The sequence below is a fragment of the Acomys minous genome (genome assembly GCF_964271855.1).
Source record: "Acomys minous genome assembly, chromosome: 14".
Lineage (NCBI taxonomy): Eukaryota > Metazoa > Chordata > Mammalia > Rodentia > Muridae > Acomys > Acomys minous.
Window position 1 is genome coordinate 88,747,842 of NC_140496.1, and position 144,179 is coordinate 88,892,020.

Genomic DNA, 144,179 nt, shown 5'->3' on the forward strand with positions numbered 1-144,179 from the left:
GTGAGTTTCTGTAACTTTAGGCATTGTAAAATTAGTGTAAAGGAGATGGGGCCTTTTCCTGTTTTGTAAAAATAGTCACCAGAAGGGCTGGAAAGATGGCTCAGAGGTAAAGAACACTGGCTGTTCTTCCAGACTTCCTGAGTTCAATTCCCAGCAATCACATGTGGCTCGCAACCATCTGTAATGTGATCTGGTGCCCTCTTCTGGCTTGCAGCTGTACATGAAGGCCAAATACTGTATGTATAATAAATAAATCTTTTAAAAAATAGTCACTGGTAAAAAACAATCCCATTAAATAACACACACACACACACACACACACACACACACACACACACACACAGAGGCATGAACGCACACACATCATGAGAGCTATGAAGGGCAAATTTGTTTTATTCATGGTATTTTAGTACTTTTATTCATTTATGTTCCTCCTTAGATCTATAAAGTGGGGCTAACATGATTAATACTTTTTAGAATTTTTTTTCAGTTTTTTGAGACAGGGTTTCTCTGCGTAGCCTTGACTGTCTTGGACTCACTTTGTAGACCAGGCTGGCATTGAACTCACAGAGATCCACCTGTCTCTGCTTCCTGAGTGCTGGCATTAAAGGTGTGTACCGCCACCATGCCCAGTTAGACATTTTTTTTTTAGTCAGAGTTTGCTGTGTGTTTCCCAGATAGTTGTCACTCTGTGGCATCAAACTCACGGAGATTCTCCTGCCTCTGTCTCCTGTCTGCTGAGATTAAAGTTGTGTACCCTATCTGCCTCTTTGAAACTTTTGGGAAAACATTAAAAATTTTAAGAAAAATAAAACTTTGATATGAGGAAATGATTTTTAAAACTGACTATGGCCATCTTAGTAAGAATTTTGTGCATCTCTGCATCCCATAAAGAAGAAACTGGGAAAGAGGACGATGGCGATGCCTCTAAATTAACACTGGATCTTGTAATGACAGGATGTAAACACTGGTATCAGCTCCTAGATTTCTGGCTGAAACAACTGGATACACTAATCTATCCAGAGATCCCGAGAGAGGGAGGAGGTGCTCAAAACCAGGGAGCTGTGGTTTGACTTTTGAGCATCTCCAACTTAGGCATTTGCAGTCCATGGGAGGAGATGGCTATTTGACAGAAGGGCCAGAAAGATTATATTGAGGTGGAAGCCATGTTATTCATTTGTCTAGTGTCTACCCTATGGCAGGCAGGTACTTGTTAAAGCTGTTAAGACAGAGGTATCACCTTGACTGTCCCACATCCTCTTGTCTGTTGATCTAGTCTCTGTTCATCCCTCCACAGAAACTGCCTCCCATGCTTCTACCCGCCTTTACACTTCAGAAACCTTGAACTAATTCCAGCCAGCATAACTTTGAGCTCTTCAGTCTCTGCTCACAATCTCTGATCACTCTACTCTTTTGCACAGCCTCACCTGGAACCAGCAGTCTATACCGTTCTGGCCCCTGTGTTTACTGCCTTCATGCCTTCCTCCAGGTTGAATCTTTTCTAGCTCAAATTCCAATCCCATTTCCCCAGAGACTGTGCAGCAGCCCTGCCTTCTCAGTCAACTCCCTTGAAAGCCGGGGTTTTCCTGTGATTCATTTCATCATGGTAAATTGTCACAGATGTCAGGTGGGTTTTGAGTGTAAGGTATTTTTGAGATTTCTGTCCTACTTTGAACTGGGTCAGGATGGCATTAGCTCCAGCATTTGTGTGGCAACCATTGAAGAAAAGTCATGAATATCACGAACATGTTGCTTTTCTCCACACAGTTAAGCCACTGAACAAAAGGCAACCATTGCACTATGAAAAACCCAAACCAGACCAACCAACCAACCAAACCAGCCTAATAAGTCTCAATTTAAAAGTGATAACAAAACAAAACAAAACAAAACAAACAGAAACCCCCAAAATATCCTGTTGTAGGCATTTGGGAAAGTTGGTGAAACTTAACACTTTAGATCTGAGTTTTCTAATAGTCTTTTGCTGACTGGTGGGCTATAGATAGTCATCCTTTGGATGACTTTTGAAAACTCAATCCACATGGCTGTGGCAGGGATGTCCCCTGTCTCATGTCCTAGGCCTTAGCCCCAAATTCAATGCACACCAACTACAGCTAGTTTAAGTTCATTTTTGAAATGTTCTTGTCAGAGCTACAAGAAAGAAGTTGAGTCCTGATTCTGGAATCAAGATCTGTGGTCCCGGTCACTGATGTCACATAATTAATTATTTCATGTGAGGGTCTGGAGGCCCACACTGCGATAGAATTTGGGGGTATAGATGTTCATTGGGTTCAACCTCCATAAAAGGAATGAATATGGAAGGTATATGATCAGGCAGAGGAAGAATTATGCTGCAGGTCTCTGACTAACCTCAGCCAAGTTGGAGTGAAATTCATAAGAATCCTGCATGGTCCCAAGGTCAGTGGTGTGTCTCACGTGGTCACTGCAAGTACACAGTGTTGGGGATATATGGCATCCAAGGACGAGAGGTTCTTTTCAGCTGAGCCAGACTCTAAAGGAGCTTGCAGATAATAGTTGTTGACTGAGTTCCTCACAGTTGGGCGGATGGTACTTCCTGGGGGCATGGTTTGGCTAGTGTGCCTACCATAGCCACCGTACCAACCACAGAGAAAGGCCGTGTGCAATAGGTGAGGGTGAAACTTATGCACAGAAATAATTAGAGCTCGGGAATGAAAGAGGAAACCCAATAGCCAGCTTGAGGCTCATTTCCAGTTATACCTGGGCCAGAACTGTTCTCTCTGTCCTTAGTTACTTGAGCCAGTAACCTCTCCTGGATTAGCTGTTTTAGACACAGTAGCCGTATTGGAAAGACACATATGAGACAATAGCTGTTGTGAGGGTGTGAATGATAGACAGCTTTGTAGACGAAGTTGAGGAGCCTGGATGAGAGATGAAGATAGATGCAATGATGAGGAAAATAAATGCTATGTGAAGGAATCAGCAGGCTGTAAAGACAGATTTTTGTTTTGTTTTGTTTTGGAGGCAGGGCCTCACTATGAAGCTCTGGCTGTCTTAGAACTCGGTATGTAGACCAGGCTGGCTTTGAACTCACAGATAGCCACCTGAGTTCTGGCTTTTAACTCACAGAGGTCCACCTGAGTACCGGGTTAAAGGCTTTCATCCCTATGTCTACCTTCATATAGACAGATTTAAAGAGGAATAAGAGCAAGAACTTCCAGACAGCTTTCCAGCTTTTGGGTTAAGTAATATGGGAGGACAGTGCAGCTAAGTAACTAGCAAGGAATAAGGATGTATTTAATTCATGGTCTGGGGTCTCCAAAGTCCAAACACAGAGTGCAAGCATCTGGAGGAGGGCTTCTTGCTGGTGGAGACTCTGAAGAGTTACAAGACACTGTAGAGCATTGTGTAGTGAGGTGTTCATGAGAGATACCCAAACTGGCTTTTCTAACAGGCCCATTCTTATGTTAATTATCCCATCTCTTAGTTTAATCAATTCATGAAGTCAAGGCTCTGCCTGATGACTTCTCGGAGATTCAGTTTCTAAATATCATAAGATTTTGGAGATGAAGTTAATAACATCAGAATTCTGAGCATGGATCTTTACATCATAGTAGAGGGACTATTTACAGAGGCAAATTTAGATCAGAAATCTGCTTGAGAAAGGATAAAATGAGTTGAATGGTACTGTTTAATTGTTACATGGTTATAATGCTCATCTTGTCAACAAGAATACATTTGCCAAGAAGACTGGGCTATTTTTCACCTGGCTTCGTACCTACTCCATTGGACAGCAGCAGCAAAAACTCCATAACTATCTGTAATTGTGTACAAATAAATAAAAGAAAAAGGGAAAGTCTATATGGTATACATTAATGATACACACTTAAAAGAAAAGAAAACTGTTGGTCTATCATCTCTGCACCGCCCTTTCTTTCATCTTTGGCTTTGCGAGTACATACTCACTGAAGATATACAATTACAAAATGGCAGTGCAAGACAGATGATACAAACACCTAGCCATTGTGAGCAGACATGAGGTCAAGTCTTGCGAATTCTTTACACAGTTTGCTACTTATATGGATCAAGTATCCTCAATGCTCTTTTCTGACTTCAGGGCAGTCATCACAAATGCGGAGTTCTTTCCCACAGAACCACAGTGCAGCCTCAGAGCACTTTCATATGTTCATCCAACCAATAGGACTCTTCCCAGGTGAGCATTCTCGTAGCTGCAATCCATCAGTTGGACGCAACGTGAAAGTTGGAAGCCATATGCTATCCTTGACGTGGTTCATTCCCCAATCTTTTGTTCTTAAGTGAACATGATGGGCTTTAAAATAGGACATAAAATAATTCACAAGTATGAGGAGGCATAGTTATGAAGCAACAAATCTGCCATGGTGGAGAAAATGGGTTTGAGTCCTCTTTTGTACTTACTGTGTGTGACCTTGGGCAAGCCACCTAGCTTCCCTGATTCTTATGTTTTAATCTCACCAGCTAAATAATAGTGCATGCTTTGCAGAATCACAAAAACTTAAAATATAGGACATGCCAGGCATTTGCCCCAGACTTTGGTACAGGTTAAATAGTCAAATGTAGTCAATATTATCTTGTATCATCACCTCAGTTTTTGTGTTTATATTCCTTGGCTTCCCAACCATCATGATTTCTTTTCTTCCTTGTGTTCTTTGACCAGTATTGTCTTAGTCAGGGTTTTATCGCTGTGATGAGACACCATGACTACAGAAACTCTTGCGAAGGCAAACATTTAATTGGAGCTGGCTTAGAGTTTGGAGGTTTAGTCCATTATCAGTCATGTCAGGATGCGTGGTGGTATACAGAGAGACCTGGTGCTAGAGAAAGAGCTGAGAGTTCTACATCTGGATCCTCAGGCAGCAGGAACAGAGAGGGACACTGGGCCTGGCTTGAGCTTTTGAAACCTCAAAACCCATCCCCCAGTGACGTATTCCTGCAACCATGCCACAGCTACTTCAACAGCAATACATCTAATAGTGCCAGTCCATATGAGCCTATGGGGTCATTTTCTTTCTTTCTTTCTTTCTTTTTTTCTTTTTTTTCTTTTTCTTTTCTTTTCTTTTCTTTCTTTTTTTTTTTTTTTGGTTTTTCAAGACAGGGTCTCTCTGTGTAGCCATGGCTGTCCTGGATTCAATTTGTAGACCAGGCTGGCCTCGAACTCACAGCAATCTGCCTGCCTCTGCCTCCCGAGTGCTGGGATTATAGGCATGTGCCACGCCACCATGCCCAGCTTTAGTTTTTTTTTTTTTAATGGAGTCATTTTCATTCAAACCACCACACTCCATATCCTGGGATCAAGGGCTGCTTCTATTGCAGAATCTAGAGTAACCTGGACTATGAACATTTGTCACCACATCTAGGGTCTTAACTTTTTGGAGGAGAAGATTGATGTCATGCTATTTTAAAAAATAATTTTACTTATTTGAAAATTTTATACATGGCTATAATATATTTTGATCATAGTGACGCCGTCCTTCTATTTTACTCCCTTTCTGCTCCCACAGAAACCTCCTTCTTCCCACTGTGCCCTCCTCATACCCTCACATCTTCTAAAAAAATAACCCACTCAGTTTAATTAGTATTGCTTTTATGTGGTGGGTGTGGGTTATTTACGAGATCATGAGCAATTTATCAGTACATGCCAATTTTTAAAATTCCTTTTCAAATGCTAGTTAAATTCTACCAGAGGATTGACCCTTAGTAATTACTACATGGCTGACTGAGTCAATGAATGTGTAAACTTTTAATTGCTTCCATATTTAAAAGAGTCCTTTGCCTTGCCCAAAATAGCCATCAAATACAGGCTGAGGACTTTCACATGAGGATACACCTCAAAAATCTGTAAGGTTGGACTCACCCAACTGCTAAGATCTATGTCTATGCATCTTAGGGCCTGTTCTACTTCCTGTTGTCCTGATGGCAGCTTAGTCAGAGAGTGGAGAGGGGAACACAGCAAGGGCTTGGGGTAGACAGTTTCACACGGAGATGGAAACAAACAGGGAGGACCTACTACCTGAAAACTGGAAATCATTAAAACAGAATGGTTTGGCAAGTGTCAGCGGTAACAGGAAACGCTTGTCTCGGTAGGAGAGCAGAGCATGGTTGGGGAAGACACACAGCTTGAGGAATCAGCGGAGGGAACTCCAGGCCTCCAGTTACTTTCAAGTGTATCTGACACCGTATTTTACAAGTTACCTTTTAGAATTTTATATATTTTAAATTATTGTTTGAGACTTTCATCTACACATGCAATGTGGTTCAATTATACTAACCTCCAACTCTTCCTGGATCATTTCTACACCACCTCCTTCCAATTCCACGTCCTTCTCTTCTGTTGTTGTTTTCATTACCTGCTGTGTCTAAATAGTGCTTCCAGTGTATAAGTGAACCTGGACCACATGGAGGTGGACGATCTTTTGGGGCATGGTCAACCTACCAGGGATCACACCCCTAAAGAAAGTTGACATCCTGGAGCAGCCACTGACTTCTCAGTAACACCTCCAGCTAAGAGTGTGTGCTTAGGTGACTGTGCCCCATGGAATGTTCTAGGCTTTGATCTTTTTAAACCTACTTTATTTGTTTGTTTGTTTGTTTTTTAATGGCTCTACTTCCCTTCCAACCCACCAAGCCTAGGTAGGAGAGAAAGAAGGTTAGTGGGAGAAGGGGCATAGTTCTCTTTGGCTACTTCCTGCTGCTTAGGGGTGTCAGGTTCTTAGGGGCAGCACCCATCTCTGTCATTATCGACAGGATATTCCACCAGCAACAGCAAATGCAGCGGCACATTTCTCTCCCTTCTCTGGCTGTCTCATCCAAGTGTTCTCGCGGCCCTCCGTTTTCTCTCCCTCTCTGGGCTCTTGCGAACTTTGTCAGCAGGAAACTGCCTCATGCAGGAGGCATGGTCTTTGCCAGCTGGAAAAGAACACAGGACCTCTCATGAGGCTGTTACCATCTGTGGACAAATTGGAGAAAGTCCCCATATCCCACACCAGGGATTAAAACAAAAACATATTTACAGAGCATAACTGAGTTTTAAAAGAAACCAAAACTTTCACGACAAAATTTTGTCTGGCTTATAAATCCAACTAATTTGGAGTAAGGCTTTTAACATTCAGGACATATTGTGGTTATTAATTAAAAATTCAATTCTATTAAATATTTTTTAAAAATAAACACACTTTTAAGTGAAGTATAACAATAGTGAATCTAGAGAAAGGGTTATTGTTCTGGATTTAAGGACCAGAATTTCTTGCTTCAATAATGTCAATAATTGTTATGGGCCCTGTTCACCCTCTTTGTCTATGGTGTCATTTTCCATTCTTCACATGGCAGCCAGTAAAAAATGTCCAAAATGCAAATCTATGTTCATTGTTTAAAATACTCAGTGACTTCAAATTCTGCACAATGTTCAAACGCCCTCCCATGACATATTGGGCTATAATATCTATTTAACACTCCAAATTCATTTATTTTTATCACTTATCCTATCGTGTAATCCAGCCACCAAGTCTTCTGCAGTCCCTGTAACTGAACAGCTGCTGAGCTCTCTCTAACTTCTGGCTTTCCCAAGCTTGTTTCTTTTTCCTGATTCTTTCACTCATTAGTTTTGGGGCTAGAACAAAACATTTAAAAAGCATTCTTTAGATCTTGCTTGCCGGTGTATCTTACAGGAGACACAAGCCTGCTGTGCTTAGTGTAGTTACTCTTGTAACTTCATTGCATGCGCTTCTGTCTCCTGTGATTCCAGCTTCTCTTAGTTCCCACCCCGATGTTAATTCCTCCAGGGTGAGGACCACGTGCATCCTTCTCTGCTATGTTCTGCAAGACCCAATGCACACAGGCTATGCAGGAAATGTTGTCTGCTGGAGTCTTGGTCGTGAAGAACAAAGCTGACTTCTGGTACCCAAGTACTAGATAGGGACGGCAAGGAGTCCTTTTGCTTGTGTTGAGAGTTTGGGGATGGGAGAATTAAAGACACAGTTTTGAAGGATGAAGAGATACAGAGAAGCAAGAAGATTTATATAAACATTTTATTTGTTCTAATGTCACTTGACTAAAACCAGATAGTTGCGTATCCGTCATTTTTTTCTTATACCAAGTTACTAGGAAAAAAAAATCACTATTTTATTAACAGTACCCATAGGGAATACTGATGTTTTTCTCTAATGTAGAATAGCTTATAACACAAAATGGATACATGTGTTTGTGACTGACTGACATATTGAACTGATGTGCTGTGACTACCACGCGGGCACTGTCCTTTCCTGGCAAGAATTACCCAAAGCAGTTATTCATACTGTCTTCTATATACTGAATTCTATGCATTTAAATACTTATAAATATATTTATAGGGTTTAAATACACAATTAAATAAAACTTAAATATGTTGGATTTACGTATATGTGTAAAGACCGTTTTGAATTTTTGCAGATAATACTTGTAGTGAAGATGAAGCATCTGTCCCACTGCATGCTTCGCGTCATTGTACCACTACACTTCAGACGCAGTAATGAGACTTACTCATACTTCCAGGAATTCTGCCAAATTTCTCTTGAGTTGCAACGCAGCATTGAATTCGTCTTGAATTTCTTTTTGTATGACTTGCTGGTGATAGTGAGACTGTACCCATCCCAAGTTCTGTTTTACCACAGTTGAAAAGAAGTCCTGTTATACTTGCAAGCAGCCGCCAGAGTACGTACTCATTGTCCCCTTATATTTTATAATGCGCTCCTCACCGAGATGATGAACAAGCAGAATGAAGACAGCTGTTTGTTGGCTCGTCACTGAGTTCTCTGATGTGTAACCCAAGCCTAGCAAACAGCAAACTAGAATGTTTTTAAGTTCCTGGGCAAATGCACTGACTGAAGATTTTCATTGTGTGTTCAGGTTCTGTCTAGGGCAAAGATCATTCTGGTATTCTGGGTAGGAAGATGTTGACCCCTTGACGTGGGAGAGGTATGGGCCGTGGAAGTTTCATTTTCAGCAGGTCTGAAGACAGGACTCTAGGGCAGTCATTACTTACAAGCCTAGCTGCGAAGCACTGCAGAGTTATTCTCAGGAGGATGGCTGTGGCCACTGGAAACCTTAGCCGATGATCTCAGAGCCCACTTATAGCAGGTGATTCCTGGGAGACACATCAGTAGCCAGGCAGTGATGCCAAGAATGATCTCATCTGTCCGCCAACAGCTGCTATGAGAAAAATGACTTCTCTTCCAAATGTTATGAATGCTTCATTGGCAACAATCTACCCTTGAATGATACTGAGAAAGAATTCTGGGGAATTGAGTTCTTTGGTGTAAATAAGTATGAAGGTAATGATAGTTGATAAGCTATAATTCAGGTCCTGAGGCCATTAGCTGGGAGTTTTAAAAAAGTATTTTTATTATCTATCTATCTATCTATCTATCTATCTATCTATCTATCTATCCATCTATCTATCATGTTCAGGGTCTTACTATGTATCCTTGGCTGGCCTGGAACTTTCTAAATATAGATCAGGCTGGACTTGAACTTAGAGAAATCCATCTATCTCTGGCTCCTAAATACTGGTATTAAAGTCATGCACCAACGAACCAGGTTAGGAGGGAGCTATTTATCGAAGTAAGAATCAATTAATTTGAGCTTCCATGAAGAGAAAAGAACCAATCTTTCCTCTCTCCCGCCCTCTTTTCCTTCTCTCTCTTTTGCTTGTTTTCTTTCCTGTTGTCACCATCACCATCATCATCATCAGCAGCATCACCACCACCATTATCGTCATTATTATTATCATTTTAACTTAGAAAAAAATTAATCTGTAGCTACCGACTTCGTGAGCTGCCATATAGGTTCCGGAAGCCAAAGCGAAGGCCTCTGCAAAGGCAGCAAGTGCTCTTACCTGCTGAATCCTTTCTTCAGCATTCACTATTTAAAATTTTCTGAGTCAGGCTCCCATAGCCCAGGAACCCCCAATTCTCCAGTCTCCATTTCCAGTGTGCTGAAACTCCAGCACACACAACCACACCTGACACAAAGGAGCTCTTTTTATTTTACAAATCTATCTCCAGTGCCTGGTACTTATGGAGCAGCTGGTTAGCCGGGGAGACTATACTCCTCATCAGCAGTACAGCAGTGTGACTGAGATGCAGCCCTGTGGCTACTTTCCCAGCTTCCTCTGCATCTAGGTCCCAACAATGCACTGTACAGGGAGTGATCTCTCTTCATCCTGAGATGATGTGGCTAAGCATCAGCCATTCAGTTTTCCAAGATAACGTTTAGCCTGTTGTGAGGCTAGGTGTGGGACGTGTAGTAGTGGACTCTGAAGAGATCCTCAGAGGTTACAGAGCCACTCAAAGAAGCATCTGGATTGAATTACCACTTGGGCAAAAGGTGCTACTCAAGAGTATCTGATGGGGCTGGAAATAAAATTTCAGGTATATGAGCAACAAAATACGGGACTTGCTTGTGAAAGTAGTTGGCCAAACCCAAGTGCATAAGAAAGATTTGATAGTAAATGCATGAAGTCAAGTGACTTCCATTATACTATCTCAAGAAGTTATGGAACCAACCTAGTTGTCTGTCAACAGATGGTGCGTAAAAAGGATGTGGTGCATATTCACAATGGGATTTTTTTCAGCTATAAATAATAAAACTATGTTCTCTCTAGGAAAGTAGGTGGAACTGGAGATTATTGTTTTAAGTGAACTAAGCCAGATCCAGAAACACAAATATCATGCGCCCCCTCATTTGTGAATCCTAGATTTTATAGAGGCATATAAAATCAGAAGTGGATATATAGTATGAAACTGAAGCAAAACTGTCTAGGGAGGGGAAGGGGAGTACTGGGAGGGAAGGAGAAAAAAGACTTGGAGGGATGCAGAGGAACATGCTTAGACTACATGCTATACTTGTATGAAAATGTCTTTATGAGACTCAGCATTATGTATAAGAAATGTACACAAATAAACACATGAAGAAAAAGAAAGATTTACAGCATCACTGCCTAGAGATGAGTGCCTTGGTGAGCAGACTTCACTATTACAGGCTGTGCATACATTCTTTTTTTTTTTTTTTTTTTTTTTTTTTTTGGTTTTTTGAGACAGGGTTTCTCTGTGTAGCCTTGGCTGTCCTGGACTCACTTTGTAGACCAGGCTGGCCTCGAACTCACAGCGATCCGCCTGCCTCTGCCTCCCTGCTGTGCATACATTCTTAAGAACCGCTTGCATGGCCATGAAATGTTGCTCAACCATGATGACACCGAGAAAAAGTAGAAACTGTAACCCAACTTCCTGATGGAAATTTGTAGAACAATCATTAAAGGAGTTAATAGGAGCGTATTCCTTTAGCATCTAGTCAAAATAAACTGCAGGACTCTGGGTAGGATTTTCAGAACTCTGTAGTTACTGTTGGACAAGCTGAATAAAACACACAAGGATCCTTGGAGCCCATGGCACACCAAGAGCATCATTTTAACCTTGTGGCAAGACTAACCATTGGAAATTAGCCAACTCGGTTCTGCTGGGCTTCAAGTTCTTTTAGCAAACCACTTTAATCCTAGTAACGCAGATAAAGCTGACAGCCAACAACAAAGCAATGGACACAATATCCAATGCTTTACAAATGCCACCAGCTTCATAGCTTCACAAGCAACTGTCACAATCCCCACCTCACTGGAGAGGAGGTAGTTGCCCAAGAAATATTATCAATGCCATGTAAATATTTAATATTTTGATCCATAAAGGATCTATGTATTTGCTAGTAATTAGAAGAAAAAAAAACCAGAAAACTTTTTTTCACACATTTTTTGCCAGATTCTATTAAGTATAATGTGAAAAGGATGAGTTATTTCTTCACATATTCAGTCACAAGTGCTTCTGATTTCAAATTCATTCATCTTATATTTATCTCCCCAGTGGTACTTGCTCCTTAGCAACCAGTCTCCATCTCTCTTTCTCTGTCTCTGTCTCTCTATATCTCCGACTCTCTCTCTCTCTGCTTTTTAAATCAGAGACCATTTAATTAAGTTTGGTTTCCTGGGTGAATAGTGGTATCTTAGGGCTTCCCAGCGATTAGTACAACAAAGGAATTTTCTCATAGGAATTTTGTGTGCAATGACCATAAACTTCAATTGAAAAAAGTGTGACTGCTTCTCAGGGCAAGTTTCCAAAAACATAAAGATAAAACCAGCTCGGTATCTTAGCAAAACATCTCTTTTCTTCTTTATGTTTTTTATTTGCAAGTGTATGGGCGTCTGCTCACCGTGTGTGTGCCTGGTACTGGAGAACGCAAAAAGGGGGTGTCAGATCCCTGGAACTGATGTCATATGCAGTTGTAAGCCATCACGTGGGGGTTGGGAATTGACCCTCCTCCTCTGGAAGAGAAGCCAGTGCTCTCAGCCACTAAGCCATTCCCACAGCTCAGTGACCTGCTTCTCCATGTCCTCTTATAAACTATTCTTGCTGTTGTGAAAGCAGTTTTGCTGTCCTTATCTGTGTCTCATAACTATTTATTGAATGCCTGTTATTTTTACAAACCATAAGAAATTAATATTTTTGATATGCTTTTATTAATTATCTGAGAATTTCAAACATACATACAACTTATTTCGATCATATTCAACATAATTTCTACTCTAACTTCTCCAAGGTCTATCCTCTCTCTCCACCTCCTCACACATTGGTATAATCTTATTTTTTTATTTATTTTTATAATGTGGTGAGTCCAATTTGTGCTGCTCATGTTTTCATGGATGTGATGTCCTCCACTGGAGCATAGTTGACAGACTAAAGGTCACACCTTTAAAGAAAACCGACTCTCCTTCCCCAAGAAGCCATAAACTATCAGTATCTCCTCAGTTTGGGGGTGGGGGCTCAAGAACCCTTCCCTTCTCCATGCTAGGATGTTGAGTGACTTGATCTTGTGTCACTCTTGGGCAGGCAATCACACCTGTTGGGAATTCATAAGGGTAGTGATTCTGTAACGTCTAGAACATACTGTCTTGCTTTGGTCCTTCCAAACCTCTGGCTTTTTACCAACTTCTGCTTCCTGTTCCATGATTTTCCCTGAGCCTTGGGGAGTTCCTGTGATATAGAAGTCCTCCTTGTGGCTGAGTACCCTACTGACACATATTCTCTGCACTCTACCCATTGTAAATCTCTGCACCAATTGTCATCCAACGCACAAGGAAACTCCTCTGAGGATGTCTGAGAGCTTCACTAATCTAGGGTAGATAGATACAAATTTAAAGACCAGTTTGATATTATATCCATTTAGCAGAATTAATAGTGATAGATTTATCTCCAGAACTTGTACATTCTCCAGCCATGGGCTCTTGGCTAGATTAACAGTACCAAACATATGTTTCATCCTGTGTCTTTAAATATAACAAGAGAGTAGTTGATTACCCCTGTGACATTCATGCTACTATTGCACCCTTGAGTGTATCCTATCATGCTCCCCCAAATGCTAAAAATATAAAGTAAACAGTTAACCCAATTTCAAAATGAGGTGTAGAACTAAACAGAGAGTTCTTGAAAGATGAAACACAAATGCCTGAGACACTTGTAAAAAAATTTTCAACATCCTTAGCCATCATAGAAATGCAAATTAAGAGTACTTTGAGATTTCACCTTACTCCAGTCATAATGGTCAAGATCAACATACAGACAAACAGAAAGACAGACAGCACATGTTGTCAAAGGTGCTGGAAAAGGGGGAAAACAGATTATCGCCAGTGGGAGTGCAAACTGATACAGCCAGCATGAAAATCATTGTGGAGATTCCTTAAAAGCTAAAAGTTGTTCTACCACAAGATCCAGTTATTCCACTGTTGGGCATACACCCCAAAGACTCTGTATCTTACCACACATTTGCTTATCAGTGTTCATTGATGCCCTGCTTATAACAGCAGAAACTGGAAACAGCCTAGATACCCATCAACTGATGAATGGATAATGAGAATGTGGCACAGTCACACAGTGGAATATTTGGCTGTTAAGAAAAATGAAAATTGAAGGTCAATGAATAGAGCTTGAAAAAAAAAATCATCCTGAGAGGAGTAACCCAGACTCAAAAAAGACAAATGTGGCATCTTTTCTCTGATATGTGGAGTTTAGCTTATAAGCTTTAGAAATGTGTGTTTCATTTTGAATATCCACAGAGGTTAAGTAGCCAGTGAGGGATCAGGAGGGAGGAGAGCCCCTTCCACAGAAGGGCAAACAGAACGTGGTGTTGTAAAGAGACAGAAGGTAAACTAGACTGGGAGCATTGAGTGGCAGAGGAGAGGGCATAGCAGGGTAAAGGAGGGAACATGAGGAGTGACAGCAAATACACCTTGATTGGTATTTTACCTCACAGAGTTCACAGCTGAGTCATACTGCTGATGGCTCCCCTCCATCCTCCAGTGCCTACATAGCACCTTCCAGCACTATGAAAGGTAGCCCGCAGTGAGGAAAGCTTATATTAGACTGAGTTTCCCATGTTCTGTAGCCAAAGTGATATAGAGTCTTCAGCAAGAGTCTTGCCGTCAAGTTACAGTGGTCAACCAACCTCAATGGCAGTAACATATTGTTTTGGGGCACCTCTGGGACACCCCTGAGCAACAACTTGAGCTGAAGGACCTTGTACTTGGCAGTGTTTATCATCATCATCATCATCATCCTCATCCTCCTCCTCCTCCTCATCATCATCGTTATTATTATTGTTGTTGTTATTGTTATTTAAAAGTCAATCTTTTTTATTTTTTATTTTTATTAATTGATTCTTGTTACATCTCAATGGTTATCCTATCCCTTGTATCCTCCCATTCTTCCCTCCCTCCCATTTTCCCCTTATTCCCCTCCCCTATGACTGTTCCTGAGGGGGATTACCTCCCTCTGTATATGCTCATAGGGTATCAAGTCTCTTCTTGGTAACCTGCTGTCCTTCCTCTGAGTGCCACCAGGTCTCCCCCTCCAGGGGAAATAGTCAAATGTGAGGCACCAGAGTACGTGAGAAAGTAATATCCCACTCTCCACTCAACTGTGGAGAATGTTCTGTCCATTGGCTAGATCTGGGTAGGGGTTTAAGGTTTACCGCCTGTATTGTCCTTGGCTGGTGCCTTAGTTTGAGCGGGACCCCTGGGCCCAAATCTGCCTATCATAATGTTCTACTTGTAGGTTTCTAGAACCCTCTGGATCCTTCTACTTTGTTATTCTCCCATGCTTCTCTCATCCAGAGTTTCAATGGGATGTCCTCCCTTCTGTCCCAGTTTCCTGGTAAGTGAAGGCTTTCATGGGACATGCCCCTTGGGCTAGTATGCAGATATAAGTGAGTATATACCATTTGAGTCTTTCTGCTTCTGGGTTAACTCACTCATTATGATCATTTCTAGCTCAATCCATTTGTCCACAAATTTCGGGAATTCCTTGTTTTTAATAGCTGAGTAGTATTCCATAGTGTATATGTACCACAGTTTCTTTATCCATTCTTCTACTGAGGGACACTTAGGCTGTTTCCATGATCTGGCTATTATGAAAAAGTGACTGGAGAGACAGCCATGGGTGCTGGGAACTGAACTCTTATATTTTTGGTTGTGAGCCTAGCCTTTAACTGCTGAGCCATCTCTCCAGCCCTTAAAAGTCAATCTTAACTTGCACAGAGTGGGCACATTGACATGCCATCATGGATGGGGAGGGGCTCTTGAATCTTCACTACTCCACGGATGTGGTCATAGACAGCTAGGGATTGCGATAGGCAGGGGGAGTAATACTCCTCAGTGCTATAGCCACTGGTAATGTGCACCTGCTCAAACAAATAGCTTCTTACTCAGACTTAACTTACTTACTTCAGGCAAATATGAGATTCATGTTCTATTTCCAGAAAAGGAGGGTCACTGGAGGCTGAGAGACTGAGGAGAATTTGAAGAGTTGTTGACTGATAATACATGCACTCTGAGCTCACTGCACTGGAATCAAAGCCAAGTGCTCAGCTAGGCAGTGAAGGGACTGCTAGATGCACACGCGTGGTCTCCTGCCTCTGTGTTCTTCTCTGTGAACTATGCTCGCTATGTGATTCTGTCATCCAGGTCTCTCCTCATTGGCAACTAGCCACTTATCCTTGTTTTGTGTGTTGACAACACAAAGTGCTGAGCAGATCAGTGCTGCCCTGATGAGACTTCTAGGTTCCTTCCATGAGACGTATATCCATAGACTGAGCCTTGCTGGGAGGAAGTGCTTATCTAGATGAGTAGAGAAGAACCAATGGGCAGTGCAGCCAGCCAGCAGATATACAGTAGAAGGCAGCATAGCTTATTTCTGCATCAGGAAGTCTACTGAAGAGAAAAGTTATGGCATCCAGTTCTAACTACTAACAGTACGGATGCTGCTAGTATTACTGTTTTATCTTTAGAATTTTATGGAACACAAAGGAGAACCAGATCAAACCAAACCAAACCAAACATAAAAGCTGGAGAGAACAGTATTGGGGGTTGGGGGGAGGAATCCAATAAAATCTGAGGTTGCTTTAATTTTACATTGATGTCAAAGAACCTCCCGGGAAAGCTGCTATGCCCAGTTGGTGCACCTGAGCACTGGGCACTAGCAGGTGTTTTGTTAGTGATTCTGCATATCCTAATCATCCAGGGGGAGTTTCCACAGTCCCCCTGCCTTGATTCTCTGACAGGAGATTCTGACTTGATTGTTCTGGAAATGAGAGATTTTTTTCAAATGTCCGCTGTCCTCCCCTGTGTAGCAGCATTTAGCTGGCTGTGATTGGGATCTGCAAGGCCACCAGAAGGTTCCGTGCTTCCCAGTGGGGAAGCATGAGTTCAGGAGGTAGCAGGATTTCAGCCAGCTCTTGTCATTCCACCTATGGCCTTTCCTCCCTGTTTCTGCTTTTCTTCTTTCTTTTCATGGAGGGCCCAAGACTTTCCAAAAAGGAAGCGTTGCCTTAGAAGAAAGAGTGGGTCTGGGGAGAGGAGCTGGCGTAGGCTTGTTCAGCTCTCTATGACTCCATTCCTAGATGTGGCTGCCTGATGGAATGGCAGACCACAGGTGGTGGGAGATAAATTAGAGCGTGAGGGAATACAGTGCAGTGGGAAATAGTAAGTTAGAATTAAAAGTTGGATTTGTTTCTGGCTTTGCCTGAACACACCTGACTATGTGCCTGACTTTATTAGGATGATGATGATGATGATGATGATGATGATGATGATATATTGACTGGTCCATGAAGTGTCCTCTGGCTGAAGTAACTGGAGAAGAGAGGAAGTGTAAGGAAAAGCAAGGTAAGCAGGGCTAGGCAGGCTCCAGGCCCCTTATGGCCTAATGGCTAATGGGAAAGAAGCTGGCAGAATATCCTTCCCCCAGCACTGCCCTGGGCTCAGCAAATGTTGTAGGACTTCACAGGAGCCTGATAACAGACCCTGTTATTAGACCCACTCCTCTTTGTCCATTGGGCTTTATCCTCCTTCTCCATCATTTTCTCTTCTGCTTGAGAGTGGTACTTTCCCCCCCTCAACTTCTCCTGGTACCCAGCTAGATCTTATTGATCCTAATGGGCTACATCATTTTGGCTCCAGGGAATAGAAAGCGCTGCCTCCTAGTACCATGTGAGGTGATGTGCTAAGGTTGAAAGGCAATGATACAATCCCTTTGAGACTTAGTAGCTATAGCCACATCTGTCTCATCATCTCTGATGAATCAGGATGTGAGGATAATTGAAGGAGAGATAAACCTGTTTTTGTTATGATCCCAAGTGTGGGATGGGGAACAGTCTTGTGAGAGACCTGGTGATGTTAATCCACTAGAGGCAAACTACCTTGTGCGGGAGCTTGATTGTTGCCAGCTGAAAAGATCCTGTGGACACTCTGGGAGGAGATATATAAATGAGCCCCAAACTGGAGGTGGGGCCTTTGGAGACTTGGGATAGTTTTGGCTGTTCATCCCTCCATTTCGAGATGCTCCTAGAGAGAACTGTACAAGGTAAGGCTTCAGGGCTCTGGGCTCCTGCTGAGGTTTTGGGTTCTGGTTACTCCTGGTTCCAGCAGAAGATATCCTGCTGATTACGTCAGGAGAATTGTTCTTTGGAACTGATATCCTTATGGTTTTGTTATTGTATTCTCTAATCTTCTTCTCCTATTATTTTGGTTAGTCAGGTTATAAATGATGTACTCTCACTCAATAAGTTCGTAATAAAATATATTTATTAAGAAAATTGAGCCTACGGATGTGTTAAAGGGTAAAAGGGTAACACTCTACTCCTTCCAGACTTTCTGTATTTGAGTTAGGAGAAAGTTGTCCTGGAGGACAAGGTCTCCTTTTTTTTTCCCCCCCATGGTTGGTCTTATATATCTTAGGCTGGAACAATTTGCTGTGTAGCCATGAATGTCCTTATCTCACAGTCCGTTCTGCCTCTACTTCCCAGGTTCTGGGATTACAGGCCTGGGCCACCGCTCTCCACTGGGTCTAATGTTGACCCTGAGACTGCAGTGCCACATAAGAGCTGCACCAGTTCAGAGGCTTGGACCTTCAAGAATGGCAGGGTGTCCTTCAAGTGAATGAGGCCTCAAGGGCTTTAAGGAGTCCAATGGGCTTCAGGTCTCTGGTATTCCATGTTGGACTCATGGAGGGGTCAGTATTTTAACTCTACTTTCAGAGGTAGGAAATGACCAGAGTTACCAGCATAGCTTAAAGAAACCATCTGGGGTGGAGGGGAAGGTCATGAAACCTACAGTCTTTTTTTTTAATTTTTAATTTTTTATATATTTTAAAATTTTTTTATTAATTTATTCTTGTTACATCTCAATGGTTATCCCATCCCTTGTATCCTCCCATTCTTCCCTCCCTCCCATTTTCCCCTTATTCCCCTCTCCTATGACTGTTCCTAAGGGGGATTTCCTCCCCCTGTATATGCTCATAGGGTATCAAGTCTCTTCTTGATAACCTGCTATCCTTCCTCTGAGTGCCACCAGGTCTCTACAGTCTTTTTTTTTTTTAAATATATTTTATTACTTTATTCCTATTACATCTCAGTTGTTATCCCATCCTTTGTATCCTTCCATTTCTCCCTCCCTCCCATTTTCCCCTTACTCCTTCCCCTGTGACTGTAACTGAGGGGGACCTCTTCCACCTGAATATTCTCATAGGGTATCAAGTCTCTTCTTGGTAGCCTGCTATCCTTCCTGTAAGTGCCACCAGGCCTCCCCATCCAGGGGACGTAGTCAAATACGGGGCACCAGAGTTCGTGTGAAAGTCTTAAAAAAAAAACCTCACAGCACATCCAGAGTTGCTTAATGTAGGGCAATAGGGATAAGGTGATCCAACAAGGAGATGGTTGTACTTTATAAGCTCAGAAGGGGGTTTTTAATGTGATCTCAGATGAGAGCTTGGGACCAGGTGAGTCATGTCCGTTATGGAAAGACAGAATAGAAATAGAAAGTGTTCCTTTGTGTAGTGGTCACAAAATATGGAGCCCAAGGACAAGTGCACATAGATGGTCAACTGCGAGGGTAGCACAAGCATAGCTTGCTTGGATGAGGTGGCAACTAAGCTGGCATCCTGTGGTAAAACAGTAAGCAAAGCCAGCTTCCCTTTTAGACCTCCCATCTCTAATTTAGAAGCACCCCTTTCCCTTCCCGCAGTATTACTAATGCTCTTGAGGAATGGAAGGAGAACCCAGTAAGATCTTCAAACCACCCCCCTTGGGCCTTTACTGTACCTTGTAAAGCCACCACCCACATGCCCATTGGTGGGTGACCTGCTGGCTGGTACTATCAGCCCTTTTTGCTCATTCCTTGTTGTCCCTTCCCTATGGAAGAGCAGGAGGACTAATGCACAGACAGAGCATCTTGGCAGCCAGGGCTCCAGATGTGCGTAGCTTCCCTGCTCAGATGCACTCCCATGAGATCTGAAAGAAATGTGAGGCCCAGCCATGCTCCTGGGCTCCTCCTGCTTCTGCCGTGAAACCCCACACTGACAGCCCAGCGTTGTGGTGGCTGCCTGTATGAGGTGTCAGCCACCAGGTCTTCTTTTAGGAAGATTTCTAGTCATCGATGGATGGTTTCGTCTACAGATCGTAGTGGTTCACACTCAATTCTGAAAACCTCACCTGTAGTTGGATTATTTGCTTTGCTACCGATCCTAATAACCATCTTGTCATGTAAAAGATGCTGCTCCACAGAAGTCGATTTATTATCCACTGCACTTTGACTTGGTGGCTGCTAATGCAGAAGTCTGGCTTTTGTGTGTGTATGATGTAATTTGCAAAATCTGCCGCCATCCTGCCACACTTTCTTGAAATCTGTTTATGCTGTATTTTTAGTAATAAAATTTCAGATGCTTGCAGTCAATGCTTTCTTGTTTCCTCTCTGGGAGTTTGCTTAGGAAATGAGATGGCAGATAGCCTGACGTCTCGTCTCGTCTCTGTCCCTTATCATCTTCAGCGCTGTGCCGCTGGTTCACATCCCAGTCATCCATTACGGAGCAGACAATAGCTTCTCAGAACGTTTCCGTTAGTAGAGCATTTGAATGAAGATTTAATTGTGCATTCCTTTGGTGTTCTTTGCTGTTATGTGTGAGTCATTTTTCCTTCTCTCAGCTTTGTTTTGGACGGTTATTCATCTGACTACTGTTCATCACTCTGCACTCACAGGGCTCAGAGTGAGACTGAAGCAAACAGGCTGATAAGCAGACACCCGCTCTTTCTGTGTTCAAATTGATGGGTCTAACAGGGGCTACGGGAAGAACGAGACGCTCTGCATATGGCGGAGCTTCCTTTTGAGAGCAGGAAAGACAGTCTGGAGGCGTGTGTACGTTTACAAATACGGTGGCCACTCACATTCAGGAATTTGGAGTTTATATAGTTGATAGAAGTAGTGCAAAGAATTTTAGCCAGGGAGGAACGGATTTGGGTTTGTGTAGAAGACGTCTGCGTTTTAGAACTACACAGAGTAATTTCACTTCAGTCATATAAACACAGGAAGTGTTTTAGCCTTTGTTAATGTATATCCTCATTCTCCTAAAGTAAGGACATCATAATTAGAAGTAACTGTAAACAACTTAGCTAAATATAAAGACTAAGTCAGGATCAAAGAAAAATCTGTAAAAATGAATATTATTGTTTCTTTGATGCAGTGTATATTTATCTCAGGTTAGCTGTGGGGGCCCTGGGCAGAGCAGCCGTCAGCCTCAGCACAGACAGTGATGGTGGCTGTGGACTTCATGATGATGTCTTTATATATTCTAAATAATAACCCTCTGTCAGATGCAGATAAAGGTTTCCCTCTACTCTGTAGGTTGCCTCTTTATCCAAATGATGCTACCCTTTGCTGTATAAGAGCTTTTTAGCTTCATATGGTCGCATGAGAGGCTTCTTTATGCAGTAGGTGGCAGTTACCATAGAGTCTCACAACTGGTCAGTGTGTGAAAAATAAGAGACTTCAGAGTGCTCAGCCATAAATGGGAGGTCTACATCACAACCCTCTCCATCAAGGCTAAGGGATCTTTGAGGAAGTGGGGGATGGGAAGACTGTAAGAGTCAGAAGTAGTGGATGACTACAAGGAAACAGTATTTTCTAGACACACCAGGGGCATTACACATAAGAACTCACAGTGGATTGTGACAGCGTGCAGAAGATCCATGCAAATGCAAGCCAGACATAATCCCAGCATAGAGTGAGGAGGTGAGCATGAAGTCCCACTCTCTAGCTGAGAGCTATTGGCATTTGATAGCTTCTGGGAGAGAGAGAGAGAGAGAGAGAGAGAGAGAGAGAGAGAGAGAGAGAGAGAGAGAGAGAGAGAGAGAGAGAGAGAGGAATCAAAGTTCTGTAATGGTGGGACACCTGGTTTGTCCATCACACTCCAGGGTGGTCCCTGCACCCAAGAGTAGTTGGGTAACACAAATTCGATTAGACTTTTTTCCTTTCAAGAGAGGATGATGGAGATGATGGCATTGGGTGAATATGAAGGTAGGGGTGGATCTGGAGAGAGTTGAGGTGGTAGTAAATGTCATCAAAATACATTGTATAAAATTATCAAAGAATTAATACAAATATTTTTTAAAAACAACAAAAACTGCAAGCATTGTTTCTTATGTTATAGTCACTATACTTTCTTTATTCTTTGTAGGGTGATGATAAAATCTGACTCTAAGTATTATGGAGTCTGGACATTCTTACTCATAATAAAGTGTTTCTATACAACTGATTATGAGATTTGACTTGCTTGTGACCAATTTAATCTTTTAAAGATTTTGCCATGGAAAATGACTTAAGGTATAGTAACACCTTTTTCTTTTCTTTTCTTTTTTTCCTTTCCTTTTCTCCCCCCCCTCCTTTCTTTTTTTCTTTTTGGTTTCTTGAGACAGTTTCTCTATGTAGCCCTGCCTGGCTGTCCCGGAACTCACTCTGTAGATTAGGATGGCCTCAAGCTAGCTTGGAGAGCTGTTTGCCTTTGCCTCCTAAGTGCTGGGATTATAGGTGTGCCCTGCCCAAGGCCCTACCCCACTTTCCCCCCCACTTCCCTGCCCCCCAGCTAGTGATTCATTTCAGCAGGAGATCAAGACATTTTGATCATCCTTGCTTTGTAAGGATATTTGGGAAGGTGTGGTCTCTCAATGGGTGAAACATAGCAGCCATGTTTCTTTGTGAATTAACTAAGCCCTGTAGGAGGCACATATATAATTCATACACAATAAATATTCATACATACACAAAATAAATACATACAAAAGTCATAACAAAATAAATACACATTTACACATTAACTTTTATGTTTATTTTTAATGGGTTTATTATTATTTTTGTTGGGGTTACTACTACTGGGTTAGGGTTGTTCTTGCTCTGATGAAACACCATGACCAAAAGCATGTTGGGGAGGAAAGGGCTTATTTGGCTATTGTTTCCCTATTACAGTTCACCATTAAACAAAGTAATGGCAGGAACTCAAATAGGGCAGGAGACTGGAGTCAGGAACTGATGCAGAGGCTACGAAGGGGTGCTGCTTGGTGGCTTGCTCCTCATGATTTGTTCAACCTGTTTTCTGATGGAGGCCGGGATAACAAGCTCAGGGATGTTTTCATTTACAATAGGCTGGGCCTTCCCTGGCCAATCTCTCATTAAGAAAATGTCCTATAGGCTTTCTTGCCTACAGTCCAGTCATATGGAGGCATTTTCTCAACTGAGGTTCTCTTCTTCCAGATGACTCTCTCTATCTTGTGTCAAGTTGACAGAAAACTAGCAGCACAATTATTGCACTTTATTTTTAATTATTTCATTTTACTATATTTATGTGGGCTTGGGCCCGAGTGTAAATAAGTATACTCCTTTTGTACAGGACCCCTAGGAAGTCACAAGAGATGCCCTAGAACTGGTTGTAAGCTGCCACATGGGTGTTGGGAACAAAACCTGGATCTACTGAAAGAGCTGTAAGTGCTGTTCACTGCTGAGCCATCTCTCCAGTGTTACAACTCTAGAGACAGTGGGACCTGGCAGAATGGAGGTAATAAATGAGTTAGAGTAGAGTCCCATGCAATAGCCAACTTTATTCAGAGCCTCTGAGGGCTAAGAAAGGTTACCTGAGTGAAGTTCCCATGAGTTCAAGCTATATACAATCACAATGACAGGCCATAGCAAAAACATGTTTTCCCATAGAGATATATAATCAAATAATATCAGTGAGCAATAATAAAGAATCTGAAGTAAACTTTCTTCTAAGTGCTACACCTGGGAGGAACACAAAAACACACTCCAAGAACAATTCTGTGTTTTGAAGAAGCTGAGGTCACAAGACTCTGGTTTTCTTGGAGCATCCTTACAAGTACTCAGAATTCTCTTCAAACAACTCCATTCCTGGACCACGTTCCAACACCCTAGCCCTTATTAAACATACTTGAAATGTTGTGGCTCTGTGCATGTCCATGTGTGCTCATGTGCGTGGGAGTGCAGGTGCCCGTTGGAGGCCAGGAATACGAAGCTGGCCAGTGTCAGTCTGAAGTTGGACTTACAGATTGTTATGAGACAGCAGATGTCAGGTCTGGGAACTTAAGTCCTCTGCAAGAGCAGTAGGTGGTCTTAACTGCCAAGTCACCTCTCCAGCACTCTCATTTTTTAATCTCCTAACAAGAGACTAATTATGGGACACCAGGTGGTGTTGTGTTGTTAAATGTAAATGCTGGATGAACAAAAGCAAAGAGAGCACGTACAGGTCTGGCAAGTCTTTCCCCTACATCCCCCCTCCTCACTGTTTTTTGCTTTTGTAAATCTACTAATAGTAAATCTACTAATATTGCAAGGGAGGAAAAGACCTTTGAGAAGTCCTCATGCATGATGGGACACTTGAAGTTGAGTTAGGCTTATTGAAGGAAGGGTATAATAGCCTCCAGCGGAGAGGCACTAAGAAAAGCTAAGTCACAGGAAAGTTCTTGTGAGCCATGAGGGAGTTCATCCTTGGTTGGTTAAGAAAAATTCTCAGCTGAACTAAATTAGTCAGAACTGCTCTTTTTTTTTTTTTAAAGAGTCAGTGTGGATACATGAGCTTTGGGTATATGCAGTTCACGTGAATGAGGGCAGCTTGGCTTGAATAGTGGCAAGCAGAGAATCATTCAGTATGACCTATTTCATACATATATAGAAAATGTAATTTTGGCTATTTTTGTATTCCGATTGTAGACTAGTTCCCTTTTTAGCTGATCTACACTGTTGAAATGTACTTATTTTTAACCGCTTAGTACTCAGTATCAACTCATAAGATGGTACACAATTCTCAAAAGATGAAACTCAAATGGCTAAGCAATACTAAAACAGTCAACGTCCTTAGTCATCAGGGAAATACAAACAAATAAAAACTACTTGCAAGTTCATGTTATCCCCATCAGAATGGCTAAGATCAATAAAGCAAATGACAGATCATGTTGATGAGGATGTGAAATAAGGGGAGCACTTATCTATTGCTGGTGGCAGTGCAAATTTGTACAGCCACTATAGAAATCAACGGAATGGTTCCTCAGGGAGATGGGAATCAATCTCCCTCAAAGCCCAGCCATACACCTTTGGGCATATACTCAAAAGATGTTTCTTCCTACCACAGAGACACTTGCTCAACCATGTTAATTGCTGCTCTGTTCATAATAACTAGATATCTCTCAACAGATAAATAGATAAAGAAAATGTGGTACAATTACACAATGAAATATTACTCAGCCATTAAAAAGAGATGAAATCATAAAATTTGCGGGTAAATGCTGGAACTAGGGAAAAAAATCCTGAGTGAGGTAACCTAGACCCAGAAAAAAATTATATGCATTTGCTTATGTGTGCATATTAGCTATTATGTCAATAGTAAACATGCTACAATCTGTAGAACCACAGAGGTTATAGACACAGAGTAAGGGATTGATGGAGGAAGAAAGGGAAATAGAATACACAGTTATGAATGGAATGAGCTGGAATGGGAGAATCAAACAGGGTGGGGGAGGGAATACTGGGAGAGACAGATAAAATTAAGGAGTGGTATGAAAACCTAATACAGTAGAAGTTTTTTAAAAAATACATACATAAGTGAAATTGTCAAATAATAGAAAAGACAGAGCCCCACTTTCCATCTCTTGTCAGCAAATGAAGCTTCCAGTAGTGGTAATGGGTTACACTGAATTCAGTTGTTGGCCAAAGGGGCACCCTGGGAACTCCCAAACAACCTAGCCTGTTGCCAGGATGTAGGTTGCTCTCCAGAAACTGCCAGCCCAGGACCTATTGCTGAAGACAAAACCTATGTAACTAATTGGACGTGGAGAAGTTGAGCGGGTATCTACATCAAGCCTTCACCCCTCCTTGCTAGTGTCTTTGGTACAAGAAAGCACTCTGCATGCTCCTGAAGTGGAAATGGAACCACCATCCCAACTACAAACCCTTTGATCTACCTACAGTAGTGTCCTGCCTGCAAGATATGCTGCACAGTGGTGGCACAAAACTTGTGGGTGTAACCAACCAATATCTGATTTGACCAACGGTCCACTCCACTGGATAAAATCCATACCCAACACCTGCTAGGGTGACCAGGAACCTGAGACTAGATAGAGACTAGATAGCCCGGGGACCAAGGGTAGAACTAAATACTATCATTCTACCAAAGGAGCATACTAAACAGAAGGAATCTTAATGACGTCACAGGTCAGTGCCTGTTCAGCCATCATCAGAGAAGCAGATGGTAGCAAATGCAGAGACCCACAGCCAGACATCATGTAGAAAGTGAGAGATCTTGGACCACTCAGCCCTAAACAGAATGTCTCCACCAAATTCTTTCCCCTAGGGCTCAGGGAATCCTAAGGAAGAGGAGGCAGAAAGAATGTAAGAGCCAGAGGAAATGAAGGATCCCAAGGAAGCAAGGACTTTTATTCATAGCAGGGCCAATGTACACAGAAACTCAAGAGAGTCTGAGGCAGCACGGGCCTGCACCAGGAGAGATCCTGGAGCTGAGAGGTGAAGTGGACACATAGTTAACCCAGAAGCCACCTCTAGTGGATAATGGCTTGCAAATAAATAATGTTGGTTTCTCTAACGGAGTCTCACTTGGAAAATAAAGTACGCTCAAGGGTAGGCTGCTGCCTGTCCAGCAGAAGGCAGCCAACAGAAAATGAACTCAACACGATCTACGGCAGTTCCTTGTGTCATAATGTTGTGAGAAGGCATTTTGTTTAATTGTAAATGTTAACTTTCTCTTATTTTGTTTTCAATTTTAATTCTCTTTCTCTCTCTCTACAGATTTCTCTTGTATATATATATATATTGTGGCTTTTTTGAGTTTTGGGTTTTGATGGGATTCCTGAGTGTGCAAACAAGTGGGTTTCTGTGTCTATGTCTATTTCTTGGCCTTCTGTTTGTTTGTTTTATCCGATTCCAATGTGGATTTTTTGTTTATCTTATTATATTTTATGTTTATTCCTTAGAAGCCTGTTTGTTTTCTCAATGAGAGGTAGAAAGGGTGTAAATCCAGATGGGAGGGGAGATGGGGGAGTTCTGGGAGGAGTATGGTAGGAAAAGAAACCATTTTCAATAAAAAATAACACGTGCACGCTTCAGGGATCCATGAAAGGTGCAAAACCCATAGCGGCCTCCCCAAGCTTGCCGTAAAGCAGGAAACAATTGCTGGAGAAAGGGAGACTCTTTGGGAGAGACACCTGAAAATTTGGCAAGGAAGAATCCCTCCTCCGTGCTACTATCGGCATTGTCAATGAGGTCACTGGTCACTGAAAAGGAAAAATTCTTTGAGTTTTAAATGTAGAGAGACTGTTTCACAAGTGCACAAATAAAAATTAAAAATTTGACAGAGGAAAAGAAACTGGTTGCTCTGGCCCCTCTGAAATGTTATAGAAACAATTTTATCTGTATCTGAGAACTACAATGGAACAGCTGTTTTATAAATTCAAGCAGTTTAAAAAATATCTCATATGAATTCTTGATAATGAGATATGACAGCAAGTGCATAATTTTTCTGAAAAAGTACGTTTTCACAGGGAAATTTGCATGAAAATCACTTAATTTTTCTCTGAACGCTATGCTTTCCCAGGAATCCAGTAATTTCCTTTTAGTATTTGAAACCAATATCCTTCTTTTTCTGTCAGCTGTTGATGCCGGGACACTTGAGCTGGAAGCTCTGTTTCCCCCTATGGATGATGTGCTTCAAGTGAGGGCATCCTTCGAACTGGGAGTCAACGTGCTGATTTGGTATCAACACACTGAAGCAACGTTTCATGATAGGATGACAAAGAATTCAAAGTGAAAACAGCAAATGAGATGCAGAGCATGAAAAGATGCCGTGACATCAGGGCCTCCCGGGGCTGGCCAGTAAGACTAGAAATGCCTTCTTGCAACGCTACTGTAAAAGTCTTTAACTTTCTAAGCTTTTAACTAGGAAGAGGGTGGTACTGTTTCTTTTTAAATCTCACTGACAATGTTACAAGTGATTAAAAAATGATATGGAAAAATGTAAGTGATTTTAAAGCACTTTGGAGGATTCTAATGCCTTGCCAATGTTGAGATGTTTTATCTTCTAATAGCTGGTCATGTTCTGGGATCATTTAGCTTGAATTCCAAAAAGTAACATTGCTTTGTTTTGCTTTCTTTTATTTTTTAAAGTGTTTTAAAATTTATGTTTGACTCACAGAAACATAAAATTGGTAACAGGTTGTTTTAGTACATACATACAGACATTGTAGAATATTTAAATTGAGTTAACTATGTCTTTTTTGGACTTTTAATATCCTGTGGTGAAACTTTCAAAAAATCCTCTTAGCTTTTAGAAATGTACAATAGGAACATTTCTCTATAATATCTGCATTTCAGAAGGTAAAATCTAGCTACCTCTCTATAGCCCAGAACTTCTTCTATCTAGTGTAAAACATTTCTTTATTTCAATCAAGCACATAGAAGTAGAAAAATACCTATGCATTAAAACAAATTCTTCCAAGAAACACAAGTTCTTAGATTTTGTCCCTTTGTTTTGCTCAAGTGGTGTTCTGAGATTTTTCTCTACCCCTTTTGTAAGCCATTTTCAATTTTACCAGCTTCCGACCACCTCTTTCTAATTCTCTCTCCTTTTTTCTCCCTCTCCCTCTCTTTTTCTCACCAGGGTTTTATTGTATAGTTCAGGTTGGCCATAATTAGCTCCATCCCCCTGCCTCAGTCTTCTGAAAGAAGGAATCAGGCTTCTTCCTAATGCTCTTGGACTTCGTAACTCTTATCATTGTGACAATTATTTTTTCCCCTCAAAATTGCTACTTTTTCATTTTCTTACTGTGTCTTGGCTTCCGTTTCCAGTTGGATCATCTTCATCCACTCTGTTAAGCAACCCTGCTCCCCTCACTGCCTCCCAGCCTGGGTCTGCCCACTTACTCACAGCGGGAGCCGCTGTTTCAGCTCTTGAAGGCTTGGCTCTTGCTTGGAGAGAGTTCCATTCTTCTATTAGTCCTGCCAAATCCCTGTCTGCATGGAAGATGCAGTGTGAATTTTGCCTCCTGATGAAATGTGGGAATGGCTGTGATGGACCTTGAATTCTTGGCATGTTGAGAACACCAGTTACTCTTCCCCAACCAAACGAGAACCAGCCTTTAAAATTAAAGGACATATTTCTAGAGAATATGGCTTTGCTTTGCAAATTTGGCAAGCCTGCCCTGCGATGACTTTTAAATCCTCTGTGAAGACAAAAGAATCATTTTGAAAAAATTCCTTTGATCTCTGAAGTTCCTGAAAACTTCGTGTAAACATTAACACATCAACGTTGACATCCATGTTATATTCCTCTACAATTTTTAAAAGCTTTATTATCACGTATTAATTATACATGGCAAAGATTATACATGGTGATAGCTTCACTCTGACATTTATATATATGTATATATATATACACACACACAGATATATATATATATATATATATATATATATATATATATAATTTAGACCAACTGTTTTATTTTATTTAGTGAATTTTGTGTATGTAGAGTTTCGTTCCAGATTAGGTTGTCATAGCTAGGCAACTGGACCCTTTAAATTCATCAACTTCCTGTTAAAAAGAAATACTCCATTATTTGCATTAGATTGGATTATTGCATTAGCTTTATCAACAGTGGAAAGATGTGAGTTTAGTGGTTGTGAACGTCAGACACGAATCCAGCCTGGGACTCAGGTGTGAAACAGTTTGGGTACTAGCAGCAATTGCACAGTAAAGATGAGGCAGGCAATGTGGATTTCTCCCTACTTTTGGCTGAATTACAATCAAAGCATCATGTTTGCTTTTGCAGATCTTGGGTTTGGGGAAAGAGGTAGACGTCTCAGTATTTCAGACGGAGGTGCTGGAGAAGGCCTGCGTGAGGAACAGGGAGAGGGGGAAGGCATTAGTCTGCCAGAGAGTGAACTCACTGCGGCCTAACCAGCGCTTTCAAATGGCTGCTGGGCTTTTGCATGGAGACACTCCCTCACGTTATAGATATTAATGGATCTTCATTAAGGATATAGAGAGGAAAGTGATGCCAAATGTTTGACCATGAGAAAGTTTACTTTCGATAACCTAGGAATAGGAACATTTCTCACATATTGATTTTGTAATTGTCTCTTCCACTTAATACATAATATAGTAAGCCAACCTGCTAGTTATTTTGAAGCAGTAAATGTAATAGTAGCTCCCTTACTCCTTCTTGGTCCTAGTTTCCTTTGATTTCCTACATAGCACGTGCTATGAAATGAAGCATTTTATTATTGTGCTCTTTAAATAAGGTCACATGTTTAGCACAGTCTACTGAATTAAATGTTTTTTTTTTCAACTGTTCATGGAAGCTTACTCTGGTGAAGACTTGAGCTAATTTTCTAATATTCTTGTCAGATTTTCATCCGAGAACTTATTTAAGGTGTCTCTATTCAAGGCAACCAGGGAAGAGGTAGCAGTTATTGTTGCAGCTAAATTACCAGTATCGCCTAATAATGTTTATTATCAGGCCTATAATTATGATTACGGCAGTATTTTCTAATCCGCTAGCAATCAATCAGGACACACACCCCTGTTATATTTTAAAATAGCCTTAGTTAACCTGGGGCAAGGCAGATATTAATCCCCTAAACTACTTCCCATAGTGGAGCAGGTATGGAATTCCTGCCCCAATCCCATGCCTTCTGCTTCTAATAATTTCTGTCAAGCTACCTCCCATGCATAATCCCATTTACTTGCAAATGTTTTTCATCTGGGACAAATCTCTATCCATGCTGGCCATGTGCATCTCTACCTAACCCATGATGGTGCCACCTTCTTCTCCTCTCCTCCCGGTCTCTCTTTCTCCCAAGAGTCTCCCTGTCTCCCAACCCCTGGGACCTTAGCCACACCTATCCCATTTGTCTTGCCCAGGTGTGATGGTCTTTTATTGGTCAAATAGGTTAGGCTCTTAGGAAAGGTACAGGTGGGGCAGAGAGAGCAAGCAGTAATTAGCATCAAAATACATCAGCCCAACCTCCAACAAGTTATTCCAGCGAGTAGAAAAGTTTACTGGCTACTCTTCTATGTGTTTTAAATTTTTTATTTTATTTTTTTGTGCAGATAATTACTTGTGCGTGCCTAGACATACATAATGCATGCATGTGTGTGTGTGTGTGTGTGTGTGTGTGTGTGTGTGTGTGTGTGTGTGTAATTATGGGTATGCCTGGTATGTTGTGTATGTGTGGGTATGTCCTCTGTGTGTGTGTATGCGTGGTGTGTGTGCGTGCCTGTGTGTGTGTGTGTGTATCTAGTGTATGTGTGTGTAATTGTGGGTATGCTTGGTGTATTGTGTGTGTGGGTATGTCGTATGTGTGTGTGTGTATGCGTGGTGTGTGTGCATGTGTGAGTGTGCCTGTATGTGTGTATCTGGTGTGTCTATGTTATGGATGTGTCTGGTTTGTATATGTGTCAGTGTGCTTGTGTGTGTGTGTGTGTGTGTGTGTGTGTGTGTGTGTGTGTGTGTGAATGCATCTGTCATAGCATATATATGGGAGTCAGAGAGAGACTGTGGAGTTGGTTTTCTCCATTCATCTTTATGTGCTTTCTAGGAATCAAGCTTATGTTATGAGCCTTTTAGACAAGTGCCTTTACCTGCTGAGCCATTTTCATGGACCCACTACCTTACTTCTGGAAATAGAGTCTTTCACTAAACCTGAAGCTGGCTGATTCAGCCATGCTTGGTAGCCAGCACTCTCCAAGGACCCTCTGTCTCTCCAGAATGAGGGGTTACATACAGCGCACACTATTGCTCTTGGATTCTACAGGAGTCCTAGCGTCCAATCTCAAATCTTTGTGTTTGGATGGCACTTTTTTTTTTTTATTGACTGAGCCTTCTCTCACTCTTATATATGATTTTTAAAACTTCACAAGGAATTTTATAATTGTCTAAGTTGAAAATATAGCACCAGGTGACATCCAAATAGATATAGAAAAAACATTTATGTATAGATGCATACACATTTATTTTATCTTTTTGAGATTTATTTATTTTTATGTGCGTGGGTCTTTTGTTTGCCTGCATGTCTGTACAACCCGTGTGTGCCTTGTGCCTGCGGAGAGACCAGAAGAGGGCATCAGATCCTCTGAAAGGAGCTAACAGACAGTTGCAAGCTGCCTTGTGAGTGATGGGAACTGAACCGGTCTCCTCTGCAAAAGCAGCAAGTGCTCTTAACCGCAGAACCATCTACAGCCTGACTTTTCAGAGCCTTAATCTAGTACTATTCATTCCATGGTTCTGGAGATCTCTATTTAGCCAATCTGGTAACTGTTGGTTTCCCGAAATCTTTTCCCCCTGGTGCTGAAGAATCTACTTATTTAATGCCTGTGATATCTTTCTTCCTAGCATATTTGGTATTCCTCAACAGAAGTGGTCTGTTCTTCCTTTTCATCCTGGAGTATGTATCCAGTTTATCTATCAAATATCTGATGATTCCAGATCAATGTAGTTAGTTATCTCCTCTCCCAAAAGCTGTTGAACTATGTGTCTTTCCGCTCACTTCACTTTCCTCCAAATCTCTAGTACCTGACCTTGGCAGTCAGGGTCCTGAAAGTTTATGGCTATCTTCGGTGACTCCCTCAGCCTCCTCTTCCTCTGCGTGTCTCACTCATCTTTTCTACTGTGACAGAGCTCTTTACCTTCCCTCACTTTTGAATCCATCAGTTGAGTGCAGGCTCTCACTGTTTGGCATGGCTGCTATGCGGCTGGATCTGGTCTCCTCCTTTAGCCTCTGCAGTAACATAGTCAGGCCTAGCAGAATAATTTCTCCTCTATAATACTTTAATTAGCTTTCCTTTGATTGCTTCATATATAAAAGACTACCTAGGATTAACATGCCAACTCTTACACTTACATTTTAATATCATTTTGGTTTTTTTTTTCTCCCCTGAAAAGCCTAACTTGATTATTCTAGTGTCTCTTGATGACGCTCGAGAAGTTCCTTTGGCAGCGTATGAGCAAACTTAGAAAAAACGATGAGAGAAACCTCGCTTTGGGCTACAGCCAATAGAGAGAGATACATGACTGGTCCAACCACTGAGACGAACAGACTAAGTGCTCAGGCCTAAGTGAGACACTCCCTCCAACAAGCTCAGGGGATGATGTCATAGCAGAGGAGGAGACAAGAACATAAGACCTCAGAGTGGGAGGGGTGCTGTGAAACGCCGCCCCGGGGACTTGACATGGCTGTGGCACATAGAACTCATGGGAGCTGTGGTTTCCTGCACAAGACCTATACAAGACTAAGCCAACCAAAATCCCAGCATAGCTTAGGTGATATCTAGACTTCATGCCACACCGAGGGGCTGTTGATAGTGTGTGGTTGCTGGGAAGGGAGAATTATTGTTTATTGAGGATCTGGCTACTGGGTAGAGTTTTAAGCCCCAGTGGCTGGCTTTGTAGCTATATATGGGCAGCACTAATCAGACTTAGTGGGTTATCAAAAAAAAAAAAGGCATGAAGTTGGGAGGTAGCATATTGGGGGGTATTATGTCTATATAGGGGAAGAATGTAGACATGATAATATATAGTATACACTTGTATGAAATTTCCCCCAAATAAGAGAAATTGAAAACCATGCATATGTAAGATAAAGTAGAAAATGCAAATATACCTCAAATTTATTATTTCACTGTTTTGTTGTTGTTGTTGCTTAGACTGAATCTAAGTATTGAGGGTTTTTGTTTTTGCTTTTGAGACAGGATCAGTCTCATTATGCAGCCCAGGCACTGATTTTAATCTTGTTACACTCCTCCCCCAAGCAGCCTTTGCATTTGCGGTATATAGACATTCCCCAGTGAACCTGGGCCTTTTAAAAGTTTTTTTTTTCTTATGAAAGGGTTAATTTAAACAAAGCACTACATATATATAGAGACATTTTCCAAGTAGCTATTGCCCACAGAACATTCTAGTAGCCCTTTTAAGTCTAATTTAATTTCATAATTCTCCAGGAGCTCTCTAGTGTCAAAGCTACTGGAGGAACGTAGCATAATGGTTAAGAACAAAGGTCATGAACACTGACAGTGTATGAGCACAACATTTTGTTGGGTGCTGATGTGGCAGCTCCCACTCTGCTGGCTACCTCTTCCCCTGACGATGGGAAAACAAAAGGCCAGAATCCATCTTAAGGGAGGGACCTGGGAAAGCACTCAGCTTGTGTTCAACTGAAGTCTTCCTGGAAGTTGAACTGAAATAGAGAAACCCAATTGTAACCGAGGAGCATCACCGCGGCAGCCCTGCCACACTTCTGTCTTCTGTTGCTATCATCAACCACTTCATCCTCACCGATCGCACTGTGTCTCTGAACGGAGTCCAGGGACCAGCAGCCAGTCTGAAATGAGCACAAATAGACTGGAGAGGCAAGAACGAACATGCCAAGTGCCAGAAGCAGGTGTAGCTCGTCTGATGCGTTACTTAGGCTTGGGAAACCAGTTCTAGCACACCTTTGAGGAGAAGCACAAAGTAGCAATTAGTGTTGCTCCTCTTCCTCCCACTCCAGAAGCACAGGCTGTTCCCATGGCCAAATGCGCAGTGTTTAACTCTTTCTTTCTCCCTCTGGGTCTTGAACTCTTGAGCTGTCCATGGATGCGTGGCAATGCGTCCCTCCACTTATCAGGGTGTCATTTTGGAGAACTAATTCTCCTTCTTCTTCAAACTGGATCAGTAACGGTCAAACCAGTTTTCACAAACTCCTCATAAGGTCACCTCACTAGTGGTTTTTGGTCTTTCTCAAACATGTGACAACCCAAGTGACATCAAGGTGTCTGTACTAGTGAAAATGGACTTGAGGTTGGGTGCCAGCTCTGCCATGAACAGTCTGTGAGGTGATTGCTTCACAAGTAATGTGGAAAACTTGGCTAGAATGTGCCTGCTTCTCCTGAACTAAAGACAAACTGAGTGTAAAAGATGCCTTTGTCATAAATTTTACTGCAGTGTTTTCTTTTTGAACCACTACCCATGGCTGGATGGCTTGGTTGCATGTGTGTCCCATGACATGAAAGTTATATTTAATAGAGGGGTGGTTAGGTTCCATCTAACTGTATGCAATACCCTTGGCACCAACAGAAAAAAGTGTAGTCATTTTTCTTAGCTCCTGGTTTGAGTAATAAGTATTGTTTTATTGGAGTTGGAGTAAGAGGGATGATGAATGAATAATGGGCTGCTTTTTTTTTTTTTTTTTTTTTACCTAAGTAGGAGCATTAGATTTCAATTAATGAATGATAGTAATCCATCCCTGGCTGTGTGAAACTCTAGAGACAACATTTAGACATTCAAGAGATCTGAAGGGAGCTAGCAGTTTATTCTTCTGCCTCAGGAAGGTTTTATGTGAGCTCTCAAGCTGAATGCCTCTGGAATTAGACCTCTCACAGCAGCAGTCCTACTGTTCTGGTTCTTCAGAGTGCTGACCCAGCTTACAAGTGTATAGTGTTCTCTGGAGAACTGAAAGGCTCTCTGGTTACATATTCCTACTTGTGTAATGAGACAAGTTTACAACTTACGTTCTCATAGAGGAATCCTAGCTTTTAGCTTAAGGATGCTTCAGGTGGTCATTCTGTATGTGTATGTCAAAAATTCCATATGCTACGGAATTATAATATTCCACTTAATTATTTCATATATTTCAATGTAGATAGGAGATACTTGGAGAAAATCTCTTCTTTACAGGAACATGGAATTGGCAAAACATTAAAAAACTGAGCTCTTATAGGCCTCTTTACTATGGTGTTTTGGTGATGATACTCAGGTCACACAAGAGATTCACTCCAAGAATGTTGTAGGCACAAAAGGAAATTGTTTCCTTAAAAAATAATGCTCTTAGTTTTCTGAAAATAAGTTTTAAGCAAGAACATATCAAGAGCAAGAAGAACAAATCTGGAAAACTCACATTTCCTTACTTCAAAATATAGTCCCAAGATGTAGTGGTCAAAACAGCATGACATTAGCTTAAAACCACATATGTAGATGAGTGATACAGAAAGGAGAGCTTAGAAATAAATCTATTATTTATAGTTAATAATTTTTAATGACTATGCCAAGAATATACAAGGAGAAATATTAGAAAACTAGACACGCATGTGAAGATAAATAAAATTAAGCTCCATCTCACATCATATATAAAAGCTAACTCAAAACAGATCAAAGATTTAAATTTGAAACTAGAAATTTGCACGATCATAAAAGCAGAGGAAACAAAACCAAAAATAGAGAAATGGATTCTATTAGCCTAAAAAGCTTCTATATGTAATGAAACAATCTCCAAAGCGATCAGGACACAATAATCAGGTCAGAAAAATATTCTCAAATTGTAAATTCATTATTTAAAATACATGATATCTTTACCTCAGTTCCACTCCTGGACCAATATAGTGAGAGGGTAGAGCTGGCTACTACAAATTGTCCTCTGCCCCTCCCCCCGCCCATTCACAATCACATAAGACACAAATGTAAATAAATAAATGTCATACAATAACTCTTCAGTTTCTTTCTCTTGAGAATATTTATTTTCAGTAAGCTTACATGTTTCTTTTTTTTAAAAAAAGATCTTTTTATTTATATGAGTGCTCTATTTGCATGTATACCTGCATGCAGGAAGAGGACATTAGGTCACATTACAGATGGTTGTGAGCCACCATGTGGTTGCCTGGAATTGAACTTAGGACCTCTGGAAGAGCAGACATGCTCTTAACCACTAAGCCAACTCTCCAGCTCTGTTTCTTTTTCTTTATTTCAATGAACAACCAAAATTAATCAACTAGAGTACAAGTGCCAAGAGATGGTTATCAAAATGTTGGTCTATTTCTTTGTAGCTCCATTTTTCAAATGCATGTACATGTATAGTTAATATTATATAGTAGAAGCTGAATTGCCTTTATAGTAACGTATTATGCATGAGTGTTATATATAAACACATATGTATTTTGTAATCTACTTTTACTACTTGAAAATTGATCAATTTTATCTCTTATGATAAAAATGTGACTTTATAGCATATACTATCATTTATGAGGATTATGTTTGTTTTATTGAAATATATGCTATTCACTTAAAAATTAAAAAATTTAATTCAATAGCCTAATAATAAGGATATTAAAATTGGGTGAAGAACCTGAATATATCTCACAAGAAGCCATCCATACAGCCAGTATAATATGAAGAAATGTTCCGTTTAACTAATCATGTGGAAATAAAAATTAAAATGAAGGTGCATTAGATCTGGTAGAATGGTTAACATAAAAGCATGAAGTAGAACAAATGTTGAAGATAAAGAGAAAAGACCTCTTATTTCACAAAATATGCATGTTTCAAAACACCATGACATGTATGATAGACACAGCTGCCCACTGACTGAAAGTAAATTAGAAAAACATCTGGAAGAAAAATCTTAACCCTTGTCCAGCTTCATCATTTTCTTCTTTGCAAAATGTTCAGTGCCTGCTCAATGCAGTGCCTGTTCATAGAGCAGCAGCTTTGCGGATGGACAAGACTCGTGGGGCAGCCACTGAGGACTCAGAGAGCCTGTTAGCTCATACATGCTACTGACCAATCCACAGGACAGGGACCTGACTGCTAACCAATGCACAGGACAGTGACCCTGGCCACCAATCCACAGGACAGTGACCTGACTGCTAACCAATCCACAGGACAGTGACCCTGGCCACCAATCCACAGGACAGTGACCTGACTGCTAACCAATCCACAGGACAGTGACCTGACTGCCCACCAATCCACAGGACAGTGACCTGACTGCTAACCAATCCACAGGACAGTGACCCTGGCCACCAATCCACAGGACAGTGACCCTACCAATCTACAGGACAGTGACCCTGCCCACCAATCCATAGGACAGTGACCCTGCCCACCAATCCATAGGACAGTGACCCTGGCCACCAATCCACAGGACAGTGACCCTGGCCACCAATCCACAGGACAGTGACCCTGTCCACCAATCCACAGGAACAGTGACCCTGCCCACCAATCCACAGGATAGTGACCCTGGCCACCAATCCATAGGACAGTGACACTGCCCACCAATCCACAGGACAGTGACCCTGCCCACCAATCCACAGGACAGTGACCCTGTCCACCAATCCACAGGACAGTGACACTGCCCACCAATCCACAGGATAGTGACACTGCCCACCAAGCCACAGGACAGTGACACTGCCCACCAATCCACAGGATAGTGACACTGCCCACCAAGCCACAGGACAGTGACCCTGCCCACCAATCCACAGGACAGTGACCCTGTCCACCAATCCACAGGACAGTGTCCCTGGCCACCAATCCACAGGATAGTGACACTGCCCACCAAGCCACAGGACAGTGACCCTGCCCACCAATCCACAGGACAGTGACCCTGTCCACCAATCCACAGGACAGTGACACTGCCCACCAAGCCACAGGATAGTGACACTGCCCACCAAGCCACAGGACAGTGACACTGCCCACCAATCCACAGGATAGTGACACTGCCCACCAAGCCACAGGACAGTGACCCTGCCCACCAATCCACAGGACAGTGACCCTGTCCACCAATCCACAGGACAGTGTCCCTGGCCACCAATCCACAGGATAGTGACACTGCCCACCAAGCCACAGGACAGTGACCCTGCCCACCAATCCACAGGACAGTGACCCTGGCCACCAATCCACAGGACAGTGACACTGCCCACCAATCCACAGGACAGTGACCCTGCCCACCAATCCACAGGACAGTGACCCTGGCCACCAATCCACAGGACAGTGGCCCTGGCCACCAATCCACAGGACAGTGACACTGCCCACCAATCCACAGGACAGTGACCCTGCCCACCAATCCACAGGACAGTGCTTTTTATTTTGCAAGTGAGGGAACTGGAACTTGGAGGTTGAGTGCTCAGCCCAAAGCTGTACACAAAGTGCCAACCCCGTTTCTTCAGGCAGAACGTAACCTTTCCTATAGTGCAAGAGAGCAGGAAGTAGTTCTACTATTGAAGACGTGCTACCTTTCGTTAAATGACTTAGGCGAACATATCGTGTTTATGTTTAACAAACAGGGGGCCATGACCGGCTGGAAGAGGAACATGGGTCAGCCACCATGGCCCTCCATTTTTGCCATTCAGCACACTCTTGCCATTCCTTCAGCTTTCCTCTCTTCTTAGAACCTTCCACTGCCTTCCATCGACTTTAGTTCTTGGGTGAACAGAATCAAGTTTTCAGTGATATTTTGTCACTAGATTTAAGGCACAAGGTTGTTTTAGGGCTGTTGAGATGGCTCAGCACGTAAGGCACTTGCCACCAAGCCTGGTGACCTGGGCTCAATCCTGAGACCCCTCTCATGGTAGGAGAGAACTCCACCCCCTACACATGCTCTATAGCACGCAAAAGTACCCCCCCACACACAACAGCACCCTAACTTGTCTACTCTGAGAAGCACACAAATAAATAAATAAATGTAATAAAGAAAAAAACTAAGGATTGTTTAGGTTGAGAATACCAAACTTTCTCCTCGGCAAGCACTCTGATGCTAGAAGAGAAGACAGTTCAGGAACATAAAGGTTCAAGAATTGGCTCCCAAGTTACAGGAACGAAGCATCGCTGTTAGGTTTTTATCCCAGTGTGGATGTGCTCCTGAGAAAACAACAACAACAACAACAACAACAACAACAACAACAACAATAACAGCAACATCACGTCAGACACTCAAGGACCCTGGAAAACACTTTGGAAAGAAAGCAGGTTTGAAACTGTATAATTAGTAGCCAAAACAAATGGAAGGAAATGTAGTGTGGTTTATTTTGTGTTCCTCGCCCTTTAAAGGACCCTATGCTTTGCAGTGTCAGATGGCTCTTGGACTTCTGGGAACAGGAGATGATATAAAAAGCCAGCAGAGGCTGAGGGAGATTGAGTAGAGCCAGGGAAGCCATTGGTGACAGTTGAGCCTGGAGAAGCTGAGCTGAGCCAGGGAAGATATTGTTAAGAGACAGGACTCTCTCAGAGTAGCAAAGAGAAAATAAAAACACCCAAAAAGCTACAAAGGAATCTTCTTTTATCTACAAGATTTAAATTTTGCTGATGCATCTTTGTGCACACTCAGCCCCTGTATACACACACTCATGCACACACACGCACATACATGCACATATTCATGCACACACATGCACACACATGCACATGCATGCACACACTCATGTACACACATGCACACACACTCATGCACACCCACAGGCACAGAGTGCCGTGAAAGAACAGATGTGTTTCTGGATCATAGCAATAGCTTCCTGTCTTTGTCACAATGTATCTGTGGGCTGAGAGCTACAAAGCAAATCCTTGGGAGATAAGAATGTTGCTTTGGTTCAGAAACTGGGATTTTGACTTTTGATTTACTTGTTAATGCCAATATGGGTGAAAGACTATTTTTTTATGGTGCATATCCATAAGTGTGCTTTTTGTGCCCTTTAAAAATGCATCCCAGTGAGTGCCAAGATGGTGGATTAGAAGCAAGCAGTATTTATTAGCCTCTCAGTAGCTCAGAACTGAAATCGCCAGGAATCAGCTTCTCGTTGTTTGACTGAGGGAATGCACTTAGAAAGACTCTTTGTAGTGAAACAGAGGGCAAGAGAAAAACACACCTCAGCCTGGAGCTCTCAGCAGCCTTGCTGCGCAGAGGGGAAAGGGGGGGGGGGGAGGAAAAGCAAAGGGGAGATACAGGGACTAAATAGGTACAGAAAGAGGCAGAGAACAGAAAGGCAAGCTGAACTCAGCTGATCTGTCACTTGTGCCCTGCAGGCATTTGAGAAGTGATTTGCATTTCTCAGTGCAAAGGGGAGTCCCGTGGAGGTGCTGCCCCTGTTTGTTGCTGTGAGCAGTGTCTCTACAGTGTCCTTTCCCCTTGCCCCACTCACAGCAAGTATTTCCCCTCTGCCCTTACTAGCACCAGTTTGGTGGCCTAATGTGGCCTTGGCAGAAGACACTGAATGAAACTCATTGAAAAATCTGTTTGGCTGCCTTTGCACTTGACCTGGTAGCACTCAGAGGAAGGACAGCAGGTTACCAAGAAGAGACTTGATACCCTATGAACATATACAGGGGGAGGTAATCCCCCTCAGGAACAGTCATAGGGGAGGGGAATAAGAGGGAAATGGGAGGGAGGGAAGAATGGGAGGGTACAAGGGATGGGATAACCATTGAGATGTAACAAGAATAAATTAATAAAAATAAAAAATAAACAAAAGAAAAATCTGTATGGTATCATTTGGGTCAGAGACACTGGATATAGTAGATGCTTTCTGTTCAAGACTGGTTCTTCAACAGCCAGCTAACTAAGCAGCCATGTGCAGATTAGATGCAGAGACTAGGCGAAATAAAACCATGGCCAAGGTTAGCGAAAATAGTGGAACCTCTTGTGCCTTTTCACACAGTACCTCTTGCCATCCAGCACTCTCTGTGGGTTTTACAGGGATGCTTGGGACCCGAATGTGCAGCAGAACTTGATGTTTACTGTCTATTGTAAAGTTCAGCTCAGGGAACTTGGGTTCTAAGCTACCAGTACTAGATAAGGGTAGTTGGAAGCCATTTCAATCAGCTCCAGATCTCACCAATTGTGACCATCCGGCAACACACACACACACACACACACACACACACACACACACACATGATCATACTTAGTCCCTGATCTAGTGGCCCACAGCTCAAGAAGACAGAAGGAAACTAAAGAGTGGCTGTGGTCAGTACTTTGCCAGCACAACTACCTCAGTGTAAATAATCACTGTTTTTCACTTTTTAAAAAAAATCAAGACCTCCCCCTTTTCGCTAACTGAATAGGGTATATCTTAGGGTTTCTATCGCTGTGTTAAAACATCACGATCAGAGGTAGCTTGGGGAGGGAAGGGTTTGTTTGCCTCACACATTACATTCTGTTACTGAGGAAGTCTAAAACAGGAGAGCTGGAAAGGTGCTGCTTACTGGCTTGCTCCCTCTGGCTTGCATAGAGCCTAGGACCACAAGGGATGGTCCTGGCCACAGTGAGCTGGGCCTTTCCACACCAATCATCATTCAAGAAAATGCCTCACTCATCTACAGGGCACTCTGATAGAGGTGTATTCTTGATTAAGATTCCTTCGTTCCAGAAAACACTACTTATGTCAAGTTGACATGAACACCAGCCAGCAACAGTGTGTTTATATTTTCTACTCTTTCTTTCTTTCTTTTTTGTTATTCTTTCTTCTTCCCTTACCATAATTCTGTCCCTGATTACAACCTTTCATAATTCCATTCCATCTTTTCTCTTTTCTCTTTTCTTCTTGAAAATTCTATTCTAAGTGATTTCCATTTCTCCTTTGCTTTTGATATTCCTTATATATAATATGTAACATACATATTTATGACAGTTCTGTTGTTAGGGTTGTAGAGAGTATATTGCGTTTGTTTTTATCACCTCATCACTGCTATTTGTGGCTGTTATTTATTTTTATACTTTTTACGTATGCTGGAGATTGCATATGGCACTTCACAATCCTATGTAGATGCTGCACCTCTGAGAAGTCCTCCCAGGGTAGCTTCAAGTCAGTTCATGCTGTTCTAGATAAAACCTGCTCCTATTCAAGTTTCAATGAACAACTCAAGGAGTAAGAAAGATTAAAAGTCCCAAGCCAATGACCAAAAAAAAAAAAAAAAAAAAAAAAAAAAGCAGATGCAGCTAGTGAAATCCCAAGGACCCACTTCCGGACACTCATCTGTATGTCACCAAGAAAGATAAGTGACAAAAAGTTCCTGGAGTACAGCACAGATTGTCCTCACACTCTTTCCAACTGGACCTTGCTGCCAAGATTAGAGGAATAGTCACACCGGGTATATATCCCACACAGTCCTCTGTCTACAACATTTCTGAAAGATTAGAAGTCCCTCAGTTATGAGACCTCTAGAGAAAGCTGGACTTTCATGTTCCAATCACTGTTCACTGCTACAACACACCATTCGTCACTAAAGAAATGACAAAGAAACCATAATATAAAAACCCAACTGGGCCTATGTTCAGCATTTCTAATAATCTTACTTCCAAGGGCACATTGCTGAGAGAAGACTTTTTGTTTAAGAGGTTTTTACATAAAAACCAGAGGAAGAGGAGAGAGAGAGAGAGAGAGAGAGAGAGAGAGAGAGAGAGAGAGAAAGAAAGAGAGAAAGAGAGAGAGAAAGAGAGAGAGAGAGAGAGAGAGAGAGAGAGAGAGAGAGAGAGAGAAAGAGAGAGAGAGAGAGATCTATTCAACAGATTTCTGTAACCATAGAAATACAAACAATTTTAAAGGACAAAGCACACCATTGCTGCAGAGGTTGGAAAGATAGAAAAAGAACTCAAAGGTGGGCCATTTATGTATGCAGCTCACGGCTCAGCACTTAGGAGAGCTAGCTGCTCTTGCGAAGGACATTGTTTGGGTCTTAGTACACATATCTGGCAACTCACAACTGCCTGTAACTACAGCTCAAGGGGATCTCATATGCTTTTTGTGTCTCTGTGGGCACCCAAACTCACATGCATGTACATCCATAGACACACCCACAGGCACCCTATTACAAAAATAAAATAAATTCTAAAAATCAAGGAATGATTTTTTTTTAAAAGCTCAGAGAACTCCAGGAAAACCAACTGTACAGTACAAATCAGGTATGAGTGATCTAGTTCAATGATCTAGACCAAGTATAAGCAAGGATTTCAGTGTTTGACGATAAAATGGATAAATCTGAACATTCAGACATTAGTAAAAAAACTATAAACAAAAAATGTCCAGGTGGGTGGCACATACCTTTAATCCTCATGCTTGGGAGGCAGAGGCAGGCAGGTCTCTGTGAGTTCAAGGTCAGCCTGGTCTAGAGAGTTAATCCAAGACAGCCTGGGCTCCACAGAGAAACCTTGTCTCGAAAAACCAAAAACAAACAAACAAACAAATAAACAAACCCAACCAACCAACCAAACCAAACCAAACCAAACCAAAACAAAAACCCATAACCCCAACCCCCCCAAAAAAACTAACCAAATAAACAAAAACCCAACCTCTCCCCCCAAAAGCAAACAAAAATGTAAGCCTTCTAAGACACACAAATAAAAGATCTTTATATTTTTTGTCCATAAGAAAGTAACAGAGTATAAAGAAAAGACAGAGAAAATTTACTCAGTGAAATATAGATAGAAAAAAAAATCCACAAGTCTTGTGGAGAAATGAACAAAATCTATAGGCGTCACCCTGATTCTCAAATAGACATTGCCAGAAAGAACCTCTCTGTGATGTTACAGTTAAAATATCAAGGTACAAAACAAAGAAGAAGTATTACATCTTACAGGAGAAAAACCCCAATTCACATGCAATGGGCATTCTACCAGCATAACAGCAGATTCCATGAAAAACCAAAAATATAAAATTAGATTGGTTGAGTGGATTATAAAGCAACATACAACTATTTGCTGTGTTTGAGAAACATACAAGCTAGAAAAGGCATGCACAGACCGAAAGAGACAGGATAGAATAATATTCAAGCAGAATCAGAAAGTTAGCAAGGTATGTATCTATATTAATATCTGACAAAACTGACTTAAAGCCAAAACTAAAAGAGACAAGAAGGCCACTGCATACATATTGATAAGAAAAGAATACATAAGAATATGTAATGATTAAAAAAGAATATTTAATGAAAAATGAAAGGAAATGGAATTATGTCTATGTCCAATATTTTAGTGTACCCAATTTCATAAAACAATTCTTACTAGGCAAAAAGAAATAAGCAACCTCTACTGCAATAACAGTGGGTGACTTCAATGCTGCAGTTTCACAATAGATAGATCATTTGAACAACAACAACAATAACAACAACAACAACAACAACAAATCAACACTACACATCAAATGGACTAAACACATCCAGTGAGCAATATAAACTGCAGAGCACACATGGAACGATTCCCCACATTGTATTTTAGGCCATAAACTGACCTTACTAAACACAAAAACTAAAGAATTTTCTGCACCTTGTCAGAATGGAAGTGGAAATGACCAGCAAGAGAAATCAAAACAGCCTTGCAGACACATGGCGACTGAGCAATATACTGCAAAGATTAGTGGGCAATTAAAGAATCCAGGGGAAAATTAAAACATTTATAAAAATCAAATGAAAACAGAAATGAAAGTTATGTGACTTTCTGGGATAAAGTCAAATCTGTTCTAGTAGGAATTTTTATAGCTGTGAGCGCTTACATGAAAGTAGAAACAAAAGCAGGGACACTTAGGCTAGCGCTATGTTTGAGATCATAGACAAAATGAACTCACAAGCCAAAGTGAAAAGCATCAGAAGGACAGAGGAAAAATCAGAGCTGAGATTAATGAAATCAAGTCTACCAGAGCAATACAATCAAGCAGGGAAATAGTTATTCGAAGAGATTAACAGAATTGATAACCCTTAGACCAAGCAAATGAAGGATGAACCAAATTAATAAACTCTGAGATGAAGAAAGGAATATCACATGACTTGCTACTGCAATTCTAAGTGTATTAAGGAATATTTTGAAAACATATACACCCATAAGTTAGAAAAACTATAAAAAATGATTTTTTTCTAGATACATAGGACCCCTACCAAAATGGAACAAGGAAGATGTATAAAATCTGAACCCAACTATGAAATTGTCGCAGCATTAAGAGGTCTCCCAATGAAAGAATCCCAATGCAGGCAGATTTGCTATGGATTTTAAAAATCAGATCTTTATAGAATAACTTCACAAATGCTCTTCAAACTACTCCAAAAATAGAAAAAGAAAGTATGCTTATGGACTTACTGTATAAAGCCAGTTTTATTCTCCTCTAACATCTGACCTCAGCCTATCAAGTCTCATCTGGATTTCTTGGTGGAACACTGTCGAACTAAATTCAATAGTACTATAACAATTGTATATGATGATGTCATCTGTCTTATTCTAGAAATGACATAGTCATGTATTAATAAACATGAGAAAACATGTGACCCAGCTGCAGGCTGAGGAGACACAATGGAAGTTGCAGTTTTTAAGCTGTGGCCACTGACCCGTTCTGGTGGAGGAAACCCTTCAAGCAGCTCCCAACAAAGAGAAGATACAGGGTTCATCCAAGAAGACCAATTCTGAGGAAGAACAACCTGAGGAAAACCAAGTTACACTGCAAAGCTACAGTAATGAAAATGGCATGATGTCAGCATAAAAGGGGCAAAAGCAAAAGGAGTAGACTGCAGAACTACATATAAATCAGCATATTTATGACCACTTGATTCTCAGCCAAGGTAACCAAAACACACCAAGGGAGACAGAGAGACTTTAAAACATTTAAAGGACAAGGTCTCTCTATGTAGTTCTGGCTGCGCAGTAACTTGCTAAGAACGGACCACGAGATCCCCCTGCCTCTGTCTTCCTGGGATGCTGGTCTTGGGTTGTATAACAAAGCAGGCTGAGTAAGTCATAGGGAGAAAGCCAGGAGGCAGTACTCATCCATGGCCTCTGCATCAGTTTCTGCCTTGAGTGCCTGTGCAGACTTCCTGAGATGTGACACTGTAAGCTGAAGTGTTCTCTTTCATCCTCAAGTTGCTTTCAGTCATGGTGTTTTATCATAACAATAGAAATCCTAACTAAGATACCATGCTTTTTTTCCCTTTCAATTTAGAAAGACACTATTTACTTTAAACTTGAGACTTACTTACCTCTGCACTTAAAGATATTTCTTCTTCTTCTTCTTCTTCTTCTTCTTCTTCTTCTTCTTCCTCCTCCTCCTCCTCCTCCTCCTCCTCCTCTTCTTCCTCCTCCTTCTCTTCTTCCTCCTCCTCCTCCTTCTCCTCCCCCCCTCTTCCTCCTCCTTCAGATTTGCTTATTTATTATGTATACAGTGCTCTGTCTACAGGTACACCTGCACACCAGAAGAAGGCATCAGCTCTCATTATAGATGGTTGTGAGCCACCATGTGGTTGCTAGGAATTGAACTCAGGACCTCTGGAAGAGCAGACAGTGCTCTTAACTTCTGAGTCATCTCTCTAGCCCCCCAAGATATATTTTATTTTTGATATTTCCACCATTCTTTTGTGGAAGGTATGAGTGTGTAGAAGATAGTGGTCAATCAGATATGATTAAGAGCATGTGTGTGTGAGAGACTTGAGTGGATACATTCATAGGACAGAAGTGGGTACAACTCCAGCTCCCCAGGACTGGAATCTCTGGAGCATATCTGTATGTCACAGAGAGGATCAAGTATCTTATAGTTGTAGCTTTCCAATCAAGTTGAGGCCCTCAAAAATGTTGCCTGGTTAGTGAGTAATGATGTTCACTGAGTAAAATTAAAGGTACCATCATTGCTAAGGTAATTTCTTTTGATCTTTCGCTTTGTCAAAGACTCTGTGACAGGATTTTATTCATGTTTGATCTTGTCACATGTTGATCCTGGCCCCACATCCAGCTGCTCCCTACTTGTGAGATGAAGGTCACTGGGAAGATAATAACAAGCTTACCTAAGTGCTAGCATGTTAGAAGACTAAGGAGCGGTTGTCTCACAGCCTCATCCCAGGGAACTCAGGTAGGTGAAAACCATGTTGCGTGTAGGCACAGGAGGTGCAGAGGATTGTAGAAAAGAAGACTGCATGCCGGGCATGGTCTTCTGCATCCACACTTGTGCCTTCATCCTCCTTGGAATATTGCAGGGGTCTTTGACCCCCTTGAACTAAATTTATAGGGTTATTTAGACACACATATTACTTTTCAGAAAGTTAAGCATCACAGAGAATTATGTTTCATGATAATTGATGCTCAGGATCAAAGAACAAGAAGAAAGAGTGTAATACAGTCTGTTGCTACATGAAAGGCACCTTGTATTCAGTCCTCACGCCCCATCCCTGAGACAGGGTTTCTCTGTGTAGCACTGGCTGTCCTTGGACTTACTTCGTAGACCAGGCTGGGCTTGAACCCACAGAGATCTGCCCGCCTTTGCCTCCTTGAGTGCTGGGCTTTAAGGAGTGTACCACCACACCCAGGTCACATATTCAATTTTTAAATATAAAGGATTACTTTTCAGTTGACATCTTAGTGACTTGGGTGTGGCTCTTCTAACTGACTGTTAAGGAAAGGAAGAAACTAGAAAGGTCAGCTCGGAAAGGATCAGCATTATCATAATATTAGCAAATGATGTACTTAGGTCTTATTCCTGGTTTCTGGCATAAAAGATTCTAAGTTCTAATCCTATGTGTGATAGGGCTCAGTTAGAGTTGCATCTCTTGTTGTTTATGAAGTGCCCTTTGGCCATTTTTGAGTTACATAGAGTGAGTGATTTTTGTTGAGTGTTTATATAGTATCAGCCTGGGGATGGGGTTCTTTTACTTTTCTATTTTTGTTTTTGTTTTTTTAAAAATTTTTTTCTGAGACAGGGTCTCTCTATTTAATCCTGGCTGTCTTAGAACTTGCTCTGTAGATAGGCTGACTTGTTTCTGCCTCTTAAGTGCTAATTAAAGGTGTGTAGCACTACTGCTCAGCTGGAGGTGGAAGGTTGGTTTCTAAAGGACTTGATCAAGTTATCTTTTCATATCTGTGACAAAATACATGAAATTAGTCATTGTACATGAAAACATGTTTACTTTGGATGATGGTTTCTTAGATTTCAGTCTATGTATGCCTACCTCTCTTGCCTTTGTGATGTGGCCTTATTCCAGGATAGACATGAACAATATCCATTCACATCACACATGGAACACCACACTTTGAGTAGCTCAAAGTCACCATTTGGTAAATCAGTGGATTTTCTTTGGTTTACTTACAGAAACATGGATGAGGGTTAGTTGCATGAACAGAAATGATTCAAAGACAATTTTATTACCAAAGTTCACCCCAGCCTAAGTGATAGATCACAAAAATCTGGAAACTTGGAGGTCAGTGCACATCTTGCAGCAGGTCAACAGCCTGGGGTATGCCTCTTCCAGGCAGCTCAGCTTGTCTTATCCTCTTCTAGGCTGCTAGTCTTAGAGATTTCTCAGTAGTTCTTACTGCTCATATAATAAGCTTGGAGATGGAAGAATCTAGTGAATCTGATGAGTTTTATGGACTTTCTGAAGCTATTGAGTTGTTAACAACCCTGATTTTAAGGGGCTTTCATGAAAGATGGACTATTTCACTTTGCTTTAGAATAGTATGTGTCAAAAAAAAAAAAAAAGAATAGTATGTGTCTTAATGAGTTTCTTTCCAAGGTAGAGTGTTTGATAGTGGAGGAAATTGCTACACAACAGAGCCCAAGATGAGCAGAACATCACAGTGGGAAGCACATGGTGGAACACATGAGCTTACTTCATGGTATCCAGGAAGAAGAAAGAGGAGGCAGGGGAGGAGGTGGAGAAGAGGGATAAGGAGGGAGGAGGAGGACGGGGAGGAGGAGGAGGACCAGGAGGGCAAGGATGAGAACAAGGATGAGGAAAAGGGTGAGGAGAGAGACAGAGCACTTGGGAGGCAGAGGTAGGTGGACCGCTGTGAGTTCAAGGCCAGCCTGGTCTACAAAGTGAGTCCAGGACAGCCAAGGCTACACAGAGAAACCCTGTCTCGAAAAACCAAAAACAGACAATGAAAAAACCAAACCCAACAACAACAACAACAACAACAACAACAACAACAACAACAACCCATACAGTCAATCAGAAATAATCAAGCCTCGTTCTTCTTCCCTGCCTCCTATTATCTGAGCATTCAGGCTAAAGAAATGATCCATTTATGCACTAGTCAAGAGACTGTAGCAGTGTGGACTACTTTTAGTAAGACTTTTGAAACAAAGCATAGATGCTATTTCATTCTGCTATGGGCTTTTATTGCATATTCATCACTACGTAATATGAGATTTGAAGTTCTTTCAAATGTTTTCATGTCCCAAGGCTTTTTCTAAGAATGAGCTTTTTTATGGTCCCTTCTTAAAATCAGAAAAAGGCCAGCAATGGGGTGAAAACACACCACTATTTGTATTCTTTCTGTAAACTGCAGGCTTTTATTTCACTGCTACCGAAAGAGCAGCCCCACCTCTTAGAACATTTGAGAGTGATTAAAGAGCAAGACTGATGATACCAAAACACTTAAGTATGTCTGATGGGTGACAGTCACAAAGAACAGCATGATGGATAGCAAAAGTAAATTGCATAAGAAAATCCTGGTCCAAACCACCGTCTCCTTAGAGTAAGTGTAACCATGTATTTCTTTTGAATACTAAAGCACTTCCTTAGTTCAATTTTTATACATTGAATTTCTGATAAGTGTAGAAGTCTATATAAGAAAAGACTCATTCATTTCCTTTTTTTTTTTTTTGCTGTGTTGCCCAGGCTGGCCCTGAATTTGCAGTGATCTTTTGGTTTCTGCCTCCCAAGTGTTGGAATTAAAGATGTGCACCATCATGCCCAGTTTGAGAAAGAAAATCACAAACACACGCAGAAGATAACCTGAGGGTATATGATGAAAAGATGCTAACAGAATTTGACTTAAAATTAGAATGTAAGTATTAAATTCTTGCTCATCATAGTGGATGGCAGAATGCAAGGAGAAATGCTGGATGAAGAAATAGAGACGACAGACAGGTGAGCAGAGCCTTGATATTTTATCCTGAAGCCCATGCCTGCTGTCTGAGAGGGATGGGGAGAAGTAAATGAAATTAGAAAGGAGCATTACTTTTTCTATGGGTGATTGTACTGGTTAGTTTATTGGTCAATTTGTCACAAACTAGAAACACCTGGAATTATCAACTGAGCAATTGCATCCATCAGATCTGTGGGCATAGCTGTGTGGGCATTTCTTTCTTTAAAATTTTTTTATATGTATGGATATTTTGTCTGCATGTATGTCTGTGCATCTCATTGCATACAATTCCTGCAGAGGCCAGAAGAGGGTGTTGGATCCTCCGGAACTTGAGTGACAGGTGGTTGTAAGCATGTGGGTGCTGGGAATCAAATCTGGGTCCTCTGGAGGAGAAGCCAGTGCTTTTTAACTTCAGAGTTATTGCTTCACCCCCGGGGGGGAGGGGGAGGCTCTTGATTGCTAATTGATGGAGAAGGGCCAAGCCCATTGTGGAAGGTGCTACCCATTGGCACCTGGCTTTAAATTGTAAAAGAACTTAAAGGAAACCAGTAAGCAGCATTCCTCCATGGTCTCTGTCCTCAGACCACTGCTTGAGTTCCAGCTGTAATGTTATGCTACATATAAGTGCAAGTCAAATAAACCCCTTTGTCACCTAGGTTATTGTGTGTCACAGTGTTTATTACAGCAACAAAACCCAAACTGGGTCAGTGGTCAAGAATAACAGTTCTATTCTTATTCAATATTCACCTTTCTAAAGATTATGCCTTCTGATTTAATGCTGGGTATTTGCTTTTAAACAGTAACGTGGCTTCAAGCACTTGAAGGCATTTGATTTTTTTTTTTTTTGCTCCAGGTAAGCAATGGATGAACATAGACACCAACAGACATGTTGGCACACCCAATAATGTATAGAAATTGACACTGTGAGAGAATATGACCAATATAACCTGAGACAGAAGGCTCTTTGTTAAAGAGGACATGTCATCTAACAGGAGAAGAAATACAGATCCTGCAGAACTTATTGCAAGACATTATTTTTAACATTAAGATTTTATAAAATTTAGGTTGCAATTATAAACTTGTAGAATTCTTATAAAGAAGAATACATAAAATGTCACTTTTCTATTAAATTATATCACGTGGGAGCTGGAGAGACAGGCTTGTGGTTAAGAGCCCTGGCTGCTCTTCCAGAGTACCTGGGTTCAGTTCCCCAGTACTCAGATGGCAGTTCACAATCCTTGGTATAACTCCAGTTCCAGGGGATCCAACACCCTTTTCTGGCCTCAGCGGGAATTGTATGCATGAGATGCGCAGACATACATGCAGACAAAATATCCATACACTTAAAATATTTTTAAATAAAGAAAAAGCCCCCATAGCTATGCCCACAGATCAGATGGATGCAATTGCTCAGTTGATAATTCCAGGTGTTTCTAGTTTGTGACAAAATGACAGATAAACACCCGTACACATAAAATAAATAAATATTTACTTATTTAAAAATTATACTATGTTATCATTTTCTGCTACAAATGGCAACTTTTAAACAAATTTATAACTAAAAACATCTTAAGGTTTCACCACACCTAGGTGATAAGATGTTTCAGATAAATATTCCTGTAAGAATACAATTTGTAGTTCTGAAAACTACTATCTCTGCAAACCCAGTCCTTTGTGGAACCAGACCTTTACTATCAATCTTAAAAGTTCTAGCTACATAAACTGTCATGGCAAATATTGTTTAGCATTATGATAAAACGTCACTCAGGGGGCTGGAGAGATGGCTCAGAGGTTAAGAGCACTGGCTGCTCTTCCAAAGGTCTTGAGTTCAGTTCCCAGCAACCACATGGTGGCTCACAACCATCTACAGTGAGATCTGGTGCCCTCTTCTGACCAGCATGTCTACATGCAGGCAGAACAAAAAGTCACTCAGGCAATTCTACAATCCTTATGTGCTGATGTTCATGTTCATCTCCATATTTGCATCAACATCATAAAGTAAGAATTATTATTGTATTTATATTTTGTTTCAAGTACAGGAAGGCAGGATTATGCTCTGTAGAGACTATCAATATTTAAAAATTATTAGTTCCTTCATTGCTACATTCAACCTCTTGATAATGTTTAGTGACCTTTCCCAACTCTTTGCAGGTCTACCCCGTCTTCCCTTCCCACCACTTATAAAACTAAACCCAAAAAGACAAAGGCGAACTCCTTAAATACTCTGGAAAATGTGGTCTTCCACTGGAGTATAGTTTTTGTATCAGGGCCTAGTCTCAGAGCAAACTGTCTCCCCTCTCTCAGCAGTTAACAACTGCCAATATTACCACAGCTAGGTTTGGGAGTATGTGTCAAACTGTCCTCTCCATAGTGGGATTTCATCTGGCTTGGGCTTGCATAGATTTTATGCATGTTGTTACAACTGTGGTGAGTGCATATGTGCAGCTGCCCTGCTGTGTCCAGGAGACAAAATGTTTCTTTATAGTCATCTGCTATTGTTGGCTCTTATACTCTTTCCACCCCATTTTCCCATTTTCTAAAATAATCTCTGAGACTTGGAAGGGCGTGTGTGTATGTGTGTGTGTGTGTGTGTGTGTGTGTGTGTGTGTGTGTGTGTGTGTTTGTTCAGTCCCTTTAGGACTGAACATTCTGAAGTTCTCTTATTCTTTGTGCTTTGCCTAATTGTGGACTTTAATCTGTTAATCGCTATCTATTGCAAAAGAAGATTCTCTGAAGGTTGTGTACAATTTCAGGTCAGCAAGAGTCAATTTACTACTATATCTATTTAGCAGGGTAATAATACTAGTTTCTGCCTTAGGCCCTCTGTCTTATTTAGCTGTAGCTCCTTGACCCAATGATGGTACCAGGGATGGGCTTCATTTTGAGGAGTGAGACTTTAATCTAACCAGAAAGTCGTTGGTTACTCCCATGATGGTTGTGCCGTTATTGTACTAGTTGCCCTGTCTTTCCAGGCCAGTCATTATTGTAGTTCACAGGGTTCATAGACGGGTATAACTGATCATTACTTTTTTCTCTGTTGGAATGCATAACACCCTACAGAACAATGAGCAATAGCCGATAGGGTTGAAGCTTACAGGTCAGTACCAGCTTGATTTCCCCGTTTCTATTACTCAAATATGCCATGTCTTCAGCAATAGGGTTTTACTGTCAAGTTTTGGAGGAAAATCAAGAGGATTAGCCACATCTTTATGGACCCAAGGGTCCTCACTATCCTATAGAATCCATCAACCATTTTTTGTGTTCCACTCAAGTATGCAAACTTCAAAAGATAGTGCTTAGCTGAAATGCATTCTTACTGTTTTGAGTTCATCTAGTTGTGTAAGGCACTGAGGCATCTTAATGACTTGTTGTTTGATAGGGAATATCTACACACTCCAGGCTGTCTTTGAACTCATTCTGCAGTCTAGAGTAGCCTTGAATGTACAGTCCTATTGCCTCAGCCTCCCAAGTCTGGGATAATAGATGTGCACAGTCAAGGCCTATCATTATGTTCTTCTGAGAAGAGATATCCATCCTTTAACCATAGGACTTTTGTCTGTTTGAGACATGAAGAGATTACTAGTATTTATTGTTTCTCCTGCTCTTAAGGTGCACCTTTGGTTGATTAGGTAACATAGTCATGATACTGGGATGCTGTCCAGAGAGGGAATATCCTATATTATGGCTTTAATAGAGAACACTTTTAAAACATATTTTTATTGATTCCTTAGGAATTTCACATCATGCACCCTGATCACACTAATTTCCCAGTCCTTCCATGGCCATCCCCCCCCTCTTGACCTCCCCCACACAAATAAACAAAATAGAAAAAATACAATTTGTGTTATCTATATACTCCCTGAGCATGGCTAAACTCTTGGTGGCCTGCCGCTTTAATAGAACTGAGTTCTTTCTCTCCCTTAGCCATGCCAGAATTTATCAATTGTGGAGATGTACACTTCAGCATCTCCACCACACTTTTTAAGAGGTCTCTTCAATGACTTCCTGTTTAAGCTGCTACTTTTTTTATGGGGGGCTAAAGTAGGGGTAGGGGCTGTCACAGAAGCCTTCCATGTCCCTCTTTCTCAACTGTGCATTTGCAGTCATTGATACCACCAAAAAAGTAGCTTTCTTGCTCTTTATAGTCAGCAGGGGCACAGATCATGAGATTCCAGAAGGTTTATGGAGACAGCAAGCACAGACCACAAACACAGTTGCACTAGGACCACAAACCCAGACAAGGAGGCAGCCTGGACCATGGACATCACCATGGCCTCGGGTGGCAGCATAGGCTACTCACATCAGTATGGACCCCAGTGGTAGTACAGCCAAGAGGCATCAACACAGATTCAGGTGACGGCTCAGACCATGGACATCCTTATGACCTTTGCTGTTAACACGGGTCGGGGACATCAACACAGACCCTCGATGCAGTAGGACCTTGCACCCAGACATGTCCCTGAGTGGCAGCACAGACCCCAGCCATCACCCTGGCAGCAAAGGCAACTAAGATCAGTAAGGTCCCTGGCAGCACCGCAACATCAAACTCACTAAAATCTACCTGCCTCTGCCTGCCAAGTGTTGGCATTAAAGGTGTGTGCCACCATGTCTGCCAAAGAAGGAAATTTTAATATAAATTATCCACGGAAAATAAAATGATGCAAATGTGTTAACTCATTTTACCACCAGAACTTTGAGAAGATGGTGCTCCTGTTTCCTCATAGAAAGTATAGATAATAAGACTGGTATTTAAGGAGGGCATGATCTTGGTTAGATCAGAGAAGGAAAATGACAGAATGGCAAAGAATCGTGAACTTTGTTCAACTGAGCTGCACCTAACAGTGCACTGATATTCATCTGATGTTGACTCTGTTGTAAGCAGAGAAAATGGTCAGAGAAGAAAGATGGACATGAGGCAGGGATTACCAAGGACAGGCTTGGTGCTGTGGGAATACAACCGAGACCATAAGGGCAGTTCATAGGTACACCACCCTCCAACTTCAGGGCTTGTCACTTTTCACTATAAAATACATAGGCACCTCACTTCTATTTGGGGTGATGAGGGTGGAGCTTGATAACTTGGAGACCTGAGTGTTGCCCTGCACCAAAATGTGAGCCAGTAAGTTGGAGATGTGCATGGGCTGCCGTAGTATATGCCCTTCCTGGGTTCAGACCGTGAAACTGGCTCCACTGAAATTTGACCTTGCAGGGCTATTTCTCGTTGTCCAAGCAAGCACAATTTGGAAGAATTCACAGAAGCTTATTTCTAATTTAGCTATGCTGGCATGCTACAGTTTCACCACACAAAGGTTAAGCAATAGCTAGGGCCACACCTTTAATAAGTGATAGGACCAGGAGTTATACCAAGCTTTACCTAATACCAGGCCTGGGTTTATAATTAACCACAGTCCAAAGGGCTTTATTTCCTTCTAATTCATAGGTCAAGAGAATTAGTAATTAATTCATTAGCAACAGTTTGAGAATAGTCTTATTATTCGACATTAGATAAGAAAAAAAAAAACCCACCACCACCACCAACAACAAAAAAAACCCTGCCCCTTCCATTTCATTTTGAGAGAAAATTTTAGAAAAAGGAAGAAAAGGACAGAATCAGTACAGAAGCTTCTTGGAGGAGGATAAGGAGGAGGGGACAGGCCGTTATGAGGACACAGCTTTGTCGATGCTGTGGTGTGTACGATGATGAACCATGTGCCAGCCTTGCTTCCACTTGCTTCTGCTCGGGACAGGAGTTCATTTCAGAAGGAGAGGGATGCTCGTGCTGAGCTCCATTTGGGCCTCATCTTTGGGCATTGACTCTGTTCTTCTGTAGTGGCTCACTGCATATTAAGAATTCATTTATTTGTTCACTTAAAGCTGGAGCTTGTTATACCCCATTTGGAATTCTGCAGAAAACAACCCCGACTGCGGATTCTAAACAATAGAAATTTATCTCTTGCTGTTCTGTAGGCTTGGGAGCAGTGTGCTGGTATATTTAATAACTAATGAAAGGCCATTTCTAGGTTCTTACAAGGTATGTTCTAACCGAGTCTCAGTTGGTAGAAGGGGCTAGCTATCTGTTCGAGATTCCACTTACATAAGTATTTTCTGTGGCTTGAGATTGAAACTAGGGCCTTGTCCATCAAAGGCAAGTGGACTACCACCAAGCTACAAGCCCCAGCCTGACAGTCCCTGTGGTAAGTGCACTACATCCATAGAGTGCTCCCATGACCTAATTACCTTGCAAAGTCCTCTCCTAATATTATCGTGTGGTTTTAGTATTTCAACATGTGAGTTCTGTAAATATAAATAATCTTATACTAGAGCCCTAAAGCTTGGGATGCATACACTGTGGCAATTCTTAGGGAGGTCAGCACTTTGTTCATGCCAGTATTTTTTTGTATGTGCGTGTATGAAAATAATAAACCACAGCCTCTGGAGTACGTTCTTCCTGAAGCGTTACAGCGGTGTGGGAGTCTCAGCAACTACATTATTATTCAGCAGAGACACTGAATGAATGCATAAGAAATGTGGCATTTATTTGCATCAATTATTTGCATGAGAAGTGAGACTGTTTTAAAAATTATGACCATTATATAGTGACCTCTTTTAAGCATTTTATAACTTTTAGCTTATATAGCAATGATTAAATAGATTGAATTTTAATTCTCAGTGCTTTAAGATACGAGAGGAATGTCTTACGCAGCAAAGCCTCAGACCATTTCTTTTATTGTTGTTATTTATTGTTGAAACATGCTTCATTGATTAACCCCGTTTCTCTCCTAACACAACTTAATGTGATCTTGTCTCGCTAATAGTTTTCACTAGTATTCATCACTTGTTTCCCATCTAAAGAATGGGGGTTGGTATTTCCAATTATTGTCTTATCATAAAGGTATATACTAAATTTTAGGAAGAAAGTAATTTAGATACAATAATAAAATCTCCATAAGAGTTATGTAGCAAATATAGTTATATGCCACTTGAATATCTACTGTTTTCTGGCACTGGTCAGTTAGAAATTAAATGGCACTTTAGTTTGGCTTGTTGTGATCACAATGGACATTCCCACTAGGGATGTACAATGAACTAAGATCTGAGGGCTGTATAGTATCACAGAGCTGTGCTGACTATGGTTTTCATTGCCTCATCAATACATTGAAACCACTGACATTTTCTTCATGTCTCAATAGTTTTATAACTTTATAGTTCTCACATTATGTACTTCTGATAGAAGGCATTTCATTCATTTGAAAGAAAAAAACAAAGATACATACTGAATAAGCCCCCCCCAAAAGCATTAGAAAGGAGACTATATCCAAAGAGAGACAACCCAGCTGGGGCTTGTCACCTTGGCAAGATACCTAGTCTGAAAATTATTTGTAGTTATATAAATTTTTAAACATTTTTTTATTTTATATATATATTTCTATTATTACACATAGAAACAATAAACTACCTATAGCAAGAAGAACTGTAAGAAACTGAAAGTGCAAGCTTCTTGGATGCTCCATAGGCCCTCTTTAGATGGCAGGGATCTGCCTATCTGCTCTGTGACCCAGCTGGGCTAAGCTGGCAAACAGCTGGGGGCAGGGCTGAGAGTGATTAGAACCCAGAGGTGCTTGGGTGCCCCACACTTTTTCAGGAGGCAGCTAATGTGGATTATGTCCCATGCTGTGACTCAACTCTGCCTGTCCACTCCTCATCCCAGATATGGCAAGCAGTAGAGCTTCACGGATATCCCACAGTCCTTCCTAAGATGGCAGCGAAAGTGGGCTGTCCCCTGGGAGTTTTCTGTGGGTTAGCTCAGTGGCCAGGGGTTGGACCCACCCATGCTCCACACAGTGTGGATCCCTTTCACCTGGGAACCAGCAGCACTGGTGTTTTGTAGCTCTCAGTTTGATCTTTAGGCCGCTGTGCAGTTTTGATTGTCCTGTTAATCAGATGCAATGTATGTTTGGCACCACCATCTTGGATCTCCCTCTGTTTACCTAGTTATATAAATTTATTTTGTGGTTTCAATGCCAAAATAAAATTTAGTCAGAATGGTGGTGCATAGCTCTGCCTGACAGTATTAAGAAGTAAATTTTGGACATAGGGAGAAGCCTGAGGATGACAAATTTGGGATTTTTTTTTTTTTTTTGCTATCACAAGGTATATATTAAAAAGAAGATTCCTTCTATTTCCCCATTCTCCTTTGCTTCTCTCACCTAGAGTCCCAAAAGGAAGTCTTCCCCTCTGTCCGACTTTCCTGGTAAGTGAAGACTTTCATGGGACATGCCCCTTGGGCTAGTGTGCAGATATAAGTGAGTATATACCATTTGACTCTTTCTGCTGCTGGCTTAACTCACTCATTATGATCATTTGTAGTTCAATCCATTTGTCCACAAATTTTGGGAATTCCTTGTTTTTAATAGCTGAGTAATATTCCATAGTGTAAATGTGCCACAGTTTTTTTAATCCATTCTTCTACTGAGGGACACTTAGGCTGTTTCCATGTTCTGGCTATTATGAATAAGGCTGCTATGAACATGGTTGAGCAAATGTTCTTGTGTGCTGGTGCATCTTCTGGGTATATTCCAAGGAGTGGAATAGCTGGGTCTTGAGGAAGCGTTAGTCCCAGTTTTCTGATATAGTGCCAAATGATTTCCAAAATGGTTGTACTAGCTTGCATTCTCACCTACAAGTAGGACATTATGATGAGCAGATCTGGGCTCAGGGGTCCTGCTCAAACTATGGCACCAGGCAAGGACAATACGTGCAGTAAACTTTGAACCCCTACCAAGATCTAGCCAATGGATAGGACGTTCTCCACAGTTGAGTGCAGAGTGGAGACTGACTTTCACATGAACTCTGGTGCCCCATATTTGACCACATCCCATGGATGGGAAGGCCTGGTGGCACTCAGAGGAAGCAGGCTACCAAGAAGAGATTTGATACCCTGTGAGCATATACACGGGGAGGAGGTCCCCCTCAGTCACAGTTATAAGGGAGGGGAGTAAGGGGGAAATGGGAGGGAGGGAGGAATGGGAGGATAGAAGGGATGGGATAACAATTGAGATGTAATATGAATAAATTAATAAAATATATTAAAAAAGAAAAAAACAGTTTATGTACATACATACACTTTTGTTTTGTTTTGTTTTTTGAGACAGAGTCTCTCTGTTACCTTTGGCTGTTGTGGACTTGCTTTGTAGACCAGGCTGGCTACATATACATTCTTAAATGCACAAATGCAATATGAACAGTCTGTATAATGTCATTTGTATGTCTGTTTTGTAACAACAATCAATGAAAAGAGAGACCATGAATTTGAAAGAGAGTAAAGACCAGTTTATAGGAAGGTTTGAATGGAGGAACGGAAAAAGGAGAAGCGGCATAATTATATTACAGTATCAGAAAGTTAAAATAAATAATTAAGAAAAAACAAACAGTTTAAAGCTCTTCTACATTATTTTGAGATGACCATTAATTCTGGGGCAGAATCATTACTTGTTTGGAACTAGTTGAATGACATCATGTATATTTCAGGATCTTGATATGGTGTTAGGGCTGGGTTTGTGAATGCAGCCTCAATTTCTTTTTTAAGTCATAGAAAGGTTGATTGTTCCTTGAACCATGTGCTTTGAGATGTCTCACCAAAGTAGTATGAGGAAACCAGTCTGTAAATTGCTGCCTCACTTCTTCTGAACCATGGGAGCTAGAGTGAGGGAGAAGGCTGTGAAGCAAGGAAGCTGAGGCCTGGCCTCAGATGCACTTTCCACATGAAGTTCAAGGTCTGGAAGACATATGGGGCGACAAATAACTGGGGTTACAGATCTGGAAGAGCTACCTGTCCAAATACAGGGATTCCCTAAAGACTTTGTTAATCTGCCTTTCCTCATAGCCCTCACTACCATATTTTTAGCAGGACTTGAGTTGTTGTTTGTTGTCTTTTTTAAAAAATACAACCCCCCAAATCCCAACCCACAAAAATATGACCCCCCAAGCACGTGTGTGAACAGGCGTGCATGTACACACACACACACCAAACAAGCAAAAAGAGCAATAAGGGAAAACAAAAAAGCTTAAACAAAGCAAAATAGAACAAAAAGTCCACAAAAATAATGTTAAGTTTGTTTCGTGTTGGCCAACCACTCTTGGACTTGGGGCCTGCCCTGAAGTACAGTTAATAAATTCAACGAGAGTCCACTGGCGAAAACTGATTTCTTCATTGGCCAGGGAGTATCAATTGTGATAGCTTCTTTGGTATGCATAGGACTCAGTGTCCACTTCGTCTTCTCAGTGCTGGGACCCCATCAGGTTTGAACCTGTCCTGGCTTTCTGCATGTTGCCACAGTCTCCTTGAGTTTATATGAACATCAGTCCTCTTGTGTTTAGAAGACACTGTTTCTTGGAATCATCCATCACCCCTGGCTCTTACAATCCTTTGTTTCCTCTTCTGAGCCTTGAGGAAGCAGGGGTTGATGATGGAATCCCAGTTAGGACTAAGTGCTCCGAACTTTCTCATTGCCATTCTCATTAGGAGATTGCCCACTTGTGGATCTCCATGTTAATTCCCTTCTACTGTAAGAAGAAGCTTCTCTGATGTGGATTGAGCAGGACATTGACCATTTTGTTGCTAGGCTCCTTTAGTAAAATAATGGTAGCATATTTTCCTTTAGGCTCCTGACCTATCTAGTCTCAGGTTCTTGGCCACTTTAACAGTGTCAGATATGAGTTCCTTTATGTACAGTGCCTTAAATACTATTGGAAAGTGGTTGATTACTCCCATAACACTTATGCCTCTATTGCACTAGAATATTTTGCAGGCAGGTCACTGTTGTAGGTTGCAGGTTTATACCTGAGTGATATTAATGATTAACCTTATTTTGTACAGAATTGAAAAAACTGCATATTAAGGACTGAGCCACAAAATATATACAAGTCTTTTGCCTTAATTTGTCCAATCATCTGTGTGTCTTATGGAAAGCACAGAGGCTACATGTGTAATTTGGATCAGTACAATTTTAGAAGCTTTTTTCTTGAAATATGAGCCTAGGGTGTTGACTTTTGACAGGGCTCTAGTGCAACTTAGCTTCTTTTAGTAAATATAATACTAGTTAAAACATAATGACCTGTGCATGGCTAATATAACTGCAAATTTCTTGTACTTATTTTAAAAAGGATTTCATTTATTGTTTGTTTATTTAATGTGAGTAGGTGCTTGCCTGATATATATATATATATATATCTGGTACTCATAGAGGTCTGGAGAAGGCATTGGCTTCCCTAGAGCTGTAATTACTGATAATTATGAGCTGTCATGTGGGTTCTGGGAACCAAACCCAGATTTTCTGCAAGAGCAGCAAGTGCTGTTAATTACTGAACCATCTCTCTAGTCCCTCCTGTGTCTTTTGACTAGCAATAAATTTTATTGTTAAATTAGAAACTTAAGGATAAAATTAAGATGAAAATTATTATGAAAAATGCTTTGATTATTATCAGTCAACTAAGTGGTAAGCACATTTACTCTCTGGGTATTTATGTAAGTATCTGAAGAGATTTATCTGTTGGTAAGAATCAATGGCTTTTCTCTGAGCAAATATATTCAAAGCAATTAATCACAGCCTAGTGTGTGCAGCTCAAAATGTTACTTTCTCTTTACTGTTTGCGAGGCTGTATGTTATATTGGGAAGTTATACATAGTATAAGGTTGAAGGTTGGAAGTAAGTGTAGAAGCAATAAGTCATAAGGAAAATGAACTTCTGTACAACAAAGGGTTAAAAAAGAAGCAAGCATTCACTTAGTACCCAAGGGGATTGTACAAAAATTCCTCTGATTCATCCTTAATAATTTTCATAGGGGAAGGTAGATTTTACTGTTTCTATGAGCCACAGAAGTTGTGAGGTAATGCCTGGCAATTAGCATAAGGTTGAAGCCAAGTAGCTGGAAAAACATGTTCCAGGACATTGCAGATCAAATCATATTTCTATAAAAAGAATCTGCTGGATGTTCCACCGATGGAACATCAAGCATAAAAGGGTAGTTTAATGGATTTCAGTCATTGTCTAAACACAGAATCCCTCAGCCACGGGGATGTGCCCTGCTAATAATACGCTGTGAACCCGGTGGGAGGAAGTAGAACACAAGTGCCAAGTAAGATGCTTTCCCTTTTCTGAGATTTGAGTTGCAGTATTTGACTTTTGAGAATGACTGAAAAGGAGTGGCTGCGTAGAGCCCGTCTATGGGAGCTGTGCTTTTAGGGGATGTAGACAGTGGCGCTGCAGAAGGGCTCCGGAGACAGGGCACGCCTCGTGAAGCTATTGAACTCCTTGTCTTGGTTGCCACGTAAAGTCTGCAGAAAGCTGAAGCGGTGACTCAGTGGTTATAAAAGCACCTGTGTTTGGTTCCCAGAACCTACATGGTGAGCTACCCGTTCATAACTCCAGTCCCAAGAATTCCAGCCCCCACCCCCCTTTGACTTTTGAGGGCATCAGGCATGCATGTGGTACACATATGTACATTCAGGCAACACACTAACATAAGATAAAATAATCTAAAAAGAATAAAAGTCAGTTGAAACGTGACCTAATCGAGAGAATTCTTTTGTATATATTTGTATTAGGGTTTGCTTTGGGGAGTATTTTAAGTCAGCGGTCATTACCCTGAAATTTAAATTATACTAATGGCCCAGCTGTTTCTTAAACTATTTAAAGGCAATCATTCTTTGAAAATATTGAAGGCCTGGGGTGTGGTGGTGCAGTGGCAGGTGTGAGTTCGAGGCCAGGCTGGTCTACAAAGTGAGTCCAGGACAGCTAAAGCTACACAGAAAAGCCTGCCTCGAAAAACCCCAAACCAAACTGAACGAAAAGAAAAAAAACAAGACAAAACAAAACAAAACAACAACAACAACAAAAATATTGAAGAAATGATACACAAAAATTTAAACAACATTCATTAAGGTAGATGATCATAAAGATTAGGCAGGGAGTAATGTTACAAAAACTATCCTCAGTAGCATCCTTCCTCAGTAGCATCCTCAGTAGCATCCTCAGTAGCATTCTGATACACTACACTAACACACAGAAAAGTTAGAGGGAAACTATTTCATTTATATCATTACAAGAACATAAACTTAGAAATAGCTTTTAGGAATATTCAGAAACTTGAAAAATGAAATTATAAAACTCAGCCCTGCGTGGAGGACCATGCCTGTAATCCCAGCACTTGAGGGTGGGGTAGGGGGGATCTCTGTGAGTTCAAGGTCAGCATGGTCTACAAAACCAACTCCAGATCAGCCAAGTCTACACAGATAAATCCTGTCTCAAAAAACCAAAAGAAACAAACAAACAAATAAACAACAACAAAACCCAAAGAAACTTCTGCATGTAGTATCATGGAAAGAATTGAGCAAACAGATGTACCTTGAAAAATAAGATTGTTTTAAGAAGTCAGTTCTATTTAGGTTTGTTCTATCTGCATTATGACATCAATAAAAAAGTAAACTCCATTTCTAGTGAATATCGTAAAGAACCTGGCAAAGCATTCTAAATTCCACTTAGAAGAACTTATGTTGTACAAGAGCAGCTGGAAAAAGCTAAAAAACAAAAATATTAAGAAGAGACATTATCTTAGCAGATGTGAAGCTGTGTTATAAAGCTGATTAAATAAAAAAACAGATGATGCTGAGTCAGTGGTTTCAAGCCTCAGACTCAATTGTGTTCAGAAATTTAACTCAGGAAAAAGTTGCCTTTTGGATCAATGGCATTAAAAAAAAAAGTACGTTTATCACATACATGAAACAATATCCACTGTGTGATCATTTGAGAGGAAACAGCCTTCTTATAATGTTCTTTATGTTTACTTACTTACATTTACTTTTAATTTAAAATTTTATACAGTGTACATTTTTGTGTATAAGCATAAATATTTTTTGGGGGTGGTGGTCATGAAAACTTGCTGGCTCAGAGAGGCACAGAAAGCACCCAACTGACCTTCCTACTCAGCTCATGTCCCAGAAGGAAAAAGCCAAAGGCCAAAAGCTCAGTTGACACCCAGGGGGAAAAAGCCAAAAGCTAAAAGGCAAAAAGTTAAAGAGCTCTTTCTTCTTCTCCACTCTGTCTTAAATACCCTTTAACTCAGTGCTCTGCCTTTCTACTTAATCCCTGTTTGCTGGTTTCTTGCTCCACTTCTTGACCTAGGGTTAACCTTATTAAGTCCTGTATATAGAAAGCTCTTGGATTAAAGGTGTGTGTTACAGCCGATCACACCAAACAAGAAACAAATTCTTACAGTTTACAATCTCAGGGTTCACAATGGCATCAAATATCCTTCAATATTCCCTCCTTTTTGTCTAAATAAAAGACTCTTCTCTAATGTCAGTAAACTATATACTATCTGGTAAAAAATTACATTCATAATGTGCAGTCTATTTGTGTTTGGTAACCTTGGAGAAAGTATTCCACCATCTGTCCTGTCTTGGTGAGTCCAAAGTTCTTTACCTAAGTTACTTTGTATAAGCATAAATATTTATTTAATATTGTTTAAGTTTTTGAAAGTAGATTTCGATTACAGCACTTTTCCTCTTCCTTCTCAAAACTCCCTGCAACCCTTCTCATGCACCTTGTCTTGCTATCTCTGAAATACATGGTGTCCATGCCTTTATTTGTAATATATTTTTACACATAAATGCAACTTGCATAAGTAACTTGTAATGTTACTTGTATCTGTTTAATTTCAGGTATGACCACTTAGTACTGGATAGCCAATTTGGGTGGGTCTTCCATTGGCATTTCTCCCGCTCTCAGCCTTTCTTAGTTGCTTGTAGTTCTTTTTTTTTTTTTAATTTTTATTAATTTATTCTTGTTACATCTCAATGGTTATCCCATCCCTTGTATCCTCCCATTCTTCCCTCCCTCCCATTTTCCCCTTATTCCCCTCCCCTATGACTGTTCCTGAGGGGGATTACCTCCCCCTCTATATGCTCATAGGGTATCAAGTCTTATCTAGGGTTGAGGCCTCATGAGCACTCTCCCTTCCATGTTAGCATGTCTATCGATGTTGTCCTTGTTCATGTCCTGTATCGACAGCCATGTTGGTGAGACTTCATGGGGCAGCTTCTCTGACATTTCTAGGAGACAATCTCACAGCAAATTTCCTGTTCCTCTTACATGTACCCCGCCCTCTCCTGCTATAATCCCTGAGCCTTAGGTACAGGGGGTTGAGTTGTAAGTATCAGATAGGAAATTACTTTTAGGGAAAAGGGTACTAGTAAAATCTCTTTGTGAGTTCATTCAGGCATGCTCTTAAGTAATATAAATATCTATTCATGTTTAATTAATTAATTAATTAATCACATGTACATGAGAAGTCACTACATTTTGTGGTTTCTTTCTGCATAATAGTTTGTGTGTTTTTTCTTTTCTTTTTTAGTGATTGTGTAACTTGACTAAAGCTTTCACCATTTCGAGATTTGTTTTTGTTTTTTGTTTTTTTTTGCTGTGATTGGTATTTTATTTCTCCTTTACAAGTTCCACATAATAGACAAAGGGCTTTTTTGATAACATATTGTTATCTTTGCTGGAAATGATCATATAATCATTTTAAACAACACAAATGTGTACATACATGAGACTGAGGTTTCTGCAGCCATTAAACACCTCTTTGGGTTTAAAAAGGAAAAAAAGCAATATACTGACAATTCAACTGTAACCCTTAGAAAAACACCAGTTTCCTTACCACACCTAAGTGTTCAGTACAGGGACCTCTAATCCAAGACAGCAAGGAGCTCAAGACACTGGAAGCCAAGAGCAGCTCACCAAACCAACGCAGACCCTCCCCTACCCAGCACCTCTTCAAAGGGCTCCATATCCTCCCTCAGGAAGACAGCGGTCATTCCAGGACAGGAGCAGCAAATATACCCTTCTGTAACATTTCTGAGTGTCTTACACAGCACCTCACATCCAGCACCTCAGGAACTCCATGCACCCACGCCTACCACTCTTTAGTCGGCTCCCTTCATCTAAGAGAGGGAACCAGGTCATCCTAGTTCACTGTAGGTGCCTGGGGTAACAAAGTATTTCACCAGAAGGGATGTAAGCAATGCTATTTGATAAGAGGAAGAATAAGGAAAAAGCAGTTAGCGTAAAGAAAAAGTGTGCTCTAGCATACTAAACTATCAGACCAATGCACATCACACTGCAAAACTGTAATACAATACGGTCAAATACAATGTTCGAATATTCAACTGTTCAAGCACATGAAGATCATCTTCTCAATGACAAACCAGGCTTTTACTCTGTAGCTACTTTTGTGTAACTTTAAATCACGCTGTCCCTCAGCAAAGCCTGACACTGATCTTGATACTTGTTAGGAGTTTGACAGGAGAACAGTTAACAGCTCAACAGTCAGTCAGCTTTGGAGGTCTCCCAGCGCTCATCTTCAGCAGTCATCTGAGGACTGGGCATCGTCTTCGTCCCTCACTTCTCGGTATCTCCCTGAGGACTCCCCTTTTGGATTGTAGCTCTGCATTTTAATATTCAGTCTCTCGGCTAATTTCTGTGCTGCGAGCTTTGCCTGCATCTCCTCGTAACTCTGCTTCTGCTCTTTCTGCAGGGCCAGCGACTCTTCTATAGACAGCAGCTGTGCAGGCAGGTGGTGGAGCGGAAGGAGGCGCGCTGCTGTGATGTCATCAAGATGCTGCCTGGGCCTGAGTCGCTGCTCTTCTGAGGAGGCAGGAGACTCACCCCTCTGACGATGACCTGGTGAGTCACTCTGTTGTGTGGGTAACACATTGGTCTTAAACTTATGGGGAGGGGGCACTGGGTTTCTGGCTCGCATTTATAGCACTTCCATGTAATGCGGCTTCTTGGGAGTCTCGCTCTGGAGCCCTGGAAGGTTGTCAGCGCTGGTGTTTTCTTCTGGGGGTTCAGTCTGGTCTGAGATTGTGATCTTTTGCAATTTAGTGATAAATAGACTGTCAATGCTGCTGGTAGTATCTTCTGCTTGACTTGTAACAGGGCGCTGGGCAAGATGTTGGTTCACTTCAGACGAGGGTGCCCTGGCTCTGCTGCTGGGAGCTGGGCCTGTGCTCACTGGACAGGCAGCCTCCAAAGTCTTCTCATTCCCTCCGTGAGTGAGATGTGCAGGTCCCGGGGTTTCTGAGGTTGCTTTAGAGAATTTGATATCTACAGAGGAACATTCAGGAACTAATGACGAAGTATCAAGCATCAGGTCAGAATTCTGGGCCTTGTCTGTGTCAGTATCAACTCTTGTGGTTGCTCTTTGCCTTAGCTTACAGTCTACACTAACAGGGTTAAACAGTTCACTTCTCCCTCCAGCCTCTTCCCGTTCTGCAGTGGCTGCTTTCAGTTTGGCCATGGTGTCTGAGATCTTTTTTACCTTTGTCGGGCAATTTGCAAATGAATTTTCCGTTGCGCATAAGTCTCTCCTGGCGCCTCAACCTCTCCAGCAGCTCCGCCGAACTCTGCCACCCCAAGTCCTCGGGAGCTGGGGGCTCGAAGCCGCGGGGCAGCGAGCACATTGTGCACGGGCTGCGGCTGGCGCGGCGGGCAGGGTTCCCCGGCGGGGCCCACGGCGGGCGCAGGCTCTGCGGCCGACGGCGACTCAGGCGCGTGAGCGGGAGTCGCCATTTTCCCGGAAGAGCCCATTTCGAGATTTGTTATCTTTTTGTTTTTTGTCAACTTAAATCACTTTGTATTAATTCTATATTTGTAATATATTGTATACATAATATATTCTATATCTTTATATGAAATATGGACATTGTGGGAATAATTTATTACAGCTGTAGTACAAAATGGCTCTCACATTTATGAAAGGAAGAATATGGCATAGAAAGTGTCATACACATGCTGGGCAAAGAGGACAATTGCGTGCCCATATTCCTTTCCTGTGGGAAGGATAAAGATGTGCAATTTCATTAAAGCATGTTACGCAGAAGGAAGAGGCTTCATAGCTCTTTCACATCTACAAGCAAACCTGTGTAATTGCTGAGACCGAGGTAAACCAACAGGAACAATGACTTGAACCATTGGCAGAAAGAAGTACAAGTGATGTCGAAATAAACTATCTTGTGATGGTTAACTGCCCTTCATCTCAGTTGTATACACTTTGCTATTTATGGCCGTATAAAACTCAGTTGTGTACATATATCACATTTTCTTTACCCATTCACAGGTTGATGGACACCAGGGCTGATTCCATAACTTAACTATTATGAAGAGGACTGAAATAAACATCAGCAGTATATTAGGTAGTCTATCTCTGCATCATCCCCACCGGCATTTGTTTTCTTTTTAAAATTATTTTATTTTTGTACATATACATTTATATACAATAGATTACCTATGGCAAGAAGAACAGTAACACAATCAGGATTACATAGATGCTACATTCTTAGTGTTTTGGCTATTTGTATTTGACAGCTTTGAAGAAGACATCTTTTCTATCTTGGTGCATAAAAAACTCAGGTGACAGCACACACTGGCGAGGATGTGGAGAAAGGAGAGCACTCCTCCATTGCTGGTGGGAGTGCAAACTTGTACAACCACTTTGGAAATTAAGCTATTTGTTTTCTTAATGATAGCCCTTCTGTCTGAGAACTAAATGGTATAAAGTTTGCATTTTACTGACAGTTAAAAATGTTGAACTTTTTTTTTTTTCATGTTTATTGGCTATTTGTACTTCAACTTTTGAGAATGGTCTGTTTATGTCCTTAACACATTAACTTGACTGGATATTTGGTTTCTTGGTTTCGTTTTGAGTTTTTAAAAAAACTCTAGCTATTAGTCCTCTGGCAGATGAAGAGTTGGCAAAGCTTTGTCTCTCAACCTGTAAGCTGTCCTAAACTATTGTTTGCAGATAACCCTTGCTTGCACCTTAGTTTGCAGTATTTTCCCCATGTTTTATTTTTAGCAGTTCAGAGTTTCATGTTTTGCTGGTTAGTTTTAACAGCCAATGTGACAAACCCTAGAAGCACCTGAGAATAGAGGAATTATCTAGATCAGGCTGGCCTGTGGGCATGTCTGTTGGATACTGTCTTGATTGTTTTTTTGTTTTTTTAAAAATATATTTTATTAATTTATTCATATTACATCTCAGTTGTTATCCCATCCCTTGTATCCTCCCAAGCTAGTAAGTAGGAACCATGCACATAGTCTCTCTCTGTCTCCTGTTGACTGGGGATGTGGTGCTGTGGGTGCTCTTGACATCACTGAAATAATGGACTACAACCTGGAATTGTGAGGCGGACAAACCCTTCCTCCCCTGTGCGGCTTTTTAGGATTTTATCATAACAGCAGATATGAAGCCAGGACACATGCTTATCTTTGTGCTGGTTTTTATACATGGTGAGTGATATGGATCTAGCATCATGCTTCAACATAGAATACCAATTTAGAAATGGCTGTCATTTCTTCAATATGTATTTTTTGACTTATAAAAACCAGGTGACTATTCACTGCCTGAGTTTATTTTTGTAGCTTCTACTCTATTCCTTGATCTGCTTGCCTCTTTTGGCATCAGTATGTATTGAAATAAAATTTTTCATTACTTCAAGGATTGCCCGTTTTGCTTAGGATAACTTCGGCTGTTCTAAGTCTTTTGTGCATCTGTATGAATTTTGGATTATATTTTTGTAGTTTTGTGGAGAATATCATTGGAATTTTGTTGAAAAATTTATCAACTATTCAGAGATTTTTTCAATAATATAGATGTTTTTCACAAAATTAATTCTGCCAATCTATGACTGTGAGTGGTCTTTCTATATACTTGTATCTTTTTCAATTTTTTTCTTCATTGTTTTCAAAATTCCGTTGCAATGGTTCTTTACTTCCTTGGTTAGGTTTATTTCAAGACACTTTATCTTATTTTGAAGGTGTTGTAAGTAGGATTATTTCCAGGACTCTGGTCTCAGCATGTATATTATTGGTATTGAGAAGGCTCCTGCTTTTGTATCCTGTTACTTTATTGTTAGTGTGATAAAATGAAAAATTTTTTGATGTAATCATTAGAATCTTTTAAATGTGGAATCATGTCATGTGCAAGTAGAGGTGATTCAAAAATCTTCCTTTCCAACTTGTATCATCTTTATTTTATTCTTTTATTTTAGCTAAGACTTCAGGCAATAAAATTATAAAGATGAAAAAGAAGACACTCCTGATTGCTGTGGGAATGCTTTTAATTTCTCCCCATTAAGCATAGTGCTTGTTACAAGTTTTGCATATGTAGCCTCATTAGGTTGAGGTATATCCTTTCTGTTCTTGCTCTCATCAGGGCTTTTATTATGAAGAGATGTCAGACTTTGTCATAGGACTTTAACTGCATCTATGGACAGAATCATATGATTTCTGATTTTGAGTGTGCTCATTTGAAATATTTCATTTATAGATTTGCACAAATTGATCCATCTTTGTATGTATGGAAGGCAGCCAACTTGATTAGAGTAAATAAGCTGTGTTGTTGAAATGGGTTTGCTAGTAGCATGTATGTATGTATGTATGTATGTATGTATGTATGTATGTATGTATTTTTGAGACAAAGTCTCTCTATGTAACCCTTACTAGCCTGGAATCTCTATGTAGACCATGATGGTCTTAAACTTACAAAGATCCACATGCTTTGCCTCTCAAATATTGTGACTAGAGGCATGTACCACCATGACTGGCTACCAGAATTTTAAAAATTAACCTATTTTATGCATATTGGTATTTTTGCCTCTGTTATGCCTCTACACCGTGTGTGTTCTGGTGCCTGTGGAGGCCTGAAAAGGCTGTTAGATAAATAGTTGTAAGCCACTATGTGGGTGCTGGGAATCAAACTCAGGTTCTCTGGAAGTGCAGCTAATACAAGAGCCATTCCTTAGTCACTGAGTCATCCTTCCAGCCCCATACCAGTATTTAAAAAAATAAATTTGTGTGTTTATTTTTATTAGGGAGTAAGAGTTACTAGTTTAATTTTTGCTGTGTGGGTATTTTGTTTTTGTTTTGGTAGAGTAGTACTATACTCATCCAATGAATTAGCTTTCTATTATACAGTTCATGGGACACAGGCATTAAATATTTTATAAAGCTCTTTTCAAATTCGTCTGTGAATCCCTCTGAGCTTGGGCTATTTTAATAGGGAGACTTTTGTTTTGTTTTTTTGTTTTTCAAGACAGGGTTTCTCGGTGTAACAGGGCTCTGGCTGTCCTGGACTCAGTTTGTAGACCAGGCTGGCCTCAAACTCACAGAGGTCTGCCTGCCTCTACCTCCTGAGTGCTGGGATTAAAAGCATGTGGCACTATGCCCTGCAAGTTGGTGGGCTTTTTAATCACTTCAATATTGTTGTATATTTTAGATCTATTTGTTCATTTCTTTTTGGTTTAATTTTGGTAGGTCATATATGTCTAGAAATTTATCCATTTCTTCTAGATTTTTCTGTTTACTAGAATATAGGTTTTCAGATGATTCCTTAGTAATCTGAAGTTCACGGGTTTTCCCTTTGCATGCCTAATTTCACTAATTCAGGTCTTCTCTATGTTTTATTCAATTTACCTAAGGGTTTGAAATTTTGTCTGTCATTGCACAGACCCTACTATTTGAGTCATTGATTCTTTGTGTTGTTCTTTGTATTTTCCCTTTCATTGATTTGTGCCCTGATCTTTCTATCTCCTGATTTGGGGTTGGGCATGTTCTTTGTTCCTAGAAGACTGAGATATATTATTAAATTTTTCATTTGGGATCTGTCTAATTATTTAAAAGTGTACATATTTTAACATATTATCTATCTATCTATCTATCTATCTATCTATCTATCTATCTATCTATCATCTATCTATCTATCATCTATGTAATCTGTTAAGTCTGTTAGATTTATAATGTCACTCTGATATTTCTCTGTTGATTTTTGGTCTAGAAGATCTATGTCTTGGTAAAAATGGGCTATTTAAGTCACCCACTATTACAGTGTTGAAGTCAGTGTGTAATTTTACACATAGTAATGCTTTTACCTGTCTTTATTTTGTAATGAAATTTGCTTTACTGATGTTACCTTAGTCATTATGAATTAATAGCCTTTGTATTTTCTGACTGATTTTGGTTTGAAGTCTAATTTTTCCAGATACTAATATAGCTACATCTTGATTGCTGTTGTTACTGTCTTGTTTTTTCTACTTCCATTTCCTTGGAGTGCCTTTTTTCTATCTAAGGTTATTTTGTCCTTTTGAATGAACTGTGGTTTTGTATGTCACAAATACATTGATTCTGCTAGTCTGTGCCATTTGATTGAGGGTACTAGGGCCATTTTAACATTCAGAATTATTATTGATGATTATTGTTAATTCCTAACATTTTTGCTGTTTTTATAGTGTTTGATATTTTTCTAATCGTAATTTGCATATAGGGTATTATGGTACAGTTTATTCTTTCCTATAGCCTCATGGGTGTATTTATTTCCCTTTTCAGTATGTTGGTATTTTTCTATAGTGCTGGCATAGTGGTCATAAATTCCTTTAGTTTTTGTTTATCACAGGGTTTTTCTTTCTCTTTCAATTATGATGTATCATTTTGGTATATATAGTAATCTGGTTTGGCAATTACCATGTTTCAAAGCTTAAAATACATCACTCCATGCTTTTCTTTGAGAGCTTCTGTTGAGAAATCTGCTATGATCTAATGGGCTTGCTTTCATGCGACTTGATAATATTGTCCTGTGACTTCCAAGGTTCTCTCTTTGTTCAGTACCTTTTCCCCCGTGTATTTATCTGTTTGGCATTCTAAATGCTTCCAGTATCTGCACAGCCATCTCTTTATCTAGATATGGATGTTTTGCTGTTTTTATTGAATATACTTTTTTATCTTATACTTTTTCTCCCTTTCTATGTCCATGATCCACATACTTGGTCTTATAATGGTGTCTTGTAAATCTTCTATGTTTTATTTATACTTTATCATTATTGTGTCTTTGTTGTGCGAGCATTTTAATTCATGTAGATTTGTCTTCAGGTCCTGATATCACACCTTATTGCAGATTCTCCTTATTTCCACTGAGATTTGTACCTGATGGAGTGAGGTTTGCATTCTTTTTTAAATTTTTATTTTTTATTATTAATTTATTCTTGTTACATCTCAATGGTTATCCCATCCCTTGTATCCTCCCATTCTTCCCTTTCTCCAATTTTCCCCTTATTCCCCTACCCTATGACTGTTCCTGAGGGGGACCTCCTCCCCCTGTATATGCTCATAGGGTATCAAGTCTCTTCTTGGTAACCTGCTGTCCTTCCTCTGAGTGCCACCAGGTCTCCCCCTCCAGAGGACATGGTCAAATGTGAGGCACCAGAGTATGTGAGAAAGTCATATCCCACTCTCCACTCAACTGTGGAGAATGTTCTGTCCATTGGCTAGATCTGGGTAGGGGTTTAAAGTTTACTGCCTTTATTGTCTTTGGCTGGTGCCTTAGTTTGAGCGGGACCCCTGTGCCCAAATCTGCCTATCATAATGCCCTACTTGTGGGTTTCTGAGACCCTCTGGATCCTTCTACTTTGCTATTCTCCCATGCTTCTCTCATCTAGAGTCCCATTAGGATGTCCTCCCCTCCTGGTAAGTGAAGACTTTCGTGGGACATGCCCCTTGGGCTAGTATGCAGATATTAGTGAGTATATACCATTTGAGTCTTTCTGATTCTGGGTTAACTCACTCATTATGATCATTTCTAGCTCAATCCACTTATCCACAAATTTCAGGAATTCCTTATTTTTTATAGCTGAGTAGTATTCCATAGTGTATATGTACCACAGTTTCTTTATCCATTCTTCTATTGATGGACACTTAGGCTGTTTCCATGTTCTGGCTATTATGAATAAGGCTGCTATGAACATGGTTGAGCATGTTTTCTTGTTGTGTGCTGGAGCATCTTCTGGATATATTCCAAGGAGTGGAATAGCTGGGTCTTGAGGAAGCCCTATTCCCATTTTTCTAAGATAGCACCAGATAGATTTCCAAAGTGGCTGTACTAGTTTGCATTCCCACCAGCAATGAAGGAGTGTTCCTCTCTCCCCACATCCTCGCCAGCATGTGGTGTCGCTTGAATTTTTGATCTTAGCCATTCTGATGGGTGTAAGATGGAATCTCAGAGTTGTTTTGATTTGCATTTCCCTGATGATTAAGGAGGTTGAGCGTTTCTTTAAGTGTTTCTCAGCCATTTGATATTCCTCTGTTGAGAATTCTCTGTTTAGTTCCAAGCCCCATTTCTCAATTGGGTTATTTGGTTTGGTGGTGTTTATTTATTTATTTTATTTTATTTTGAACAAATGATGTTAGTGCAAGCTTTGCTGCTGCTGCTGCTGCTTCTTCTTCTTCTTCTTCTTCTTCTTCTTCTTCTTCTTCTTCTTCTTCTTCTTCTTCTTCTTCTTCTTCTTCTTCTTTTTTTTCCGAGACAGGGTTTCTCTGTGTAGCCTTGGTCATCTTGGACTCACTTTGTAGAACAGGCTGGCCTCGAACTCACAGCGATCCGCCTGCCTCTGCCTCCTGAGTGCTGGGATTAAAGGCATGCGCCACCACGCCCGGCTGGTTTGGTGGTGTTTAATTTCTTGAGTTCTTTATATATTTTGGATATTAGACCTTTGTCAGATGTAGGTTTGGTGAAGATCTTTTCCCAGTCTGTAGGGTGTCACTTTGTTCTCTTGACAGTGTCTCCTGCCTTACAGAAGCTTCTCAGCCTCATGAGGTCCCATTTATTAATTGTTGACCTTAAGACCTGAGCTGTTGGTGTTCTGTTCAGGAAGTTGTCTCCTTTGCCAATGTGTTCCAGGCTCTTCCCCACTTTTTCTTCTAAGTGACTTAGTGTCTCTGGTTTTATGTTGAGTTCTTTAATCCACTTGGATTTGAGTTTTGTGCAAGGTGACAAATATGGGTCCAGTTGCATTTTTTTACACATCGACCTCCAGTTAGACCAGCACCATTTGTTGAAGATGATATTCTTTTTCCATTGAATGGATTTGGCATCTTTGTCAAAAATCAAGTGGCCATATGTGTGTGGATTCATATCTGGGTCTTCGATTCGATTCCACTGATCAACCAGCCTGTTGCTGTGCCAGTACCATGCTGTTTTAATTACTATTGCTTTATAGTACAGTTTGAGATTAGGTATGGAGATTCCTCCGGAGCACCTTTTATTGTACAAGATTGTTTTAGCTATTCTGGGTTTTTTGTTTTTCCATATGAAGTTCAGAATTGAACTTTCAATGTCTTTAAAAATTGTGTAGGTATTTTGATAGGGATTGCATTGAATCTGTAGATTGCTTTTGGTAGGATGGCCATTTTTACTATGTTAATTCTCCCGATCCATGAGCAAGGAAGATCATTCCATCTTCTCATGTCATCTTCAATCTCTTTCTTCAGAGTTTTGAATTTTTTTTCAAACAAGTCCTTCACTTGCTTAGTTAGAATAACTCCTAAATATTTTATATTGCTTGTGGCTAATGTGAAGGGTGTGGCTTTCCTAATTTCTTCCTCTGCAAGCTTGTCATTTGTGTATAGGAAGGCTATAGACTTTTTTGAGTTAATTTTGTATCCAGTCAATTTGCTGAAGGTGTTTATCAGCTGTAGGAGTTCTCTGGTGAAATTTTGAGGGTCACTTATGTAGACTATCATATCATCTGCAAATAGGGATAATTTGACTTCCTCCTTTCCCACTTGGATACCGTTGATCTCCTTTTGTTGTCTTATTGCTCTGGCTAGAACTTCAAGTACTATATTGAAGAGACATGGAGAGAGTGGGCAGCCTTGCCTTGTTCCCGATTTTAGAGGAATTTCCTTGAGTATCTCACCATTTACTTTGATTTTGGCTATTGGCTTGCTGTATATAGCCTTTATTATGTTGAGGAAAGTGCCTTGTATCCCCGATCTCTCTAAAACTTTAAACATGAATGGGTGTTGGATTTTATCAAATGCTTTCTCTGCATCTAAAGAGATGATCATGTGGTTTTTTATTTTCAGTTTGTTTATATGGTGGATTACATTGATGGATTTCTGTATATTAAACCATCCCTGCATGCCTGGAATGAAGCCTACTTGGTCATGATGAATGATATCTTTGATGTGTTCTTCTATTTGTTTTGCAAGTATTTTATTTAGTATTTTTGCATCGATGTTCATAAGAAAAATTGGTCTGAAATTCTCTTTCTTTGTTGGGTCTTTGTGAGGTTTAGGTATCAATGAGACTATGGCCTCATAGAATGAATTTGGTAATGTTCCATCCCTTTCTATCTTTTGGAGTAGCTTGAAAAGTATCGGTATTAGCTTGCCCTTGAAGGTCTGGTAGAATTCTGCACTGAAACCATCTGGCCCTGGGCTTTTTTTTCGTTGGGAGACTATCAATGATTGCTTCTATTTCTGTAGGGGAAATGGGACTATTTAGCTTGTTTATCTGTTCTTCACTGAACTTTGGCAAGTGAAACTGATCAAGAAAATAGTCCATTTCCCTTAGATTTTCAAATTTTGTGGCATATATGCCTTCAAAGTAGGATCTTATGATTCTTTGTATTTCTTCAGTGTCTGTTGGTATGTCTCCCTTTTCATTTCTGATTTTGTTGATTTCAATACTGTCTCTCTGCCTTTTAGTTAGTTTGGCTAATGGTCTGTCTATCTTGTTGACTTTCTCAAAGAACCAGCTCTTGGTTTTGTTGATTCTTTGGACTGTTTTCTTAGTTTCTAATTTGTTAATTTCACCCCTGAGTTTGATTATTTCCAGACGTCTACTCCTTTTGGGTGTTTCTGCTTCTTTTTTTTCTAGGGCTTCCAGTTGTGTCATTAAGGTGTTTATGTGCGATGTTTCCAATTTCTTTTTAAAGGCACTTAGTGCTATGAATTTTCCTCTTAGCACTGCTTTTAATGTATCCCACAAATTTGGGTATGTTGTTCCTTCATTTTCATTGAATTTCAGAAACTCCTTGATTTCTTTCTTTATTTCTTCCCTGACCCAGGTGTCATTTAGCAGAGAGTTGTTTAGTTTCCCCATACGAGTAGGGTTTTTGTTATTTCTGTTGTTGTTGAATTGCAGCCTAAGCTCATGATGATCTGATAGGATACAAGGTATTATTTCAATCCTCTTGTATCTGTTGAGGCTTTCTTTGTGAACTACGATGTGATCAATTTTGGAGAAGGTTCCATGGGGTGCAGAGAAGAAGGTATATTCTTTCTTGTTTGGGTGAAAGGTTCTATAGATATCTGTTAGATCCATTTGACCCATGGCATTGGTTAATGATGTTATTTCTCGGCTTAGTTTCTGTTTCAATGACTTGTCCTTCAGTGAGAGTGGGGTGTTGAAGTCTCCCACTATTATTGGGTGGGGATCGATGTGTGGTTTAAGTCTTTTTAGCAGATCTTTTACAAATGTGGGTGCCCTTGTATTGGGAGCATAAATGTTCAGAATTGTGATGTCATCTTGGTTGACTTTACCTTTGATGAGTATGAAGTGTCCGTCCTCATCCCTTTTGATTAATCTTGGTTGAAAGTCTATTTTGTTCGATATTAAAATGGCTATGCCTGCTTGCTTCTTGTGACCATTTGCTTGGAATATTTTTTCCAACCTTTTATCCTGAGGTAATGCCTATCATTATGGGTGAGATGTGTTTCTTGAATGCAGATGAATGTTGGATCCTGTTTATGCACCCATTCAGTTAGTCTGTGTCTTTTTATTGGAGAATTGAGACCATTGATGTTGAGAGATATTAACGACCAGTTACTATTAAGAGTCTTAATTTTGATGTTGGTTCCAGTCGAGCATTTGTGTAGTTGTGTTTTTGCCATGGTATAGTTATCTATTTCCTGAGTAGTTTTGGTTGTAGCTTGACCCTTTGGGATGGAGTTTTCCTTCTAGTACCTTCTGTAAAGCTGGATTTGTGGATAGGTACTGTTTGAATTTGGTTTTGTCATGGAATATTTTGTTTTCTCCATCAATGGTTATTGATAGTTTTGCTGGGTAAAGTAGTCTGGCCTGGCATCTGTGGTCTCTTAGGGTTTGCAGGATCTCTGTCCAGGCCTTTCTGGCTTTGATGGTCTCTGCTGAGAAGTCGGGTGTAATTCTGACAGTTTTGCCATTAAATGTTATTTGGCCCTTTTCCCTTGCAGCTTTTAATATTTTTTCTTTGTTCTGTATGTTTTGTGTTTTGATTATTATGTGACGGGCAGTTTTCCTTTTCTGGTCAATTCTATTTGGTGTTCTGTAGGCCTCTTGTATGTTTATAGGCATCTCTTTCTTTAGATTGGGGAAATTTTCTTCTGTGATTTTGTTGAGAATAGTTTCTGGGCCTTGGAGTCTGATATCTTCTCTTTCTTCAATGCCTATTATCCTCAGATTTCTTCTTTTCATGGTGTCCTTAATTTCTTGGATGTTTTGTGTCAGGAGTTTTCCAGATTTGGCATTTTCTTTAATGGTTGCTTCAAGATCTGTGATTGTATCTTCTAGACCTGAGATTCGTTCTTCCATCTCTTGGATTCTGTTAGAAAAGCTCACCTCTGTGTTGCTCACCTTCTTCTCTGAGGTCTCACATTCTCGTTTTTCTTCTGTCTGTGTGTTTATCATTTACTCCATTTTCATCTTCAGATCTTGAACTGATTATTTATTTCTTTCATCCTATTTTTTGTATATTCCTGAGTTTCTTCCATTGCCACTTTATAGGTCTTCAGAGCTTGAACCGTTTTATTTCTTTCTTTCATCTGGTTGTTTGTATTTTCCTGAAAATTTTCCAGTTCCACTCTATGTGCTTCTTTTATGTCTCTCACCTGTTTGGCTGTGTCTTCCTGCATTCATTACGAATTTTATTTGTTTCCTACATTATCATCCTCGTAACCAAGATTTGAGGTCATTTTCTTGTATTTCCGTTGTATTTGAGTTCTCTGGGTTGTTTTCTTTGGGATAGCTGGAAACTGGAGATGCCATGTTGTTTTGGGTTTTTTTTTGCATTTGCTTTTACGCTGACCTTTAGACATCTTGCCAGCTTTGTTTTTGTTGGGTAGCTTCCAGAGTTGGAGGGAGGGAGTCTGATGATAGATTCACTTGTTTTCTCATGATTTCTGTAGGCTGGATGCTCTGATGCTTCACTGGTGTGGATGGCAGGAGGTTAGCCCTGTCGTTTTGGGCTCTCATAGCCAGTGATCCTCAGCTCTTCTGTTCTGTGGGCCCTGCAATCCTTCTGGGTCTCTGAATGAGTGTTGGGTCAGGCCAAGGAATCCACAGCCTTCTGGGTCCCCTGCCAAGTCCCGCCAGGGATACTGGGCCCAAAGCAAGCGTCAAGCTCAGCTAGATTCCCAGGGCCTGAACCATCTGCTGAGCTCAGCTAGGGATTCTGGGTCCAAAATGCACACCGGGTCCAGCCAGACTTTTTGGGCTTGGACTGCGCACCAAGCTCTGCTAGGGGCTTTTGGCCCAAAGTGTGTGCTGTGGTAAGTTATTGACTCAGGGCCGAAACATCCACCAAGCTCAGCCAGGAATTCTGGATTCAAACTGCACACTGTGTCCAACCAGAGTCTTAGAGCCGGGACTATGCCAAAAGCTCAGCTAGAGTCTCTGGGCCCAACTGTCTGCCAAGCACAGTTAGGGACTCTGGCCCCAAACTGCACGTTGAGCTCTACCCGAGTCTCCAGGGCGGATTTGTGCACCGAGCTCAGCCAGGGACTCTGGACTCACACTGAGCGCTGAGATCAGCCCAGGACTCTGGGCCTAAACTGTGTGGATAGTCCAGCCAGAGTCTTAGGGCCGCCAAGCCTGTGCGCACAGCCCAGCTAGAGTCTCTGGGCCCAATGTGCCCAGCAAGTCCAGCTATGGCCTCTGGGCTGAATCTGCGTGCTGACCTCAGCCTGTGTCAGCACCCCAGAACTGCCTGCTGAGCTGAGCTAGTGTCTAGGGCAGAACTGCTCGCTGAGCTGAGCTACTGCCTCCGGTGGAACTGTTCGCTCCGCCTAGCCTGTGTCACAGCAAGAGAACTGTGGCTGCGCTGAGTTAGCTAGCACCTAGGGTGGAATTGAGTGCTCCGCCCAGCCTGCGTCACAGCTGGAGAACTGCGGCTGCACTGAGTTAGCGCCTAGGGTGGAATTGAGCACTCTGCCTAGCCTGTGTCACAGCAGAGCTGCGGCTTCGCTGAGCTAGCATCTAGGGTGGAACTGAGCGCTTGGCCCAACCTGCGTCACAGCAGGGGAGCTGTGGCTGCGCTGAGGTAGTGCCTCGGGCAGAATTGCTTGCTGAGCTGAGCCAGCGTCTCCATGGCACAGCGCACTGAGCTGAACCTGGGACTCTGGGGCTGAACTGTCCGCTGAGTCCAGTTTGGGTCTTAAGGCACCACGCGACCCAAATCCTGTCCAGAGTTCCCTCTGCCACAGCAGCTCCTACCGGCCACCACACCAATTGCCTCCACCGGAAGGCTCTGAGCTGTAAACCTCAGCCGCCGCTGGTGCCGCTGCTGTCTCTGCCGCTGCTGCTCCGATTCGAGAAAATCCACGCTCCTCCCGTGTGCAGGGGCACGCAGGTCCTCCGCACCCTGGTCCCTCTGAACCGTGGAGCACTCTTGCTGCTGTGGTATGGGGACCTTGGTGTTCCTGGCTCAGAAATCTGTGCAATTTCCTGAAGTGTTCACTGGAGCTTCCAAACACGGTCCATACTGCTCGCTGCCATCTTGGATCTTCCTCGAGGTTTGCTTTCTTATCCTTTCAGTATTTCTATGTGTTGATTTGCTCCCTTGTTCACATATTGTGTTGACATCTTTATCTCATCCAGCTGCTATTTCTATAGTGACTCTATTCAGGAGGTTAGTTGTGTCATTTTTGAGTTTGTTGAAATCTCTTATGCTAATTCTTTTTAATTCTTTACTTGTTGTCTAGTCCAGGTCACTCTTCATGGAACCCATTCTTATAGAAGTAGTAATTTTCCAAGAGGGGTAGTGCCTTGAGTTTTATGTTTCTTCTACAGAGATCTTTATATCCTGGATTAGGTTATAGGGTGGGTTTTAGTTTTAAGTGCTTTTCTTTTTCCAGTTAAAGTTTTACTCAGTGTCCTACTGGGATTAGTTAGTGATAGGGATGAGGTCTTACTATTCCCCCTGGACTTAGAGCACATGTAGGTAAGTATGTATACTTTAGATCATGTGGCCAGGGCACTGCACACAATTCAGCACCATTCTGAGAGTGGAATATTAACTGAAGAGGCAAAACCCAACTGAGGATAGTTTCCATCCCATACTCTGTGGAAGGCATCCCTGTCAAACATTCCTGATCAAGTCATAGTTAGGGGCTCATTGGGAATGGGATGATAACCTAGTCTCAAAGTCAAATATTTTCAGATTTCTAGGGATAAAGGCATTTCTCTCCCAGGAAGCTTAAAGAGCATCTCATACATCAGTAGAAACATTATCTTCACTGCAGAAGGATACCACTTGGTATTTGCTTCTCAGTGGATTAAGTGGCCACCTCTGAGGATGTCACCCCTCTTTGCATCTGATAACAATTGGGTCTTGACAAGTGTAGAAGAGTCCAAATCCAGAGTTGAAGATCTGTTTTTGGGCTATGTGATTGATGACCAATGAGTTTTTCATGGGTAGGATGGCCTGGACCCAGACAGCTATTGTTTAATTCCCTATTGGGCAGTGACAAAGACCATTGCACAAGAAAGAGAATCTAGGTTCATAGCTATAGGTGACTGGATAGCCACATGCATGACATTACTTTTTCCTATCACTGATGTCTAGATGACTCATCCTTGATAGTTACACATCTATGAGAGATGGCCTCAGTCAACTCCCTGTTCTCCCATCTCATGTCAACCAGTCATTTACCCAATTCAGAGATAGAGTATTTGTGCTAGAGGCTGTTCAGAAATAAGATTTTTTTTTCCTTTGAAAATATAATAGCATTATATTTTCCTTCTCCTTGTTAATTCACACATTTTGTTGCCATTCACACATTTTGTTATTCTCCAAAAAAAGAAGAGGTTAATAGAAATCATTAGTTAGGATAAAACTGACTGTGTTATTTGAAACATAGTCTATATACCGACTCAGCATGTCTCTATGATTGTTCTGTTATTTCTCATGTAAGGCTAAACATTTAGCTTTTAGTGGACTAAAACGTACCTTTTGTGAGTGACAGGGTATAAGAGGTCAGTGAAGAGCAAAGCAGGTCTGGTACAGGCCTAGGCTGTCTGTCCTTCAGGGAAGGTCAGTAAATACTTAGAGCTATAGTCCTTCATGCAGCACATAGTCCTGCCGCTCAACTATTGTTAGCACATTGCTTTCACATTGTAAATGCAAGTTCATGGTCTAGTCTTATTTCTCTGTGGACATTCATGCCCTGTATTATTAGATCTGGTCAAAATCACAAATGAGATACATAAGAGTAGGATTGCTATATCTTGGTGTTCAGCACACCTGTACTACAGGGAAAGAGAAAAAAATGTACTTTATTTTATATCTTGAGTCCCATGGCTCAGGACCTATAGTCAGAGACAGATCAATATAAGAAAGCAAATGTATTTATCTATGGGAGTTTCATGTAACCCAAGTTCCTTCAGAAACAAAGACCCAAAGGGGAAATACACACACACACACACACACACGAAGAGAGAGAGGGAGAGAGAGAGAGAGAGAGAGAGAGAGAGAGAGAGAGAGAGAGAGAGACAGAGACAGAGAGAGACAGAGAGAGAGAGAGACAGAGAGAGACAGAGAGAGACAGAGAGAGAGAGAGAGAGAGAGAGAGAGAGAGAGAGAGAGAGAGAGAAGCGGATATTATCCCATAATACAGGATAACCATACTACAATATACAGACCTAAAGAAGCTAAATAACAAGGAGGACCCTAGGGAGAATGCTTAATTCTCATTCAGAAGGACAAACAGAATAGACACCTGAAGCAGCTGAAGAGAAGGAACAGGACAGTAGCCTACCATAGAGGTCCTCTGAAAGACTCCACCCAGCAGGGGATCAAAGCAGATGCTGAGACCCACAGCCAAATTTTGGGGTGGAGTGCAGGGAGTCTTATGGAAGAGTTGGGGATAGAAGGACCTGGAGGGTAGAGGAGTTCCATTGGGAGACCAATGGAGCCAACAAATCTGGGTGGAGGAGGGGGAATGCTGCCGAGACTGATGCATTAACCAAGGACCATGCATGGTGAGGACCTAGACCCTCTGCTCAGATATAGCAGATAGGCAGCACAGTCTCCTTGTGGGTTCCATAATATGGGGAAGTAGGGGCTACTTCTGACATGGACTCTGGTGCCCACTAGTGGATCGCTTGCTTCTAGTGGGATGGCCTTGTGTGATACAGACAGTCCAGATGGGACTTGGTAGGCTGAGCTGAGATGTTAGAGGAGGAAAGCTCCCCCTTTCTGAGGACTAGGAGATGGGGGAGGCGTTTAAGGGAGAGAGGATGGGACTGGGAGGCGGAGGAGGGGGCTACAATCAGGATATAAAGTGAACAAATATTAAAAATCAAAATAAATCATTACAATAAATATAAATATTTTAATAAAATATAAATATAAAATATATATATAAAGTTGAATAAATAACTATATACACATATGCCTCCTCTATACTCAATGTGGGGGAAAAGTAGAGAAATTTAAGACTTATACAGCATTTACTTAGACTTTAGTTTAAGCAATTTAGACAAGATGATAAAGTATAAAGCTAAAGTTGTTTTATTTAATACTTAGAAAATATTTGGTGAGAAGATTTATTGTGGCCCAAGGCAAGAGGAGAAAGGATAGTGTTGCTGTTAGTGTTGATGTTTTAGGGAGAAATCTTTAGAAATAATTCAAATTGGAGTTGTCATTGAACTAACAGAGAGACAGCTAATGAATAGTTCATGTTTTAGTCATGTTTATAGCAGATGAGGCAATGCCAACATGTTGGGCTGGTAGCTCCTGGGCAGTATTGGTTTATATTTCTCTGCATACAGTGGTAATTTCTCATTTATTCAATTGCAGTGAGAAAAATTTCTATACCTTTTTAGCCTGAAAGTATTAGTAATTTTAAATTATCAGTTTGTGACAAAACCAATTCATAGGTAAGGTTATATTCTTCTAATGAATACTTTATTTTGTTAACAAGCAATATAAACTTTAAGTTAAAAACAGCCATACACACCCATTAAAGATAACATAAAACACATAGAGACATAAGGAAAGGGTGACAGTAAATAGTTACATGACACTTATTTTTCCAAATTAAATTAAAAGAGTGCATGTCCCTGTGCTGTTTAGTGTCGTGGGGTTCTTCATCTTCCAGGAGCCCACTAGATACCCATACCTCAACAGGAAGTGTTTGGGTATCAAACCCATCCATGGCTGTTTTTCCTGCTACTACTTTCTTTCATATGTGTGTTTTGCATTGCTGCTCTCTCTCTTGTCATGAACCTATGAGGAATTGGACTATTACTTTAAATTTAGGTTGCCACTCCTTGGAGTTCAAAGTTTTCAACTTATCTTTATAAGTTTATAACTTATCTTCATTTCTTCTGTGTTAGTTTGATTTTTAAAAAATGCCCTGCCTCTAAATGTCTTGGGGGTGAAGCTGAAAGGCTCTCTGTGTGGTATGGCCAAGAATTATGACTATTTTTTAAACACTAGAATACCAGTTTAGCTATTATAGCCGGAGGTTGTGTCTTGATTTCTTCAAAGTATTCCTGTCTTTTTCAGGTGATTCATTCTTTATGCATAAAATGCCCCTATTTGCTTCACAAGGGAGTAGAAAGCAAACCATACATAAAGGCATTGGTGAAACATCCCTGTCTTTAAGCAGATAAAAAAATCACTGTATCATCTGTATTCTTGAAGGATAACTGTCACAAAATTACTGGGTAAGGTAACAACAGTGGGTACTGGGCACAAAAGAGTCTGGAAGACTGGTTCCCTTTTGAGCTGTGCCACACTAGAGCTCCATGAGTTCATGCTTTCGGTTTGACCACCATTGGAATGCAACTATTTCTTAGGAGTTTGTGTTTTCCATGAAATTTGCATGTATGTGTTTGCAAATGGCATATGATATACTTATAGACTGAGTATTTGTGTCTACCCCAAATTTGTATGTTATAACTCTAACCTCCTATATAATAATATTTGAAGAAAGGACCTTTGAAATGTAACTAAACCTTCAGGGATGAACATTCTAGGAAGGGATGAATGTATTGTAAGAAGTATGCATTTCCCTCTCTTCCTTGCCACGTGAGGACACCACAAGCTATAACACTGTGAAAAGGCTCTTACAACACCAAACTATGCTGTCACACTGATCTTGGACTTTCAGCTTTCAAAACTGTAAGGAAAATGTGGGAGCCACTCAGTCTATGCCACTGATTCTATTCATTAAAAACACAGCAGGACAGATATTCTTCTTTTTTTAAATGGTTATTAAAACCTGAGGATTGATTGGGATCATTTAAACCAAGTGAGATGACAACAAAACATTCATGTGCGGTGAAGATTATATCAGTATCTGACTAGGTAAAATGCTTGTTGGTGGAGAGGTCAGTGCATCAAGGGAAGGTCTGCACTGCAGCATCTGATAAGCAGTTTGACAATTGAAGTGGCTGTGTGAGTGAATCCAAAGAGCAAGGACACAGCACAGAGATGACCAGGTGTGGGAGGCACTGAGGAGAGGCTTTCAGGTCTTATCAGTTCTCCACCACTCATCACCTCATAGGAACACGGAGCCTCTTCAAGGCAGTGCCTGAGGACAGTTGCTATGGATACATGCAGCTTACAAGGAAATGTTTAGTTTTCAGTCTATTAAGCAAGATACAAACAGCTTTTATGGAGCAGAATAAACATCATGGGAATAATTAGAATAGCGGGGCAAAGAATTTTAAAAAATTGTACTTGGTTTCTGATGGGCAGATCTGGGCCCAGGGGTCCTGCCCAAACTATAGCACCAGCCAAGGACAATACATGCATCTTCAGACTCCTACCCAGATCTAGCCAATGGACAGGACATTCTCCACAGTTGAGTGGAGAGTGGGGTCTGACTTTCACATAAACTCTGGTGCCCCATATTTGACCACGTCCCCTGGATGGAGAGGCCTGGTGGCACTCAGAGGAAGGATAGCAGACTACCAAGAAGAGACTTGATACCCTATGAGCATATACAGGGGAAGCAGGTCCCCCTCAGGAACAGTCATAGGGGAGGGAAGTAGGGGAAAATGGGAAGGAGAGAGGAATGGGAGGATAGAAGGAATGGGATAACAATTGAGATGTAATATGAATAAATTAATAAAATATATTAAAAATTGTATTTGGAGACAGAGCTGTCCTTTGAAATTCACCACATGGTGAATTTGTGTATCAAGCTAGAAAGACGTATGGTGCTGTTTACATATTCATTATCATTGGAAAAACATAAAAGTTTGTATTGCGGATGTTTTCTCAAATGACTAAAACCCCCCCTCCTTTTTTTTTTTTTTAAAGAATTATGGCTTTGAATAACTTTAGAAGGCAGCATTATATATGTGGAGATATATTTTCTAAGGTGCTCCAAAGGTAAGTGTGGTGGTTTGAAACAGAATGGCCCCAATAGGCTCATACATTTGAATGTTTAGTCTCAAGGGAGTAGAAAGAAATACTTGAAAAGATTAGAAGGATAAGGAGGAAGTGTTTGAGGTTTCAAAAACCCACAGCAGGCTGAGTCTCTGTCTCTGCCCTGCCCCTCTGTTTACTAACTGTGAGTCAGGATGTAAAATTCTCAAATACTTCTCTAACACCCTGACTACCTCGATGTCTTTATGCTCCTCACTATGATGATAATGGACTATAATTCCCTGAAACTGAAAGCAAGCCCATAGTTGAATACTTTAAGAGTTTCCTTGGTCATGGTGTTTCTTCACAACAATAGACCAGTGATTAAGATAGTAAGACATGGAGCTGGAGAGATGGCTCAGAGGTTAAGAGCACTGACTGCTCTATTTCAAAGGTCCTGAGTTCAATTCCCAGCAACCACATGGTGGCGCACAACCATCTATTGTGAGATCTGGTGCCCTCTTTTGGTGTGGAGGTGTATATGCAGGCAAAATACTGTACACATAATAAATAAATAAATCTTAAAAAAAAAGATAGTAAGACATGAGAAAAGGCAAACACGTCATATCATAGATTCTAGTTCCCCAAACATGACTTGAGTGTACATATTAAACAGATAGAATAAAGGGCTGTAGTCAGAGTGACCTGCTCAAATTCTGTAATTCTGGTTTTATTTTTCTACCTTTTTTGTTTGTTTTTTGAGACAGGGTTTCTCTGTGTAGCCCTGGCTGTCCTGGAACCCACTCTGTGGATCAAGCTGGCCTCAAACTCACAGAAATCCACCTGCCTCTGCCTCCTGATTTCTGGGATTTTCTATGTGATTTCCGCTCACATTCTTTAAACCTGACTCCATCTTGCCTTTTCTCTGAAGGTGATACTCACATCTGTTTTGCAAGATACCTGTGAAGATTAAATATGATAACAAATATCAGAGAATCAACTTGAGGTAGATATTGCAATGACTTCTGTGCTGGCAAGGTAATTTCCGGCAGTCTCATTTCAGCATTATTTAAAGTCATTCTATTAATAGAGCAGTGAGTTAAAGTAGTAAAGTAGTTTTTTTTTTAATGAGTTTTAAAGGTCTTTCTTATTTTCAAAAAATGCCTGAAGGAAAAAGAATTCAAAACAACCTTATCCTGTGCTGCCATCTTTCTCCAAGTATTATTACAATTGTTGGTTGGTTGTGCTGTGTGCGGCTTTTATTTAGAAAAAAAAGCACTAAGAATACATGTCAAAGCAAACATTCCTAACAAGCAAATTGCATTGATAGTTCTCGGACATCCACATGGATTTATAGAATAAATATTTATCTCAGTTTTGCATTTTTTAAAGGCCAGGTCTCTTTGTGTCCTGGCTGTCTTGGAACTCACACTGTTGACCAGGCTGGCCTGGAACTCATGGAGATCTGCCTGCCTCTGCCTTTCCAAGTGCTGGGATTAGAGGCATACACCACCTCAACCCAGCTAATCTTGCTTTTTTCAATGTTCATTTACAGATATATATTCTTTGGCTGCTAGGTTTCCAGATTTAAACTTGGAAAGATAATTAAAATAATGACCGGAAAACAAACTTCTACTTCAGGTTTGTGGGACAGAGATGGTCATTGATCAGGCCTGTATGAGCAAGTTTATATTATGACGAATGTTTGATTTTTTTTGTAGAATTTTTGATTAGTTGAAAAGATAGTTTAGCATTGAAGTACTGAATAACATGTTTCTAATGGAGATTTGTTATTATATATTTAAATGCTACAGTTAATATATATATTTAGATAAATAAAAGAATACCCTTTTGCTAAAAATTTTACAAAACCCTCACAAATAAAAAGAATTTTAAACATTGATGCACAATCATTATCAGTAAGTGCTCTCTCTGACTTTTGGAAAATGCACTGATATTCATATATACATATATTTAAAGCAAAATTTCAGTCATATATCAGTAATTTACATTTTCTACCAAGTGATTTATTTTAAATGTTTGCTCATGTGACACATTTCACCTTACTTTTAATGAGGATACAGAAGTCCATAATATGAATTGCAAGTATTTAAACAATGTATTTTTATGTCTGCACATCTCACCAATTTTTGTTTCTGATGACATTGTCGGTTGATTGTAATATGTAAGATGTTTGGAAGCTCACTGTGGGCTACAAAAATAGAATTCTTTTCTCTAGTCCTTGAGTATATATTTTCCTAATTTCTCAATATTTCTGGTGATTAATTCATACATACTCATTCGCCCTTGATTATAAGGCTTTGTGAATTGAACACACTGCTGACTTTCACTCTTTAAGGATATGAAGGCTTTTATTTTCTCAGGCTTTCCTTATACCACACCCCACAGCTCTTTAAGTGAAGTATTTATACCTTAAATTACAAGGGCCTCAAAGCTGATTTCACATGAAGTTCAAATGACAGAGGAAACCTATGATTTACGCTGCTGGGGAAGGGGCTTGCTGACCTCAAAGTTCCATAAACACAGATCATCTCACACTATTCTTACACATTTCATCACTATAGTATGTGGGCCTGCAGAGGAAAAAAATTAATATTCTTCATCATTCAGAACCGCTGAATGCTTGGTGGAAAGAACCTTCCAAGTTCTCATCTGAGTACACAGAGAAGAGATTTTGACTTCATGAGGCAACTTGATGTGGTGGATGGCCTTTAGACCTAGGCACCTGGGGTTCAAATCTTGTTTCTTCCACTCACAGATGTAACCTGCTGGGAACACCAGTTTTGTCATCTCTCTCAAACGTAAATGCTCGCTGGTACATTGGATTAATTTCCCACTTGTCCTTCACTGGTGTGCCCAAGGTTACTTGTAATTAACTGGCTGGAGCAATTAACACTGTGATTTTTTTGTGTGTGTGTTTTTTGGTCATATGCCTTCTTCTTTACATCCTGGTTCCCTTTTTAGTTAAGGGACCTTGCATGGACTTCCTGAGTGAACCCTGAGCTTCACATCTTAGGAAGCTGCAGATAGTTGGTTAATAAGGAGCATGCAGAATCCTTGCTCTATGATCATATTTAGTGTGACCATTACTGTGCAACTTCTTGGGCTCCTTCTCATTTTGTATTCCTCAGGGTCCTTTGCCTTTTGAAAAGAGCAGGAGACCTGTGCTGGAAAAGACACTGCAAAGAATGTCAGGCAGCCAATGACTGCCAAGAGGAGATTTAGCCTCTTCTAGGAGCGAGGCCCTTATTGGTTATCTAGAACAGCTTGCTAGGCCCTGAAACCACATACGCAGAAACAACAAAAATGGACTCTGCAGCTTGGGTTTATATATTTATGAAGATACCACACACATACATATGTAACAATAATTTATAAAGAAAAACTTTAAAAAATAGGCTATCAGCTTGAGAATATAGGGAGGCATGGGAAGGCTGGAGGGAGGGTACCTTGACAGGCTGGCCAAAGGAAAGAGAGAGGAAGTAGTACAATTCTATTTCAATTAAAATATATTAAAAATTATCTACTTTAATGATAATTAAGTAACTATCCAATGCAAAGAAGAAGTCTTTTTTCCCCCTTTTTTTATTAATTTATTCTTGTTACATCTCAATGGTTATCCCATCCCTTGTATCCTCCCATTCTTCCCCCCTCCCATTTTCCCCTTATTCCCCTCCCCTATGACTGTTCCTGAGGGGGATTTCCTCCCCCTGTATATGCTCATAGGGTAGCAAGTCTCTCAAAGAAGAAGTCTTAAATACCACATTGGAACAACTTTGACTCTCTGAGCTACACATTTCAAACTTCTCTCTATTCTTATTTTAAATGTGGCTAAAGGAAATTAACAAACTCTAAGTAGTTCCTAAAGGGAGGATCTCGGGGTCTTCTCAGAGATTTTCCCAGGGCGGAGTTAAAGTATAACTAACCCAACACCTTAGTTTAGAGGACTTCATAAAGATTTCCAAATCGTGGACTAGTGAACATCGCCAGAAACATTCTTTTTCCTTCTCCTTCTCTCCTCCTTTTAAAAAAAATTTTAATGTAACACACGCTTTTAAAACAGTACAAATGTCATTCTAGCTACACACACATGAGAGTTTTAACTGAAGCGCTGGCACAAATAAAGAGAATGGGTGTGGAAACAACAAGCCATGTTCAACTGCTTTGTGAGCAGAAGGAACCAGAAGAAAGAGTCTGGGGTGTTCGAGAGTTGTATCTTAGATTGATGTGTGTGGACAGGTTGGATGGCAGAGCAACGCAGTGAAGTTGTCCATCAGGGCAAAGCAACATGCAGCCTTGAAGCATGGGACAAAAGCTTGGAAATGAGACGCATGCCAACTATCAATATAAATATGATGATTGAAGCCATGTGGAGCAAGGGAGAGTAGATTTAAAAATATTAAAATGACAGTTTTAAGGGAGAAGGTCACATAATTCAACTAATTAATACCACAGTGACTAGAGAAACAGCTTAGTGGTTAAAAGCACCAGCTGTTCCTCCAGAGGACCTGGGTTTAGTTATCAGTGTTCACATGGTATCTCATTCCAGCTCCAGGGTATGTGTTGCCCTCTTCTGGCCTTTGTGGGCACTTGGCGTGGATGTGCTACATACATGTAGACAGAATACCCATGTACATAAACATAAAAAAATACCAGGGAGAGTGGAAGCCATGAGAATAGAGTAGTAATTAACATCTAGAATGAATGAAAATAAGAGAAAAGGATACAACATAAAGCCAAATAGGAAAACACCTTGAAGAATTATTAAATTGTAGAGCCAGATATTGCAATGAAGTCAAATAGAACTACGTGCTTATTAGATTTTAAAACTGAGAGATTATTTGCTGTCATTTATAAAGATAATTTCAATGTAGAACTCATGTAAGATTTAGATTATTGTGTGATAAATATCTTTTAATTTTATGGGTGGAAAACCCAACTATCAAAAGCATTGAATCTTGACCAAGATCGAGAGTAAATGTCGGAAGCTGGCCTTGAACCCTTGCTTACCCAATGCCATGACTCATGCTCTTCCACTTCTTCAAATTGAATATGAAAATCTGGCTTATCTGAGATACTAACTTAGATATAATATTGACTATAGTCTTGAGAAAACATAAACATAGAGAGCTTGAGGCTGAGGAGCTAGCTTAATGTGCAAAGCGCTTAGTATCTAACCCTGAGGATCTAAGTTTGGATCCTGAGCACTTTGTGATTCTGGGAGTCAGAGTCAAGTAGAGCTTAGGGACATTTTGATTAATGAGTCTGATGGAACCAGCGAGTTACAAGTTCAATGAGAGATCTTGTTTCAAAAAAAACAAGTGGGTGTGTTTGGAAGGGGAATATGTCTTGATGTCAACCACTGGCCTCTACCATACATCAGTGGGCGAGCATATCTGCACACATTCATACACATGTGCATGTGCATGCCCACACATAGACAACCTCCCCACAGAATGCTTGTTGGCATCACACTATGGATTATTTACTATAAAGGAAGAAGGTGCAGAGATCTGGCACAATATATCCTATATTCTTTCCTCAACCTCCTACCAACTTTTCTCTTTCTGTTTTCTTTCTCCCTCTGTTTTAGCTAGCCTTCTGTTACTATAACAGATACTGGAGAGAAAAAGTTTACTAGAGTCCACAATATTGAAGGTTTCTGCCGATGGCTCACTGACCACATGTCTTTGGGCCTGTGGCAAGGCTGTAGAACATGGTAGAAGCATATGCTAAAGTGAGACTGGTCACCCCATGGCCAGAAAGTTAAAAAGAAAGGGGACAGGACCCAGGGAACCTCAGCTCCCTTCAAGTTCATGCCTCTAGTGCTTTGAAGACCTCCTGTTCACTTACTTGAGTTAGGGGGTTCCTATGGTTTCTAATTCTTCCCAATACTGCCATCCCTGGACTAAGCCTTTCCAATAAGCCCTCCAGGGACAGTTAAGTTCCAGGCTGTAGCACTATCCTGCCTTATTCATTCTTCAGCTAACTGATAATATTGTCGACCAGAGGCGGAGCTTTGTAACACGGATGGGTATACCAGAGTTATGCTTTTCATAACAAGGTCCCTTTATTTTTAGAACGACAAGCAGTATCAATCTTCCAAAATAATGTCTCCTTAAAACTATAATCTTGAAGTTGACTGATAGACCTTTTTCTGTCTTATAAAACATAATTGGCAAGATCAAACGCAAAAAGAATTTAATAGTCACCTTCACGTACACCAGATGCTTTGTTAGCAACGCAAGCTTCTAGGTCTAGTGCCAAACAAGCTGACACAGAGCCAAGTGCTTTAAAGAGACTCGTCCTAAGATTCTCTTCTAATAAACATAGAGGTTTGCCTTGCCTAAATGCTGTCAGAGAGCAGTATTTCAGGATGAACTCTTGGGTAAAGTAAACGAAAGGCACGTAGGAACCTGAAGAAGCATTCACCCTCATGAGTCACAGCGTCTGTGAATCTCATGTAGGAAACTCAGCATGCTTTCATTTATACGGTAGAGTTTTGTATTAAAGGAAGGGAAATAATTGGCATCTTTTGAACCCATTGTTCATTAATGTTCGCTGCTTTTGTAAAAAGCAATGTTTGCAGCATCTACTGACTTCGTAAGCTGCAGTTCCTGCTATGGTATTTTCACCTACATGCACTATGGTTTTTGTTGTTGTTGTTGTTTTTTAGCATTAAAAGATATAATTATTTGTCTTACTCCATACAATTAGTTATAGACATACACACATGTGCTCACATGTCTGTATGTTCATTTTGGGAGACATATATTTACCTAAACTGTATTAAATCTTTACCTGCCAGGTTAAATAAACATTCTCTACTCTTATGATACCAGATGTGTCCATCCGTTGAACACCTATGCACTGATGACATCCTCTGAAGAAAAGTAGCCAGGGCTTTTGAGACTTCAAGACTCACTCTCACCGTAGCCATCAGGACTACTTGGTGCACATGCCTAGCAAAAGAACACTACACAAGTGAAGCAGAACTGAATGCCACTGAGTTACAAAATCCTCTGGTTAACTGGGTTGGGGACAAAGGTGGTTAGCCCTGTTGGCCACAATTCTCTGAAAAGAACCCAAAATGTCAAGTTGACCTCCCAATGGCCACAGGGCGACTACCAAGGTTCAATGGTTTGTTCTTGATGTGCAGCCAGACCTTTGGACATTGGTTTGCTATTTGTAACCAGAGCCTTGTATTAATTTAGAGAAGCTTAAAATGGGATATTCCATGCCTCAGAACATTCCCAGTTCTATTTTATCACATTTAATAGGCGACAGTCCGTGTTTCAAATGAATTCCTTAAAGTCCATGCTGGGATAAAGCAGTATGCTACTTGTTATCTGTGAATCATTGTGATGAATTCAGAACTGGAGGGACAGAAGGGAAATATGAGCATTGCTTGTGAGGCGTTTGTGAAAGAAAGGAATGGGACATGGCATGGGTAGCATTTGGGGTTGGAACAGGAGGAGTAACGAAGGTAAGTGGGGTCTCTCTAAGGACGTAGAACAGGAAGTGAGAGCTGTAGATGAAATCACTGAAAGGAGCACCTGCAAGCCTTTTCCGTAAAGGGAACAGAAAGTGTAGAGGCGTAAGGTGAGAGAAGCACAGCTATGGAAAAGGACTTTGTCTGCTCTCGAGGGGAGGATTTTTTCCAAATTGGGTTATGCATATCTAACAGGGCCTTGCTGTTGAACAGGACAACGAAGGATGTTTTGAAGTAGCAAACCCTCCCCAGCTCAGCCCAGCCCAGCCCAGCCCAGCCCAGCCCCTCTAATCAGCTAGATTGGCCACTCACTGTTCATGTCTGTCTCAGGCTGGTTTGGTGCTCTGTCACCAGCACTTCAGGATACATGCTGACGGAGCAGTGTCAGTGACAGAGTGAAACCAGAAAGCACTGCAAACTGCATGCAGGCTCTCAAAGCGTTCCACACACGGCCCGTCACTTCCGCTTACATTTCATTGGCCAAAGCGGTCACTTCTTCCACGTCATCAAGGAAGTATAATGTTCCAGTGTGTCTGGAAAGGGGTAGCTCTGGACACCCAGGCCAATGGGAGCAACTAGGAATTATTTGCAGTAGGTGTGTGTGTGTGTGTGTGTGTGTGTGTGTGTGTGTGTGTGTGTGTTTGTATCAAGAGAGAAATTCCATTATTATTTTAATCCAATTCTCAAGGGACCTGTGATGACAATTCACAACTGCTGGACTGGTTGAGAACTGTCATGTAAACAGATAATTATTTTTACAAGGCAATTTGCAGCCTGAGTAAGAATCTAAAGTGATTCAAGAGTTTTTCTTTGTGTGGATGGTGATAAGTCAAAAGTTGAGGAAATGAATAGATCAAAAGGGAGAGGACAGAGTGCAGAAAGTAGTGGCTTAAAAATATCCAAGTCTGAGGACAAATGACTGGTGTAAGGGAATCCCAGAAGACACCCGGGGAGATGGCGGCTGATGCTCTAGGAAAGTTTTGACTTTGGGCACTGAAAGAGGGAATTCTTCTGTGCTTTAGGAGAAAGGGATAGAGAACCAGGTACCCCCCACCCGCACCCCCTGGAGCAGTTCACTGATGAAGGAGAAGGGCAGAGCCTCTACTTTGTGATATATGAGCAACGTCATAGACTACACTACACTGATTGCACTACATTTCAACAGTGCGCAGTAGCTGCAGCAAAGTGTGAACTGGAGCTCAGAGAGAGAGAGAGAGAGAGAGAGAGAGAGAGAGAGAGAGAGAGACAGAGAGAGAGAGAGAGAGGGAGAGAGAGAGAGAGAGACAGAGAGAGAGAGAGAGAGGGAGAGAGAGAGAGAGAGACAGAGAGAGAGACAGAGAAAGAGAGAGAGAGAGAGAGAGAGAGAGAGAGAGAGAGAGGGAGGGAGGGAGGGAGAGAGGGAGAGGAGAACTTCCCATCTTAAGGTCGTATTAGAGAACATAGATGCATCAGAGTGCCAATAAACAGACTCCCGTGATCTCTCTCTATCCAAGGATGCAGAGCTGAGAAAGTATTTTCATTGACCCAGGCCAGAGGATTAGCAGAGCAAGCCCAGCAACATGGTTTATATGTAATCTGAAGTTCAAGCACCTCTGAACAACAATTACTTTCATTTTTAAATAAAAAACTAAGTTGGGTATATGGGTATACCCGGTGGTACAACCTTTGCTTTGCATGTGGAGTTCCTAAGTTTGATCTCCAGTATTGTAAGAAAACCAAAAAGGAACAGGAAGTTGGTCAGTAACAGTATGAAGACACTGCATCTACTTATAGGGTTAACTTCTGTGAACTGCTCAGTGTACAACCTGCCTTGAACAAATGATTGGTGTAGACAGTATAACCACGGACAAAGATGAGAGCCTTAACTTATTTCTTACTGCTTAAGTAACACTAACCGTGCTTCAGCCACATGAGATTATATATGCTATGAATAACACCCACCCCGCCTTGTTCACTAGTAAAAATCTGGCAGAAGAAAGTAAAAGAAAAAAAGGGGGGGGGGAGAAAAAAAAGAGAAAACTCTAAAAATATAATTACGTACTCAGACACTGAACTGCTTAGCTAGGCATCTTGCTATTAATTAGTATGTTGTAAATCTTGCTGCCTTGGCTGATAGTGAGACATGGCATTTAGAGGCACCATTAATGGATACAAAAGAAAAACATCTGGAGTAGCCCAGCTCCAGAACAGACCCTAGCCTGAACTAACATTATAGTGCATCTCTCTTTCCCCATTTGCCTGCCAAACCCCCAAATTAAAGCACCACTCCCCATCGTGGCAAGATTACATCACAGGCACTGGACACAGAGGGTATCACTTCTTGTAAAGGTTGCATCTGCCTACTTGAAGGCAGCGCGGCTCCGACAGCACTTCCGCCTTATCAAATGGTATTTCTTGAAATCTCTCATTTGACTCTGTTTCTTCAGAATGGAGGTCTGACCTCTTCTTCAAGCATCTGTTGCTGACTGGCAGGTGAAGCGAGCAAGCCACACCTGATCATTTGAAATTGTATTTGAGGCTAAAGTTAAGTGTAACTTTTTTTTTTTTTTACATACTTCTTTAACGGGAAGAGCTGAGCAGGAGGCAAAGAAGTTCATGTTGTAAACTGAGACTGCTGTTGCAAATGGCTTTCCCCCAGAAGACCCTCTCTCTCAGAATCTCAGTTGTTGAAAACTAGCAGGTTTTATCTCCAGGAACTAAGATAGTTTTTCTCCTCACTTCTGGCCTGCCAACTTATAGACTTGTCTTCAGCTGAGGCAAGGCTGCCAGATTGAATACACGGAGAATCTACTCAACTCTATTTATTTTAGAGTATGATAATTTGAGGGAAAATTTAAATTGTCAGTTTTCCATTACACCCTGCGGCTCCCAGTGCTGGCTATCTTATCAGACCTAAAAACATACTTCTGTGGGAAATTGTGTAAACAGATGGAGAAGCCAAGGAGAGAGCGGGCTGATGCCTTGCCAGGGGCCACACAGTCTGCTCAGGGCAGAGCCAGGCAGCCCGGCATCCTGACTGATCTGTCTCCAGGTCTCTCTTCTCTAGCTGCCTAGCATGCGTGGATGGTAAGGAAGGTCCCACAGCAAACACTGAGCAAAGGCTGGAGAATGCAGTGGTCAAGTACTATAACCTTGACGTAGCTGCGTACTGCCCTCTGGTAAGCAGGCCCAGAGGTCCAGAGGTCCAGAGGTCCAGAGGTCCAGGCACTCTGAATGCTCTGAGGGCAAGGACGCTGTTCCGTTCATTTTCACAGAAGTGATGCCGTGCCCACTGTCTGTCATGTACTCTGTAACCCACTCCACATTTAATACCATCAGAATACACCCGGATCGCTGACAAACGTTGCTCAGATGTTGCTGAGACATCAAAGCCCCGAGAGATGGGTTCTTGTTGCCTGTATGATGGCAGTCCTTCTGTTCTCCTGTCTCCTGTGACCCCACTTGTCTCCTATGCATCCTTTCTGGCCCCTAGAGGGTGGGTCGCTTCCTTATGTGCTCACTCTACATAGCTCAAGGGTCACCCTCCTTCTTTGTTATAAGACAGTATTCAACTGTCACTTTTCATGAAGCCATACTCTCATTGTCCCTCTTAAAATCAAAATCTTCTTTCTCCACCTCTGCCCCCCCACTCTGCCCTCCGCTTTACTTGCCTGCCCTGTTTTCTCCCTGGCACTTATCCTCGCCCAACTCTAGCCCTGATGTTGTTCTCTTCGCTACCCTGATGTTCTGTTGTTGGTTCTCCACCTTGCGAGCATGTAAACCAGTGAGGAAGATGATTCTTGTAGCTTTTGGGCTTTCATATTTCTAGCATTGACCTCCCCCCCATCACCTACATCGAAAATTCTTTTTACATGGTTGTTGAATGAGTAAACGAGTCAGGCTGCATTGGTGAAGCAAATGAATAGAGGAATCCGAAGGAAGAAGAAATAAACCTTTAGTGCTAGGCCTGATGGTGAATGGGCCTGGGCATGGTAAAATCACTGGCAAACTTTTGTTTATGTAATAAAAAGCCCCTTTGCCAGGGGAGGGGGGGTGGCGCACAAGTGTAATCCCAGCACTCTGGGAGGCAGAGGCAGGTGGATCTCTGTGAGTTTGAGGCCAGCCTGGTCTAAAAGTGAGTCCAGGATAGCCAAGGCTACATAGAAAAACCCTGTCTTGGAAAAAAAAAAGCCCTTTCTTTTTTTTTTTTTCGTGTTCTGTTTGGTATATCTTTTTTTTTTTAAATTTTTTTAAAATTAATTTATTCATATTACATCTCAGTTGTTAGCCCATCCCATGTATCCTCCCATTCCTCCCTTCCTCCCACTTCCCCCCTACTCCCCTCCCCTCCCCTATGTCTGTGTCTGAGGGGGACCTCCTCCCCCTGTATATGCTCATAGGGTATCAAGTCTCTCCTTGGTGACCTATTATCTTTCCTCTGAGTGCCACTAGGCATCTCCATCCGAGGGACATGTTCAAATATGGGGCACCAGAGTTTGTGTGAAAGTTAGATCTCCTTCTCCACTCACCAGTGGAGAATGTCCTGTCCATTGGCTAGTCTGGGTAGGGGTTCGAGGTTTACTGCCTATTTTTTCCTTGGCTGTTGCCATAGTTTGCGGAGGACCCCAGGGCCCAGACTCGCCTGTAGTTTTCCAGGACCCGCTGGATCCTTCTATTTCCTCTTTCTCCCAGGCTTCTCACACCTAAAGTCTCAATAGGATGTCCTCCCCTCTTACCCACTATCCTGGTAGGTACAGTTTTTCATGGGGATGTACACCTTGGACTAGTGTCTCGATATAAGTGAGTATATACCATTTAGCTCTCTTTGCTTCTGTGTGAACTCACTCATTATGACAATTTCTAGTTCAATCCATTTGTCCACAAATTTTGGAAATTCCTTGTTTTTAATAGCTGAGTAGTATTCCATAGTGTAAATGTACCACAGTTTCTTTATCCATTCTTCTATTGAGGGACACGTAGGTTGCGTCCAAGTTCTGGCTATTATGAATAAGGCAGCTATGAACATGGTTGAGCATATGTCCCTGTTGTGTGGTAGTGCATCCTCTGGGTATATTCCAAGGAGTGGAATAGCTGGGTCTTGAGGAAGCCCTATTCCCATTTTTCTGAGAAAGCACCAGATAGCTTTCCAAAGTGGTTGTACTAGTTTGCATTCCCACCAGCAATGCAGGAGTGTTTCTCTTTCTCCACACCCTTGCCAGCATGAGGTGTCAGCTGAGTTATTGATCTTAGCCATTCTGATGGGTGTAAGATGGAATCTCAGTGTCATTTTGATTTGCATTTCTCTGATGACTAAGGAGGTCGAGCATTTCTTTAAGTGTTTCTCAGCCATTTGACATTCCTCTGTTGAGAATTCTCTGTTTAGTTCTGTGCCCCATTTCTCTATTGGGTTATTTGGTTGGGTGGTGTTTAATTTCTTGAGTTCTTTATATATTTTGGATATTAGACCTTTGTCAGATGAAGAGTTGGTGAAGATCTTTTCTCAGTCTGTAGGCTGTCGCTTTGTTTTCTTGACAGCGTCACCTGCCTTACAGAAGCTTCTCAGCCTCATGAGGTCCCATTTATTAATTGTTGATGTTAAGGCCTGGGCTGTTGGTGTTCTGTTCAGGAAGTTGTCTCCTGTGCCTGTGAGTTCCAGACTCTTCCCCACTTAAAAAAAGCCCTTTCAATTAATGATGGATTTGGCCAATGTCTAGCATCAAGCCTGTGGACATCCAGCCTGTCACTGGCAAGCTGCCTTGTTGACTGTGTGTTTCAGCGCTGGTGAATTCAAAGACATCAGTGTGTAACTCGGTGTTTCCCCATGTGAACCATGAGCTTCTTCCCCCAGAAGTCCTTGTTAAAAACTCTGGTTCCTAAGCTTCTAATGGCTACTCAGGAGTAGACACCCCAGTGGGTTGAATTCATGGCAGAGTTCATAAAGAGAATGAGTAGTGTGTATGAAACCTCCTGAGAAGAAGGGGTGCAGGACAGGGCTCCCCTGACTGAGAAGAAGGGGTGCAGGACAGGGCTCCCCCTGACTGAGAAAAAGGGGTGCAGGACAGGGCTCCCCCAACTGAGAAGGGGTGCAGGACAGGGCTCCCATGACTGAGAAGAGGTGCAGGACAGGGCTCCCCTGACTGAGAAGGAGGGGTGTAGGACAGGGCTTCCCCCGACTCTGGTGCCAAAGTTTCACGGGAAGTTCGTAAGAAAGTACTTTGTTAATTAATTAAAGCAACGTTGAGCAAGACTGTTTTGGTGACAGTAATTTCCAGGACCTTTGAAAGCCTGATGTTTTGAGTTTCCAGAAGTCGGGTGTGGCAGGCAGCGTCTCAAAAGTCCTACCTCGGGCAGCAATTCAGGTTCCTTTTACTTTTGGCAAAGACGTTCTTTGTTTTGTCTTGTCTTTAAAGAAAAAGCCTATAGTAGCTAATCCTTATTTTAGCTCTCTGCAATTCTGCTTTCTTCCTTATTAATTTCCCTTTCGCTTATGATATAACTAGGGCCTTCACATCCCTGAGGAAAACATATGAAATAGCATTCCTGTGTGCCACTACTCCTGGCACGCATAGCTGCAAAAGAGAAGGGTTTCTTGTGGTGTGTGTGTGTGTGTGTGTGTGTGTGTGTGTGTGTGTGTGTGTGTGTGTAATCCACACACAAAGAAGCCTATATATAGTGTACCTGAACAAGGCTGCTTGCTAAAGCAAAATTTGGCGGGCTTGTGAGAATTCTGTCTTCTGCATGAAGTCTTATGAATTAGTGGGATGCACACACATAAATATTTGACCGGTGCAAGCGCTCATGCCCCGTGATTCTCCCATATTGATTACCACTAATCTATCCCTTATGTCACTTTCCATTCCTGCAGAAATAAGATAGGTATGTGCTTGGAATAAATAGCCTTCTCCCCATTTGGAGACTGTGCAGGGTCTAGAGCACATTACATCCTTCCGTATAATGGAAGTACCCACACGCTGGCAATTGCTGTCTACAGACGTAATGAACCAAGTGGGAGGTAATGAGAAGTGACTGTCACGCCATCTCTGGGGCCCGGTTTCTACTGCTGCACAATTACACTGTGACCCCAGAGAAACCGAGAAGAGTGGAACATTCTCTCCTTTTCTAATGATCTTAAAACCAGCCTCAGCTTACGGTGTGCATGTGGAGGGGCGCAAGCTGCAGCATCAGTTTGGCAGTCCAGAGGATGTCCAGGGAAACGTATGCTTGCAACATGAGAGGCAGCTGTCCACATCTGCCCGCTCTTCCCTCAGTGCTGACTTGGCTTTTGCTGGAAGGATGTCGGCTAACTGGGATAGTCCTTTCCTACCGTCCCTGGTGCGTCTTTGGGGGTGCGGACTGTTTCTTCCGTAAGTGGAGACTGTCTGAGAGAAGGTGTTACACAGAGTCACACTTACGCCACAGAGATACATGTCTCAGCTTTAAAAGGCAAGAAAAGGCTTTTTTAAAATATTAAGTGCAGTGGCAGCAGCCGCTGGGCACTCACTTAGCCCTAATCCCGTCTCTGAACTTCATTTAGGAAGAACCTCGATTACAGCATCTTGGGCTGTTCTTTCTAGGGGTGAGTGGCAAGGATGAGGAAAAAAAAAGGCAGAGGGGTACTGGCTGAGTCAACTCCTCCAGCGAGAGTGTGCAGGAAGGTAGAAAGCTTTTAAAATTCCTTTCATTGTCTTCATTCTGCCCACGCTCTGGGGGAAGCCTGCCAACCGCTCCGGAGCAGTGAATGAGGACAAGCTGGGCTGCTTGTATTGCTCAGCAAGGGAAGAATAGCAGCATGGCTGGCTGCTGGCTGGACCACACCGCTCTCCTCTCTTCTGTGCCTCTGCCAGTAGGAAGCCCCCAGGTGGCATTAGGGAGAATTAGTGTGCAGATTACGGGGTCTGCTCATTTCTCACCACTTCATTAGCTGAAGGCTCAGCAGAGCTCTGCTGCCATTCACCTCATATCTGAGGTAAAGGGCCCCTCTCATCAGGGGAAGCCGAGTTCAATCTTGTTTTGCTGACAGGATTGTGACATTTTGGTCTCTCTCTCCCTCCTCAGCGTGTACTAGCGTGGGCTCTGACCTTGTTGATAGCAGCTGAGATCCTTGAATATCCTTGTGACATCTACCTGAAATCTTTTATGACAGGGTTTCAGGTTAGCAGAAAAAGGTAGAAAATGATCCTCTTTAGAGAATAGGTACAAAGATTTGCCATAAAGGAGGGAAAATGAAAGCAAAATATTAATGAAGTCCCTTTCTCCACTTTCTTCATAGATAGTACTTTTTGAGGAGTTACTATGTGCCAAATAATGTTCTTTGCATTCTTCATTAAATCCTGTTGTTTTTTATCTTACAGAGAAGGGAACTGAGGCACAGGATGGAGGAGGGAGCAGATTCCAAGACCAGGCTTTATGCACTAGGGCATTTTGCTTTACATAACCTCTTAGTTATTATTGGATCCATTTAATAAATAGCACGGAAATGCCACTGCCTTAAAGTCATTAATGTCATTTACTTTTCTAGAGTTCCTTACCCTTTGAGTCCTCTGACTTCCTGTCTGTCTTGTATATATGAATGAATCAAATGCAAGGCAGAGACCCATCATCGGAAAGTGAACTACACGTAGCTCCATAGCTGACAGAGTTTTCTCTACACAGGACCAGATAGCAACATATTTTAGGTTTTTCAGGTCCCATGGCCTCTGCCTGAGCAATGCAGAAAGTATCCATATACAACATGTACGTGAGTCACCACACCTGTATGCCAATACAATTGGAATGATAAACCGCAGATTGTATCTGTTCCATAGGCTGCCTGCCACAGAGGAAGAAAGAAGCAGATGTGGTGACTGCAAGTGGCCTGTGTGGTACTCCTTGTTCATGTCTATGAGGCATCTTAATGAAAGACAATCGCAGCACAGAGACCTGTGAGCACTTAGGAACTAAGTAAAAGGATTGTGGAGAAAGCGAAGGGTGAGCCTTTCCTGAAGTCTTGGTTGTATTTAATAAGTAGCTTATGCCTCCTGAATGGAAACTTTCTTTCTGATCGAACGGAGAGTCTCACACATGCACTTCATGTTCTTGCATGCTGTAAGCATGATGGAGAGGCAAGCTTTGATGGAAGACAAAGTCAGCAAGCTATGGTGAAGAGTGAGAGGAGGGGAATCCGGGCACTGTGTCGCCAACTCCAACACTCAGAAGATTCAACTACTGTCCTTACTCTTTACGTAGCTGTCAGCTGAATACCAGAAGACAACCATCAGAAGTTATTGACCTCTAGACGTTTTCCTGTCTTCTAGGTAGTTCAGAAAATTGTACTGAATCAGGTAAGAATTGTTTCTAATTACTTTCTTTCTCTTAGTATTCTTTTCTGTATAATACTCCAAGCAGAAAGGAGCAAAGCATTCTGCAGATGGGCACTCTCCAAATTTATTTACATGAACACACAAATACATTAAAGAAGGGACAAGAAAGAGCTGATGCTGGTATGTCGAGCTACTTGATTCTCTTTAATAGGTAGAGTTATATGTGATGATTATATTTTCTTCTCAAAGATTCTATGGAAGATTTATGAAAGTAGTCACAGAAAAGGACTAAGATGGCAGGGATACAGCCATGATGCTTTATCCTTGATGTCATCCCTGACGATTTACTGTTTTCCTCTTCCTCTTTCCGACTTGGCTTTCTAGGATCACTTACGATTTGGTTTCTAACGTCATTGTTTCTCTTTGATTATAAACACTAACTCTACTTTTTTCATCACAATATAATTTAGAGAATTGTGCTACAGGCATAACGCATATTCTAGATGTTTAAGTCTTATGGAACTAACCAATTGCCCTCTGCATTCACGCAGTTAGCCTTGTGAGCCACGTGTGCCAGTGGTTATTCTGAATGTTGTAAACTTAGAAGCAATCAAGACTGGGGACTTTGGCTTATCTCCTTTATTCCCATTTTCCCTGGGTTGCTATAGTTCTAGGCATTCTGTAAAAACCCAATATAAATGCTATTTTCTCCACAAAACCTGATGTTACACATTCCTAAAACTATTTCCACAGTCCTTTATATTTCCATGACAGCACAGCTTCGGTCTCTCTTTGGTTTTTCTCCCATGTGATGGTGAATTATACTGTCTAGAATGTGGGTTTACTCTGGAGGGTGACTGTGTCATTTTAATCTCTCTTTTCTATGTAGCTCCATGTTACTCTGTTCAACATGCTCTTCTCTGGCAACACTTCATCTAGACCGTCCATCATTTATTCCAGACCCCTTGCCATGTCTTGTCCTGGTATGTTCTTATCTTCTCTGGACTTTTTCAGGCATTCCTCCCACAGCTTTACTACTTAGCTTCTTCTAGGAGGCTGAAACCCTGTAGAATGACCCAGAGAATTTTTATATTGTATACTTATCAAAGCCTTAATTAATTTATTTAATAAGTAAGTGAAAAGTCTTAGGGAATATGCCTAGCAATGACTACTACATTAAGTTTAAGATGAGAAAGTAAGTGCTGTTAGCTACTGCTGGCATTAACTGAACCGTGGGAAAGGCACACACACACAGACGTGGCAGCTCTGCTGAACACATGCAAGCTTCTGGTCACTCAGGCCTTCTGCTTCTAGACCTCTATGGGTAAAGCAACCCCCACTCCTTTTAAGCAAGGGGAGAGTAGGAAAAACACAACTCCAAACTCAAGTTAGATCAGGAAGTTGTGTGGCAATTTCTGGAATGTCAAGAGTAAAAATAAGAAAGCAAGAATTAATCCTGCTAGCCTCAAATGAGAAGCTGTCACCATGAAAGCTGTAACTTTCTAAATGAATCTAACACCTCTGAAACTCCCACAACTATGCCAAGTATTTACATGTTCTCTCTGAACGTGGCATCTACAGCAAGCGGTTTTGGTCGTGAAGCACACCATCTGTGTGATTACCCAGCCCTTGCGAGAGTACTCTGAACCCCGCAGTTGTACAACAGACGCATTGAAATATACAGTCTTCCCACTCTCATGGTTCAGAACGGGTGTTAGAAAACAACCAGGCTCCTTGAGAACTCAGACTGCCTCTGACATTCTTCCAGACACCTTCCGTCGCCATCCTGCATGGAGTTCTGGAAGACAGCATCAGCCTAATAGATTTGCAAACCACAGGGCAGGTCAGCCTGACCCAGGCCAGCAGCAGCAGCTGCCTTCACAGTCATTAGTGAGTCAGTTAATGTGAGAAGTGAAATGAGATCACTCTTTAGCTCTCATTCAAGCGGAGGTCTGTGTCATCTGAGGAAAAAACAAGCCTGTAGGAGTCAGAGGGTGAATACTCCAGAGAAGGCAATAAAGGTAGTTTCACTGTAATTCAGCCTACCACACGGGTCCCTTGAAAACTAGCATTAGGCTGTAGTTTCTGATGGAGTGACAGAATCAAGGTTGAAGAATTAAGAAGCTAATTTTACAGTGCCATCAATGACTGTAGACTCATCACTGAGAAAGAGGGATATAGAAGGCTCCTGTGACAATTCCAAACCCCCAAAAGTAACAGCCTAGACAGAAAGCCATTGAAGAGAACTCTTAAAAATTGTGATAAGGATGCTGAAGTGTAGCTCCACAATTGATGGCTTCTGTCAGGGGTGTGGGTGGGGAAGGACTCAGTTTTTGTTAAGGGGCTGGCCTCTGGAACCACTGGAAGTTTCACCATGCTCCAGTGAGTATATACACAATTTAGACTTTTTTTTTGGTCGTCGTCTTCTTCTTCTTCTTCTTCTTCTTCTTCTTCTTCTTCTTCTTCTTCTTCTTCTTCTTCTTCTTCTTCTTCTTCCCCCTCCTCCTCCTCCTCCTCCTCCCCTTCCTCTTCCTCCTCCTCCTCCTTCTCTTCCTCTCCATTTCTTTCCTGTCAGTGAGAATAATAAGGAAAAATATCATAATTTCTTTAACTCATAATAGGTCAGAAACTAGCAACAAAAATTGGAATGTGAAGAGTAAAAATAGAGAAAAAAATCCTATGAGCACAAAACCAAAACAAACCCCTTAAACATGCTAAAGATATATTGATATGTTCTGGATCTGAGGAATAGTTCTTGGACAGGATAGATTCTACCTATTTCAGATGGGCAGGGAACAAATATGTCAGTTCTTCTTTTCCATCCATTGTTTTCAGTCTTCATAAATAAACCACATGGTCCCATGATTGTTAATACATTTTAATCATTGTGTATTATATGGACAGGATCTCTACATGAAAGATATGGACAGAGTCTCCATACCTATAGTGACTTTGTCTTGGAGAGACAACTTTGCTTGTTAGTAAATGAATGTCAAAATATTTAGCGTGATGTAATGTAATAACATTTTGTTTCAGATTTGCATTATGCCAAAAGACATTACAGGCCAGGACTGGCAAGGAGAACCACACAACTGGCCCTTTTGGGGCTGCCTCACAGAACACTAGAGAAACTGAGGGCTCAGTCTGGAGGGAGGTGAGAGTGCTTATGCCCAGTGGAACTGGGGACATCTGAGAAAGAAGAGAAAAAAGACGTTTGGGATTCTATGCTTAGGAATTTCACCTACCGAGTTTTTATTGTAAGTGAAATGACACTGGTAGAATGTTTAACTACATCTTAGTTGTACTGTAATCCGAAGGGCATCTACATGTACTTTCTGAGGAACTGCAATCAGTTCTTGGAATAATCTGAAAGTTTATTTAGGCACTCAGGCAATTTTGTCAATACTCTGCATTTCCAAATTAATTAAATCAATTTCTGAGAAAAAGCAGCAAAGAAAAGGATTGGTTTTCCCTCTTTAGAGCTATTCCTACTTGGATGTCTATGTCTCAGCATGGTTTAGGGACCCACTAGACCACTGCAGCAAAGGTCACAGCAGTTTTGATGTTTCTTTTGTGCCATTTGGATCTGATCATTAAACACTGGCTAATAATTACCACCACCCCTTATTTAATCTCATGATTGAAAAAAATTCCAGAGTCAATATTAAGTAGAGGACAAAGGACCGTTGCTAACAGTAGAAGAAAGGTGTCCAGGGCAGTGTGCGTGTGTGTGTGTGTGTGTGTGTGTGTGTGTGTGTGTGTGTGTGTGTGTGTGTGCGCACGTTGGCATAATTCTTTCAGCTTTCTTCAGATGGAAGATGTTCACAGTGGCAAAGGCAATATAAATTCAAGGGCAGGGAAGATACAGATTATCAATGTTTAGGAAAACATTGCAGTTATGGTATGGGAATTAAAGTCCCAGCCAGCCTTGCTGACTAAGATTCTGATAGAGTGCTTGTTTTCTTACCACGTTGTAGTTCCTGTTTGTGATGAGTGTTTTGGCAGAATTCTGTCAAGTAGTGCATGCTAATTAGTGTAGTTTAAAGGGAGGCAGTAAAATAATTCTACCTCCAATGAGAGAGTCATAACACAGTGGGTATTTTGGGTATCATTAGGAAAACTTAATAATGAGATGATCTTGCAATGCAATTAAACTTGAAAATGTTGTTTTTGGAAAACTTCATAATAATAAATTACCAAATTTTCTTGAGGTTTGAAAAACTTTTTTTAAGCTAACACTTGTCTTATCACATGTTCATGAAATAGTTAATGAGACCAATGTTTTGATGAGGAGGAAGTTAGGATATAATGTATATGGAAATTTTATAACATTGTTTAAGTTAAAGACAGAAATAATGAGAACTTCCAAGCCTGCTCTACTAGATCACACTTTTTCCTTTTTAAATCTCAATTTAATTTAAAAAAACGGGTATAATAGAAGGCCATATGTAACAGACAAAAACAAAGCTCAATTTGATCTAAATGCTTAGGATCTCTAGTCATCCCACAGTGGGAATTCTACAGTTACTAAAGAGAGTCTTTGCTTGGGTTCATCTTTATTGATCTTCTATGCAGTGGAGGATATGCACTGAGTACTTTCAAAGTAAGAAAAAAGATAATTTCCAGTTGTGTGGTACACTAGTGATGGATAGTTAACTGTATTGTATAGTGGGAAGACATGTTCATTAGATGTCAGAACTAATTCTGGATCAATTCTGCTATGAAGTGTTTTGGGGTTTGATTGTTTTGAGAGCCCTACCGTTCTCTTCTGGGGGCAGTGGTCATGTTAATTGTATCATGTAACTACTCTGTGGGCTGAGCTGGACTATTCCGTGAGACACACAGACATCTTCAGGCCCTCTTTCCTGTCTTGTTGAACAGTAGCATATTCATTCAAGTCCCGAGTAAAATCTTTGAAGTCACCTTGATTTGTTTCTCCTCTAAATCTAGACAACCAGAAATCCCTCACAATGTACTTCCTATCTACTCTCTTACTTCCATTCCCACTGTACATCATTTCCAGGCAACTACAGCAGCTGTTAACGAGTCACCCTGAGTTCCATCTTGTCACTTAAGTTATTCTCCAGCAGCCAAAATGATGTTTTGAAGACAAAAAATTAAAATTATGCCATCACCATGCTTAATGTTTAAAATTTCCAATAGGGCCTTGTACTATTCATACCCTGTGAGAAATGCCTGTAAAACGCTGAGGCCTGTGGGGTGCTTACCATGTCCATAGGGTCTTTGGCATTCCTTTTATGGAAGGAAATTGTTGAATTTTCTTCCCTTCGAGGAGGTCTAGCCTCAGTGCTTTGTTGGAATAATAGAAAGTAGCCAAAAGACTAAAGTTAATACTTCTTTGGCACACTGGGGAGAAGGCAGTCCGTAGGGACAGCCCCACCGTCAATTTGTGAGAAGGACAAGTCATACAGAGAGATGCTGGGGTGAAGTTTCAGGCTGCAAGGCCAAGTTCTGTGGGGGCAGTGGGAGGTATGCTGTATAGCTCCAGTGAAGCAGAAGGAAGTTTCCCAGAAGCCTTTCCATACACCTGACTTCCAACTGTGAGCAGCCTGGTTTAAGCTAAGTAGTCTGCAGGGGTGGCAGTTGGAGCGATATTTAGCTCTAGTGTCCTCTCATGCCCTAGAACTGCGGTGTTGCCTGTTTCCGAGTGTATTCCTTTCTGTTATCCCTCTTGCTTGTTTCTCTACAGGCTCTCCCTATTTAAAAACATACTCAGGCTCCTTCTCGTCCTGAAGCTCAAGTGAGCCTTTCAGGTCACTCTTTCTGAATCAGCCGCACTCCATTCGCATCATTGTAGTTTATCACTTTATTTTAATAATTGACAATTGACACGCATGGATATCATGTACTTTGATCGGTTCTGATGTTCATCCCCTCCCCCTTCAACTCCTCCCCGATTCCCACCATAATTATTCCTTCCCATTTTCATGTCGTCTTCTTTTTAAGCTAGAGTTCATTCCAGTGCTGCCAGCATGTGAACGGATACAGCGGCATCAGCAGGAGCGTGATAGGCTCTCAGACGCTGCATCACTAAAGAAAGTTGACTCCCCATTTCCCAGAATCCATCAGTTGCCAATGGAGCTCCGCAGCTCAAACGCCTTCACCATCCGTGCTGGGATTTTGTCTAGTTTCATCCCGTGCAGATCTTACACGTGTTGACACAGCTAGCTGCTATCAGTTTGGATATGCAATTTCCCCATTGTGTCCAGGAAACACTGTGTTTTCTGTAGTCATCTTCTACCCCTCCTCCAGTATTGATTCCTGAGCCTTTGGAGGAAGTGGTGGGATTTAAGTGTCCCAATTAGGGTTGAGAACGCTTTTCATCTTGACTGATTGTGGATTTCTGTGTTAATCACCATCTATGGCAAGATGAAGTTTCTCCTATGAGGTTTTAGAGATGCACTAACCAATGGCTATAGTGATAATCTTTAAGAGATGGTTTAATAATATGTCTATTTAGTAATATCCTATCCCATAGAGCCTATGACCTACATAGGCTTGGTTTGGGGGCCCTGTTAATGGTGCCAGGCAAGAGTTTCGCCTTGTAGACCTATCTTCAAATCCAACCAGAAATATGGTGGTCACTCTCATGACACTCATGCGCCAGAGGAGATACCTTGACAGGTTGGTCATTATTGCAGCTTGTAGGGCTTATGTTCCCACTGGATAGTATTACTCAGTTTTAAGTTGGTGCCAACCTTATTTCTCCATGTCCAGTGACGAAAGTCTGGGTTATCTTCAGCAAGATCATTTTACTATCATGTTCTAGAAGGCAAACAACCATCAGAAATGATTCCTCCCAAGTGTTTGTTTCCCATCTTTTCTTTTGCTAACTAGGATATAAACACTTTTCGATAAGGGTATATTTCTTCTTCTTTTTTTTCCATTGAAGATTGAACCTAGGACTTCATTCATAATAATCAAAGGGCCTATCATCGAGATACATCCCCTAGCGAGACCAGGGTCTTATCTGCATCTTTTGTAAAATGCTTTGAAAATACAATGCACGTCTTCTTTTTCTAGTTACATATAAAAGTGTTTCAAACCTACAGGACTTCATCATTATTGCAACCATCCTTGTCCTCCCCCTTCCTACTGTTAGCACTACCAACTCATGGAAGAAACCATTGAATTCTGGAAGAAACCAGACTAGGCTGTCCTTAGACATATAGCAGTCAGATAGGCCAGTAAGGTAGAAGAATTAGAAATATCCCGTGATAACAGCCTTTCAGTTCACTTGAGTCAATAACATCTGTACACTCCCATGTTAAGATCTCTGTTAGAAAACTGACAGTTTAACTGTACTATTTTCCTATTCTTTCTTGGCTCGTGTCTCAGTATTCAGCATGTCCTTTAGCCACAAAATAAGAAGGGCCTTCCTTTTTACGTTTGTCCAGCCACAAAGTCTTGAAGTCTTGGAACAGCACCCATTAGAATGTCAAGTGTGTTAATCATTTTGTGAGGAGACACTAGCCCATTTCAAAGATGAAGCAGTAAGTTCACAATCTAATTAATGTAAATTTTTGTTTTTATTTTATCTTCTAGCAATCACACGTATTAATATATTTATGCTACTGAAGAGATGAACAAAGCTAGATTAACTTGTAGAAAGACTACCACTAAAGGAAAATTTAAGAGAGGTTTAATTTGATTTAATTTCTATAAACTTATTCTCATGACAAACTATATAATTTTTAACATACACCATGAGAGCAAGTAAAAGATACCCGTGTGTTGTGTGTGTGTTTCTATCATACAATGTAGTTAGCCACAGAAACTCGCTGACTAGCAAGAAATTGGAATGTTAAAACAGAAATCCAGGCGTTGACATTCCTAGAATCTCCAAAGCTGTCCCTCATCCTCTCCTCCATCTGCCTATCGAACATGACTGTCTGAAATAACTAATCTGGTAGACATATTTTAGAAGAAATTATGTGGACTTGTTTCCCCCCCCCCCCCACTCTAATAAATTCCGGTCTTAGGCAGTGTTTTTGTTATGAGTCTCTGTTACAGCTTTAAAAGCCAAAAGAAAGATGGAAATGAATATACAAAAATGTAACTTAAAATGCAAATATAGTTTCTTCAGGAAAACAGCAGAGTCTGATTATAGGTTTGTTTTTTTTTCACGGAGGCTCAGTTGCCAATATTGTTGATACCTTGCTCCTGCTGGGAAAGCCCAGCCTGCCCACAGCTGCAATGCTTTTTGTGCCCTCTCTGATAAAATATGCTAACTTAAGAAAACCCCAGCCCCAGTCACAGAGATCGACTGGTACTTACCTCATAGAGTAGCATGCTGAAAAGCCATCATGTGTGACAGCATGATTGTTAATTCCTAAGACATCCTTAGATTAGTAATAGTAGTTGCATATTTTAAAGGAAGGCTTGTTAATCTATATTCCCCAAGAGGTGGTAGTATAGGTTAAAGAGAAATCAAGCCCTCAATAAAGGACACCATTTGTGTATTCCTTTATTGCCTTTCATGTACCAGGCTGCATGAGTGCTTTATCTAACGATAAAGGGGGCAATTACAACTTTTTTTCAGCCTTTAACACTGTTATAACTGGATAGTGTGAGATTGTGCTTTCGGTGAGATTGAGAAAGATTGGAGTAGAGTCTGGTCGCTGTGGTAAAATCTTAGAGCTTGCTCATAAGAAACTACAAAGTCATGTCTGGACCTGGATTTTCACTCTGTCTTCCTTTTCTGCAAGTGAGTGCATGTTACTAAAGTCAATGTTTGGTTACGTGAAGTGGGCAGGTATGTACATTGGGATGCTTGCTCAAGATATCATTGAATGTATTAGCGAGCTAGAGTGGGTTTACCAAATAGCATACGCACGAGAGAAAACTTAGATCCAAAAATTAAAATTTGTTTTATTTTATTTTATTTATTTTTTATTAATTTATTCTTGTTGCATCTCAATGGTTATCCCATCCCTTGTATCCTCCCATTCTTCCCTCCCTCCCACTTTCCCCTTATTCCCCTCCCCTATGACTGTTCCTGAGGGGGTTACCTCCCCCTGTATATGCTCATAGGGAATCAAGTCTCTTTTGGTAACCTGCTGTCCTTCCTCTGAGTGCCACCAGGTCTCCCCAGGAAACTGGGACAGAGGGGGAGGACATCATATTGGGACTCTAGATGAGAGAAGCATGGGAGAATAGCAAAGTAGAAGGATCTAGAGGGTCCTAGAAACCTATAAGTAGAACATTATGATAGGCAGATTTGGGCCCAGGGCCCAAACTAAGGCACCAGCCAAGGCCAATACAGGTGGTAAACTTTAAACCCCTACCCAGATCTAGCCAATGGACAGGACATTCTCCACAGTTGAGTGGAGAGTGGGATATGACTTTCTCAAAAATTAAAATTTGGATTATTTTTTTCCTGTAATCTTTTTTCTTTTTTTATTACTTTTTTATTAATTTATTCATATTACATCTCAATGGTTATCCCATTCCTTGCATCCTCCCATTCCTCCCTCCCTCCCATTTTCCCCTTATTCCCCTTCCCTATGGCTGTGAATGAGGGGGTCCTCCCCCTGGATATGCTAATAGAGTATCAAGTCTCTTCTTGGTAGCCTGCTATCCTTCCTCTGAGTGCCACCAGGTCTCCCCATCCAGGGGATGTGGTCAAATATGGGGCACCAGAGTTCGTGTGAAAGTCATACCTCACTCTCCACTCAACTGTGGAGAATGTCCTGTCCATTGGCTAGATCTGGGTAGGGGTTTGAAGTTTACTGCATGTATTGTCCTTGGCTGGTGCCATAGTTTGAGCAGGACTCCTGGGCCCAAATCTGCCTATCATAATGTTCTTCTTGTAGGTTTCTAGGATCCTCTGGATCCTTCTACTTTGCCATTCTCCCATGCTTCTCTCATCTAGAGTCCCAATAGGATGAAATTTAGACTATTTTAAGGTGGTTTTAGATAATGTTTTTTCTTTCTTTCTTTCTTTTTTCAAGCCAGGGTTTCTCTGTGTAGCCTTGGCTGCTGTAGACTCGCTTTGTAGACCAGGCTGGCCTCAAACTCACAGGGATCCATCTGCCTGCCTCTGCCTCCCAAGTGCTGGAATTAAAGGGGTGCGCCACCGCACTGGCCTCCATGGTTTTAGATCCTAAGTGTAATCCATTCTCCATTAAATATGCTAATTATGACCACAGACCCCCCCCTCAGACAAAGGGTATTATTCCTAACTTTATGAACTCAATTGATGGTGTTCTATCAGTGCTTTATATCATTTGTGCCTCTTTATTGCAGATGCCACTAGCTTATACTACAGTTGAAATAGAAGCAAAGGGAGTTTGGAAACAAAAAGTTGGATGACCTCAGGACATCATGTTGCCCCAGGTGTTCACCCAGATGCTGAACTTTAGGGTATGTGGATCCCCCATGATGGAGGGAAAACAAGCTATCTAGTGAAGCCTTTTAAAGCACTGGAGTTGGGAACTACCTGTTGTGTTATATTACTTTGCACTTGTTGCCTTCATTGCTGTGAAGAAACACCATGACCACAGCAACTCTCATAAAGAAAAACCTTTAATTGCGGCTCGTTTAAAGCTTCAGAAGATTAGTCCATTATCATCGTGGTAAGAAGCATGGCAGTGTGCAGGCAGACATGACTCTGGAGGAGCCAAGAGTTCTACATCTTGATTCACAGGCAGCAGAAGGCATCTGTCATACTGGGCATAGCTTGAGCATATATCACCTCAAAGCCCTGCCCCCACTGTGACACACTTCCTTCAATAAGGTCATACCTCCCAGTAGTGCCACTCCTTATGGCCAAGCATTCCAACACATGAATGGGGGGGGCATAACTATTCAAACCACCACACCTGTCTATATTTCTTCCCTTAGGCTTTATCCTTACTGAATGAATTATGTCTTTTAACTACACATGTACTTTCAGTTGTAGAGCAGAGTCCCTCATTTAACTGTCTGTTACCTCACTCAAGAAAGCCCATCATCCTTTTTGCAAATGTGATGTGTTGGAGGAGAGGAGATGACAAGTATGTGAAGGTGGAGGCAGGGGGATATGGGTTTCCTTCTGAACTTGGTGAGAAATGCCACTGCAGCCACAGGAAGAACACATTTTAGAATTGTTTCACAGGCATCCATCCTTCACACAGGAGTTGTAATAATATTTTACCCAAAGAGTCAAACTGTCCTGGGTCTCCTCATGCAGAACACTTTTATTTTCTTCATAATTTTTAATCCAACTTTTTGTCTTTTGGAAAGAAATTGAACTTTGAGGTCTCCGCTTTAGAAATTGCATGCTCAAACATTCTTAGAAAATAACACCTTGATCCTATCAGTCAAGCTATTTTTTAGTAATTATTTTTGACTGATTATTTAATATTACTTTTAATTTAATTTATTTTATTTTTTGCACTTTCTTTTATTACTTTTAATTAAATTTTTTCTTTTTTCTTTTTTATCAAATGTTTTACATATGCATTTATATTGTTACACATATATACACTAAACTACCTACAGCAAGAAGAACCATGAAACAATCAGGAATTATAGAAATGTTACCTTCATATTGTTTTGCCTGTTTGTATTTGACAACCTTGAAGAAAACATATTTCCTATCTTGGTGAGTCTAAAATCCTGAATGTAAATCAATATCTATCATATCTCATCATTATCAAATTAAAACATTTATCTAGACCTAGAAACAGCTTAACCCCTGAACAACTAAGTTTAATTGTAAAACTAAACTATCTTGTCTTCAATTCTATCAGAGCTCAGGTTTTAGACCATTTTTACAAACATATGCACATCATTATTATGTCTTATTCATGTTTGCAAACCACTCACCTCTCCTCATCCACCCTCTTGTGCGCTCATTGAGCTACTGACTCCTTATAGCTCTTCTACCTTTATATTGAACATATGCATATGACAGAAAGTGAGTGAGTGATGTTTGTCCCCCTTCCGGTCAGCCTTCTGTTCCTCTCTCTTTATCCCCTTAGACTAATTTTTCTCCCCTTGAAGTCCATTTTTAAATTTTTCATGTGATTTAAATATGCATATTAAAATGTATATTAAATTTTGTATCAAATTTAAATATGTATATTAAAATTTAAGTGATACAAAAGAAAGAAAACAGGCCATATTTTTCTGTGTCTAAATATTTTATATAACATAATGGTATACAGGTGCACCCATTTCCTTGCAAGTCTCATGATTTCACCTTTCTTTACAGCTGACTAAAAATCCATTGTGAATATGTATGTATGTATGCATGTATGTATTATGTATGTCACATCTTTATCCATGCACCTGTTCTTCGATACCTAGGTTAGCTCTGTAATTTGGCTAGTATTGTCAAATTTTAGTCACTTTCATAAATATTTACTTAAACATTTTCCAAAACAAAAAATGATAAAATATCTACCCTTTCAGTGTCATCTCAAGTAGTTGTGACCAGGGCAACTTTTAAAAAGTAAGATGTGGCTTGTATATAGAATTTTGGTTGGAGCTGCTAAACTGGTTTGGGACAGTTTTAAGCATCCTTTCACCTCTGCCTGGAAAGACTTTCAGACACATATGCCATTAGTGTTGAAAAATGAGCAATGGGAAAGTCATTTGTACACCAATAGTACAGTACTCCAGATGTTTCTGAAGATGAGTCACTAAATCACTCGACTGCTGTGATCCCAGTATTTTGCCCCTTGCTGGCATCATGGCCCTGGAAGTTTATTTCTACCTTGGGAACCCAAAAGATTCTGGAAACATTGGTTACATATTATGAACTTTTCAGGACAAATTCACCAAGGCGAAAAGTGTTCCTGTATAGATGCTGCAGCCTTCCTACTTCACGTGTATCGGGAGTGCTCCACAGGCATCACAAAGCTATGGATTAACCATCAATTTGATTAGATGGTAGCAACAGAGCTCTTGGCTGGTCAGTTCTCAACCTGAAACCAAGGGTTCAGTTCCACCAACAGCCACAGCTCTGCTCTCTCTGCCAGAACATTGAATTATTCATGGTACAACTGGCAGAATTTGGCTCTAGGTCGGTTGTCAGTCCAAACTCAATTACTATATCTACCAAGGTCATAGGCACTGCCTCTCTTATATGCAGGCAATGCTCTACAAGAATAGTACTAAACAGCATAAACCAATTTATACTTTTGCTAAGAAAACAGCTCCACCCACTGCAGAAATCTTCACCTGTCTCTGTTATTTGTCAGGTGAATAAATTCTGGCCAGAAGTAACAGCAAGAATGGGAGCTCTCGAATCTTCGGTTTCATCAGCTAATTTGGCCAGCCACAGGGTTCAAAAAGCAGACATTTGGCAAATAACTCCTTATTTTTAATCGAAACCATTAGTACCTTTGATAGGGTGAACCAAAAAAAGTGAGAGAGAACTGGTCCTCACTGTAGAAGGATATGAAAACTGAAAGAGCTTCAGCTGAATTTATCAGAGAATTTCTACAGCTTATTGCAAGAAGAATCCAAACCTTTTCCACCAGCATCGCTATCATCACAGTCATCATAGAGAGTATAGGGAAAGAATTAAACAGTAACCTGAAGACACCCCCCACCCCCCACCCCGTGCCGCCCCAGCTCCTGTAGGAGAACCAGTGCGGCTTGGCATTGATGTCCTCAGAATCTTGTGACTGAGTCCACTTCCACAGCAATATATGTGAACAGGAATACTGAGCAAGAAGGGAGTGATTAGTCCTCAGTGAAAGTCTACCGAGTTGCAAGGAAAAAACATTTCACCTGCTGCAAGAGGCACACCTTTAATCCCAGCATGTGGGAGGCAGAGGCAGGCCAATCTCTATGAGTTCAAGGCCAGCTTAGTCTACAGAGCAAGTCCAGGACAGCCGAGGCTATGCAGAGAAACTCTGACTCAAAAACAAAACAAAACAAAACAAAACAAAACAAAACAACTCTTTCCAATGTGTAAACATGTTTTAATGGCTGGATTCTGTCTGCGTGTTATCCATGAAGGTATAGTCCAATTGGAACTTCCTAAATATGCAGATAAAATGAATGGGGAGGGATGTTGGAATTTAAAGCCTGAATCTTATCGAAGGTATAGGAGGCTTATTTAAGAGACTATGAATTATCTCCCAAAATAGTTGCAATATTTTATAGTACCACCAGCAGTGCATAGACCTTCCATTTCTTTACATTCTCACAACATTTAATAAAGTAAGTTGTAAGATTTTACTTAATCCAAGAGGTATGCAATGGTTTTTCATTGCCACCTTAATTTATATTTCACTAACTGTCAATTAATGACATTGAGAATCTTTTTTCGATATTATTTTTTTATTAATTTATTCAGATTACATTTAAATTGTTATTCCCTTGCTTGTCTCCTCCCATGCTTCCTTGCCTCCCTCTTTCACCTTTTTTGCCTCCCTTATGTCTGTGGCAGAAGGGGACCTCCTCCCCCACCAAATGGTCACAGCCTATCAAGTTTCATCTTGGTAGCCTGCCTATTCTTTCTCTGAGTGCCACTAGGCCTCACCACCAAGGGGAAGTGGTCAAATATGGGGCACCAGAGTTCACGTCAGAGTCATTCCCCACTCTCCACACAACTGTTGAGAACGTCCTGTTCATTGGCTAGATCTGAGTAGGAGTTCAATGTTTACTGCATGTACTGTCCTTGGTTGGTGCAGTAGTTTGACCAGAACCCCCTGGGTCCAGATCTGCCCGTCATGATATTCTTCTTGTAGGTCTTTAGCACCCTCTGGATCCTTCTATTTCCCCATTCTCCCATACTTCTCTCACCTAGAGTCCCAATATGAGGTCCCCGCATCTATCCCAGTCTCCTGGTAAGTGAAGGCTTTCATGGGACATCCCATTTGGGCTGATGTTCAATTAAAAGTGAGTATATACCCTGTGAGTATTTCTAAGTCTGGGCTAACTCATTCACTACAATCATTTCTAGTTCCATCCATTTGCCTGCAAATTTCAGGATTTTCTTTTTTTAAGCTTTCTTTTTAAAATTAGTTTAGTCAGATTACAACTCAATTGTTATCCCAGCACTTGTATCCTCCCATTCCTCCCTTCCTCCAGCTTTCACCCTATTCCTCTCCCCTAGATCTAAGACCAAGGGGGACCTCCTCCTCCACTGTATTGTCATAGCCTATCAAGTCTCATCTTGGTAGCCTGCTTGTTCTTTCCTTGAGTGTCCTCAGGCATCCCCACCAAGGAGAGGTGGTCAAATATGGGGAACCAGACTTCATGTCAGAGTCAGTCCCCACTCTCCACATAACTGTGGAGAATGTGCTGTGCATTGGGTAGATCAGACTAGGGGTTCAATGTTTACTACTTGTATTGTCCTTGATTAGTGCAATAGTTTGAGCAGACCACCCTGGGCCCTGATCCACCCATCACGATGTTCTTCTTGCAGGTTTCTAGGACCCTCCGGGTCCTTCTATTTCCCCATCTCCTATATTTTTCTTACCTAGAGTCCTAGTAGGATGTCCTCACATCTGTCCCAATCTCCTGGTGAGTGAAGACTTTCATGGGACATGCCTTTTGGGCTAGTGCCCAATTGTAAGTGAATATATACCGTGTGAGTCTTTCTGCTTCTGGTTAACTCACTCATTATGATGATTTCTAGTTCCACCCATTTGACCACAAATTTTAGGATTTCCTTGTTTTTAATAGCTGAGTAGTATTTCACAGTGTAAATGTGCCACAGTTTCTTTATCCATCCTTAAACTGAGGGACACTTAGGCTATTTCCAGGTTCTGGCTATTATGAATAAAGGTGCTATGAATATGGTTGAGCATATGTCCTTATTGTGTGGTGGAACATTTTCTGGGTATATTCTAAGGAGTGGAATAGATGGGTCTTGAGGAAGCCCTATTCCCAGTTTTCTGAAAAAGTGCCAGATAGATTTCCAAAGTGGTTGTACAAGTTTGCATTCCCACCAGCAATGAAGGAGTATTCCTCTTTCTCTACATCCTCACCAGCATGTAGTGTCGCTTGAATTTTTGGTCTTAGCCATTCTGATGAGTATAAGATGGAATCTCATAGTTGTTTTCATTTGAATTTCTGTGATGACTGAAGACATTGAGCATTTCTTTAAGTGTTTCTCAGCCATTACATATTCCTCTGTTGAGAATTCTCTGTTTAGTTCTGAGCCCCATTTCTTTCTTTTTTTTGCAATGCAAATTTCTTTTTATTTTATTTTTTATTAATTTATTCTTGTTACATCTCAATGGTTATCCCATCCCTTGTATCCTCCCATTCTTCCCTCCCTATTTCCCCCTTATTCCCCTCCCCTATGACTGTTCCTGAGGGGGACCTCCTCCCCCTGTACGTGCTCATAGGGTATCAAGTCTCTTCTTGGTATGCTGCTATCCTTCCTCTGAGTGCCACCATGTCTCCCCCTCCAGGGGACATGGTCAAAGGTGAGGCACCAGAGTACGTGAGAAAGTCATATCCCACTCTCCACTCAACTGTGGAGAATGTTCTGATCATTGGCTAGATCTGGGTAGGGGTTTAAAATTTACTGCCTGTATTGTCCTTGGCTGGTGCCTTAGCTTGATTGGGACCCCTGGGCCCAAATCTGCCTGCCTATCATAATGTTCTACTTGTAGGTTTCTAGGACCCTCTGGAAACTTCTACTTTGCTATTTTCCCATGCTTCTCTCATCTAGAGTCCAAATAGGATGTCCTCCCCTCTGTCCCAGTTTCCTGGTAAGTGAAGGCTTTCATGGGACAGGTCCATTGGGCTAATGTGCAGATATAAGTGAGTATATACCATTTGAGTCTTTCTGCTTCTGGGTTAACTCACTCATTATGATCATTTCTAGCTCAATCCATTTATCCAAAAATTTCAAGAATTCCTTGTTTTTAATAGCTGAGTAGTATTCCATAGTGTATATGTACCACAGTTTCTTTATCCATTCCTCTACTGAGGGACACTTAGGCTGTTTCCATGTTCTGGCTATTATGAATAAGGCTGCTATGAATATGGTTGAGCAAATTTTCTTGTTGCGTGCTGGAGCATCTTCTGGGTATATTCCAAGGAGTGGAATAGCTGGGTCTTGAGGAAGCCCTATTCCCATTTTTCTGAGATAGCACCAGATAGATTTCCAAAGTGGCTGTACTAGTTTGCATTCCCACCAGCAATGAAAGTGTTCCTCTCTCCCCACATCCTCGCCAGCATGTGATGTTGCTTGAATTTTTGATCTTAGCCATTCTGATGGGTATAAGATGGAATCTCAGCGTTGTTTTGATTTGCATTTCCCTGATGACTAAGGAGGTTGAGCATTTCTTTAAGTGTTTCTCAGCCATTTGATATTCCTCTGTTGAGAATTCTGTTTAGTTCCAAGCCCCATTTCTCAATTGGGTTATTTGGTTTGGTGGTGTTTAATTTCCTAAGTTCTTTATATATTTTGGATATTAGACCTTTGTCAGATATAGGCTTGGTGAAGATCTTTTCCTAGTCTGTAGGCTGTCGCTTTATTCTCTTGACAGTGTTTCCTACCTTATAGAAGCTTTTCAGCCTCACAAGGTCCCATTTATTAATTGTTGACCTCATGGCCTGGGCTGTTGGAGTTCTGTTCAGGAAGTTGTCTCCTGTGCCAATGTGTTCCAGGCTCTTCCCCATTTTTTTCTTCTAACAGATTTTGTGCATGGTGATAAATATGGGTCACTTGCATTTTTCTACATGTAGACATCCAGTTAGACCAGGACTATTGATCAACCAGCCTATTGCTGTGCCAGTACCACGCTGTTTTAATTATTGTTGCTCTATAGTACAGCTTGAGATCAGGTATGGAGATTCCTCCAGGGGATCTTTTATTGTACAGGATTGTTTTAGTTATTCTGGTTTTTTTTCCATATGAAGTTGGGAATTGATCTTTCAATGTCTTTAAAAAATTGTGTAGGTGTTTTGATAGGGATTGCATTGAATCTGTAAGTTGCTTTTGGTAAGATGGCCATTTTTACTATGTTAATTTTCCCTATCCATGAATAAAGGAGATCTTTCCATTTTCTGATGTTATCTCCAATTTCCTTCTTCAGAGATGTGAAGTTTTTTTCAAAGAAGTCTTTCACTTGCTTGATTAGAGTTACTCCTAGATATTTTATATTGCTTGGTGGCTATCATGAAGGGTGTACTTTCCTAATTTCTTCCTCTGCATAACTGTAATTTATATATAGGGAGGCTACTGACTTTTTTGAGTTAATTTGGTATCCAGCCATTTTGCTGAAGGTCTTTATCAGCTGTAGGAGTTCTCTGGTGGAATTTTGGGGATCACTTATGTACACTATCATATCATCTGCAAATAGGGAAAATTTGACTTCCTCCTTTCCCATGATCCCCTTGATCTCCTTTTGTTGTCTTATTGCTCTAACTAGAACTTCAAGAACTATATTCAAGAGATATGGAGAAAGTGAGCACCTTGCCTGTCCCCGATTTTAGAGGAAAATCCTTGAGTATCTCTCCATTTAACTTTATGTTGGCTATTGGCTTTCTGTATATAGCCTTTTTTACGTTTAGGTATGTGCCTTGTATCCCTGATCTCTCCAAAATGTTAACATCAATGGGTGTTGGATTTTGTTGAATTTTTTTCTGCATGTAAGGAGATGATCATGTATTTTTTTTTCTTTCAGTTTGCTTATATGGTAAATTACATTGATGGATTTCTGTATATTAAACCATCCCTGCATGTCTGGAATGAAGCCTAAATGGTCATGGAGAATGATATGTTTGATGTGTTCCTGTATTCAGTTTGTGAGTATTTTCTTGACTATTTTTGCACCAATGTTCATAAGAGAAATTAATCTGAAATTTTCTTTCTTTGTTGGGTCTTTGTGAGGTTTAAGTATCAAAGTGACTGTGGCTTCATAGAATGAGTTTGGTAATGCTCCATCCATTTCTATCTTTTGGAGTAGTTTAAAGAATATCAGTATTTGCTCTTCTTTGAAGGTCTGGTAGAATTCTGCACTGAAACCATCTAGCCCTGGGCTTTTTTTGGTTGGGAGACTATTAATGACTGCTTCTATTTCTATAGGGGAAATAGGACTAATTAGTTTGTTTATCTGATCTTTATTCAATTTTGGCAAGTGGAATTGATCAAGAAAATTGTCCATTTCCCTTAAATTTTCAAATTTTGTGGCATATATGCCTTTGAAGTAGGATCTTATGATTCTTTGTATTTCTTTAGTATCTGTTGTTATGTCTCCTTTTTCATTTCTGATTTTGTTGATTTGGATAGTGTCTCTCTGCTTTTTAGTTAGTTTGGCTAACAGTTTGTCTATCTTGTTAATTTTCTCATAGAATCAGCTGATTTTGTTGATTCTTTGAATTATCTCTTTGTTTCTAATTTATTGGTTTCAGCCTTGAGTTTGACTATTTCCAGATGTCTACTACTCTTCAGTGTTTTTGCTTCTTTTTTCTAGGGCTTCCAGATGTGTCGGTAAGTTGCTTATATGGGATGTTTTCAATTTCTTTACAAAGGCACTTAATGCTATGAATTTTCCTCTTTTGATATGTCCCACAAACTTAGGTATTTTGTTCCTTCCTTTTCATTAAATTTCAGGAAGTACTTAATTTTTTTCTTTCTTTATTCCTTGACCTAGTTGTCATTAAGTAGAGATTTGTTTAGTTTCCATGTGTGTGTAGGTTTTTTGTTATTTCTGTCGTTGTTGAAGTCCAGCTTTAGTCTATAGTGATCTGATAGGATACAAGGTATTATTTCAATCTTCTTGTATCTGTTGAGGCTTGCTTTGTGACCTAATATATGATCAATTTTGGAGAAGATGTGTTTAGGTGAAAAGTTCTGTAGATATCTGTTAGATCCATTTGATTTATGACATTGATTAGTGTCAGTATTTCTTGGTTTAGTTTCTGTTTCAGTGACCTATCTTTTGGTGCAAGTGGGAGTGTTGAAGTCTCTGACTATTAATGTGTGGGGATCAATGTGTGGTTTAAGCTTTGTTAACAGTTCTTTTACAAATGTTATTGCCCTTGTATTGGGAGTGTAGATGTTCAGAATTGTGATGTCATCTTGGCTGACTTTATCTTTGATGAGTATGAAGTGTCCTTCCTCATCCCTTTTGATTACTTTTGGTTGAAAGTCTATTTTATTAGGTATTAAAATGGCTATAGCAGCTTGCTTCTTGTGTCTGTTTGCTTGGAATATCTTTTTCCATCGTTTTACCCTGAGATGATGTCAATCCTTTTGGCTGAGATGTGTTTCTTGAGTGCAGAAGAATGTTGGATCTTTCTTATGCATCCATTCAGTTAGTAGTCTGTGTCTTTTTATTGGAGATTTGAGAACATTGATCTTAAGAGATATTAATGGCCAGTAACTGTTAAGTCCCTTGATTTTGATGTTGGTTGCAGTGTTTGTGTGGTTGTGTTTTTGCGACGGTGTAGTTATCTATTTCCTGTGTAATTTTGAATTTTGATTGTAGATTGACTCTTTGGGGTGGAGCTTTTCTTCTAGTAACTTCTGTGAAGCTGCATTTGTGGATAAGTACTGTTTGAATTTATTTTTGTCATGGAATATCTTGTTTTCTCCATCAGTGGTTATTGATAGTTTCTCTGGGTATAGTAGTCTGGCCTGGTATCTGTGGTCTCTTAGGGTTTGCTGGACCTCTCTCCAGGCCCTGAGAATCTTCTTAATTGTTTCCTTGTACTCAACATACCTTCTCTGGGAAAGCTTCTGTTTCTTTCTTTCTTTCTTTCTTTCTTTTTTTTTTTTTTTTTTGGCTGTTAAACTTTTTTTTTCTTCTCAAGTTGAGATTTTTTCATGTATTCTTTGAATGCTTCAATACAGATATATGGTTTGTAAATATTTTACAAGGGTCTGGATTCTCTTTTTGAGTCAGAATTTTGACTTTGATGGAATCTACCCAATCAGTTTATTATCTTACAGATTCTTCTTTTGGTGCAGAGCCTAAGCCATCTTTGGTTAACACAATTATACGTTCCCCCTTTGTTCCTTTTATTTTTTTGTTGTTCCTTGGTGCCAGGAGTAGAAGTGGCTGAGCAGGTTTTCATATAGGGAGAGATCTGTAGTTTCCGGCCTCAGTGGCTCTGTGAAGTCTGGCTACTTGCCATTTGGAGGAAGGAGGGAGTATGAGGTTTGAAAACTTTATGTGAAACTTGACATTCTGACTAAGAAGTAGGGCCTTGTTAACTGCTGTTTGAGGAATTCTCAAGGATGCAGATGTAGAAATAGTCAGGTCTTCTCAGATAAAGTCAAAGTACCTTTGTGTCGTACTTTGAGATGCTAACCAGTAGCACAAAACTGGGAAATGAGAAAACCTTTCTTGGCATTTTAATCATAGAATGTAATTAGTGAAGGCTTTCTCATTTTGTGCTGCTCCCCCCCATAATTTACATAGAACATTTCTGGAGTATAGCTAATGACTCAAACTAACAATCAAGAAGGGTATTCTTGAACAATTCTGAGGAATTGAAATCGAAGTTATAGTAATTCAGCCTTCACTGTTCCATTTGGATGCAATTAAAAAATATTTGTCATGAATCAGAACTCTATTTTGAGCTCTATTGCTGAAATTGCTTTAATTCAAGGAAGATTTTATATGATGGTTTCTTAAACACTCGCCTTTTAAGTCACCAAATATAGAAACAAAATTTTCCCTTTAAGCCACTTACTTTAAAGTGAAACCTTATTCCTCTGAAAAGAAAATTATTTGAAAATTTTTGATTTAATGCAATACAACTTTTTCAGAGCCAGACAAGCGAGAAGTTGCTATGTTATTACTGATGATTCTTATATCTGTGGGACTCTCTTTTTGTGTGTATGTATATGTATGTGTGTTGACATGTTCTTTTAAAAATTTGTTAATTTATTCAGATTACAACTCAATTGTTATCCCATCACTTGCATTTTACCATTCCTCCCTCCCTCCTGCTTTCACCCTATTCCCCTCCCCTATGTCTGTGACCAAGGGGGACCTCCTCCCCCACTATATGGTCATAGTCTATCAAGTCTCATCTTGGTAGCCTGCTTATTCTTTCTCTGAGTGCCACCAGTCCACCCCACCAAGGGGAGGTAGTCAAATATGGAGCACCAGAGTTCATGTCAAAGGTGTTGACATGTTCTTGTAAGTGCACGCATCCATGTGCATGTCTGTGTGTAGGCCAAGGTTAACTTTGGGTGCTATTATTCAGGCATTGTTTTTCTCAGCTTTCTGAAGGAATGAAACTGCTAAGATCCAACAGCCAATCTATTTACCTGTAGGACTTACTAGGTTTATTTATAGGATGTAATATGGATAGTTCAACAAGGACTGTCAAACATGCAAAAGAAGATAATCCATTGGTTGTTCAGTTCATGGAGCTGGTGATAGTAAACATTCCAATCTGGTACTGAAGACATGGAGGATTCCTGGAGAGCTGCTAGTCTTCATTCTATGTTGGAATCCTGAAGAAGTTGATTCTACTGTTGGTGAAGGAATGATGCAGCAACAGAGTAGATGCACTTGCCGACAAGGGTAAGGGAAAGCAGGCAAAATGCATAGTTTCTTTCTTCCATGTCCTTTTTTCTGGGGTTCCACTAGAAGGTGCCATTCACATTTACCATGGGTTTTCTTGTTTTAGATAATCTGTCCTTTTGATATATATTATGGCTTTTAGTATAGTGTTTTTATGGGATTCCTGAATGTGTGAATGAATAGGTCTCGTGTGCCTTTTTCTTTTTCTAGTGACATTTCTTGCACTCTTTTCCTTTTGTTTGTTTTGTTCTATTTCAATATATTATTTTATTGTTTTATCTTATTTTTATTTTTATCTCTCAAGAGCTTATTTATTTTCTAATGAGAGATTAAAAATAATGGATCTAGATGAGAAAAAGTGGGGAATAATTGGGAAGAGAAACCATATTCAGGATATAGTATGTGAGAAAAAAAAATCAATGTAGGCTTACATTTTTAAAAACTTACTATTTAGGGTTCTTAAATGCTTCTACCTCCCTTCCAACCCACCAATCAGTGAGTGGTAGGTGAGAATAAAAGTTAATTGGGGCAGGGGATGTGGACTGTTTTAGATGTGGCACCTTGGGGTTCTTCCACTCTTTGTTGTCAGTATACCAGGAGCCCAGTCAAACAGCAAACACCAAATAGCAACACAAATCAGTAGTGGAAGGATGATCCAACAGAAACAACAAGAGTCCACTGAATTAACACGAGCCTACACAAGTGGTCACATTTAGCTGGAGTACCACTAGAAGTTCTTGGAGAGGGTTTCTCTGCAAAGCAAAGTGCTGAAAAATGAAGACCAGTGAGGTGATGTAAAACCATTGCAAGGCATAGCAGTGCAAAAGCGTTGTCTCATGATCCATGGGCTTCTATATTATCTCCTCTCAGAGTCCACACAAGGTGGATTTTGCAGCAGGCAAAAACCACATCCCTCACACGAGACGTCATGCACGTCTTTCACAAGACAGCTTCCAGCAAAACATCATGTGCCCTCTCAAGGGTCACAAAACTATCTTCAGTGGAGGAAAAACACTCGTACAATCTATACTTGGGACCAAAACAAAAACCAGACTCATATGTCACACTTAAGTCTTCAAAGAAATCAGAAATCTCTACTTCAAAATTATTAATAAAAGGGGAAAAAGAAAAAAAAAGCCCCAACACTTGAAACAACAAAACCACTAAAGAAAGTCTTCACATGAATGTCCTACTGTTTGGGTTTGAGTTGATTCCAGATGCAGTCAACTTGATGAACAAGGGATAAGCCACCATGTATTATGAGACAGGGTCTCTCACAGGTCTGGAGCTCATTGAGTACGTGAGCACAGCTGACCAGTAAGTCCTGAGGACATGCTTGTCTCTGCCTCCCAGTGCTGATATTACAGACACAGGCCCTTGCACCTGGCTTTCTTATGGGCATGTGGTAGGAATTTGAACTCAGGTTCTTACACTTGCAAGACAAACTCTTAAATAACCATCTCCCTGATCTATTAATGTCCTTTGAGACAGGCTCTCACTTCAGGTCAGGTTGGACTTAAGCTCATGACCCTCTTGCCTTAGTTTCTCAAGACCTGGATTGTACACATGTTCCTGATACAATGTTCTGTTTGAGTTCATAGAAGACTTGAAAGTATAGATTTGGAACTATGACCAAGGAGACTATTCATAAATAATTCTAGTTAAAATAGCTTTAAAAAGCAGAAACAGTTATTTTTCATTGAAAATACGAAAGCTAGCAAAAGAATTTGTAAAACATCACAGTAAAGGAGGAGAGAGGGAGATAATTTTATTGCCAATGGCTACCACTGGAATAACTGTTAACAGTCTAAATAAAAATTATTTTTAAAAGCAAAAGTCTGTGAGTGAGATTTCTTCCTTGAGGCAGGCAAGGGCCATGGCTGGGTTCATCCATTTTTAGCAGCTGGCATATTAATGAGACCATTTCCATTGAAATGAGCTTAATGCTATTACCATTAGTGGACTTCCAACTGGTTTCTGAAGCATTTGTTGAACTTCAAGAAGATTTTTTTTCCAGAATCAGTTAAAAATAAAATTTTCCATGTTAAAATTTAACATATATTATAAGCCATGAGTAATTAGCGTTTATATTTAGTTGGATTGGCTCATATGGCACCGTTTTCTTTAAAGTTTACACACACATATGTAAAGTTCATTAATTCACTACATTTTCAAATTTTTGATTTTATTATTTTTAAAGAGAAATAATTGAGACACCCACTGATCAGGAAGCCAGTCATTAGCTATTAGTAGGGAGCCTACACAACTAAGGAGCAGACCTGCATGATACAACTGTGCGAAGAAATGGAGCACATCACAGGTTTCTGAACTGCATGGGGATTAAGGTTTTTACATAAGAAATATAGAGAATACAAACATTCAATCTACAACACTGGGCTCATGTTCATTTCCAACTAGGCATGTCTCATACATCACCATAATTTTACATCTGGACTTGACAGTGAGGTCTGAGGCAGATTAGGATGTATTTAGATAGAGATGCAGACTCCTCTGCATGCCATTGGCTGCCCCAAATTCTCCTTAATGTGAATGAATGTAGAGTGGACTACACTCTAAATGCCCTCAAGGCTGAGTTCATTTCTGGACACCTATTTCTTTGTTGTTTGCCACCGTGGAGATTCTACTGACCCTCTGGTTTTCGGTATTTCCTCTGACTTCAAATTCAGGTACATCAGGTCAAGTCCTTTCTGGCTGGCCTTTCTCCTGTTTATATTTGATTTTCTCATTTACTTTTCAGGACCTGATGATTATAGTGGGCTTATCCAGATAATCTACACTAACTTCCCCATTTAAAGTTGGCTAGTCAGTTCCCTTTATTCCATCCACAGCCTCTGTTTTAAGTTATGTGACATTGTGTGTTGGCTCATTCTAGGGCTTGGATGTGACTATCCTTGAGAAGCCATCATGTTGCTTCCCATCTCGTGGTCGTCCAGTCACTTCCTGTCTCTTCCATCATGTACTATTCCATTTTATTTTTATCTATTTCAGATTCAAACTTTTATTTTTAATTATGTGTATTTGTCAATGAATTCATGTAGGTATGTGCACTGTGTATATGCCTGGTACTCACAGAAACCAGGAGAGGATAGCAGATGTTCTGGATCTGGAGTTACCGGTGGTTGCAGGCTACCCACTGTGGGATCTGGGAACCAAACCTGGGTGTTCTGGAAGAAGAATAAGCATTCTAACTTCTGAACTGTCTCTCCAGCCCCTCCTGCTTTATTTTTCCCCATTGCATTTATTGCCATCTATGCTCTTGCCATGTGTGATCCTGATTGTCAACCTGACAACACTTCAAATTATCTAAGAAATACACCTGTGGTCCTGGTGGTGCGGGTGACTTCAGAGAGGATTAGATGAAAGATGATCTAGGCTGCATCTCCCATAGTATGTTTTAGACACAAATAGGAATAAAGTGCTTCTGTCTTCTAAGCAAGTATGTCTGCCCACCTCTGTTGACATCAGTCCAGCTTTTTCAGTCTTCCAGTACAGATTCCACACCGGAATCATTTTACAATGGCTTGAGTCAAAGCTTTTGAGATTCTGCACGGCATGTCCCTGCCCATCTCTTCAACACACTTTGTAGCTCATGTTTTAAAGAATCTGGAATCCAGTCTTCAGAGCTGGATAGGGATGTGACTTAGACACATGACTTCATGGGCTGAACAGCCACTACACACACACTCTGCCTCTCTAATGTGAAGATGGCCATGTGGACTGCCTTGCCCTTTGTAAGCCAGTCTAAAAATCCCCCTTTATAATATGTACATATCTATAGGTCTTGTACCTCTAGCAAAGCCTATCTGGCTGTAGCTTTATTTGTAAAATTTCCATTCTCTGATGGAATGAAAGTGCCAAAAACAAGGCAAGGACTGTATTTATTTTTATATATAGAGCTACGTCTGAAATGTTATATGTCCTCATTAAATATTCTTTGAATTGATGAATCAGGATCTAATTAGTAACTGAAGACTGTCAGTTGGACCTTGATAGTATGTGTCCCTTCATCTTTGTGTTACTTCATTGTTTCTCACTTTTCTCATGGAAACTTCCACTGTTTCAGTAAATTCCTACCTAGTGCATATTATTTCCTTGTTTCTAAATCAAAGATATGTTCTTTTTAGTCTTGTACTTAACATTTTACAATGGCTTGAGTCAAAGTTTTTGAGATTCTGCATGACATGTCCCTGCCCATCTCTTCAGCACACTTTGTAGCTCATGTTTTAAAGATTCTGGAATTAGTCCATGTCTAGAGCATCATTTTTTGGCTTTCTGGAGGAATCCTCCTTCTCCTTAAAGAGACTCATTGAGCACTTTCATCTCCACAGTATTTCAATGGGAAAATGTACACAAGATGGGGTAAGGCCAATGTTGATATCAAAAGAAGTGGCCTGTTCTGAGGGAGCCAAGAGGACTAAGACTGTGAATACACATGCTTTCTTGTTTCTAAATAAAAAGTATAGAGCCAAAGTTTTCATGTTTCTGCTGACACAATCACTACAGATTGTTCTTCCATTATTACCAGTATCAACCTTTTCCCCACTCCATTTATTTATTTAATCACTACATCCCAATCCCAGTCCTCTTCCTCCTCTCATTCCAATCCCACCGCTGCCCCTCCTCCCATTCTCCCTGCTCCTCCTCCCAGAGAGGGGAAGGCCCCCATTTGGTACCAATCCACCCTGATATCTCAAGTCACAGCAGGACTAAGTACATCCTCTCCCAACCCAGCTGGGAGAAAGTGACCCAGCAGTAGATAAAAGATTCAGAGACAGCTCCTACTCTTCTTGTTAGGGACCACAACCACATGATGACGAAGCTGCACATCTGTTACATATGTATAGGGGGTCTGGGTAAAGCCTATGCATGCTCTTTGGTTGTTGGTCCAGTCTCTGTGAGCCCCTGTGAACCCAGGTTAGATTACTCTGTAGTTCTTATTGTGGTGTTTTTGACCCCTCCAGCGTCTTAAACAACAACCTTTCTCTCCTCATTCCCCAACACACATATGGTCTACTGAGATCCTCCCGATCGGTGAGGCTGACAAAATTTCAGATTATCTTGTTGGCATTCAGTGTTCATTCCTCTGTATGAGGCATCCTATACATCACAGTGAGTATATTTTATGAGTTACTTACATCTTTGCATTTCTTTGAGCTTTTTAAAGCTCTGGAGTCAGTTCTTCTTGGGGAAGGTATTGACTCTTTGGTTCTGTGACTACTCACTATGTAATGTTTTTGAGTGAACTACTTAATTTCTCTTAGTCTTGATGGTAAGGAACACTCTTTTATACATTTATTAAGGGTAGTAAATAATTAACAAAGGCAATATACTTGGTGCTCGGTCCATGTGCCAGGTTAGTGCTAATAATTTCTACATGGTAAGTTTTCTGAAGGAAAATACTATTTGTAATTCATCTCTGTTTCCCCATAATTAGATACAATTTTGAGGCCTAGTAGACAATTTATAAATATTGGTTCAGCAACAAATACTCATCAGTTATTCTCAAAACCTCAGGATACAATTAATTTATAAAACACCTATCCAGGGTAAAAAGATTGAAAAAAATTAGAGTGTGTTTGCACGTGTGTGTGTGTGCGCGCGTGCGTGTGTTTGTGTGTGTGTGTGTGTGTGTGTGTACCCAGTGTCTTAATCATTCTAGTCAAGAAGCCTACCACTGAGTTGTATCCTCAGATTTCCTTCATTAGAGTTTTGATTTTTCAGATAGAATTAATCTGTATATAACTGATGGAGTTAGTTAAACTATGGTTTAATAAATAAAACTAATTTGCTGGTTTGTAAATCAAACCAAATGTTTGATTCTCATGGGACAATAGTATGTATGGGGTGGGGCAGAGTTCCATTTTGGATTTATAGAAGCCACAAAGGTAGTATAGAGAGCTCCTCTGCATCCTTGTGGTGGTTTGGAAAGGAATGGCCCCCATAGTCTCATGTATTTGAATGCTTGGTCCATAGGGAGTGGCACTAGTAGGAGGTGTGGCCTTGTTGGAGTAGGTGTGGCCTTGTTGGAGAAAGTGTGTCATTGTGTGAGCAGGCTTTCAGGATTCCTGTGCTCAAGGCATGCTCTGTGTGGCACACAGTCTTCTGCTGCTGCCTTGGGATCAAGATATAAAACTCCTGGATCTTCCAGCATCATGTCTGCCTGCGTGCTGTTGTGTTTCCTCTTATGATAATGGGCAAGACCTCTGGTACTGTAATCCAGCTCCAACTAAGTGTTTTCCTTTATGAGGGTTGCTTAGAAACCCTAAGACAATCTTCTGAACAGTTTTCCTCACTGTGAGCATCTAACATGCCTATGGTATGCATCACAGTGAGGCAGCCAGTACTGATGTACTGCTGCTAATGTGTACCCTTATTTGTACTTCACTGGTGTTTCCATCATGTCCCATTTCCATTCTAGAATCTAATATCTGAGAGCGTATTACACTCAATTGTCATGTCTCCTCAGGTTTTTCTTGGCTGAGACAGTTTTTTAGGATTTCTTCTTTTTAATGACTGACAGTTTTGAGGTATATTGATTGGCTAGTTTGCTGAGAGACAGTCATATGATCTGTCTTAATGGTTTATGACTAGATTAGAATTATATGCACTTAAGGGAAGACAGCATAAGTGAAATGCCTTTTCAACATACTTTGCTAAGGGTACAACTAGTTCTCGGCCGTTGTTTATGTTAGTGTGGTCACTTGAATGACATCCCATCTACCATGTTGATAACAAATTTACCTGGAAATTGTCACATGCCACAAACAGTTATGGTACGTGCAGAAGTTAAGATTATGAACAACAAAGACTTACTTCAACAAAGATGCACACCTCCATTTCATTTGGAAGATGTCTCTGAAGTCCTGGACGAACCCATGTTTGTGGTACAGTGGAGTGTCATCTCACTGTTGTTGCTACCATGATTTCTCTCATGTCTTTTCACAGTGGGTTGGAAAGGCAGGTATGAAGTTGGCGTTGGGAGCTCAGGAAGATACTGTTTGGAAGGTGTAAACAATGGTGCATGGGTGGGATGAAAATGTGTGCTAACACAGGGTGTCAGTGGAGAAGGCACGGCATGGGAACAAGGCTATGAGTCAGGCACATGTCAAAGAATAAACCAGGGTGAAGAACATTGTTTGTGCAAAAACCAAAACTACAAAGGCATCTTGAACAGTTCTAGGAACCATAATATGAATACCACTTTCCAATGACTTCTGGATGTTTCCTAGGGAGCTTCCCTGGCTTTGGACACTGTTGGAACGTTGGCCTGGGTTCTGAAGTCTGTGGAGTTGTGGCTATGTTTTTGAATGAGGCTATTAGTGTATTTTCTTAGCTTTGAGTAGATTGAATTTATTTTGTTAACATTTTTATATTTATAAAATAAAATTTCAATAAAAGTCTCTAGAAGTTCTGAGAGAAAAGCAGAGTAAGGGCTGGCTTAGCTTCCACTCCTAGAAGTTGTCCCCCTTCTCAGGAGCACAGGCGTTGGGTGGAGTAGATTTTCTCTCATCACTTTGCCTCTGAAGAGCTGTATGAACTTCAGCCACGGGCTAAGTGTTTCCACCAAGGGGCCCAGGGAAGGAAGCATTTGCTAAGGTTATTTATTTGTAGCAGGTGTTAGAACTTGACATTTGATATGACTTACCCATATTTTCAGAGACTGTGAATTAAGAAAAGCATCTGAAATATGCACAAAATGTTATCAGAAGCATACTCACACACAGAGTGTTTGAAAAAGCTTCTGATGAGCTCTCCTGTAGACTGCAGGTTTGAAAAGGCTTGGTGCCTCACTCATGCCTCCCAGCCAGCTGATCTCGGTCCAGGAGGCTAGAAGGAGCATAATAGGAAACCTGTTCTTTTAGCATTTTCAGCCGCTCTGGGATACATCTGAGCAGGAAGTGTGCTGTGGGAAGTCTGCTCTCAGACTCCCCCTCCCGATTCCTCGTTTCTAGAGGCTCCTTCCCAACGCAGATGGTTATCTGAAATGTAATTTTCTTATTCCATACAAAGGAAATTAATGGATGGAGGCAAGTGGATTCCACATCTCAAGTCAGCCCAATGGCATAAGTCTTCCCATTTGTTCCTGAGGGTATCAGAATAATTGCTTCATGGTGACTTGTCAATATTTGGACCTAAACTTTGGTGCTAAAACTAAGAAATGCAGCATCACTTCATTGTTCTTTCACTAGGAAGAGCCATGAGTTGACATTTACTCTGTGAGTGCAGGAAGCACATGTGTCCGCAGGGGCCAGAAAAAATACTCGTCATGTGGAATATATTGACTAAAAATGTATAAAGATAGGAACAGTGGGCATTGCCTATGTCTTCTCACACCAGATTCTAGGAACAGTTTGGCCAGAATTTACTACTTCATACCTCTATCACTGATTCAGTTAAAAAAAAAAAAACAATCTCTGGAATAAGTTTCATTCCTTTTAGTAACTTTTTAAATACAAGGAGCATTCCATTATTACAAATATGTTTTGTAGATAAACATATTAAAACATAAGAGAGGCATGATTTGTTTTTGATCTAGTGATGATTCTAACACAAATTCTATATTCACACGAACCACACTGTCAATAAAATACTGTTAATAATGTCAACAACAATAATTAGAAAATCTCTAGGTCTTATAACTCAAAGCTATGTTTAGTGGGGACTTATTCAGTTTTAAGTACCATAAAAGATTCTGGAATAGAATATATAAAATGCCAGAGAACTGGGTTTTAGTTCTGAGATATTTAACGACAACAACAGTGATACCGGACAAGCAGTCAGTGTATATACTCACCACTGAGCAAATCTACGTACTATACTATTTAGTCAGCGCTACAGACCTTTGACTTAGATGCTACTGTTTCTCACATTTAGCAAGCTATAAATCTACAGGGAAGAAATTGTCCTTGGTAGAATTAATAAGAAATAATAGAGTTTGAATTTTATTTTTACATTTATTTATTTACTTTATATTCTGATCTCAGCTTCCTCTCCCTCTTCTCCTTCCAGTCCCTCCCTCTCACCTTCCCTCCCCACTTCCTTCCCTCCTCCCTTTCTCCTCACAAAGGGGAGGAGGCCTCCCATGGATAGCAACTCGTCTTGGCATATCAAATTGCGGCAAGACTAGGTGCATCTGAGTTTAAAAAAAATTTTTTTTTGTCATAGTCTGTACTTCTCCCATGACCACTGAACTTTATTTTCTTTTAACTCTAGAGGTTATCAGAGGCTTCTGTACACACAAATGCAGTAGAACTCTTGAGACAATCTGTGACAATCCAGTAACCACAAAACGGATAAGTGGAAACATCAGAAAGGCACACCCAATCAAAGGGAGTGGAGGCCTTCCCTTCAGAAGATGGCACGGAAGCTGTGCATGCAGCTGTGAAATTGTGCATCAGCTGAAACTGTGACTGCTTCTCTCTTTACATGTACAATGCTAGACTGTGGGCTAGGCAATAGGAACAGCAGCAAGAAACATGGTACTGCTTGCTTCTGTGTGGGTTTGAGAAAATATTTTTATGTCTCGTGTAAATTCATAGGTCTTCATAAGCTCCCCTTTAAGTGAAAAAGAACTGGAGGGATCTTCACGGCAAAGCCTTTACAAAGACAACTCGGCAGACAGCGGGTCCACAGGACACCTACAATGTCTTCCATAAACTTATATACTAGTTATGAAGCTGTGGTTCTGCCTACAAGTCTTGTCCTTCTGTCCCACACCTTACCACCTTCTACCCAGCCGCACAGTGCAGAACTCCACGCTATGGATTTGATTTAAAAAAAGAATAATCACTGATAAAAGTGTTTAGACTGTTCAACTACATCCATTGGATGAGACCTTGTCTCACCTCTCTGCCTTCCAGTCTGGTCTCTGCTACTGAGAACGTGTGTTTGTGTGTGTGTGTGTGTGTGTGTGTGTGTGTGTGTGTGTGTGTGTATGCAATTTTCAGAGATGGAAACTCCATTTCTCTCCCTTACTATCACACACCTATTTTATTGCTATTGCTTTCAGAAGTATGAGTGTTTGTAAAAAAAAAAAAAAAAGTCCAATTCCTGAGAATCTTTTTGCTTATGTCACCACCGCCACCCATCCCCTTTCCCAAAATAAGAATGTTAAAATGATTGAACTCAAGTAAAATCAGAGAAACAAAACAGGTTACAGTATTTTGGGTAAAGAATGAAATGAAACTCCCTTTCGGAAACCTTTATAAAACATGATGATAGGGTAGAAATAGTGGCAGAGGAGGAGTGAGAGATAGGCCTTGCCTTTGCTATGCCGTCGGGTTCTACTCAGAGTTTCCAGGGATTGGTAGAGCTGGTTGAACAGCATGTGCCAATGTGTAACAAATTTTGCTAGATCTGTGTATTTTATAAAATAGTAAAGGAAACAAATATGATCTTGTTGTTTTTTGTTTCGAGAATATTTTTTTGTTATCCTTAGCATATATTAATTTCGTTTTGATATTTTTCACATGTGCATATAATATTTTGGAAATGTGATAATTTTAAAGAGCGTCCCCCGGATTTTCCAAATGACAAAAAAGAATTCTGATCACTCTCTGTACAAGAAATAGTGGATAATTCTGTGTGTCAAAACAGCCCACATTAGACAGAGGAGAGGAGAGGGGGAAATGCAGTGTGAGGCTGGAAGAGCGGGGAGTGCGGTGATGAACTCAAATGGGACATACGGAATTTATGTTAGAAAACAGCTGGTTTTCACGCCATCATTCTATTTTTGAGTTATTACCTCCTCTACCAGTCTAGATTAGTTACAGATTAATTTGTAAGGCCTTTTAATTGTTTTCATAAATACTAAAAATGAAGTGTACATTTGCACACTCATGGTTTATGGTCCTCCGTGAGGAGGCGACAAAGATAAACTTAAGGGTTAGAAATACTTCTAGACCATGTATACCCAATAATATTTAATTCTTAAAAATATAGTGAGACTGCTAAAAAAATTAAACATAGTGATAGGATGTCCCCTTTTAAAATTAGATTTCATTTAAAAAATCTCAGATACATGGCTTGTTTAATACATTTCACTATTATAACCCTTTATATGATGTTTTCAAATTGGGCATCCTCTTTTGTTGAGTGCTTGGCTATCTAAAGACAAATTTCAAAGTTGAGTGACTAAAGGAAGCATGGAAAATAAATGCTGAATTTTTCCTCTAATGAAATTAAAATTAGTAAGATTTCAGATACAAGAACTTATATTTTTCTAAAATCAGAAAACAAAAATTAAGTGTGCCAAAGCTCTTTAAGCAAAACCTTAACTGTTGTCTATCTTAAAGAGATGGAGAAATTGGGAGCAGAAAGAGAGATCTAGTTACTGTTAACTGTTATGAAAACAAAACACAGGACACCACCTCTGAGAGTTCTCAGGGTGGAGAAGCTCTGCAGTGGCAGAGCAATTGTGTGCCATATGTGAGGCCTGAGGTACAACCTCCAGTGTCATTGTCCAGCCCCAACACTAAAAGCTTAAGACAGGTTCGTGGTGAATAGATTAAAGTATGAAATCAAGAAATCTTAATTAATTCATTCAAAAGGTATTTAAGGAAATTTTCTGCTTTTCAGATTTTTTTTCTCCAAATCCTGTAGATATAAATTCTGTGGCCAATAAAGCCAAACTCCTTAGCAGGTCTTCTCATGGCAAGAAGAAAGACAATGGGCGTGGAGTGCCGTTCTATGGCAGATCGTGTGCACAGTACACATGAGGCAGTGAGTTCAGCATATACACACACACACACACACACACACACACACACACAGACACACACACACACACAGACACATACACACACACAGACACATACACACACACAGACATACACACACACAGAGACACATACACACACACAGACACATACACACACACAGACACATACACACACACAGACACATACACACACACAGACACATACACACACGGACACATACACAAACACAGACACATACACACACGGGCACACAGACATGCAAACACAGAGACACACATACAGATAGACACAGACACACATACATACACACACATAGACACACAAAGAGACATGCAATGACAGAAACACAGACACACACACACATACACACATACACAGACACATACACACATAGACACATGGACATGCAAACACAGAGACACACATATATACATATATATATACATACAGACACACATACATGCAAACACAGAAACACACACACACACAAACACACAGTGGTGTTAATCAGCAAATACAGAGACAATCACAACTATGGGAAATGCTCTGCAGAAGAGAAGATACAGACTATAACAAAGGATGTTAAATAGTTGGGATGTCAGGGAGAGCTTCCTTGAGGAAGACACTTAACTGCAGCCAGCACATAGGTAGTGGAAACAGGGCTGCAGGTGCAGCCAACATAAGGACTAGACTAGTGAGCACAGGCTGGGAAGGTTGTACAAAGCCTTTGTGTCCTACATTGTGTTTTATCCTAAGCCATGAAAATGTATGAAGCAAGTAGGTGACTTAATCAGACATTCAGGATTGCATCTGGAAAGAACAGCTGCTGTTTTAGAGGACTGGTTGTAACCAGTGTGGAGTGGTTGGGGTATAACGTGGGTGGTTGTCTGAGTAGAAAACTCTAGGGACATGCCAGTACCTCATAAAGCAGCAGGCGGCAGGCATCCAAAGAAATGAGGCATTTAGAAGATCTACGGAGATACACTGACATGACTAGGTGAGGAAGTGGATACAGACTCATTTTTCACCCCTATTTCCATATAAACACATTTGTGAATATTTAGTATATTTCACATATTCTGTTCTTACATATAAATGTATGTATATATGCAAATGTATATTATGAGACTGCTTTATATTAATGCTTTATAGATTATGCTTAAACAGAACAATCTTTATGGTTAATTTCTCTCTTTAAAACAGATTTCGCTTTCTCTTATTTCCCCAATTAAGAGATCCTGCTCAGACTATGGCACCAGCCAAGGACAATACATGCAGTAAACTTCAAACCCCTACCCAGATCTAGCCAATGGACAGAACGTTCTCCACAATTGAGTGCAGAGTGGGGTCTGACTTTCACATGAACTCTGGTGCCCCATATTTAGCCACGTTCCCTGATGGGGAGACCTTGTGGCACTCAGAGGAAGGATAGCAGGCTACCAAGAAGAGACTTGATACCCTATGAGCATATACAGGGGGAAGAGGTCTCCCTCATTCACAGTCATAGGGGAGGGGAGTAAGGGGAAAATAGGAGGGAGGGAGGAATGGGAGGATAGAAGGAATAGGATAACAATTGAGATGTAATATGAATAAATTAATAAAATATATTTTTTAAAAAAGAGCAATCCTCAGGATTTTTGATGCTCAAAAAGTGGGTTTAATGGCCAAATGAAGACAGAAGGAAGGGCAACTTTTCTCTTTGCTGGGATAACTCTTGAGCTTAAGAATTCTATCACACAAGGCTAGAGAGATGGCTCAGAGGTTAAGAGTACTGGTTGCTCTTCCAAAGGTTTTGAGTTCAATTCCCAGCAACCACATAATGGCTCACAAACATCTGTATAGGGATCTGAGGCCTCATCTGGACTGTGGGTGTACATGCAAATAGAGCACTCATAAACGTTAAATAAATAAATCTTAAAAAAAAAAAAAAAGAATTCTATCACGCTTTCTCCTCCAGCCCAGCAAGATGGCCAAGGGAAAGAAGGTGGCCCCGGTCCCCACCCCTGTCATGAAGAAACAGGAGGCCAAAAAGGTGGTCAATCCTTTGTTTGAGAAAAGACCCAAGAACTTCAGCATCGAGCAGACATCCAGCCCCAAAGAGCTCTCACTCGCTTCATTAAATGGCCCTGCTACATCAGGCTGCAGAGGCAAAGGCCATCCGCTATAAGCGCCTCCAAGTTCTTCCTGCCATCAAGCAGCTCATGCAGGCCCTCAACTGACACACAGCTACCCAGTTTCTTAAGCTTGCCCACAAGTACAGGCCAGAAACAAAGGCTACCGGCTCGTGCTGGGAAAGGGGACGTCCCAACTAAGATACCACCTCTCCTTCGAACAGGGAGGGGTTAAAAGAGTCACCACCTTGGTGGAGATCAACAAGGCTCAGCTGGTGGTAGTTGCCCCATGGCGTAGACCCCATTAAGCTGGTGGTCTTCTTCCCTGCCCTGTGTCGAAAGATGGGGGTCCCCTACTGCACCATCAAGGGAAAGGCCAGGCTGGGGCTGCTGGTCCACAGGAAGACTCGCACCACCGTAGCCTTCCAACAGGTTAACTCGGAAGACAAGGGTCCTCTGGTTAAGCTGGTGGAAGTTATTAGGACCTATTACAATGATAGATATGATGAGATCCGTCCCCACTGGGGAGGCGTCCTAAATCTGGGGCATGCACACCAAACTGAAAAAGGCAAAGGCTAGAGAACTCGCCACTAAACGGGGTTAAATGTACACTGCTAAGTTTTCTGTACATAAGTATAATTACAAAAAAAAAAAAAATCTAGTGCACGTTTTAACACCATTTAAGGTGGATTCTGCCAGGCTTCCTCCAAACTACTCATTTAAGGAGTTACTTCAGTAATGACTAGGTTATAATAATGTATTATAGTTTAAGTGACAATAAAGGAGAATTAAAAGTGAAAAATAGTGAATAATGTGTGACCGTCATCATCCAGGTAGGGCATGAATGATTTAGGGTCAGCCTGCAGAGTGATATTGGAAAAGTGACTGGGTGACTGGGCTCGGGCTTCTATGTACTGAATTTTTATTTTATTGTATTGATTTTCTTTCCCTGCCTGACTCATACAATTCTTCTTGACGAATTCTGCCACTTTTATGATTCTGGTTTCTTAGAGTAGTTAAAAGAAGTGTAAATTGTAATTAAAACCTTCATGCCTTTTTTACATATTCTCTCTCTCTCTCTCTCTCTCTCTCTCTCTCTCTCTCTCTCTCTCTCTCTCTCTCTGTAGCAGCTAAATCATTACCCCATAAATACATTTAATAGCAAGGTGTGCTGTATGGTGCTGGGGTCTTACTCTGCTACAGTGCAGGGTCCACTGATTATTGACTAGGGGAAGACAGATGTAGCTGATATGGAACAAGAACATTTAGATATTTTACCTACTATTAATATTTATATATAAATTAAATTTCCCTCTCAAAGTAATGAGCAATGGAAATGGTATTCCTTTTAATGGATGAGCTCAGTTGCAACTAAGTGCTGCACTGCATGGGGGTTTTATGGGAGGGCTCACTCAGGGGGCTCTGGTTGGTGCAAAGACCGAACCTTGGCAGCAACTAGCGTTTCAGAGGTTTTGCTGCAATATGTTTCTAGGACTCTAAACCGAGTAATTGTACAGCACATTACTGTTACCTTAGCCTACCCACAGCAGGAAACCACTTTAAAATATGAAATTCAATGGGCTTTAGCAATCTCTCTCTCTCTCTCTCTCTCTCTCTCTCTCTCTCTCTCTCTCTCTCTCTCCCCCTCCCTCCCTCCCTCTCTCTCTCTCTCTCTCTCTCTCTCTCTCTCTCTCTCTCTCTCTCTCTCCTGCCTATTTTTCATTTTGTTTTGAGACAGGGTCTTATTGCACCATTCTGGCTGTTCTGGTACTCACTCTGTATGTAGACCATGCTGGCCTCGAGGCCTTGAACTCACAGAGATCCTCCTGCCGCTGCCTTCTGAGTGCTGGGATTAATGGTGTGTGCCACAATGCCCAGCTCTCTGGCAGCAGTTTATCTTCCTTTTCTTAATCATATGTCCATTGTCAAACACGAACTACTGGAAACGATACAGTGATCTAGAGAAGCTCTGGGGAATATTTAGGTTTAATGTTAAGCCCTTTTTCTTGAAAATACAAATAATCACTTTCAGTTTGGAAATTTGTATTGCAAGAGACTAATTTGGCTTGGGACATCCTCTATTTGGGAGCATCTTTAAGATGCTCTTGGTGCTCAGTTCCTGTCACTGAGCAAACACCAAGTGCAGATATTATGGGCAGGGAGTGTTAAAATGGCTGCCACTGTGGTTCAGCCATTTTAGCTTTGGCTTCCTTTTATATATTGCTTTCCTCTATTTTTCTTTTCTTTTCTTTCTTCTTTTTTTTTTTAATCAGCAGTGCCTTTTCTGTCCTTCTAGCAGCATTAATTTTGAGAAATCAAGTTGACTTCTGTCTTACACCCTCTGTTGAAGGGGTTACTAATACCCTGCTCCTATTCCTCATGTACCCTTGTCTCTGATCAACAACCTATATTAATTTTCCGTCCAACATGTGAACTGTTTTAAACTAACAAAGTCACATTTTCTTTCATTGAGCCCATATTAATATGGAGTACAAAATCTACCATCTTTAGAAATGCTTTTTGATAACTGTTCTTTTACAGTGGAATGTTTCTTGACTCGAGAAAGCCAGAAATTTCTTCGAGCCTGTGCACATTAAATAGCATATAAAATTAAATTTACATTGTCACCTTTTAATAAAGTAGTTACAAACTTAAGGTGGTGAGTATACTTGAGCTCATTTTATAGGTGAAGATATCAAGGTTTCAAGAGATTATGTAATTTTTCTATGGCAATATTTATAGAAAATGAAAAGCCCCTCCCCACAACTAGGCAACGTTACTTTTTAAACACATAATCCACAAATAGCAATTGTTATGGGTGAAGGACTGTTTTGGCAATGCCTTTGGTGATAGAACCTTCGGCTCCCTTTCGACAACTGGGTATTTTGAGTTAAAAATTTCAGTACAAATATGAAATGAGACAACACAACCTGCTTGTCACATCAGTTATTGACACTCATTAACTTATCAGATGTTTGGTGCTTCTGTTAGAAAAGTGGAAATACTGTCATATTGGAAAGACTGCCAAACTATCACCAATTTATATTGTCAGTCCACGTTGTCTTTATATGGAATGGGAATGGAGCTTGAGCTTTTTGTACTTGACAGTGTGCATTTTCAGAACAATTGGTTGAACTCAGGAGCACTGTAAGAAGCATCAAATGGAGCACGGTTAAAAGCTTTGGACCTCACGCATGCGCAGAGACCCGAGGATCTGTGCTGATTCTCTTACCCTGTGATCTTGCCCTGCGACCTGGTCTTTCAGATGCAGCTCTCAGCAGCAAGACAGAGCGAGCATTTTAGAGGCTGTACCCTTTTAATGCAGGACCCCTGCAGCAGGAAGTCAAACCTTCCATATTCTTCATCTTTAATCACGTGGCTGGAAAATGAGTGACTGATGCACTTGGTCCCTTGGCCAAATGTTCTTCTTCTAGGAATTCTCAGGAGGATCGTCTAAGATTCTAGGGTGGCCTCAGCAATTCTCAACCTGTGGGTCACGACCCCCTGGCAGTCAAAGACTTTTTTTTTTTTTTGCCAAGGTCACATATCAGATATTCTGCATATCAGACATTTACATTATGAGTCATAATAGTGGCAAAATTATAGTTGTGAAGTAGCAACAGTATAAGCTGCTCTAGGAGCTTTGTTCATTTGGAGAGTGGCTAGCTGGCGGACATTGTCACTACGACAGAGACCCTGGTATGATACCTCACATACCAACCAAATAATGAAAGCTTTAAGATAGTTCCAAGATTACATTTCTTTGAAAAAAAAAAAGATGATTTGGAGACCAATATACAGAGGGGTCTATGAAATAAAAGGAAAGGTTTAAATTAGACCTTAGCTCTGGTTGGTGGTTGCCCATCATTTGAGCCAACTGAGACTCCACTAGAACCCTCTCCCTGCAACATACACACAAAACCAAACAAAAACAAAACCATGAGGCTATAAAATTGGAAGCTTTGTGTTGCGTTCATGAAATATTTTGAAGAAATGTCTTTAATTAATAAATTAGTTGATACTGGTGTTGTGACTCAGAAACTTTAAAAG

General features: G+C 40.8%; 2 protein-coding genes and 2 long non-coding RNA genes across 15 annotated transcripts; 2 read left to right on the plus strand and 2 right to left on the minus strand.

Annotated features, from left to right (window-relative positions):
* Nucleotides 1-6,583: 6,583 nt before the first annotated feature.
* On the minus strand, nt 6,584-95,098 carry LOC311583559 (uncharacterized protein). Of its 11 annotated transcripts, XM_084757282.1 has the most exons (5): nt 94,843-95,098; nt 58,404-58,533; nt 34,258-34,415; nt 34,055-34,159; nt 29,370-29,816 (listed from the first exon to the last, which is right to left on the minus strand). In XM_084757282.1, the coding sequence occupies exons 1-4, from the start codon at nt 94,847-94,849 to the stop codon at nt 34,122-34,124; spliced, it is 333 nt and encodes a 110-aa protein (XP_084613408.1). In that variant the 5' UTR covers nt 94,850-95,098; the 3' UTR covers nt 29,370-29,816; nt 34,055-34,121. The 11 variants fall into 11 exon arrangements, 1 of the variants encoding a protein (XP_084613408.1); XR_014774576.1 differs by lacking the exons at nt 29,370-29,816; nt 34,055-34,159; nt 34,258-34,415; nt 58,404-58,533 and adding exons at nt 86,767-87,977; nt 93,840-94,000; XR_014774568.1 differs by lacking the exons at nt 29,370-29,816; nt 34,055-34,159; nt 34,258-34,415; nt 58,404-58,533 and adding an exon at nt 6,584-6,921.
* On the plus strand, nt 56,146-58,853 carry LOC311583563. Its single transcript, XR_014774582.1, has 3 exons — nt 56,146-56,576; nt 56,663-56,739; nt 58,757-58,853. It is a non-coding gene; the product is annotated as an uncharacterized lncRNA (long non-coding RNA).
* On the minus strand, nt 65,996-68,195 carry LOC311583557 (DNA-directed RNA polymerase II subunit GRINL1A-like). Its single transcript, XM_084757280.1, is given in 3 exon segments — nt 65,996-67,363; nt 67,367-67,921; nt 67,923-68,195. Coding segments are annotated over 3 exon segments (1,098 nt in total). The 5' UTR covers nt 68,067-68,195; the 3' UTR covers nt 65,996-66,964.
* LOC311583560 lies at nt 88,002-120,472 on the plus strand. Of its 2 annotated transcripts, none has more exons than XR_014774578.1 (4): nt 88,002-88,055; nt 103,314-103,829; nt 114,078-114,194; nt 117,020-120,472. It is a non-coding gene; the product is annotated as an uncharacterized lncRNA (long non-coding RNA). The 2 variants fall into 2 exon arrangements; XR_014774579.1 differs by lacking the exon at nt 88,002-88,055 and adding an exon at nt 102,152-102,475.
* The last annotated feature ends 23,707 nt before the right edge of the window (nt 120,473-144,179 follow it).

Bases quoted from the DNA above. Each gene is read 5' to 3' on its own strand.
- LOC311583559 (XM_084757282.1), bottom strand. The intron at 34,416-58,403 runs GTGAAAGGGATC...TTCTCCTCAAAG, and splicing joins CCAGTGCTGCTGGTTCCCAG to GTGTGCTAGAACTGGTTTCC. The intron at 34,160-34,257 runs GTGAGGATGAAG...TCTCTATTTCAG, and splicing joins TCAGAGACACAGTGCGATCG to TTCAACTTCCAGGAAGACTT.